Source organism: Nyctereutes procyonoides, unplaced genomic scaffold, assembly GCF_905146905.1.
Source record: "Nyctereutes procyonoides isolate TBG_1078 unplaced genomic scaffold, NYPRO_anot_genome, whole genome shotgun sequence".
NCBI lineage: Eukaryota > Metazoa > Chordata > Mammalia > Carnivora > Canidae > Nyctereutes > Nyctereutes procyonoides.
In genome coordinates this window covers 64,653,663-64,775,558 of record NW_026575146.1, presented here as the reverse complement: position 1 = coordinate 64,775,558, position 121,896 = coordinate 64,653,663, and the positions used below count along the sequence as shown (strand labels likewise).

Sequence of the window (121,896 nt, the reverse complement as noted above, 5' to 3'; positions counted from 1 at the left end):
CGGCCCGCCTTCCCTCGGCAGGAGCGGCGGCCCAGGCCGGCGGGCGGAGGCGGCGCCACCCGGGGCGCTGACGTAGAGGCCGCTCGGCGGCCGGGGGTCCCTTCGGTGGGGCCGCGGCTCCCCGCCCGCCGCCCCCGCGCGTCCATTCCCTTTTGTGTCCCGCGCGCGGCCCGGCCCCGCGCACACTCGCGCCCTGCGCCCCGGGGCCGGCGGGCGGCTCCCGGCGCGGCCCTGCTCCGCGCGCCCCGCTTTGTGTGGACGCGCCGGCCGGGTGCGCGCGGGCTGTCGTGCGCCCCCGGCCCCGTCCCGGCCCCGGCCCCGGCCCCGGCCCCGGCCCGGCCGCCGGCCCCCCGCCCGGCCCGCCCGGCCCGCCCGGCCCGCCCGGCCCGACCCGGAGCGCAGCGCGGGCCGAGGGCGGGCGGGCGGCGCGAACATGGCGACGGTGCCCGTGTACTGCGTGTGCCGGCTGCCCTACGACGTTACCCGCTTCATGATCGAGTGCGACGCCTGCAAAGACTGGTTCCACGGCAGGTGAGCGCGCGGCCCGCCGCCGGCCCCGGCCCCGCCGCCCCCTCCCGCCGCCCCCTCCCGCCGCCCCCGCCGCCCCCGCCGCCCCGGCCCCGGTGCGCGCCCGCCCGCCGCTGCCCGCCGCTGCCCGCCCCTGCCCGCCGGCCGCAGGCCCCCGCCGCCCGCCGCCCGCCGCCCGCCGCCCGCCGGCCGCGCGCCCTTTTGTGCCCGGGGCGGGGGCCGGGGCGGGGGCCGGGCGGGCGCCCCTCGCGCGGCGCACAAAGCGGGCCGGGGGCCGCGCCGGGAAGTTGGGGCGCCGCGGGCGGCGGTGACAGCGGGGCCGCGGGGAGGCCGGCTCCAGGCCCAGGCCCGGCCCGCCGCCTCCCCCGCGAAGTTGCAGGAACTTTCCCGGCGCGGGCGCGGGCCCCGGAGAGGCGCGAGCGGCGGCCCGGCCAGGGGGGCGGCCGCGGCGGGGGGGGGCGGCCCTGGGGGGGTCCGGCGCGCCCACCCTCCGCTGGACCCGGAGCCCGGGACGCGGGCCGGTGTGTGTGTGTTTGCGCGCGGGGGGGGGCGGGTTCCCCCGCACCCCACTTCCTTGGCCCGCGGGGTGGGTGACAGCACGGCTCCGTGGGGGGTGCCGGGCTGGGCCGCCCCTTCTCCTGCTCCCCCCTCTGCTGGGGGGCGCCCGGTTCGACTTGACCTGTGCTCTCGCGGGCCGTGGGGTGGGTGCCGCAGGCCGGCCTGGGCCCCTGGCTGTGACCCGGCCCCGGGCCTAGTTTTCAGAGCCAGGCTCCTTCCCACCCAGAAGTAAGTGGGGAGGAGGAAGAAGAGATGCTCACGGTGCCCAAACTGCTCCAACAGGTTCTCACGTGTTTGGGCCTGGACAGGACAGGGGCCAGGGCCGGCCAGGGGTGGCCAGGGATGGCCAGGGCACGTGCCCTCCGGGGCTGCACCAGCCGGGCTGGGGGACCAGGAGTGTGTGCTGGTGGGTGGTCCGCGAGTTCCTGGCTCTCCCGCTCCCCTGAAGGGTGGATGGGCCCGTAGCTCCGCTGGTTCCCAGGTTGGGGAGCCAGGCAGCCAGATGTGATAGGACCTGCTCTGGTTGGTCAGTACCAGGCGGTGGAGAGGGGCAGCGCAACGCCTGTGGCAGGGACCCCGGGACGAGCGGGGGGCACTGGTGTGGGCAGGGACACCTCCTGAAATCCCAGGGGGCCTCGGGGGCTGCCTTTCTGCCTGTGGATTCCCAGGGCTGCAGAGACCCCGGGCAGACGAGGTGTGGGGGGGCTGCCTCTGGACTCTCCAGGATGGTCCTGCACGCACACCCACCAGCTGGCATCCCCTCCAAGTTCATGGCGGGACCAAGGGTGAGAACTGCCACCTGATCCTTCAGGGCTACTCAATTCCGGAGATGCTGAGAAGCTGACCCTGAGTTGCTGGCCTATGGGGGCCCTCCCCCTCCTCCCCCTCCTACACCTCCTCCCCCTCCTTCTTTCCTCCCCCTCCTCCCTCTCCTCTCCTAGGGCCTACTGAGCTCCCTGGGTGCCCAGGCCCCATGGAAGGCCTGGGAAGACCTTGCGCTGTGAGGAGCTCTCTCTGCCAGGTTGGGAAGGCAGGCCAGGTCTGAACTAGACTTTGAGACTGGGGGTGAGGGGTTGGGGGGGAACCCAGCAGTGTGGGGGGGGGGCAGACCGGGCAGAGGGGCTGAGAGCTGGCGGATCTGCTGGACTGGCCAGGGTACGTTTAGCCTTATCTCCTTACTCCTCGTTTCTCAGGGGAGGGCTTTGATTTGATCCAGTGTAGGCACGGGTCAATTCATCAGCCTGGAGTCACTGCTCCCCATATGGGGTGGCCCTGGGGTCTGCGGGGCCGTGCTCCTCTTCTGCCCTGGGCACATTGTCAAGGGCCTTTCAGAAATGAGTCTTGACATAGCTTTCCCTGGGGGCTTGGGGCAGGTGCCGAGATGGGGCTCACAGGATCCAGGGGTGGGTCTGGGCACCCTCCCTCCTTGCCCCTGCACAGACTCCCGCTTCTGTGATGAGAGGGTGCCATATGCTGCTTGTGCTGCCCCAGACTCTCCAGATCCATGTCTCCCCGTCCTCTTGTTTACTTGGGGTTCCACAGCTCGCCTCATTTTATTTTATTTTTTATTTTTTTATTTATTTTTATTTTTTAGAGAGGAGAGGGTGCAGGGATACCTAAACTAAGCAGGCTCCATGGTGAGTGCGGAGCCCGACTCAGGGCTTGAACTCACGACCTGAGCCCAAATCCAGAGTTGGACGCTTTCCTGACTGAGCCATCCAGGCGCGCCTCAACTCATTTTTGAAAACTTTATTAACTTTTTATTTTTGAGAATTTTGGACTTAAAAGAGTTACCAAAGTGGTTCCGTGTCCATAGACCCGTCAACCTGCTTCCTCCGAAGGTAGTGTCATGGCAGACTGTGCAACAAGCACAGAAACTGAGGCAGAAGCATGGGGCAGGCCCCAGCGGGCTGTTAGCCAGGTTTGACTTTCCCTGACTGCTCCTCCTCTGTTCCAGGACCAAGGGTGCATTTCAGTCTCCTGAATATTTCTTTTAGAAGGAAATTTTGTATCATTCCCTGAAATAGCACATTAGTGTAACTTGCAGGAGAGGTACTGTAAAAATAAACATAACCGTTAAACGGCGGCAGGCTCCAACTTGTCCCACCTGTGATCTGTCACGTCCCTCCAGGGCACCATGTTTGGGGAAGGCTGGGAAGGGTCTCTGTGGTCACCCACACTCACAGGGGCCTAGGCTTTGCATCCCAGTGGTGCACCAGGCAGGGACGTTGTTGGGGCAGCTCGGTTCTCGCAGTGCCGCCTGTTCCCAGGGCACGTTGGCCTCTGCAGGAAGCCTGTCTGCTGGGCTGGGCTGGAAGGGAGGAGTGGGTGGCACCCCATCTCCTGGGTCCGGGGCACCCTGCAGTCTTGCCAGCCTACCCCCGCACCGCCTGCATGGCCCGCACCGTGGCCCAGGACGCTGGCCTCGACCTGGGGCAAGGAATTGTGGCCAGCTGCCTCCCGCACTGTCGTGTATGTCTGGCAGGAAGTGTGGCGCTCTGTGGGCTTGGGGACTTGCCTCCCAGGTTTGGGGCTGCGGAGCCCCCTGGGGCCTGTGTCCCCACTGCTGCTGCAGCCGTGTCCGCATCGAGGCTGCTGCAGGGAGTGACCAGCATCTTGCCTTGTCACCACCCTGGTGGGAAACAGGAATGAATGTGTTAGAGTGCCACACATCCCAAGGCTTCCCGGTCCCTGTCAGCCGTCAGTTCCAGGGGCTCTGGAGGCATCAGCAGTAAAATTGATTTTAAGGAGCTCAGAAGCCGGAGGTGTGGTGTGTGCCTTTGGGCGACAAGTTTCCTTGACGACTCTCGGTAGATGTTTTTGGGCACGTGTTGTGCGTGGGTTGAGGTGCTGGCTGCAGAGGTTCCCAGGGTCACAAGGTACATCCGTCACCTCTTGTGGGGTTTCTTCTACCCGAGACAGACTTGGATGTGAGGAGCTTGGTGCCAGCCTGGGAGAGCCCTGTGGGGCATGAAAGCCGCATCGGACCAGGGCTAGGAGCCCCATGGGGCCCCTGACCCAGGAGTGGAGGGGCGACCTGATAGGGTTCCTCTGGCCGTCGTGGAGATGTGGGGGGACACGGGTGCGCCCAGCAGCCAGGCCAGGTGAGAGGGGTGGGCAGGCCGGGTGTTATCTGCGTGCAACTCTGATTTCTGCTTGTCCATGTGTGCAGCTGGGCTCCTCCCCACGAGGGGCCCCTGCTCTGGGCTCACCATCCCAGGACTGGTGGGCTTTAGGGGTGCTTCCACGTCCTTATCCCACCCACCCATCCCTGTCGGTGCAGAGCCCTGTTGGGAGTCCTCGGCCCCCACTGGCTGGCCCTGTTCACACCGAGAAGTGAGAAACATGTGCGCTGGAGGGAAAGGGCCCACCAGGGTCAAGCTTCCACGCCGTGGCCTCCACACCAGAGGTGGCAGTCACGTCCTCGAGCTGGGGCTTCCTGGGTGTTGGGAGGCCATGCAGTCTAGGTGAGTGTGACGGGTTAGTTGGGGAGACGGTCATCTTGGGACCAGGAGTGCTCAGTGTGTGAGTCAAAGAGGCTCTGAGGAGGTGGGGGCAGTGTCCTGCCTGCATCTCGAGGGCACAGTGGAGGCCCCTTTCCTCCGTCCTTGGAGTCGGGCTCGTTGTCATCACCACGGTGTTGCTTTTATTGGAAGTAGTGGGCTGCAGGCATGTGTGATATGGCCTCCGTCCTGCAGCTTGGGTTTGTCGGGGTCGCTCAGGCTCAGGCCTGGCCTGCAGTTAGGCAAGGTCCCCTCCCCGGGCACCCTCTCCGGTGGGCCATGCCCCCCCTCCCACCTCTGTGCTCAGGGCACCTGGCCACATGGTAGGACTTTCTCCCAAGAGAATGAGGGGATTGAGGGTAAGTGTTGGCCAGGAAGTGGGATGTGCCGGGAGAACCCTGCACTGAGGTCCTGGAGGGGAAGCAGAGCCCCTGACAGGCTGCTGACTGGCCGATGTGGCTGCAGCCCTTCGGAGGGGCTCTGGCATCACGCTTAGTCCTGTTTGTCGAGGCGCACAGTGTCCTACCGGTCGGCTACCTCGTCCCCTCACCCCACAGTGAGAGTCCTCACGCCCGGCAGGCGCACGCGCCCAGCTTACGTTAGTCTGGCTTGAGGCTGAGCAAATGGTAGGTACCGACCACTGCAGCCGTGTCCGTGGTCTTCCAGACCTGCTCAGAAGGAAGCACCTTTGCGTTGGGGAGTCCCTGGGGGTGCCCCTGTGACCCCACTGTGCCCAGCGCCCTGCGCATGCCTGCTTAGGGCTATGCCTCGGGCCCTGCTCCTCCTCCTCCGACTTGGTCCTCAGCCCTGTGGCTGGGTGCTGCTGAATGAGCCCAACCTGGGGCGAGGGCCCACCACCCTGTGAGCGCTGTCTCCTGCGAGGAAACCTGGGATTGTAGCAGAGGCTGGTTTTGCCCCCACATGTGCGGCCTGTGTGCAGAAACCAAACTTTTGTCTTGGTAGCTGCTTATTTTTAATTGTGAGTGAGATGCACACGTGTTGCTGAGTGTTTGAAAGTGCGGGGTTTACTGCATCTTGTGTGCTGGGAATTTTGCACTGCTGCCTCTGGTTTCCAAACGCTTTCGTCACCCTAGAAGAAAACTGAACCCTTTAAACAGCTCCCCCATCCATGGACAGCTGTCCTTGAGTTTCCCATGACTCGGGGGATTTCGGTGTTCTGGATGTTTCCTACGAAGGGAGTCCTACCACGTGGAACCTGTGTGTGGCTCCTCCCCCCAGCATGGCTGTCAGTCCATCAGGGTGGCTCCTGTCCACGCTTCTCGGGCGTCGTGCAGTGGGCAGACCAGGGTGGTTTACCCACTCCATGGACATTGGGTCTTCCCACCAAGGCCGTTGTCAATAGAGCCGTCATGAACACTCGTGTGCAAATATTTGTTGGAAGACCTCCCTTCATTCCTTTGGGACATTGCTGTGTCCTGCGGTTATTCTGTGTTTACCTGTCGAGGCGGCCACAGCTCTCGTCCATGAGGCTGCACCATTCCGGGTTCCCACCACCCACGTGGGAGCCATTGGATTCCTCTGCATCTTTGCTGACACCTGGCATTTCCCACTTTATACATCCCAGGCCTCCAGGTGGGTATGGAGTAGACTTTCTATCATGTCGATAGACATTGTCCTCATGGCTGATGACGGTGAGCGTGGCTTCATGTGCTTGTCGTCCCTTTATTTGCCTTCTTGGGAAAAATGTCTGTTGAAATCCTTCGCCCATATTGAAATTGAGTTATTTGATTTTTTATTGTTGAATTGCTCGAGTGTTTTATATGTTCTGGGCACTTAAAAGATACACAATTTTCCCTTTCCAGGAACTGTCTTCTCATGTATGGGGCAATGTCCATAGATGCACAAAAGTTTTAAACTAGGCGATATTTTGTTTATGTTTTTCCTTCTGTTGTCTCTGCTTTTGGTGTCGTATCTAAGAATCAATGTCTAATCCAAGGTGACAGATATTTGCCCCTTTGATTTCCACTAAGAATTTTAGAATTTTAACTCTTACATTTGGTTTTTGATGTAGTTATTTTTATATGACTTGGGGTAGAGATCACCTGCATTTACTTGCAAGTGGACATCCTGTCATCCCAGGACCTGTTGTTCACAAGGCTGTTCCTTTGCTGTTGAAAGTCTTGAGAGCCTTGTTGGAAACCATTTGGCCTCGTACACGAGTCCTTGTGTCTGGGCCCCATTCCATTCACTGGTCTGGAGTAGTCACACTGCTGCTGACTGTAGCTCCAGCAGGCTTGAACAGGAGGTGTGAGACCTCCGGCTTCATTCTTTATGAATACCGCTTCAGCTGTTCGGAACTTCCAATTCCGTGGGACTTTAGGATTGACCTCTGTTTCTTCAGAAAGGGCCGATGGGATCCGACGGGGGAGCCTGTAGATGGCTCACCGTGGGGCATTCTGACCTCTTAACCGGGTTTTGTGTTCTGATCCTAGAGCTCGGGGTGTCTTTCCATTTATTCAGATTTAGGTCTTTGGTTTCCTTCACGATGTTCTCTGAATCCACCATGCCTTCATGAAGCAGACCGCCGCATGGTTTACTCCTTTGGCTGCGGTTGTAAGTGGGATCGTTTCTAGAATTTCCTTTTTGGGTCATTCATTGCTGGTAATTTTTTTTACCCCTGTTTAAAGAAACCACCTTTTAGTGATTGAATGTCCAGCACGAGGCGTGTGCATGATGCAGGGGTTCAGGCGTGTGCGGGGGTTTGTACACGTTTGGTGGCACTTGTGTCCACATGCTTGGGGGGGAGGGGTGCCCGTGTCAGCTGAGCTTTGCCTGTCACATTCTGGTGTCTTCCAGACACTTGTGTGTGGGGTGTTGGGGCACACGGGTCTCTATGTCCTTCAGCCTCCTCCCTTCCAAGGAAGCTGTGGTGTGGGGAGTCAGGCCCGCTGCTGGGTCCATGCTGCCCAATGCCTTGCTGACATTCTTGGGGTTCCCACAGTACTGGTGGGCAGACAGCAAAGGTGGGGGTGCAGCCCAGGACCCCAGAAGGCAGGCTGACCCCTGAACCTGCAGCTTGGGTCAGCTCTGCTCCCTGGGCTGAGTGGGTCATGAGGACAGAGAACCTGCCCCAGGGATGGTAGCCTGGGCTGTTGACTGAACCACGAGTTCCTGCCAGGCGGTCCAGTGTCCCCAGGAAGTTTGGCCTTGTCTCTGGCCGTGTGCATGGGGACTGGGTCCTGTTTTTTGCCTCACACAGAGATACAGGTGGCTCTGTGGGGTCTGCGGCTCGGATCCCCCTACCCGCGCGGGCTAGTGGTCCCAGGCCAGAGTGCACCTCGTCCCATGACAGAACGCACATGCTCACAGCTCCCCTTGAAGGTTGGCTGCTTTGACTGTCACTTGGCTTCCCCCGGGACACCCCGTCAGGGTAGTGTGGGTGAGCGGGAGGCCTGGGATGGTGCTTCCAGGGAATCCTTGCACATCCCTTGGAGATGCAGGGCTTTCCCAGCTGGCCCCGCTCACCATCCTCCCAGCTGGCCTGCTCTCAGCCACAGTGGGGATACAGATTTGGGGATTCGGGCCCCATCTCCCTGCCGTGTGACACTTGGCATCCTGGAAAAATCCAGAAACTGTGGCCTGACGTCGTCGTTTGCCTCCTGGGAGCACAGGGCTGGGGAGGCGCGGGGGCTTCCTGAGCGCCGCAGACCCCTGGGGATCGAGCAGGCAGGGCCGCATTGGAGCCCTCTGTTGAGTTAGCGGAAGGCCCAGGGTTGTTGCCCTGGGCATGGGGAGTCCCGAACATCTGGCACCCTGTGCTGTCCCCCAGCTGCTTTGGACTGAGGTGGTGACAGCAGGGACACCGGGTGGTGAGGGCGTTTCCTGCCACTTGTGTGCATGGAGCCCCGGGCACCCCCTGGCTGCGGTCCCTGTTCTGCAGCGCCCGGGCCACTCGGGGCCCCTGTCTGCCCTGACCCGAGAGCCACACTGGCTTGTGCTGCAGGCAGCCCTGGGTCCCTGGGGCTCAGACACCGGTGGCAATAGCCCTTGGGGTGGCTTCCCGCCTGCCACATGAGGCGGCGTCAGGTCATCCGCTGCCCGGCTCCCCTCTACCCTGGTGCTAAGATGGTGGGTGCTGGCCAGGGGCCACCCAGGACACCATGTGCGGGAGGGGGGGCGACGGTGGGGAGGCGCCCTGGGGTGTGGACCAGGGCCGTGAGTTCCCATTTTATCCCCGGCTCAGTAGGATCAGGACAGAGCCTGACGTTCCCTAGCGGAGGTTTGATTAACCAGGTTCTGTGCTGGTGCTGCAGGGGTGGGGGAACCTGGAGCATGCAGGGGGGTGGGAAGGAGGGGAGGGGGGAGGGAGAGAGGGTAGAAGGAACCTTGGTGGGGGCCAGGGGGATGGATGATGGAAGCTGGGTGGAAGGCTGACAGCCTGGCCCTGGCGGAGGGCCTGGTGAGGTCAGAGTGTACCTGCCCCTGCTCCTCCCTGCCCCTACCCTCGGCTCCATCTGCGCCCTGGAGGTGGAGCCCGAGCTGCCCCTGGGTCTGGTGGTGGGTTCACACGGTGAGGACTCTTGGGTGGTCCATGTGGACACTGTGTGTGGGGCCCTGCCTGCTGGGTGCTGCACGCTGGTGGGCAGGTCAGGCACGCGTGTTTCAGGCCGAGGCAGGGGTGAGCACCTGCGGTCAGGTGTGGGATTGGGCTCGGGGGCCCCTCACCTGGCTCCCTCCAAGGACAGTAGGTGCCCTGGGCCTGACTTCGGGCACCAGGCACCACCACCCCCGACTCCGGTCCCCAGACTGTGACATTTCTGTGGGGCCCGGAGGGCAGTGTCACCATGTCAGGCAGGGTTCACTTCGGGGGCACCTCTGGGCTGAGGTGAGGGCGGGACCAGGAGCGGGGGCTGGCTCTGCCCACCGTGTCCCCTGCTGCTCCCAGCACACATTCTCCATCCTCCCCATAGCCATGCGCTCCTCCACACTGGTCACCTGGCGCCCCATGGTCTCCCCTCAGATGTGTGTGAAGGCCTGGAGCTGGGGCCAGGCAGGGAAAGGACTCAGGAATACATGAAACTGACCCCAGATGGGACACAGGGCGGGGGGCAGCCTGCAGGCCTGGGGGCGTCCTGGGGACAGGTGGGAATCAGAGCAGCTGACGTTTCCTGGGATGAAGAACACCTGCCTCTATTCACCTAGAGATGGAGGCCGGTGGCTGGGCTGGATTTGTAAATGCAACACGAGCAGGTGGCGTTTTAAAACGGAGAGTGTGTCCTGGAAAGCTTGCTTTCTCCCAGGAACCAGCCCCGTTCCAACTTCCTGAGACCCAAACATACTCGTGTTTGCTCAGCTTGCATGCCACCCTCCGCCCCTCAGGCCACAGGAGCCTGGGCATGCTGCGGGGTCAGGACATTGGTTCTGCTGCACCACCTGGCCAGCGTCCCCTCCGTGTCCCCTGCACATTCCCTCCATGTCCCCTCTGTGTCCCCTCCGCATCCTGTCTGCCAACCTCCTGCGTGACATTCAGCTTGTGTGTCACCTTGGGCTCCCCCGGTTTCGCTCAGGGACAGTCCTGGCCTTTAGGTGACCTGCCCTCATACACCTGTGCCTGACGGGTACGTTGGTGATGGGAAGGTGCGGGTCCAAAGGCGTTGTGGGCCGTCAGAGGGGCAGTGGGTTGTGCAGGTCCCCCAACTCCCTGGGCCTTTGTGTCCTGCTCAGGTTGGTGTCCTAGGTGGCACATCCATGTGTGTCCCTCCAGGGCGGAGGGTGCGGTTATCATATCCTCGAGCAGTCGCGTCCCATGTTCTCCTGCTGTCATGTGGGTCTGCAGCGGCCACCCTGGGGCCCATGTCCCTAGGGCTCACGTCCCTGCCCCCGGGGTTTTTCATAGCGGCCATGTGCTTTCCCAGGAAGCGGAGAGAACAGACCTGAGACAGACTTGACAAGCGCCGGCTCCTGGCCCTGCGCTTCCTGCTCTGTGGCCCCCGGAGGCTCTCTCTGTGACTCTGGGCCCCCTCTGCAACCGCAGGCCCCCTCCACGGCTCCCAGAGGCCCCTTTGGAAGCAGGGTCAGGAGTCAGTGTCAGCAGCCTTCACGGGGGGAGGTCCCGAGGCCTGAGGGGCAGGGGAGGCAGCGCCAGGACCCTGCCTCCTTGCCCGTGCTTCCCTGTTGATGCTCTGGGTTCAGGGGCTTTGGGTTCGAGTCCTGTGGGCCAGAGGATCCGTCCCTGGGGACCACGTAGCACCTCCCATGTGGGTACTACTGGGTCCTGGAGGAGGTGTCTTTCTGGGACCCCCATGGCCCCTGGGCTGCCCTGTCAGCATCGTGGGCCAGAGCACCCTGGAGGGCCAGAGCACCCTGTGGGGCCTTCCGGAGCCTTCCCAGTCGCACTGCCCGCAGTGGACGTCCCTCACCAGGCATGTGCACTGCTCGTGTGCCCTGCCCGTGTGTCCTGCTGCTGTCCTGTTGTGCCGGGGTGGGTCCTTGCACCGTGGGGGCCATGCTCTGCCTGTGTCCTCACCCTCAGGACCACCCGGTGCGCAGCCAGGGTCCCGTAAGTGCAGGTGGGACACTGATGCTCAGCGTGTCCTCCCCCAAGCTCCCGGCTGCGGTGGTGCGCCACCCCCCACAGTCCTGGCCACCAGGTTTCCGTGTCTTGTCTGTGCTTTTCTCGTCATGTGGTCATGTGCAGTTAAACACGAGTGCAAAGAGTGGACCCGGTATTGCAACGGGACAGGGCCTCCAGCCATACCGTGTCTGCTCCTTCGGGTGCAGCAGCCCTGGGGGCCCAGCTGCGTGTCGCTGGGGGGCTACTCCCTGTAGGCGGCAGGCTACCCGGGGCCACCTAACGCGGCCTCCTGGGCGCTGCCAGCGGGGTCTGCGGGGACGGAGGGCTGGGCCTCCCCTCCCTTGCTTTGGAGTTCTGTTTCTGTTAATATGACCTGGACTGGTTTTGCCCCGGGCCACCAACCTGTCTGGCAGCCTGGCTGTGGGTCGGTGAGGGCTTCAGGGCTACAGGGTTGAGGTTTCTGAGCTCCTGGCAGGGGCTTCTGAGCTCCTGGCAGGGGCGTCCCTCTGCTGCTCAGGGATGGTTTCCCTGGAAACTGCTGGAGTAGACTCTCCAGAGTTGCGTCTAATTCTTAAAGGGACCGCATCCTCCACGTGGACCGCCTGTTGAAATCCGCGGGAGCAGGTCTCAGAGGCAGAGGGTTTGAACTGGGAGGTAATATGTGAAGAGCCCAGACCGGCAGGCTGGCAGGCCACGGGCTGGGGACCCGGGCTCTGGGGCCCGAGCACATCAGAGCTGGTGTGCATCCCTAACTGAACACCGAACACCTGGAGGAAGCAAGCCCACGTCCACAGGGTTGAGCATTTTCTTCTGCGGCTTGTGGACCAGCCTGTGCCCCCGACTCGTGTCCATGACCGCACGTTACTTTATGACCCAGAGGAGGACAGGTGGGGAGTAGGACGGTCCCTGTGCAGAGGCCCTGCCCCTGTGGCCTCACAGCTCACAGGGTTTGTGGAGTTGGGCTGCCTGATGGGCTTGAGGGTACCCCCCACTGGAGGGCACCTGGCCTGGTGCCCTCCTCCTCCAGACGCCCTGAGGGGCTCAGCAGACTGGCTGCTGACCAACACCTGGGGCCCAGAAGTCCTGATGCCCCCAGGAGGGGAGAGCCTGACCCACCTGGGGTACCACATGCTGGGGAGCCCGCTCCTCTGACGGTGAGGACCAGGCTGTGGTGGGATGGGCAGGACACCGAGTGCATGTGAGAGCTGTGGTTGCAGGGACTCTGCCAACTTCTTCTCCCAGATGTGGCTCTCAGCCCTCCAGAAAGGCCGTGGAAGGGACACAGGGTGCCCATGGGGCTCCCAGGGGCTGATGGAGTGCTCCCCGCCCCCATAATGACTACTGCCAAGTCCCCTGTGGTGCAGTGCCCTGCTGGGCTTGGCTCCTCCTGGCCTTCAAAAGGCCCAGGACCCCAGGCCTCCTCGCGCTGTCCAGCACAGGGCCCCGGAGGCCGGCTCGTACTTGGCCACCTCGTGGTGTGCATGGTGCTCAGGTGCCAGGCCTGTCTCTCAGGTGCTGGCCCAGGTGACCCTTCCGGATGCTGCCACAGGGGGTGTTGAGGCAGCATGGCTGCCGGGAGCCCAGGAGATGACCCAGGGCAGTGGTCCCCATGCAAAGGACATGTGGTCACTGGGAGGTGACCCAGGAGGGCATTTCCCTGAGAAGCGGCACCCAGTGCTGTCCTCTTGGCCTCACCCTGTGCCCCCTTACTTTGCTGTGGGTTTCCACCTGTGCCCTTGGAACTGGGTGGTGGTGGGCGAGGAGTGTGGCACTGGGGCGGAAGCGGTGGCAGTGACAGTAAGGGGAGTGGTGTGTCTGCTGTCAGAGTGCTGGCACCCTAGACCACCGAGGGCAGCTCCTGTCTCCTGGGCTGGTGGGGATCTACCCTCCGCACACACGGCATATCCCCTGGTTCTTCCACTGTGCTTGCTGGTTTGGTAAAGGAGAAAGGAGCCGAGTACGGAGGCTGAGTTCGGTGTTTGGGTGCCATGTGCTGGCAGGAGGGTCTGTGTGGCCCTGAGAGGACCTGGAGGGACTCTGAGCTGGGAACCCAGCACACGGGGTGGGCAGGTGTGTGGGAGGGACTGGGGTCCCAGTACGCTCTAGGAGGGATACGGCCCCACCCGTCCCCAGCTAGGACCCGCAGGCGCCCGGGATGGGGGTGGCCGAGGCCCTGTAAGTCTGCCTCCTCCTGAACCACAGCTTCTAGCAAATGTGTCTGATTTGTTGCTTAAAGTGTTCCCAGAGTTTCAGATTTTAGCGTCACTGTTCGTTTCCAGAAGTTCAGTCTTCTGCAGATTGTGTGACCATGTTTCGTGCTGTGTGAGTGCCCGTGAGCACCATCATGCTTTTGAGCTCACCCCCCGCCACCCCCCCTGAAGTCATTTGAAATTTGAAAGGACTTTCTGTTCTCAGGAGCCTCTGCTGGGACAGGACAGGGGCACTGCTTTCCCTGGTCAGCTCCCAAGTTTGGAAATTTGAGCTGGGGGCATGGGTCAGGGCGCACCTGCCTCTTGGTGTCACTTCCCCATCCCCTTAGGATGGCTGGTGGCCTCCTGCCTGCAGCCCTCCCCAGCCAGCGCCGCCCTGGCCTGGGCCTGGGTCTGGGCCTGTGCCACCACCCGGTTTCGGCGCCTGCTGGACAAGGCCTTCCGGGGGCAGAGGCTGCAGACCGTGAGGATGCTCCCCCAGGTGGCCGTCACGTCCTGTTCCTGTGGCCTTCATGGCCTGCATGTCCCAGGCAGGCTGCCGGGAGTCCGCCCCCTTTGGACATCATCATGGGGCCGAGTCTGAGCAGAGGGTCCGGGTCTGAGACTCGTGTGTGGTTCTTGGCCTGTGATGTTGCCCCCAGGGGCCGTCGGGGCACTGGGAGACCCGGGGGTCTTGGGGAGACAGAGCTTCCGGTTGCCCCAGATCCTGGGCTGCATCATCAGGGAGGGACCCCCGTGTGGCCCGGACTGGTTGGGGCAAGGATGGGGAGGGGAGCTGAGGCATGGACGTGGAGTCCCCTGGGCTGGAGGCGGCTGGGCTGGCAGTGGCGCTGGTGCTGTGCTGGTGCCCTGGGCCCCAGGACACAGACAGGCACCGCCCAGCTCCACCCACCTGCCCCCCAGGACCTGTCAGCGCTTGGCTGGCCAGCCGAGGGGAGGGACAGGTGGCCCCTAGCGGGGCTGGGCATTTCCAGCCACTGAGCACAGGGCGTTCACAGTGGACACAGTCTGTCCTGACCCCCAGCCCCCAGAATGCTGCTGTCCCTGGATTCTTCCTGCCTCCCAGCAGAGATCATGGGCTGTCACTTGGGCTTTCCCGGGCCAGCCCTCACCTGAGCTTCTGGGGACCGCACCGATGGCCAGAGCTGCACCTGCAGGGCCCAGATCCCCCATAATCCACCACCTGGTTTGGGGCATGCTGGGTGCACCCCGAGTCCCTCTCGCCTGTCCTATGTCAGACCCTGCACTTTTGTCCACCTGCCCTTACCTGCATGGCTCAAAGTTGGGGGCCCGAGCCAGGCCCACACGCAGGCCCCTCGGGAGGCCCAGGCCAGTCCCCCGGAGGCCAGCCGAGGGCGGGGAAGGCTTCCTTCTCCGCCCAGCATGAGTCACCCGAGCGACACATGGCTGGGTTCAGGGTGGGCCGGTCGGCATGCACGGGATCCCAGGATGTGGCCTGGCTGCCCACGGTCCACCTGGATACCCGCTGGCCAAGGGGACATTTCTACTGATTGGAGGGACTCCCCAGCCCTGACCCGGGGAACAGATGGGGGGTGCTTGGAGCCCCAGGGGGAGGACTCGAGATGAGCTGACCCCCGAGGTGGGAGAAGGCAGGGGTGGTCTGGGGATCAGACCAAGTGGTATGGTGGGAGGCTGAAGGCCGGGAGCCCCGGCTCACCCGTGGTGTCAGGAACCCCGGGTGGGTGGCCATGAGGTCGTGCCACTGAGCCGCGGTCAGCCTCCCGCAGGCGGTGGGTGTGGCGTGTCCTGCTCCAGAGTACCTGCCTGCGGCGGTGTCTGTGCTGATGCTGTTGCCACAGGCTTTATCGGGGTTCCCGTCGTTCGGGGTTCCTGTCGGGGCAGCACTTGTCCAGCCAGGAGCCCTCATGGCTCTCAGACACCTGTGCAGGTTTCCTGTCTGATGGAGAAAATAGACTTTATTTGTAGAGCAGTTTTGGATTCCAGGAAGACGGAGAGCACAGCGCAGAGGGTCCCCATGGACCCTGGCCTGCCCGCGACCTGTTGTGGACACCTTGCGGGGGTGCGGCTGTCCGTCCGAGCTGCCCAGCCAGGACTGATGCGCCATTGTTGGTGACTGATGCCCATGGTCGCCCTGGGGCTTCACGCGGGTGTTGTGACCCTGTGCACCTTGAAAAAGGGCAGTGATGTGACACAGAGTAGGCGCATGGCCTAGAAACCCTGTGTGTCCCACCTCTCTGTCCCTCCCTGTCCCCAGCCCCACGGGCTCCATAGTCCTTTGTCCCGGAAGGCCGTATGGCTGGGCCCATGCTGCCTTTGCAGACTGGCCACCCCCCTTGGCGAGGCGCCCCTGTGGCTTCTCACAGCTGGCGGCGCATCTCCTTCGCTGCCGAGTCACCCTCCCTGGGCTCACAGACCCCGGCTGATGTGTCCAGCACCCATGGAAGGATGTTTCCGATGTTTCTGAGTGTCAGCAATTACGAATAAAGCTGCATCAACACACAAGTGCGGGATTTTGTGTGCAGTTAAATTTTTAGCCGGTTTGGGTCAACACCTAGGGTTTGCCTGGTGATCAAATGGCAAGAGCGTGTTTAGCTTTTTTTTTTTTTTTTTTTTTTATGATTTTATTTAGTTGAGAGAGCAAGAGCAAGTGAGCATGAGTGGGGGTGGGGCAGAGGGAGAAGCAGACCCCCCCTCTTGGACCCTGGGGTCACAACCTGAGCCGAAGGCAGAGGCCTCACCAGTGGAGCCCCCCAGGCACCCCTGGCATGTTTGGTCTTGTGAGAAGCTGCCGAGCTGTCTTCCGCAGCAGGGGTGGCGACCTAAGTGCCCAGCAGCCTGCCGGGCACACCAGGTGCTGTTGGTGTCCTGGACGTCGGCCGGGCCAGCAGGCGAATAGTGGGATCCTGTTTTAATCTGCATTTCCCTGATGACGGCGACGTGGAACATCTTTTCATGCGCTTGTTTGCTGTCTGCTTGTCTCCTCCAGTGAGGTGTCTATGGATCCTTTGCCCATTTTTAAATTGAGATGTTAGTTTTCTTATTATTGTGTGTTTAAGAGTTGTATATTTTGGATACTAGTCATTTACCCAGATACATGTTTTGCCAAGATTTTCACTTAGTCTGTGGCTTATTTTTTCATTCCCCTAAAAGCGTCTTTCACAGAGCAGTTTAAAAAAATTTCAGTCAAGCTCAGGATACCAGTTTTTTTCTTTCACGGATCATGTCTTTAGTGATCATACCTCAAAAGACACCAGGACACTCAGATTTTCTCCTGTGTCTTCTAGAGATTTATCATTTTGCATTTTATATTTAGGTCTAGGATCAATTTTGAGTTGATTTTTGTAAAGCTATTAGATCTGTGTTCTCATTCTTTGTGTGTGGTATGTGTGTGCAAGTGTATGTGGATGTCCGGTTGATCCAGTATGCATATGTATATGTATATGTGTGTGTGCGTGTGTGTGTGTGCATGTGCATGCATGTGTGGGTGTCTGGATGATCCAGTGTACATGTGTAAATATGTGTGTATATGTGTGTGCATATGTGCACACATATGTGGGTGTCTGGCCCATACCACATATGCCAGCACCATCTTCCTCCATTGCATGGCCTTTGCTCCTCTGTCACAGGCAAGCTGACTGTATCTCCAGGAATCCATTTCTGGGCTCTCCGTTCTTTTCTGTGGATCTGTTTGTCTACTCTCTCCTCCAAACCCCACAGTCTTGATGACCATAGCAGTCTAGAAAGTCTTGAAATTGGGTAAGGTCAGTCCTCCGGCTTTGATTTTTTACTCTTGTGTTGTGTTGGCTGTTCTGGGTCTTTATCTCTCCATATAAACTCAGAATCAGTTTGTTGATACCCATGAAATAAGTTGATTGGAATTTTAATTGGGATCCCTTTGGATCTACAGATGAAGTTGGGAAAAGCTGATGTCTTGACAATGTTGAGTCCTCCTATCCATGAACATACAACACTGCTCTATTTATTTAGTTCCTTGATTTCTCTCATCAGAGTCTTGTAGTTTTCTTCATGTAGATCTTGCACATATTTTGTTAGGTTTATATCTAAGTATTTCATATTTTTTTTTAATTTTTATTTATTTTTGATAGTCACACACACACACAGAGAGAGAGGCAGAGACACAGGCAGAGGGAGAAGCAGGCTCCATGCACCCGGAGCCCGACGTGGGATTCGATCCCAGGTCTCCAGGATCGCGCCCTGGGCCAAAGGCAGGCGCTAAACCGCTGCGCCACCCAGGGATCCCAAGTATTTCATATTTTTAAGTGTTAATGTAAATGAATTAGAGAAGGAGACAAACCATGAGAGACTCCTGATTCTGGGAAACAAAAGGTAGTGGAAGGGGAGGTGGGGATGGGGATGGGGTAACTGGGTGACCGGCACTGAGGAGTGCACTTGATGGGATGAGCATGGGGTGTTACACTGTATGTTGGCAAATTGAATTTAAATTAAAAAAATGTTAATGTAAATGGTATATGTTTTTTAATTTCACATTCCAACGTTCATTGCTGGTGAATGAGAAAAGCAATTTACTTTTGTGTATTAACCTTGTATCCTACAAACTTGCTCTGATCACTTAAAGCTCCAGGAGCTTTTGTTGTTTGCTTGGGGTTTTCTTTTCATTCAGTTTTTTAAAGATTTTATTTATTTATTCATGAGAGACACAGAGATAGAGGCAGAGACAGAGGCAGAGGGAGAAGCAGGCTCCCTGCGGGAAGCCTGATATAGGACTCTATTGCAGGACCATGAGGTCACAACCTGAGCCAAAGGCAGATGCTCAACCGCTGAGCCACCCTGGTGTCCCAGCTTGGGATTTTCTGCATAGACACTCACGTCATCTGCAAACAAAGGCAGTTGTATTTCTTCCTTCCCAATCTGCATATCTTTTATTCCCTTTTCTTATCTTATTTCATTAGCTACGGCTCCCAGTACAGAGTTAAATAGGAGGGGTGAGAGTGGACATCCTTGTCTTGTTCCTGATTTTACTGGAAAAACATCTAGTTTCTCATTTTAAGGATGGTGTTAGCTGTAAGTTTTGTAGAGCTTTGTTCTTTGGAACAGAGGGAGGGAGTAGAGGGCGTTCCCCTCTGTTTCTAGTTTGCTGTGAATTTTTATCATGAAGGAAAGTTGGATTTTGTCAGATACTTTTTCTGCACTATGGATATGGTCATATTTTTTTTCTCTACCCTGTTTATGTGGTGGTGGATTACATTAATTGGTTTTTGAGTACTGAACCAGCCTTGCATACCTGGGATCAATCACTAGTGGTCATGGTGTATAACTTTTTTTATACACTGTTGAATTTGATTTGCTAATGTTTTGTAGAAGAGTTTTTGCTTTTTTTTTAAGTTTTTTTATTTTATTTACTCATGAGAGATACAGAGCGAGAGAGAGAGAGAGAGAGAGGCAGAAACACAGGCAGAGGGAGAAGCAGGCTCCATGCAGGAAGCCCGACTTGGGACTCTATCCCAGGTCTCCAGGATCACGCCCTGGGCTGCAGGGAGCGCTAAACCGCTGTGCCACCGGGGTGCCCTGTTTTTGATTCTATTATTTACGAGAGATGTTGGTCTGCAATATCTTATAAATACCTTCATCTGGCTTTGCATTAAGGTAATGCTGGCTTTATAGAAGGAGTTAGGAAGTATTTCCTCTACTTTTAGTTCCTGGAAGAGATTATAGAAAATTGGTATAATATCTTTCCTAAATGTTGGTAAAATTCATCATTGAACCCATTGGGCCTAGTATTTTCCATTTTGGAAAGTTGTTGATTATTGATTCAATTTCCTTTACAGATGTAGACTAATTAGATTATTTATTTCTCCTTCTGTAAGTTTTAGTAGATTGAATCCTTCCAAGGAATAGATTTTTTCTTGTAAATTATTAAATGTGTGGGCATAGGGGCACCTGGTGGCACAGTGGTTGAGTGTCTGGCTTTGGCTCAGGGCATGATCCCGGGGTCCTAGGATCGAGTCCCACATCAGGCTCCCTGCAGGGAGCCTGCTTCTCCCTCTGCCTATGTCTCTGCCTCTCTCTGTGTGTCTCTAATGACTAAATAAGTAAAATCTTTAAAAAAATAAACGTGTGGGCATAGTTGTTCATAATAATTCCTTTAGTATCCTTTCTGTGGTATCTGTAGTGATGGCCCCTCTCTCATTTCTGATATTAGTAATTTAGGTCTTCTCTCTTTTTCTCTTAACTTGGATGCAGACAGAGAATCATCTTTTGCTTTCCTTGACTTTTCTCTATTTATTTGTGGTATTTTCAATTTCATTGATTTCTGCTCTAATTTTCATTATGTGTTTTGCTTACTTTGGATTTTCTTTTCTTTTTCTAGTTTCTTCAGGTGAAAGTGCTGCTGACTGGTTTTAGATGTTCCTTTGTAACATACACATCCAATGCCATAAATCACCCTCTAACCACTGCTTTCACTGCATCCCACAAATCTTTTTTTTTTTTAAAGATTTTATTTATTTATTCATGAGAGACACACACACACAGAGAGGCAGAGACAGAGGCAGAGGGAGAAGCAGGCTCCATGCAGGGAGCCCAATGTGGGACTCAATCCGGACGCTAAACCGCTGAGCCACCCGGGCCACCCTTGATCACATTTTTTTTTTTTATAATTTTATGATAGTCACAGAGAGAGAGAGAGAGAGAGAGAGAGAGGCAGAGACACAGGCAGAGGGAGAAGCAGGCTCCATGCGCCGGGAGCCCGACGTGGTATTCGATCCCGGGTCTCCAGGATCGCGCCCTGGGCCAAAGGCAGGCGCCAAACCGCTGCGCCACCCAGGGATCCCGCATCCCACAAATCTTGAAAAGTATTTCATTTCCATTCAGTTAGAAATATTTTAAATTTTCTCCTCAAACTTTTTTTGCTTCTGTGTTATTTAAAAGTGTGTTATTTAATCTCCAGGTGTTTTAGGGTTTTCCATATATCTTTCTGATACTTATTTCTAGTGTAATTCTGTTGGGTTGTGACTATATCCTTTGTACGATTTCTTTTAAGTTTGTTAAGATGTGTTTTATGGCTCAGAATGTGATCTTTCTTGGATGAATGTTCTATGTGAGCTTGAAAGGAATGTTTATTTTGCTTTTGTTGGATGAAGTATTATATGAATATCAATTAGATCTAATTGATTGATAGTGTTGTTCAGCTACGTCCTTACTGATTTTTGTCTGCTGAACTGTTGTTGGAAAGGATGTGGAAATTGCCAGTATGGTAGTGTCGTCTGTTTCTCCTTGTAGTTCTGTTAATTGTTGCCTCATGTAGTTTGATGCTCTGTTATTAGGCGCATACACATTAAGTAAAATTAACCCCTTTATCATTATCTATTTCCCCTCTTTATCCGTTATTTTTCTTGCTCCAAAGTTTACTTAATCTGAAATTAATATGGTTACTTGATCTTCTTTTGATTAGTTATAAGCATAGTATAACTTTTTCATCCCTTTACTTTTTTCCTCAGTTAAAAATTATTTATTTATTTATTCTAAAGATTTATTTATTTATTCATGAAAGACACAGGCTGAGAGAGAGAGGCAGAGACATAGGCAGAGGGAGAAGCAGGCTCCTCGCAAGGAGTCCAATGTGGGACTTGATCCTGGATCCTGAGATCACGACCTGAGCCAAAGGCAGGTGCCTAACCACTGACCCACCCTGACATCCCTAAATTTTTAAATTTTTATTTATTTTTTAACAGACCTTTATTATAAAAAAAATGGGTTTTAGGTTCACAGCAAAATTGAGTAGAAAGAGTAGAGAATTTTTCTTCCTTTTCCCCCACGTCGTATCTTTACTTTTAGTCTATATATATATTTTTTAATTTTTTTTATTTATTTATGATAGTCACACACACAGAGAGAGAGAGAGAGAGAGAGAGAGGCAGAGACACAGGCAGAGGGAGAAGCAGGCTCCATGCACCGGGAGCCCGATGTGGGATTCGATCCTGGGTCTCCAGGATCGCGCCCTGGGCCAAAGGCAGGCGCCAAACCGCTGCGCCACCCAGGGATCCCATAGTCTATATTTTTTATGTTTAAAGCATGCTTTGGTTTATGTATATTTATATTTAAAACAGGGTTTTGCTAGACAGTGTATGGTAGAGTCTTGCTTTTTTTCTCAACCTTAGAGACTGTCTTTTAATTTGTATTATAGACTGCTGGAGTTTAAAGTGACCACTGATAATGCTGGATTATTACCTATATGTTTATTTCTGTTTTCTATTTGTTGCTCCTATTCTTTGTTTTGGTTTTTGTCTTCTGCTCTTTTTCTGCCTTCTCTGGTTTTAAATGAGCATTCTGCAGGATTTCATTTCTTCCTCTTCTTCTAGTGTATCAGTGATACTTCTTTTTTTTTTTTTTTTTTTTTTTTTTTTTTTTTTTTTTTTTTTTTTAAGATTTTTTTTATTTATTTATTCATAGAGACACAGCTAGAGAGAGAGGCAGAGACACAGGCAGAGGGAGAAGCAGGCCCCACGCAGGAAGCCCGATGTGGGACTCGATCCCGGGTCTTCAGGATCATGCCCCGGGCTGCAGGCGGCGCTAAACCGCTCCGCCACCGGGGCTGCCCAGTGATACTTCTTTTTTTAACTTTTTTAGCAGTTGCCATTACATTTGCAATATATATACTTAAGGCTAATGCAGGCCCACTTGCAAATATCCTGTTAAGGGCGGTGCAAGCTCCTCACTGCATTCCCAGATTCTTCCTCTGTCCTCATACAAGTGCTGTTTTCCTATCATTTATTTCTAAGCTATAATTCAATACATTGTTGCTAGTTTGTTTTACGCAAACTATTATCTGTTACATCAGTAAAAATAAGAAAAACAAAATATTTTATGTTTTCATCACTTAAGCCTTCTCAAACACTCTTCCTTTCTTTATGAAGATCGAAATTTGTGACCTATATTCTTTCCTTCTCTCTGAAGATATTTCTCTAACATTTCTTGCAAGGCTGGCCTGCTTGTGACAAATTCCCTCAGTTGTTTGTCTGAGAAAGTCTGTTTCTTTTTCACTTTTGAAGGATAATTTTTCAGGATACAAAATTCTAGGCTGGTATTTTTTTTTTCTTTCAACACTATCAATGTTTCATTCCACTCTTCCTGTTTGCATAGTTTCTAAGGAGAAGTTTGCTATAATTCTTACCTTTGCTTTTTCTGTAGATAAGGTATTTTCTTTGCTCTGGATTTTTGTATTTTCAAGATTTTATCTTTGTGTTTGATTTTCTGCAGTTTGAGTGTGATATGCCGAGGCATTTGTTTGGCATTTATCCTGCTCGGTGTTCTTTGAGCCTCCTGGATTTGTGTTTTAAGCCCGTCACCCAATTTTGGAAAATGCTCAGCCATTATGATTTCAGATCTGTCCTCATTTCCTCTCTCTTTCGTCTCTTCTGGCCTGGCCAGCACACATGTGTTATTCCTGTACAGTTGTCCCATAGTCTCTGCACATTCTGTTCATGTTTTTCTTCCTTTTCCCTCTTGGCTCTTCAGTTTTGGAAGTTTCTGTTGACCTATCTTCAAACTCATAGGTTTTTTTTTTTTAGAGATTTATTTACTTGAGAGAGGGAGAAAGAGCATGAGCAGGGGAAGGGGCAGAGGGAGAGAGACTCTAGCAGACTCTCTGCTGATTGTGGACCCTGGCACGGGGTTCGATCTCAGGACCCTGAGATCATGACGTGAACTGAAACCAAGAGTTGGATTCTTCACCGACTGCTTCCCAGGCGCCCCCTCAAGCTCACAGATTCTTAGGTTGGCCTTGACAGTCTAGTGATGAGCCCTTGAGGCATTTTTCTGTTGCTCTGTTTTTGATTGCTGGGATTTCCTTGTTTCATTCTTTCTGTTTACACACCCATTGCTCTCACATGCTGTCCACCTTTTCTGTTAAAGCCCTCAGCATGTTTACCCTGGTTATTTAAATATCTGATCATTCTGAGATCTCTGTGATACCTGGGTTCTTATGCTTTCTCTGCCTCATTAGACTTGTATTTTTATCTTGTATGCCTTGTAATGTTTTGTAAGTTTTTTTTGTTGCAAAAAATCACTTCAAAGACAAGAAAACTGTCCCCTTATATGCCACCACCTAGAGGCACACGTTTGCTCCCCTTCTGGGTGAGTTGGTTGCCTTTTCCTCCTATTGCAGTATAAATGTGTTCCTGTCAGTAAACATTTGGGTGCATAGTGATCCATTAGGTGGTTTCTGACCTAACAGCTCCCCTGACGTTGGATACTTTGGTTTGTGAGGGTTTTTTTTTTTTTTTTTTTTTTTGTCTCTGCTGTTCCCAGGGGGCTGTTGGGCAGCTTTTCTCGCTATAGTTCACGGACAAGGCTGCTGAGGGAGGCCCAGAGCGGCAGTGCCCAGGGCAGCCTCCTCCCCTGCCCCAGTCATCTTGATGTTTCTGAGGCCCTGGGCTGTGCCGGTGGTTCTGCAGGCTGTCCCAGTGAGGCCCCAGGCCCAGAGTCTCCGAGGACAGATATTATGGTGCTCCTTGGGCTGCCGGAAGGCAGGGTGTGTTGGCTGGGAGGAGGGCTGCCCCCAGATGTCACCACTGAGGCCCGGCCCTGGAGGGGATGCTTGAAGGCCTCTGAGACTGGTGGGATCTCAACACCCTGAGGCCAGGGAGTGGAGGGAGCCTCAGGTGGGTGAGGTGGGAATGCAGCTGCTCAGGTGATTCGCTGGGGGAGGAGGGCCAGAGGTGGCAAATTGCCAGCAGCATGGCTGTTGGGCTCCTGATGTTGGTCCATCTGTTTTTTTTTTTTTTAATAGATACCTCATAGGGTTTTTTTTAATATTTTATTTATTTATTCATGAGAGACACGGGGTGGGGGGGGTGGGGGGTGGGCAGAGACAGAAGCAGGCTCCATGCAGGGAGCCTGATGTGGGACTCGATCCTGGGTCTCCAGGATCATGCCCTGGGCTGAAGGCGGCGCTAAACTGCTGAGCCACCGGGGCTGCCCTGTCCAGGGTTTTTGAAAACAGTTCTGTTAGCTGTGACATGTGAGAATCAGGAGATTTCACCTAAAGATGTGCACTTCCAGATTGTCGTGAAACCTCAGGGGATCTGACGGTGCTCAGCGCTTATGTATGAGGTGCCAGGGGGCCTGTGCTGCCCTGGGGCTGCCACACTCTTGTCTCTGCTCCTGGCAGGGCTGAATAGGGGCTGCCCCTCGGTCCCCACGCCTGCCCACTGCCTCCCTGGGGTGCTGTGCTGTGTCCCTGCGCACATCAGGGCCTGTTTGGCGTGTCGTACTAGATGACCTCCAGTCCCTGCCTGCTGTGGGGAGGTGTGATTGGTCTCTGGGGGCCTACTTGTGGAGTGCCAGCGCTTCGGATGCCTCCCTCCTCCCTCGGGGGCCCCGGAATGGCACCAACCATGATTTGTAGAAGGTGCGACCGTGGGCCGGGTAGGCCTGGCATCCATGCTTGGCCTCAGCATCTTTATCGCACACATGAGGGGGCTGGACAGGACGGGTGTTTGCCGGGAGTCCGTTTCACCTCTGACAACGCAGGAGTGTTGACTCCTTGACCACTTAAAGCCACGCTCAGAAAGTGTGGGCTGTGCACCACGAGCAAGGATCAGCACTTGTTTGACCTGCATTCTTTACAGGTTTATTTTTTAGAGTCAGAAAAGTATTTTTTAATAGGCTGTACATATAAAAAATTCCAAAAGCTTTGCTTTAAATCAAATCAGTTTATTGTGTTTATAGTTCTTTAAAATTTTTGAAGGGGGTAATAATATGCACACATAGGAAAACATTTAACAGTCAAAATTGTGTCTCCAGTGATGATAAGTCTGACCCTCCCTGCAGACCACCAGTCCTCGAGATGGTCACTGGGGCCAGGTTTCTTTTCTTTTCTTCTTTGTAAAGATTTTACTTATTTATATATTCATGAGAGACACAGAAAGAGGCAGACACAGGCAGTGGGAGAAGCAGGCTCCCTGTGGGGAACCTGATGTGGGACTCGATCCCAGGACCCCGGGATCACACCCTGAGCCGAAGACAGAGCTCAACCTCTGAGATACTCAGGTGTCCCTGGGGCCAGGTTTCTGAGTCTTCTCAGAACATTCTGGTCACAGAGGAGCATGTTTGCGCATTTCCAACAATACCCAACAAAACATAGGTGTGCACCATATACCCTCATTGCAACTCATGCGCTTTGCTGAGTGGTGTATTCTAGAGATCACTGCATGTCAGTGGAAGATTCAGTGCATCCCAGTGATTGTCCTGAGTCAGCAAGGGTAGAATCTGCACTCCTTGGCACTAAAGGTACTTCCCTGAGCTGTCCATGGGTGGACATCTGGTTGCTGCTGCTGTTAGTGCCCAGTTCACACCTGCGCCTGTGTCCCTGGGCTGTTTTGGAGGAGGGCCACAGACAAGGGTATGAAAGCTTTCTGTGCCGGCGTGTTTCTGCTGAGGACACATGGGGATGTTTGTCCATGTGTCATGCCACCAAGCCCCCTGCAGCCCCCTGGGCCATGCAGCCGATGCACCTTCTCGCACGTGGATGGCACGTCTTTCTGCAAGTGCTGTTGCGTCTCTTTCCATGTTTAAAAGCCATGAATATTTTTCCTGTGAAGTGTCTACTCAAAGGCATGACTTAAATCACTGCTCAGGCGGTGTTTTTTCCACAGCCAAACCCCGTCTTCCTCCTGTTGAGCATACCCTTGACGTGCAGTCCACACCTGGGGTGAGGTTCACCAGAGCCACACAGGGAGCAGCCACTGGGCTGGGTACATGGTCTTTTTCACTCCTGGTGGAGGTCTTCATCGTTTGGAATTATTTGGATCTTTGCCTTCATAAGGCTGGTGGCAGGGCCCCTGGGAGGGCCATTGGGAGGTGTCCCAGTTCGCTGTGTCTCTTTGGAGTGTGAGAAGGGCCACGTTTCCCTTGGGGCCCAGAGGCAGCCCTGAGGTGACCTTGTGTGTTCTCCTCACTTCTCTGCACCACTTAGCAGAACTAAACTTGCAGGTGTGGCTTGGTGCTTTTAAATGTTTTAGGAGTAAGATTTTAAGAAAGCAGCCTTAGGAGTGTGTTGTTCCAGTTCAGTCTGTGTGAGTGACTTGGGCTCTTGGGTGACAATGACGATAGTTATGTTGGTAAAGATGGTGGTGATGGTGGTGATGATGATGTGGTGATGATGCTGATGAGGGTGGTGATGGTAATGATGTGGTGGTGATGAGGATGGTGGTGATGATGGCATCTGCTTGCCCCACCTGCCCCTCTTTCATCCTGCCAGCCTGGCTTCCCCCCTCTAAGCAGGCTCCCCGGAGGACACCCAGGGGCCCTCAGCTGGCCGGAGCCAGGTGTCCAGCCTCCCTGCAGGGTGCACAGCTCAGGAGGCCTTCTGCACGGGTTACCAGGACCTGGGAGAGATGGGAGGGGGTGAGTGAGGGAGAGGCATGAGGTAGCCGTTTGAGCCTGCCATAAAAGTAGGGCTTTGGCTTTTACAGAAGGAAACACATTCCATTCTGGGGGCTCAGGAAGCTACAGGGGAGAGAGAAGGGAGACACACATGCCATCTGGGAACTGGAGTGGGCCCTAGGGGTGGCCGTGTGTGCAGGTCTTCACTGGTGAGACTCAAACACGGGGACAATCCGCGTTTTAGTGGCTGCCTGACTTTCTGCTCAGAGAGAGGAGCAGGCAGGGGTCTGAGGTCCTGGTGGGGGGTTCGCTGTGCTCTCTTAAGTAATCGCAGGTAAGCCACCTTGCACATCAAGCCCGTGTGTGTTCCTGCTCTTTGGCTTAGAACAGGTGTGTAGGTGTGCAGTTCCAGGAGAAGAGCTCAGGACATGCGGCTGTGCCTCAGGAGATGGTGGGCCCTGCGCGGGCAGGTGTGCCCGGTCCCTGCCACTCCCCAGCCCTGACCCTTAGGACAGATCAGCCACTGCCACCAAGCTCGAGCCTGAGCCTCTAAGGGCAGGCCGTGCCCCCCTACCCCCTGCAATTGAAAGGGGTCGCTTCCTTTTTTATTTTTTTCTGAGGTTCCTCCTGGAACTTAAAAAATAAAAAAATGTCAGAACAGGATTACAGAAGTGGTTTATGTTAAATCAACACTGTCTGACGGCGGTAATAGGAAAACCGCCATGCAGTTTAACTGTTGATTTAGGGCACATGAGCAGTAAGGTGTAGGGTGTCTGGCCAGGGGAGCCTGGGACCCCAGGGAGAGGACACGGTCCCCCCACGGGGAGCTCCGACCCCTGCGACGCTACACCAGGAAGGAACTCCCATGGGACCACCTGGGAGCAGATGTGTCTGCTCGGCCCCAGCCCTTGCTGCTCCCAGGGTGGATGTGGTTCTGCCCCTGGAGCCTGCGGCTGGGAACCAGGCCTGTGACCCACACGTGCTGCCTCTGCAGGTGTCTGTGTACCCCACTCTTTGGGCCCCTGGTCCTGTCCCCTCACCCTCTTTCAGACCCCTGGTCCTGCCCCTCACCCCCTTCTGGGCCCCTGGTCCTGCCCCCCACCCTTCCCCTTCGGGTCCTTGGTCCCTGGCTAGTTTATCAGTGCTATGCCCAGTCAGCGGCCGCTCCTCAGCCTCTGGCACCCCAGCTGGTCCTACAGTCTGTGACCTTGTGTGTCTGGCTCCTGTCACAGGCCACATCCGTGTCATAGCAGGGCCAGGGCCAGCGCCCGATCCCTGTCAAGGCCGAGGACGACCCTGTGGCGTGGACGGCCCACGTCGCTTTGTCCATCTGTCCTCCATCTTTTCGTTACTGTGCCGGATGTTGCTGTGGATGCTTATATGCACGGGTTTGTCGAGGCCCTGCTCTATGGGGTGCAGGGCTCCTGGTCACAGGGTGAGTCTGTAAGTGTGTGAGGAGCCGTCAGACAATCCCGTGGAAATGGTTGGCTTTTATATTCTCACTGGCAGAGGTTTCCCACAGTGTGGCTGCACTGGCAGTTTTCCTGGAGTTTCTTTCTTGTAAAAGTCAGAGCTGCCCTAGCAGGTGTGGGGCGGCCTCTCTTGGTTTGGATGTGCGTTCCAGTGACATCACACGACTGAGAATGTTGAGCGTCTTTCATGAGCTTGTTGGCCGTTTGTAGCTCATCCTGGGAAATGTGTCTGTTCACTTCCTTGGCCCACGTCAAAGCTGAGTTGTGCATCTCACTGTCGTCGAGCTGTGAAGCTCTGTGTGCGCTCCGGACACGGGACCCTTGTCAGACACGTGATTTCAAATACTGTTTCTCGTTCTCCGTCTTGTCTTTTCATTTTCTTCCTAGTGTCCTTTAGTGCAAAAAGCTTTTACATTTCGATGATATCCAGCTTGATTTTTCTTAGTTGCTTAAGTTTCTGGTGTCCTATCTGGGAGTCTGTGACCAAAGCCAGGGGTCATGAAGTTGTACTCCTGTGTTCTCTTCTTAGCGTTTGTGGTGCCAGGCCTTATATTTAGGTTGTTAATCTGTTTTTAGTTAATTTTTATATATGGTGTGAGGTAGAGATTCAACTTCTGGTATCCAGTTGTCCTGGTGCCATGGTACCACCCCCTGAGATGGCAGGAGGGGCCCAATCCATAGCCCCAAGCTGCCCTGGTGATGTGGTAGGGGCAGCCCACCAGACCCCCTGGGACTCCCCCAGCTCTGTGCTGATGGGATGTGGTGGCCCTCGTGCAGGCAGGCCTGGGGGATGGCCCATCCCTCCATGTAGCCGGGTCTTGTGCAGCAAGGCCTTCCCTGCCTCTCCGCCCTCCCTCCTCCTCGAGCCCCCTTCTATCCCGTGGGCCACTGTCCTGGTGCAGGTACTGCGCAGCCCTCCTGAGAGATGAGCGGGAGCCGCCCTGGGTTCTGTCGGGAAGACCCCGAGCAGTTGCTGACCAACAGCAACATCTGTGCTTCCTTCATTTCAGCTGTGTGGGAGTGGAAGAGGAGGAGGCCCCAGACATCGACATATACCACTGCCCGAACTGCGAGAAAACCCACGGGAAGTCCACCTGTAAGTACTGGGCCATGCTGCTACCCCTGAGCTCCCACCGGCCCTGGCCTGGTATGCTGGGCAACATACCCGAGGTGGCTGCATCCTGGTGCCTGGGGACCACTGCCGGCCTTGCTTGCTGCCCCCATGGACTTGTCACCGTGCCCCTCCTGGTCGCTCCTGCCCAGGGGTGCAGCTGAGGCTGCTTGGCCTGTGCAGAGAGAGACTCCACCAACTTTCAGAGGCCTGGGTAGGGGCCTCAAGCACCAGCATTTGCAGGCCAGGCCCATCGGAGATGGGGACAGCCTGCCAGGGGTGTCCAGAGGCTGCTCTGCCCACTGCCTGCTGCCACACAGGGCCTGTGTTGGGGGTCTGCTGTCCCTTCTCTGGTACCACCTATTGGGAGATTCCCTTTCTCAAACTGCCAGCTGGTCCCGTGGGGCTGTGGTGCATCCTGTGAGCTCCTTGGGGACAGGCTCAGCCAATGTGGCTCCACCGGAGCTTGTGTCCCCACTAGGAGGTGAATTCTGAGGCTGAGCCATGCAGGGGGTGTGCCCTGGTCTGCAGGTACCTTGGGGACACCTGACCTAGGGACAAGACAGATGGCATGGGGGTGTTAATGTGGCCTCCGGTTTCTGGCCTGGGTTGAGGGACGTAGGTGCTCATAAAAGGTGCAGTGTGGACGGTGGCCCTGGCTGGGTGCTGATCACAGCCCTGCCATCCTGAGCCCTGGATGACTGGAGGCATGTGTGTGTGTGTGTGTGTGTGTGTGTGTGTGTGTGTGTGTAGCCACAGCTGGCTCCAGGCCACCAGGAGTCCTGTCACTCCATCCCACCTGGTGTCCACCCAAGGGCAGAGGCTGGACCCCCATAGCTCCTGTGGGGCGAGTCCTGGATCCAGCAGGGGTCAAGGGGGGTGCCAGCACCCCCATTCTGTGGGTTAAGGCAGTGTTGGGGGCTGTGCCCCAGCCACCCAGGAAGCTGGGCAAGGCGGGGGGATGTCACCTCTCCTTCTTGGCCTCCCTTTGTGCCTGGCCTGTGCGCCAGGGTCACTAGGGGACCGCAGCCTGCATTGACTCTGGCATGGGACATGGTCACACGCAATAAAGCAATGCCAGATGCACACAACCAGCAGGTTTCTAGGCTGCTAACCTCCCCTCGTACCCCCAGTAGCTGGCAGTGCTGGTGCTCAGGGTGTACCTGCTGCAATTCCCCAGACATGACTGTGCTCCCTGCCTTATAGCAGGTCCACGCAATGACTGTCACCTTGTGGGTTAGGGGCCTCCTAACAGCTCGTGAGCCCCAGGGAAAGCTCAGGGCTGGGGGGTGGGTGGGAGGCTGGGCAGGGGGCTGGGGTTGCCCGGTACAGCCCTGTGGTGAGGCCAGGGATGGAGCAGGATAGGGCTAGGAGACCCCGCCTGACCCCACAACAGAGCTGAGCGTCCTGGGGACTCTTGCATGAAGTGCAAGAGGGGAGTGTTGGAGCTCACACACGGCGTGACCTCTCCGACATCTCCACATCCTGGAAGCACCTCCCTGACCACGAGCTTGCCCATGGGGGGCCCCCTGTGCCTGCTGAGACCCTGCCCCTGTGCTCGGGGGGGGGGGGGTCCCCGCTGCCCTGTATTCCTGCTAAAACCCAAGTGCGGGTGACCCTTCCTGGATCGTATAGCCAGCCACCCCCAGGGCATGTCTGCTGGGATCCAGCAGCCCTTCCTGGCTGTGTGTGCATGAGTGTGTGTGCATGGATGTATGTGTACAAGTGCGTGCACAAGTGTGTACACGTGATTTGTGTGTGCACATGAGTGTGTGCACATGATGTGTGTACAGGTATGTGCATGCGTGTGCACACATGATGTATGTGCACGTGTGTAGATGTGTGTGCATGAACACGCGTGCACGATTGTGTGTATGCACATTTATGATCATGTGTGGGCTCACATATGTGTGCATGTGTGTGCGTGTGCTTTGTGAATCCTGTGAGCTGGGCTTCACTGCTGTGGGTGGAGGCTGCTTGCCATGTCGTGGCCGAGCTGGAGGAACTAGGACTCCCACCCATGTGCGTACGCATGACTGTCACTCCACCCTTGAACAGGTCTATGTCACTGCCTGTGACACAGTGATCTGTTGGCCGCATCTGCTCCAGTCGGATGCTCCATGGTGCGGATCCTCGCTGCCCCCATGTCCCCGGGGACCCCTGAGCCCGTGGTCTGCCCTGGTGGCCCTACGTGGGTTTGTGGGGGGCACACTGCGTCAAGGATGGGCTCACGGGTTCACCTGATTCACACAGATTTGGGGTCTGAGGGTCCCCGGGAACCTGGAAAGGAGTCCCCGCAGCTGGCTCGGAGGCAGGGGAGGGGCGGCTCAAGGGTCGATGTGGCTTCATGCTCCTGTGGTGGCAGCTGTACCCTCACGGCTCAGCCCTCCTCCCTGAGGGCACCTGTCATCCCCAGCCTTCTCCTGGACGGATGTGTCCAGGGTGCCTTATCGGGGGTGCATAGGTGGGGGGACACTCGGCCTCCTGGGCCCCAGAGGTGGGGGGAAGGAGCCCCGTGGCACCCACCCCGCCTCTGTCGCAGCTCCGTGTTTGGCTGTTGTCCCAGCCACAGGCTCCAGTGCAGTGTCCGGCATGTAGGTCTGTCCTCGTGGTGCCTGGTCCCGGGTGAGGCCCAGGATGGCCACAGCCCTGGGGGCACCTGCTTCTCAGGCACAGCTCTCAGCAGGCGTGTGGGGGTGCAGTGTTCCCACTGCCCTTTACACCCATACCCCCGGCCACCCTTCGCCTCAGTTTCCCCACATGGCTTCCTGGCCAGGGCCCTTCTGTGGGGCCTCTGCATCCTGGGGCATATGCAGGTGCTGGTGCTGGAGGACCCTGGGGACCCATGGGGGCCCCTCCACAGCAGCTCCCCCCTCACAGCTACATGAGGGTATCTGTCACCCACCGGCCTCCCCTCTCCGTGGTGTCATTCGTGGCTGCCAGCATGTTCCCCTTCCACATCCTTCTCAAATTCCCAGACGCGCTGGACCCCTTGTAAGCAAGGTCAGGCTCAGCTCCCACGGGGGCAGCAGGGAGGCCCCGCTTGCCACGGGCAGCCTGATTGCCAAGCACCATGTGGCTGGGGCATGTCCTGATGCAGCCATGGGCTCAGCAAAGGGATGGTGATGTGGACACTGGTCTCAGAATCAGGGTGCCCTGAGCCATCATTGGGGTGGTGTCCCGGGCCCTGCCTCGGCCTTGGGTGCCCTTGCTGTCACCCTCCTGGGCTCTTTGGGAAGAAGGGGTGACTCTCAGGCCACCTACGGCATTGTCGTCCCCCGTGCAGAGCTGGGCTGCTCAGTGGGCATTGAGGGGCCAGTGCAGTGCCCGGGAGGGTGGCCATTCCCACCTGTGCCCCTGGGCCCACTGGTGTTGGGCCGTGCCAAGCGTGGTGGGTGCAGGGGGCTCAGTGAACAGGAGCCTGCCGCCCAAGCAACCTTGCCTGGGGGACGGGCCATGCCTGATCAGAAGGCACCCCAAGAGCTCCTGGGGCACCCGAGGAGTAGGTGAGACCAGGACTCGTCCCTCTCTATTAAAGATATGGCACAGAGATGCCCAGTCCCTTCCTCAGGGTCGCACAGTGACAGGATGGTGAGGCAAGAAGGATCTGGGCGGCCAACTGGGCTCTCCTCAACTCCCACATGTGCCTGGTGCTCCCGGAAACCCCAGCCTGGAGTCCTCCGCCCTCACCATCTTGCCAGGTTTCCATAACATGCATGCAAACCAAGCATGGCAGAAATATCACACCATTGTTGGCGACGGTCTCGGGGCTGTGACTGTGCAGGGCACGGGGGGTGGGGGGAGGTGGCATCCCACTCCCCATGCTCGTCTCTGAAGGACAGGTGCCCAGAGGGTCCACTCGCAACCCTCGCATCCAGCTTCATCCAGCCTTTTTCAGACCCTGTCCAGCAGCCTCAGTCCCCAGGAGCTGCCCTGAGTGGGGGCAGGGGCCACAAGGAAATCACTGGCTTACAGTGCAGTGGGGGTGTGAGTGTGCTGTGTGCACTGCATGGGTATGCGTGTGTGGGGAATGTGTCTAGTAGGGGTGTGTGCACTCATTGTGTGTAAAAAGTCCAAGGTGGGGGCCCCCGTCCTGGGAGCACACACCAGGATGGGAGAGTCAATGGGAGCAGGCAGGTTGGGGGTATGTGAGGGTGGACACACTGGGGATGTGGGTGCGTATAGCTAGGGGGTGAGGAGGCCAGAAGCTGCGGTGCCCCAGCTGTGGCTGTCGGGGCAGCGAAGGTCCCTGCAGGGAGGTGACAGGCTTTGGGATATTTGAGGACAAGTCAGAGGGATGGTGCCCTGAAGGCTGGCCTTGGGGGGACTTCCAGCAGGTGCCTCTGACGCGACAGGCTTTCAGCAGACTGGGTGCCAGTGGAGAGCGTCCCGGGGCAACCCCAGGTGCTGGGTGTGGTCACTGAGCCAGAGGACTAGTAGGGGTGGGGCGGGTGAGGAGGTCACAGGGTGGAGGGAGGTGGGTGCGCCGGGCCCCAAGGACCTCGAGGGCTTTGCTCTGGGGGGCTGAGGCGTGCAGCGTTGGCAGCTCCCTGGCTGTCCTCCCAGCCCTCCCTGGCTGTCCTCCCTGAGCTGCCCCTGTCTCCCCACAGTGAAGAAGAAGCGGGCCTGGCACAAACACGGCCCAGGGCAGACACCCGATGTGAAGCCCGTGCAGAATGGCAGCCAGCTCTTCATCAAGGAGCTGCGGAGTCGGACCTTCCCCAGGTGGGCGGCAGCGGCCTTGTCCTCCCAGGGCTCGGGAGCATGGCCTTCCCTCCTTGGGCTCAGTGCAACCCCCAAAGCTCCAGGCACCCTGGCTCTCCCTTCTCAGCATTTCCAGGTACAGGTGTTGGGGACCCTCTAGGCACATCAGCCCCCCTGCCTGGTGTGGGCCTTGGAGCCGTCCTGAGGAGAGGCTGTTGTCCTCAGGTTTGTCTGGTCCCGCAACAGGGCTGGGTCCCGCCCAAGACCACCCTCCAGGCGTGGCCGATCCCAGCCCACACGGGATGGCCTTTCCTGTGTCCCCGGGCCTGGCAGGCTCTCCCTGGGTCCCCCTCTCGGGGGCCCTGTGTCCGGGGTGAGGGCAGGGGAAGCACTGCTGAAAAGCAGCACCTGCCACTGGACCTGCTCTGGGCCCTCACCCTGGCCCCTCACGCCTGGAAGACTTTGTTGGTCTGACAATGTCTTTGCTTCTCCTCGACTTTTGAAGAGTAATTCACTGGGCACAGAATGCTACGTGGGGAGTGTTTTCCTTAAACAGTTCAAATATTTCCCTCCGCTGCCTTCTTGCACGCACGATTTCTGGTGAGAAATCCAATGTGACTCTTACCCGTGATCCTCTGTGGAGAAGGTGCTTTCCTCCTCTTCTTTCTCTTCCCCCACTTTCACCGGGATGTAACTCATGCCACTCAGTTCACCCGTTTGAAGTACGATTCAGTCTCTCTAGTGTAGTCACAGATGTGTGCACCACTACCAGCTAGTTCTAGAACATTCCCGTCACCCCAAAGTTTTTATTTAATATTCTGCTGTTTGGGTGGACCATATTTTGTTTATCCATTCATCAGCTGACACATTTGGATTATTTCTGATTTTTGGCTCCTGTGACTGTTTCTGCTGGAAACATTCTTGTACAAGATTTTGTTGGACATATGTTTTTGTGTTTGTAGGAGTAGCTCTGTATTCAGTTGTCTGGGGAACTGCCAGCCTGTTTTCCAAAGTGGTCACACCATTTTCTGATCCCAGCAGCAGAGCGTGAGGGTTCCAATTTCTTATCGCCCTTCCCAGCACATCATCACCTGGCATTTTGATTCTAACCATCCTAGGTGTCAAGTATTCTCTCACTTGGGTTTGGTTGCCATTTCCTGATGATGAGTCACATTGGGCATCTTTTCATGTGCTTGGTGGTCATTCATATGTCTTCCTTGGAGAAATGTCAATTCAGGCCCTTTACCTATTTTTAATTTTTTGTGTCTTTCTATTATTGAGTCATAAGAATTTTTTCTTTATTTCGGATGCAAGTTTCTTAACAGATACATGATTTATGAATACATTCCCCCTTTTTGTAGACTTTTCACCTTCTTGCTTGTATCCGTTGAAGCACAAACATTTGTCATTTTGAGGGAGTCCAGGTTATCCATTTTTCATTTTATTTGTGCTTTTGTTGTCATAGCTGTGGGTCATTTGCCAAGTCCAAACCCAGAGTCATGAGGATTTATCCCGATGTTTTCTTTGAAGAATTTTATAGTGTTTAGGTCTTACGGTTTGGTCTTTGATACATTTTGAGTTAATTTTTTCATATAGTGTGAGGTAAGGATATAAGTTGTTTTGTTTTTGTTTTATTATTATTAATTTTTTTTTTGCATGTGGCTCTCCATTTGTCCCTGCACCATGTGTAAAAAGACAATCCTTTTTCTACTAAGTGGTCTTGGCCCTTAGCTAGAAGTGTCTGCATTTATTTCTGGACACTCTATTCTATTCTACTAATCTCTGTTTACCCTCAAGCCAGTCTCAGGCCGTCTGGATTTCTGTGCTTTGCAGTATGTTTTGAAATGACTAGTGTGAGTCTTCCAACTTTGTTTTTCTTTTTAAAGATAATTTTGGCATTGTGGTTCTGTTGCAATTGATATGAATTGTAGAATCAGCTTGTTGAGCCTACAGAGAAGTCAGCTGATACAGATTATGCTGAGTCTGTACATCAGTAGGATCAGAGTACTGCCACCTGAAAAATACTGTCTTTTGGCCCACAGCCATGGATATTTTCTCATTTATTGAGATCTTTTAAATTTCCTTCAAATATGTTTTTCAGTTTTCAGAGTATAAGTTTTGTAGTTCCTTTGTTAAATTAATTCCCAAGTAATTTATTTTTCTTGATGTCTTTTAAATGGGACTGTTTTCTTAATTTCATTTTATTGCTACTGTACTGAAATAGTTTTTTGTATATTGATCTTGTATCCTGCAACCTTGATGAGCTAGTTTATTAGTCCTAATAGCTTTTTAATAGGTTTCTTACAACTTGCTATATACAAGATCATGTCATCTGTGAATAGATCATTTTCTTTATTCTTTTCCAGTCTGTGTTACTTTTTTTTTTTCTTGCCTAATTGCTCTGGCTAGGACTTCTAGTAGAACATTGAGGAGAAGAGGCTGGGCCAGGGTGACCAGGGCCACAGTCTTCTCAGTACAGTCTCAGTTCCATGAATGTGGGCTGGGTGGAAGAGAGCACTTGTGTCTTAGCTGCCCTCACACAGCACTTAGAACCAGCAACAGACAGCTGGGGGGAGAAGGGCTGCTGTCCTTCCAGGAGGAAATCCCTCTGCCTGGAAGGTGGGAAGCGCTCCCATTCAGCATTCCTGTGTCCCTGGCTGCCACTTGACAGAGGGGAGTCTCCTCGCCAAGCCAGGGAAGTGAAGGGAGGCATGGTCACATGCCTTTCCTACCAAGTTTTCATAGATTTTCTGTACTAGATGTTTCTTCATTTGCTGTCTGCTCTTAGAACCATTTCCAGAGATTTTAAATCGTTGTTTTTCAAAATAATTTTCGCCAGTTTCCCTGGGTGGGGTTAGCAGAGCTCTTCACACCATCGTGGTAGAACAGGATCTTTCTCATCTGCCTTTGTCAGGATACCATCTTTCATGTTTTGCAGTTTGGTTATGACATGCCTAGGAACCGTGTGGGTGTTTATCCTGCTCAGTGTTGTCTGAGTTTTCTGGATCTGTGGTTTCATGTCTGTCATTATTTTTAGACAATTCTCAGCCACTATTACTTCAAACGTTTCTTCTGCTCCTCTCTCTATCTCTCTCTTTTCTTTCTGTCTTCCCATTATGCATGTTACTCTTTCTGCAGTTGTTCTCCACTGCTTGGATATTCTGTTTCTTGCCTTTTTCATTCTTTTTGCTCTTTGCATTTCAGGTTGGGCAGATTTTATTGACTTAACTTCTAGCTCACTGATTCTTTTCTTAGTCATGTCCAGTCTACTGATGAGCCCATCAAAGACATTCTTCATTTCTGCCACAGTTTTTAATTGTTTCTATCATTTACTTTTGATTTTTAGAGTGTCCACTTCTCTACTTGTATTTCCCTTCCATTCTTGCATGTTGTCCACTTTTTCCACTAACACTCCTAACATTTTATTCATAATTTAAAAAAATTTCCTATCTGATAATTCCAAATTCTTGCTATATCTGAGCTATTTTCTGATAAATTAAAAAAATATTTTTTAAATTGAAGTATAATTAACATACAGTGTATACTAGTTTCAGATGTACAAGGTAGTGATTCAGCAATTTTAAAAAATATTTTATTTATTTATTTGAGAGAGTGAATGAGCACATGAACAGGGGGAGGGGGAGGGAGGGAGGAAGAGGGAGAGAGAGAGAATCTTAAGCAGACTCTGTGCTGAGCGTGGAGCTGACATGGGGCTTGATCTCAAGACCTGAGCTGAAACCAAGAGTTGGATGCTTAATGGACTGAGCCACCCAGGTGCTCCGTACATCACTTCAGTACTCACCAGGATAAGTGTCCTCTTAATACCCATCACTTATTTCCCCCACCCCCCACCTCCCCTGTGGTGACCATCAGTGTGTTCTCTATAGTGAAGAGTCTGTTTCTTGGTTTGCCTCTCTTTTTGGTCCTCCTTATGCTCATTTATTTTGTTTCTCAAATTCCACATGAGTGAAATCCTATGGTAGTTTTCTTTCTCTGATTTATTTTGCTTAGCATAATGCTCTAGTTCCATCTATGTCATTGCAAATGGCAAGATTCATTCTTTTTTATGATTAATATTCCATTGTGTATATACCACATCTTCTATATCCATTCGTGTATGGATAGACATGTGGGCTACTTCCATCTCTTGACTATTGTAAATAATCCTGTTATAAACATAAGGGTGCATCTTTTTGTGTTGTTTTGTTTTGTTTTTAAAGATTTTTTTTTATTTATTTACCCATGAGAGACACCAAGAGAAAGGCAGAGGTACTGGCAGCGGGAGAAGTAGGCTCCCTGCGGGGAGCCCGATGCAGGACTTGATACCAGGACCCCGGCATCATGACCTGAGCCAAAGGCAGGTGCTCAACCACTGAGCCACCCAGGCTTCCTGGGGATACATCTTTTTGAATTAGTAATTTCATTGTCTTTTGGTAAATACTCAGTACTCAGTAGTGGAATTATTAGACCATACAGTATCTTTATTTATTATTTTTTGAGGAGCCTCCATACTGACTCCCACAGTGGCTGCACCAGTCTGCATTCCCAGCAACAGTGCATGAGGGCTCCCCTTTCTCCACATCCTCACCAACACCTGTTATTTCTTGCCTTTTTTGATTTTAGGCATTCTGATAGGTGTGAGGTGATTTGCTTTGTCTCCTCATACTATGGGTTTCTTGCCTTTTGATTAGCATGCCTTGTGATTTTTTTTGTTGTTGAAGGCTGGACATGATGTATTGAGTCAAATGAGCTGAGGTACTTACACATTTAGAGTGAGGGACTGGGCTGTGTCCATGGTGGCTGTAGGTGCCAGACACATCACTTCTCATAGTTTCCTTCCCTGTTTTCCTTGGGCTTCCCTAACAACTCCTTCTTAAATGGAATCTGTCTTGCAGCTCTCTCCATTATGCTCCACTGTTGTTATGCTGTTATATGGTGATCAGGGTTAGGGCAAGGGGAAGTGTTCTATAATTGAATAGTAAACCTCAGTGCTTCAGTGGGCCTGGGGCTCTGGGCTCTTACCTTTGGAAGCATTTCTTGGCCTTTGCTTTTTCTCTCCCTTCCTGAGACAGGAAGCTAGTGGGGGCTGGAGGAGGCCAGCTGCCCTTCCCCCTGTCAGATGAGGACCTGGTTAAGTGCGCTCTCCTGGAAGGTAGACTTTTGTTATGGAGGACAAACACAGGCGCTTCCCCCCAACCCTGCCTGAAGTAGGAGCAGATCTTCACCAGGAGAACCTGCAGGTAAAACCCATGACCATGTGAGTCTCCTCTGAGACTGAGCCCCCACGAGTTCTTATCCCTGCAGCTAGTTCACACTCCACCTCTGCTCCTTGTCAAAAATTACTGTTTAGACATTCCTCCCACTTACCACCTCTAGCAGCTTCTGCTTCAGGTAAGGTTGCCTCAATTAGGGTTTTCTGTATTTGCCTGTTGCCCCAGGTTTCCAGGGTGGCTGCTTGCCCTGTAACCCTAATTCTCTGTGAATCTAAGAATATCTGTTGATTTTCAGTTTGTTCAGACGTTTTCTTGCAAGGACAGGAGTGACTGTTTCCAAGCTCTTTACATGTTGGAATTGAAACCAGAAATCAGCCCCATATTACTGTAGCCCTGTCTAGTTAATTGGTTGCCTTTTTATTGTTGAGTTTTAATAGTTCTATACATGTTCTGGATACTTGTCACTTATCAGATACTTTCTCCCATTCTGTGGATTGCCTACCCACTTTCTTGATGGTATCCTTTGAAGCAAAAATGTTTATAATTTTGATGGAGTCTAATTTATTTATTTTGTTGTTGTTGCTCATGGTTTTGGCTTCTGAGAAACCATTGCCAAATCAGGATCAAGAAGATTTATGCTTGTGTTTTCTTTTGAACGTTTTATAGTTCTAGCTTTTGTATTTAGGTCTTCAGCTCATTTTGAGTTAATTTTTGCATATGATGTGAGGTAGGGATCCTGCTTCATTCTTTTGTGTTCATTCTTTTTTGTTCTCCTGTGTGTCATTCATGGAAATGGCTGTTTTTCTCCATTGAGTTATCTCGGTGCTCTTGGTACAAAGCAGTCGACCATAGATGTTTGGGTTTATTTCTGGACACTGGATTCTGCTCCACTGATCTGTATGTCTCTTCTCTCTTCTCATGCCAGCACCACACAGTCTTGATTACTGTAGCTTTGGAGTGAATTTTGAGATTGGTAAGTGTCTTCAACTTTGTTCTTCTTTTTAAAGACTGCTTAGGTCATCTGGGTGCCCTGCATTTCCATTCAGCATCCCAAGTTCAGCTTGTTAGTTTCTGCAGAGAAGTCTGCAGGTGGTGTGATAGGGACTGTGTGAAACCCATAGCACAGTTTTCCATTATGCTTTGAGTCCCGTTTCTTTCTTCTAGATTTGATTGCTGTCTTGTTGAATTATCCTTTAGTGGTTTAGGAAATACTTATAGATGTAGTCTCTGTTTTTGAAAATGTTTTCATTTTATCCTTATTCTTGAATGATTCTGATTTTTCTAAAATGGATCTAAAATTTGAGAGTAGGGCAGCCCAGGTAGCTCAGCAGCTTAGCACTGCCTTCAGCCCAGGGCGTGATCCTGGAGACCTGAGATTGAGTCCCAAGTCCGGCTCCCTGTATGGGGCCTGTTTCTCCCTCCGCCTGTGTCTCTGCCTCTCTCTCTGTGTGTGTCTCTCATGAATAAATAAATAAATAATCTTATAAATAAATAAATAAATAAATAAATAAATAAATAAATAAATAAATAAATAAAATTCGAGAGTAAAAGTTATTTTCCTTGAACTCTGAAGATGCAGTTCTATCATCCTTTGGCATCTCTGGTTGCTCGTGAGGTGTCTATTGTCAGCCTAGGGGCCGGTGTTTTGCTTGGTTGGTTTGGGTTGGTAAAAAATCTTTTTTTCTCTGAAAACTTAAGATTGTCCCCTTGTCCTTGATGTACCACAGACATGCTACACAGCTCCCAGATATGTGTTTCTTTTTATTAATTCTACTCAGGACTCAGTAAGTTCTTTAAATTTGAGAAATTATCTTATCTCAGTTCTGAAAAATGTTCTGTTTTCTTTTTAAATAAGCACTCTCCATTCTCTGTATTATTTTTCAAATTTCATCAAATTCACAATTTTTTTCAGGCAGCTACCATTAAACGCATCTGTTGAATTTAAAATTTTTTCAAACATGATGTTTTTCCCATCTAGAATTTCCACTCACGCATAGTCAAAGCTTCCCGCTCTGTTTTCCTCCCTCCCTGCCTCATCCTCCCGGGGCCTATGCCTGTCCCTGCTGCCCTCTGGGCTTGGATGGCTGCCCTGGCGCTGTCTCCTGTCATCCCCCACCCCCCAGCTCTGCTCTCTGCCTGGGCTTGTGGCCCTGTCTGCCCCTCCCAATGTCTGCCTCGATTCTGGTCCAGCTCCTGGTCCCCCTGGCATGCCACTGGGCATAAATGGCCAGGGACCTGGGCTGCCTCCAGGTCCTGTGCCTGGCTTGCCTCAGGGGTCGGTTCTCCCTGAAAGGTTTGTGTCCATCTGCCATGTCCTCAGGCCCGGCCCCAGCCCCACATGAGATGTGAGGTCTGAGCACTGGAGGGGAATCCTGTGCAGGGGAGACTGGGCAGGTGGAGGGAGGGAGAAGGGCGGAGACCTTGCTCACATGTCTGCCCCTCCCTGCCTGTCCCCATCCTGGGCCTCCTGGACCCCGATGACCCAGTCTGTGCCCCATGGCTGCCCCGGGGCGTGAGGGCACATGGCAGGAGATCGGGCCACGAGTGTCCATATCCAGGTCCATCCGGGTGCTGCGGGGCAGGAGGCCCCAGGCTGACATGACCCCCTACCTCCACTTCTCCCACAGCGCGGAAGACGTGGTGGTCCGCGTGCCGGGCAGCCAGCTCACGCTGGGCTACATGGAGGAGCATGGCTTTGCTGAGCCCATCCTCGTCCCCAAGAAAGACGGGTTGGGCCTGGCAGTCCCGGCCCCCACCTTCTACGTCAGCGATGTGGAGAACTACGTGGGTGAGTGGCCTACTCGTCATGGGCCCCAGCTGGTCCCTGTGCCCATGAGCTGGGCCTCCTTCATGCCCTTCTGGAATGAGACCCCTGTCCCACTAAATGGCCCCTTGTCAGTTACTGTGGCTGCAAAGTGGGGACTGTCTTGGGACTGGTTCATCCTGCCAGCGGTGGGGGGGTCCCTTCCTGGGGTTTGTGCTGCATCCCCTTGGCCCCTCCTGGGCCAGCCTGGTGCCCGGCCTCACTGAGTCCTCCACTTTCAGTTCATGCTGCCCTGTCCAGCATGGCATACATCCCCTGGCAGCTCCCAGCGCTGTAGGCATTGTTCCCATGTGCTTGGGCATCGTCTCTGAGGCCGTCTCCCCGGCAGGGATACCCGTAGAGCTGGGGCCCTCGCAGTGGCTGGGGCTCAGGGATGGCTGAGTGGACAATGCAGGAGGAGGGAAGACCCTGGAAAGCAGATGTCCAGGCCCCTCAAGGGAGAGGCACCGCCCAGCACCTGCAGTGACAGCTAAAGTCAGGGCATGCCCTCTGCCTTCCCTGAGCTGTCCCCACCTGGAGCCATGTCATTTTGTTCATGGCTGTGTCCCTGGGCCCGGCTCAGCCAGCTACATAGGCCGTGGCTGGCCTCATGCGTTGCCCCACGCGCTGCCCCACACGCTGCCCCTCCTGCCATGGGCACCTGCAGGAGCAGCAGCAGCTTCCCTGAGGCCCTCAGGCTGTTGCCACAAATGTCTTCCCTTCTCCTTGTTTCATTATGGACCTTGTCACACCCACATGACATGGGAAGTGGGGTCTCTGTGTCCAGTATTGGCCACAGGACCACGAGATTTCTATGGTTTTGCTGTGTCCTCACACCTGACATTTCAAGCCAATGTCTGCTTTGTACGTCATTTTGGCAGATGTGAGAAGCCAGTAGGGGCCCTAGGCCAGCTGTCCGCAGCAGGAACAGAGCTGCCTTGGTTACCGCAGGGCCCTCTCGGGGTGGCCGTGAGGGCAGCACCACTTCCCTTGCTTACTCCCCTCAGCCTCTCCCCATTGTCCAGACGGTTGGAGGATCAGGCCTATTGGGGTTTTGGGCCAACAGCAAGCCTGTGATGTCCATAAACCTGTCCCAGGGCCTGCCGTTCTGCCTGGGCCCCCGCCTGGGCCTGGATGGAGAGGCACAGCTGGCTACGCGGCCCCGGGGACTGAGACGACAGCGAGGCTGTCCCCGCTGAGCATCTTTCTGCCACTGCTAATTTTGAGTCAGACGTGATGCGCTTGCCCTTGCCCGTTCCTTGATTGCCTAGATCCTCCTGTCACCAGCGACTTGACGCTGACTTTTTCCTCGTCAGCTACAGAAAACTATTTTCCCTTTTACTTACCAGTTTTTTGGGAAAAAAGTTAGTGCCCTAGAAGTGTAGGAGTTTTTTAATTTTTTTACCTTTTGAAAGTGGAGTGTGCCCCAGGCTTGATTTGGGGCGCACCTGGACTAACTGCCCACTTGTGGTGTGTTCGTCAGAAGTCCCTGTGTGCCCGCGTCCCATGTGTCCACTCGCTGTCCGGCCCCCCTCGCCGTGACAGTCAGGGGTAGGCGGGGGTGGACGGCCCTCCTGGGTCCCCACGCGCACCCTGCCCCACTCACCACCCCCTCCCACCCGCAGGCCCAGAGCGGAGCGTGGATGTGACAGATGTGGCCAAGCAGAAAGACTGCAAAATGAAGCTGAAGGAGTTTGTGGACTACTACTACAGCACCAACCGCAAGCGGGTGCTCAACCTCACCAGCCTTGAGTTCTCTGACACGAGGTGAGCGCCGCCCATGGAGTAGCCCATGCGCACTCAGGTGGCAGGGCCGCTGCGCTTGCTTGCCCTTTCTCCTCTCGTGCATCGTGCATTGTGACAAATCCAAACAAAAGGATCTGTTTCATCGTCTGGCCAGCCCCCATCCTGCCCCCCAGCCAGAGCCGGAGGTGGCACAGATTCTTCCAGAACGCACATCCTTGCACCCACACATGGGCTTACGTGCTTCCACACGCCCCTACCACAGGCTCATGTGCCTGCACACCCACAGGCGCACTCGTAGTGTTGCACTGTGCCCTGCCCTTCCCGTTGATTCAGCCTGAGCTCCGTGTGCTGGGCCTGCTCTGCCAACTGCTGTTCTTGGCACGGAGGCCCCATGGGATGCACTGTGAATGTCTGGGGCCCACCGAGGTCCCGGCCTCTGATGTCAGAGGCTGGCCGTCCGTTGGTCCTGCCCTCCCAGGACCAGGGCTCCGTGTAGCGGGGCCGCGTCTTCCTGCTCCTTGGTTGCACTCCTGCCTCTCCGGTTGGCCTCTCGTGTACCACAAGGCCTGAGTTGTTGATGGTTTAGTTTAAGCCTGACTTCACTCTTGGATCCTGTCCACCTTGCTGACTTCTGAGAAGCCCACGAGTCAGCCAAGTAGCTCGTACAGAAGGGCGGGTAGGGCAGTGTAGTCCGGAAAGCCCAGGGAGATGTAGAACACAGCTGTGCCAGCAGCCCCGGCAGGGTATCGTAGCTGCTGTTGGTTGTGTTTGAGCTTCCTGTCGGCAAAGGCATGAAGGGAAATAGAATGGATTCCGTGGCACTAGGAGAAATGGGCGAAAGCTGCCTGCTATGCGTTGTCAAGGAGGCTGAGCTGTGACCATGGCCATGGATCACACTCGGACTGGTGCCACCGCCTGATCTGCTGGCCAGCCTGTGGTCCTCATAGGCAGCTGCGGGTGTGGAGCTGGGGTGGTTGGAGCTTTGGCTTGGGGTTCCCCTTGGGCCTCTTGGGGCCACTCCTTTGCTGGCAGAAGGTGTGTGGTTTCCACAGGCCCAGTCTAAGTACACAAGGGTCCCTCACACTTCATGCTAGGCTGTGGCCTTGGTGCTAGGGCCGCCCAGCAGCTGAGAGGGGGAGGGTGCCTCTGCAGATAGTGTGGTCTGTCCCTGTGGAGGTCAGCTGGGGTGGCAGGGGCTGGGCCCGACCCCGTAGGCCGTTGGTAGTGGTCTCAGGGCTGTGGCCTCAGGGACCCTGCAGTGACTCCTGCGTCCCCTGACCCTGGAGGCACCTGTGATGGGTAGAGAGATGGCCCTCTGTGTATTATGTGTACATATGTGGTTAACCGTGCTCTGTCCCCCACGGGGGCCTAAGTGCCTGGGGCCTTGGGCCACCGCCCCCCCCACCAGGAGCTGTAGGGAGCCGCTGGCCTTGGCGACAGGAGAACGGGCTGGCTTTGCCCCGAGGAGGAAAGAAGGGCATGTGTGGCTGTGTTGGGAAGCCTGGGTGGGTGTGCAGATGGCCGAGGGGCCCCAGGTGGCGGGCTGGGTCCCTCTCCTGTGTGGTGTGTGGTCTAGGCCACTGTGGGCACGGGTGCATGGAGGAGGGCTCTGGAAACAGAGATAGGCATCTCTGGGGTCCTGCTATGAGAGGGTCTGCCAGTGAGGTCGCTGAGGTTGGGCGGCAGGGCCTGGTGTGTGGTCCGTGTCCGTGTCGTCTTGGCGGCATGGCCTCTGATGCATTGCTGTGCGTTCTGTCCCCCCGAGCAGCGAGCATGCCAGGCCGTTGCCGGGCACTCTCACAAAGACAGCGACATTCCCCAAGAGGCCACCTTTGCATTTCTGTATCCTCCTTGGAAAGAGCGTACTGGCCTACCAGAGCCCCGCAGGGTCTGTGGAGTGATGCTAGGGGCACCGGGTGCATGCAAGGCAGGCCGCTGCCACCTGCCCCCTTGTCGGCCGGCCTGTGCTCCACGGAGCGCTGTCTCCGGCCTCCGTGGAACACAGCGCGGTTTGGTGTTGCCGCGGCCCCTTCCAACCCCACGAACCTTAGTTTGCTTATCTGTCAAGTGGGGGCAATGCTTCGTAGCCCATAGGGGAGGGACGCGTACCCCAGGGCCCGTTCCCCCCAGGGCCCTGGGGACTTGGGGGTGCTTTTGCTGCTGTGACCCTCTTCTGGTCTCCGCCCAGGATGTCCAGCTTCGTGGAGCCACCCGACATCGTCAAGAAGCTCTCATGGGTGGAGAACTGCTGGCCTGATGACGCGCTGCTGGCCAAGCCCAAGGTGACCAAGTACTGCCTCATCTGCGTGAAGGACAGCTACACCGACTTCCACATCGACTCGGGTGGTGCCTCCGCCTGGTACCACGTGCTCAAGGTGGGCACCTGCCTGCGCCAGCAAGGCCCCTGCTGTCCCCATGTGCTTGGCGGGCTGGTGCCGCCACTTGTGCAGAATGGACACTTGTCCAACCCTCAGGGGCACAGCGGGTAGGGTGCGCAGTGTCATTCTGAGGAGGCTGCCATTGGAGGCAGCCCGCTGGGTGGAGGCCAGGGCTGAGCAGTGTGCATGCCCCAGGAAGGGAGCGCTGCTTGGAGGACTTCCTAGAAGAGGGGGTGGGGGAGCATGCAGCACTGGGCCCACACAGAGCCCCAGGGGGTGGGGGGAGCCCGGACAGAGGCACATGTGAAGACAGACGAACAAGGGGATCCAAAGGCTTGGGCTCGGCCAGCGCCCCAGGTCGTGGCTCCCTTGTACCCCAGCACCCTGGGTTGTGGCTTCCCTGCCCCCAGCGCCCCAGGTCGTGGCGGGCTCTGCCAATGGCCTCTCGTTGGCAGGGGGAGAAGATCTTCTATCTCATCAAGCCGGCCTCGGCCAACATCTCCCTGTATGAGCGCTGGCAGTCGGCCGCGAACCACAGTGAGATGTTCTTTGCCGACCAGGTGGACAGGTGTTACAAGTGCACTGTCAAGCAGGGCCAGACGCTCTTCATCCCCTCAGGTGGGCGCCCTTTCCCGCGCCCTGTCTACCCTGCAGGGCTCTGGCTTCTCCCTGGGGCCTCCAGGGGGTGGGTTCCTGGCCAAGGCTCACATCTAAGGACTGTCTGGGACGTGCCCACTTCCCTGGGCTGCGGCAGCGCTGCCTTGGCCCTTCCGTCATGTGTGGAGGCCAGAGGGAGGGCACCCCAATGTGGGCGGGCCTGGGCGGGTGCCCTTGGCTCCTGGGTCTGTGTGAGGCAGGCCTGTGCTTAGCGTCCAGGCCAGCTGGGACACAGACTCTCCTCCTGGGAGGCTGGGCCTCATTGCACGGAGCGTAGGGCACGTGGGGCAGCCCGCCAGGGCAGATGGGCTGAGGCCGGGTGGTGTGAACGTGCCACGGAGGGCTCCCACATCCCCACCTCCGCAGGCTGGATTTATGCCACGCTCACGCCCGTGGATTGCCTGGCCTTCGCGGGACATTTCCTCCACAGCCTGAGCGTGGAGATGCAGATGAGGTAGGGCCGCACCTGCCTGGTTCCACCTGCCAGAGTCCCTGCTGCCAGGCCACTGCAGTGGCACCTCCCCTGAGCTCTGGGCACGCTGTTAGCCTCTTGTGCCATCCTGCCAGGGCCCCTGGGTGGCCCGGTCCCTGATAGCCCCTGTGGCCCCTGGGGGGTGTGGGGTGAGTTGAAATACTCTCCCTGGGCACTGGCCCGTGGGGACGCAGGGGAGGCCAGAGTGGCACAGCCTTGGTTTGGCCTTGTGGCTGTGATGTGGGCTCACCCTAGTGTCACCTGCTCAGAACTCATACACTGGATGGTTCTTTGCTGTGGTTTCCAGAGCATACGAAGTAGAAAGGAGGTTGAAACTGGGTAGCCTGACTCAGTTTCCCAACTTTGAAACTGCCTGCTGGTACATGGGGAAGCACCTGCTGGAGGCGTTCAGAGGTATGGTGGCATCCAGGTTGGCGTCTCTGCTGTGGCTCTGGGGGCTGGTCCCTCACGGGGCTGCTGATGGGGCTCAGCTGGAATGTCAGAGGCCAAGGGTCTGCCTGACTCTGGGCTGCAGCTGAAGGACCCTGGTGGCGTTCCTGCCACCCTGGGGAGGGCGTGTATGTTGGGGTCCCCGGGAAGGCTCGTGGGAAGGGGTGGGCTCCTTGGGTCCCTGCCCTCCACAGACATCCAGCTGCCCTCTACCCCAGGCCTTGAGGGTCCATCCTGGCTTCCCACTGCGGGCTGAAGCCCCATCATGCGGAGCCCTCTGTGCTCTGGCTCCGGTCTGAAGTGGGGAAGCGAAGGACATGGACCTTAACCTTAGCTGGCCAGAGTTCAGTGAAATTTGCCCATCTCGCCCCGAATTCAGATCCCTAAGCTTCCCCCCGGCAGAAGGGTTGCCTGTGGGAGTGGGACATGCAGAGCCTACCCTGGGGTGGCCTGATAGGGTGAGCGCTGACTGCTGGGTGCCCCCTGCCAGGGCCCAGAGTACCAGGCCGCCAGTCTCTGCCCCTGCAGTGCGCTCCCTGACCACGAGGGGGCACTCTGTCCCCAAGGGGGTCTGGGAGGCTGTACTGCCCTCCCCCCCCCCCCAGGGCGTCGCAGCTGCCACAGCTGTGCAGAGGCCATGGGAGCCCTGGCAGCACCTGGGCTCTCGCTGGAGTGGCAGGGGTGGGCAGTGCAGGGAGCTAAGCCACTTGCCAGCAGGACCTGGCGGGTGGGCGAGGGAGGGCTGGTCCTGCCCCTCCTGGGGCATCTGGGGCAGGCCCCCCGAGGTTCCATGAGGGACCGTTGGCAGTTGGGCAGGTGGCGGTGGGTGGGGGTCCCGCCGACTCCACCCTGCACCCCCCATGTGACATCGCCCACAGGAGTGGTGGGTGAGGGTGGGCAGGCACACACTCACCTGACCCGATCCCTCTATGACCCCCAGGTTCCCACAAGTCTGGGAAGCAGCTGCCCCCTCATTTAGTCCAAGGAGCTAAAATTCTCAATGGTGCTTTTAGATCATGGACGAAAAAGCAGGTAGGGAGATGTGCCAGGTGTATCCCCAAGCAGAGGGAGGGTGGCTAGTGGGGGTCCCCCAGCATGGGTCCTTCCTTGGGTGGGAGCTAGCCTGCGGAGCCCACCTGTAGTGGGGAGTGCCAGAGGTGGCGCGGAGGGCACCCCAGGGCAGGAGATGGCAGGGGCCTCAGCCTCGCTGGCCAGCAAGGCACTGGCTCCAAAGTGGGCTTCACTCTGAGGTGGACCTTCCTTCCACAGTGTCCCCCGTCATGCCCCCTGTTGTGGCGTGGTGTCCTACCCCCAGGGTACCCACAACAGTATGCCCAGTGCCCCCCAGGCCCCGGGGACAATGCCCCTTCCCTCGCATCCCCCCTAGCAGCACTGCCCTGTCCCCCCTGCCCCTGCCCCCAGCACACTGTCTGGTGACCTCCCATATTTCTGTCCTAGAGCCACATCTCTGGCCTCTGGGCCTAGAACCGTATCTGGTGTCCCTCCCTGTCACCTCAGCCATGTAGTGGCCTTGTGCCCAGGAAGAGGGGATGGCTCATATAATGCCCAGCTGCTGGTGGCCTTGGGCAGCTTGCCCTCTCTGGGACGTGTTACTCCCCCCTGGGGAGGGGTCATGGCAGAGCCTTGTGGGCTGACGTCTGGCTGGAGTGGGCTGACTCGTTCAGGACCCCATGTAGCCGGTACCCCTAGGCCTGTGTGGGCGGCAGTGGGTCCTGGGTTGGTAGGCAGGGGACTACTGGGAGGGACCATGTGGGTGAGTCAAGGTCCGGGAGGCTGAGCCTGCTTCAGCCCCTATGGGTGGGCAGGGATGGGGCGGCATGGCCAGTGCAGGTGGACGTCAGCACCTAGACTGGGCGGCTGACCCCTGGCCCGCGTCTGCTGCCCTCCAGGCTTTGGCGGAGCATGAGGACGAGCTCCCAGAGCACTTCAAACCTTCCCAGCTCATCAAAGACCTCGCCAAAGAGATCCGGCTCAGCGAGGTAGGGCCTGACCCCGGGGGCCGCCAACCCTGTACAGCAGCCCCGCTGCCCACCTGCCAGGGACCACCATGTCTGAGACAGCTGCCACCCCGGCCCTCCAGGGCAGGGCTGCTGCACGGTGGGGACTCCCAGGCACTGTGGCTGCCCATGGCCTCCTGGCCCCAGCCCAGGGACAGCAAGGTGGGTCTCCTCTGCAGCTCCCCAAGTAGGTGGGGAGGGATCCAGAGGGAGGGCCATGCCAGCTGCTGGAGACCCTGGGCTGTCCCAGCCTCTGTGCTGCAGGGTGGGATGGCAGTCCCCACCAAGGATGTAGAGGGGTCAGGTGGCTGATGGGCAGACGATGGCACAGATGTGTTGTATTGATGAATATGTCACATAGTGGTGTAGGCAGGTGTGAGCATGTCGCACGGATGCTGTAGGAGAGATGTCAGCCTGCCCTGTGCGTGGTGTAGAGAGATGCTCCTTCCTCCTGGAGTGTCTCCCAGAGCCCGAGCATAGACCCTCCTGACCGGGGCGGCTGGCCACATCTCCTCCTCCTCTCCCTAGAATGCCTCCAAGGCCGCCCGACCTGAAGTGACCCCAGCTGTCCCCACGGATGAGGTCTGCTTTGGGGACCGGGAGAAAGAGGAGCCCCCATCCCCCATTGAGGCCAGTCCTCCTCGATCCTTCCTGGAGAAAGTGTCCAAAAAAAAGATTCCCAAAACCGTGAAGATGCCCAAGCCGTCCAAAGTTCCCAAGCCCCCCAAACCCCCCAAACCCCCGAAGTCCCCCAAACCGCTGAAGCTCAAGGATGGAGGCAAGAAAAAAGGGAAGAAGTGCAGGGGGGCGGCCTCACCCACCATCCCCAACCTGGACCTGCTGGAGGCACACACCAAGGAGGCACTGACCAAAATTGAGCCTCCGAAGAAAGGCAAGGTGGGTAGTCTCACCCCGTCTGTGGTTGGAGGGCTGCAGACCCCTCAGGAGCTAGGGCTGCTGTGTCCCTGAGATAGAGGATCAGGGTTGGTGGCTGTGTCCTGGTGAGCATGGCGGTGAGGAGAGACCTCCCAGTAAAGGCAGTGGTGTCTGCTAGGACGGGAGTACCACACAGGGTCACCTGGGGGAACGAGCTGGCTGAGTTTCCTCTGGGGCCCAGGTATCAGCTGGGTTCTGAAGGTGGGCCAGGCACCCAGTGGAGACCAGCAGGGAGGCAGAAGGGGGACTGGTGATGGGAGTGGTTACTGGAGGGGCCTGAGCCCCTACAGGCAGTGAGAAAGGCAGGCCTGGCCCCAAGGACCTAGCAGTGTGACCAGAGGTGTGGGCCTTAGGTGTGGGCTTCAGGGACCAGGAGCCCAAGACCAAGCGCCATTGAGGGATTTCCTGCTAATGGGAGGCTGTTACCCACTTCTCGCTGGGGCTGGGGGTGGGGTCAGTGACCACCAGCATCACAGGGCTGCAGTGGGGCACATTGGTTCTCCCTTCATCAAGGCAAAGAGGGTGGATGAATGAATAGATGAACAGATGGATCGATGGGTGGGTGGCAGGAAGAGGGGAGAGAAAGAGGAAGCAGGGAGGGTGCATGAATAGGTGGATGGATGGGCAGGTGGATGGTTGGATAGAAGGGATGAGTGAGTGGGTGGGATGGATGAGTGGGTGGGTGGATGGGAGGTAGATGGGTGGGTAGGTGAGTGAATGGAATGGTGGATAGCTGGATGGATGGATGGGTAGTGGATGGATGGGTGAATGGGATGATGGATGGTAGGTGGATGGGTAGATGGAATGATAGGTAGATGAGATGCATGGATGGATGGGATGGTGGATGAATGGGATGGATGTCTGTATGGGTGGATGAGTGATGGACAGATGGTGGATGGATAGGTGGGATGGATGGTGGGTGAGCAGATGGGGTGGATGGGCCATTGCATGTGAGCCAGTAGGAGGCAGGGGCCCTATGCTGTGTGGCTGTCACTTTGCTGGGTAGCCTCGGGGTTCCTAGACATCCTCCCATGTCCACTGCTGGATCATGACTCCTGTGTCCTAGGCCACAAAGAGCGTCCTGAGCGTGCCCAACAAGGAGGCGATCAGCTCACAGAATGATGTGGAGAGGCTAGAAATCCGAGAGCAAACTAAAAGCAAGTCAGAAGCCAAATGGAAGTACAAGGTGAGGTGTGTGTGTGCACGTGTGTGTGCACCTGCCTGGGGTGGAGGCATCTTCCACAAGATGCAGGTTTGTGAACACCTGTCCCCCGGGGGCAGTGCCAAGCCGGCCTATGGAGGCAAGGGTTGTGAGTGTGGCCTCCGTGGGGCTGCCTTCCACGGCGGGGGCACCTCCTGGCCTGGGGAACCGAGTGCATCACTCTACAAGCTGACAGCTGGCCCTGCTTCGAGCACATGCGACCCGGGGCGGGACCGGGTCCTTTAGGCCCCGAGTGACAGAGAGCAGGGGTTCCTGGGCAACGAGTCGGAGGGAGAGCTAGCTGGGGGCTCAAGGACCGTCTTGGGCTTCCTTTTCAGAACAGCAAACCTGATTCCCTGCTGAAGATGGAGGAGGAGCAGAAGCTGGAGAAGTGTCCTCTGTCGGCGAACAGGGACCCCAAGTTCTCATTTTCCTTCAACAGGAGGCTGCTGGGGTAGGTGCACACTCACACACATGTGCCCTGTCCACGGGCTCACACGTGCCATACGTGCTCACACGTGCTCACGTCACACACCCCCGTTACACACACACATGCTCCATCACAAGTGCTCACACAAATCATACATGCTCATATCACATACCCCATTACACACTTAAACACACTCATGCCCCGTCACACATGTTCACACGCTCACACGTGCTCACATCACACACCCCATTATATACACACTTACACACAAATGTCCCATCACACGTGCTCACACACATCATACGTGCTCACACGTGCTCACACCACATACCCCCATTATACACACACATGCTCTATTACATGTGCTCACACACATCATATGTGCTCACATCACACACCCCCGTTACACACATGCTCACGCACATGCGCCCCGTCCATGGGCTCACAAACGTCATAACGTGCTCACATGTGCACACACCCCCATCACACATGCTCATGCACATGCGCCTCCTCCTGTAGGCTCCCCAGCCGAGGCCCCCCCCCCCAGCCGAGTGAGCAGACCCCATCCCTGCCTCCCAGGCCGTAGCCCTGGTGGGTGGAGAGGGGGCAGCTGGCAGAGGAGCAGAGCATGACTTGGTTGCTGTCCTGGGCTGGTGCAGAGGGGGTAGGGTGGGTCAGGGTCCTGGCCTCAGGGCACAAAGACTGGTGGGGAGGGGCCAGCGTGAACCTCATATTATCAAATGTGCCTAAAATTATGGCTGAGATGAGGGCTATGGAAGAATGATTTGGGGCCCGAGAAATCAGGAGGGCCTCCTGGAGGAGGTGGCACTGAGCTGAGGTGGAGGCCCTAGCCTGAGAGGGTGTGTGTGTGTGAATGGGTACATCCATGTTCTAGACCATGAATGGGCGCATCTGCTGAGCAGCTTGGCCAGCCAGCCACCCCTCACCCGCCGAGAAGCCCCACCTGCTGTGGTCTGTCTGAAGTCAGGGTGGGTGCCCCTCGGTGGGGGAGCAGGGTGGCTGGGGCCAGTGTCCTGCCCTGGCCTTCAAGGCCCTCGCTGCAGGTGGTGGGGAGACAGGGCCACTCAGGGCCTGGCGGGGTGGGCCGGGGGCCTTGGTCACGGAGGAGGCAGCAGCGGTGCGCACGTGAGCCATGTCACCCCATGTGTGCCCCATGTGTAGCAGGGCTGCCTGGCGCTCGGAGCCACCCTGCTGGGAGCTGACGCGGGCCTGCCCTGCCCACTGTCCCCGATGTTCCCACTGCCCCCACTGTCCCCACTGCTGGGCACGCCCAGAGCCCTCCTTGCCCTGAGGGAAGGCCCAGCTGAAGGACGGTCTTTAGAATATTGTCTGAATTTATGCTCCCGAGAGCTGTGCAGGGGATGCAGGACATTGGCATGAGCCAGGCTGGTGCAGGACTCTGGGGGCTTGGGGAGCACATTATCGAGGCCTAGCAGGGGCCGTGGGGATGCTGACACTGCTCGTGCTGCCTCAGCCCCAAGGCCCTGAAGCCGCAGCCCAGCCCGGGCGTGTTTGGGGCCATGCAGAGCTTCAAGGAGGACAAGCCGCAGCCCGTGCGGGACGAGTACGAGTACGTGTCGGACGACGGGGAGCTCAAGATTGACGAGTTTCCCATCCGGAGGAAGAGGACAGCCCCCAAGAGAGACTTGTCTTGTGAGTGAGGGCGTGAGGGTGGGGAGTGGGCCGTCCTCTGTGGCCTCTGCCAGACGCCCGTCTGCTGTGTTTCAGTCTTACTGGATGGGAAGGAGCCACTGCCCGTGCCCGTCATGAAGCCAAAGCTGGAGTCCGCACTCTACAAGGTGAGGCCGAGCCGTGTGTCCATGCCCGCCTTGGGCTGGTCTGCGCATGCGGGACCCTGCTGATGGCCTGGTGTGGGAGCTGCAAAAGGGTTGTCCTCTTCTGCCTCTCCTCGGGGGTTTTCGTGGGGAGGGTGGCCAGGGTTCAGGCTGTGGCCCTGTGGAGGAGGGCTGAAAGCAGGGGTCTGTGGGTCTCTGCGGGTGGCTGCCCCGCCATGACCATGACAGATGGTGCCAGGCCCAGCAGCTCCCAGGAGGCCAGGTCCCTGCAGAGCCACCTGCCAGGGACTGTGGGTCTGAGCTTCCACTTCTTCCCTGCCCAGCCCCCCAGCTCCTTGTATCTCTGGTCAGGATTGGGGTTCATGTGGGAGGCCCTGTGAACCGGGTCCTCTGGGGAAACAGGGCATGAGGACAGCCCCATCCCACGGGCAGGCCTGCAGTCCCAGTGGAAAGCTCCGGCAACCTCCTGTACGGTGTGTCTGGCCAGCTGGCCCTGCGGTGCCCATTACAAGGGCTGGCTCTTTAAAAACTTGGAGAAACATCTTTCCGTGCAGGGGGAAATAGCAGGTCCCCTAAAGCCTCTGACCTGTGGCCCTGTCCCCACAATAGAGCGACGACTCCTCTGATGAGGGCTCACTGCACATTGACACGGACACCAAGCCTGCCCGCAACGCCAAAGTGAAGAAGGAGGGTGCAGGCTCGGCGGCAGGCATCCTGGACCTCCTGCAGGCCAGCGAGGAGGTGGGAGCCCTTGAGTACAACCCCAACAGGTAGGTCCGGGGTGCCTGCAGAGAGGCCGTGGGGAGCGGGTACCCCTGGGGAGGAGCCCAGGCCACGCCAACGTGGGGCCATTTGTGCCCTCACCGCAGAGGCAGGGCAGCCAGAGCAGGACCCGTGCCCCACAGAGGGGCTGCCTAGTGGCCAGAGAGGTGAGTAGGGGGCCGCACCCCACCCACCACAGTCCTGGACACCCAGCTCCAGCCATGACGTCTGGCTGGCTCCATCTGGACGCTACCCAGATGCTCTGAAGGTCATGTAGGAAATTTTCCGTGGCGCAAACCCAGCCTCCTGGTCAAGGGCATGTGGTATCTTTGGGCCCTGGGGCTGCAGAGACCTCACCCCGCAGGGATGGAGACCATGGCCTCAGAGCTTGGGGATGGAAGAGCTGTGGCCCGAGGAGGGTTCCCAGGGCCACACCCCGTGGGGCACGGGGGCCACACCAGACTGTCCTGAAGCCCCGTGTGCACCCCAACATGCCTTCATGTGGCTGCGGCCGTGAAGGCCCCAGGGTGGCCTGGCCTCTGATGGGAGATGAACCAGCTAACCCCTCCAGGCTTCGTTGGATGAAGGGCCCGGGCTCATTTTTCTGGACATGGTCCCAGTTGAATTCTCTCTCCATCTGCTTAAACTGGGTTAATAAGCGTTGTGTTCATTTTTTCCCCACATGGGATTTCCACAAGTAGCACAGACAGCTTACCCGCCGTGGGCTCCCTGCCGCCTTGGGGGACCAGAGCCCCACCTGCCTGTTGATGGACCCGGGTGTGGGGTCCCAGGGGTCTGCATGTGCTGGGCACCGATGTCCAGGCAGGGAGACCTGCCGGGGAAGGGCAGCCTGTGCAGCCTGCACGGGGCTCCCCTACATCTGCCTCTGAGGTGAGGCCATGTTTCCAGAACCCAGGTCCCAGGGCCGCGTGAACCCGCAGGGAGGCTGCTCCCGGCGGGTGTAGACACCCAAAGCCAAGGAGGTGGAGTCGAATGGCTGAGTCTCCATTCAGGACTCTGGAACTCCATGTTCCCTTCAGATGGCCAGAGGCCTGCATCTCCTACCCTCCAGGAGGGACTTCTGTAGAGGTGCCCCAAGGGCCCCTCACCCACAGATGCCCTGTGGCCTCTGCCGTGGTGGGATGGGGCCTGAGGCCCCTTTGCTGGGACAAGCCTGACTGTGACCCTGGTTCACTGAGGGCAGGGCGCTGCTGCTGGTGCTGGCCCCTGGGGGCACCATTACACTGGGAACCTCAGTTGCCCCCTGAAGGTCAAGATGCTGGAGAGCAGGGTCTCTGCATGGGGGACACGGGGACCCGGGCCCGGGAGGAGGGCCGCCCGTGTGCAATGCCACGCTCACTACCTGCAGACACATGTGCCCTCACACCACCCGCACGTGCACATGCGTGCCTGCCAGGCCCACCCCCTCTCCCCGCTGCAGGCGGTTCCTCTCCCCAATCTCCCGATTGGAGAGCAGGTCAGTTTTTGATGGTCCATTTGCTCTGTTTTAAGTTTTCGCTGCTGGGAAAAAAAAGCTGAAAAAAATGGAGGGAAATATGTTAATTTGCTGTGGATGGTTGGCAGTGCGCACCACAGGGGAAGGGGAATGCTGGAATGATAATTGGAGGATTAAGAGATTATTTTCCATGTGAGCTAGGTAGACTGTGCTCCTTGATTCACTGGCCCTGTGTGGACAGACATGTGGCCCCTGCTGCCTGCGGCCCTGGGCTCTCAGGCCTGCCCCTTGGAGCAACCAAACTGGGCAGGGACCCCATGGTGGTGGGGGGATCCTGTGCAGTGTGTGCCCTGGCCCCAGCCCTCCCCGCTCTGGCTGAGGGGCCGTGTGGACACCCCAGAGCCTGGAGTCATGGGGGGTGGGGAGCCCACTGCTGTTCCCCTGTGGGCAGAGGTCTGTCCTGTTCAGAGACCCCCAGTGACCATGCTGCACAGCCCCCTTGTGCTCCAGGACAGATCCTCGCAGTGGGGCTGGGGAGGCTGCATCCGTGGCAGGGAGTTCCCGCCTCTGTGGGGGGTGGGGGTTGCTGCCTGGACTGGACCTTTTCATTGTTTTGGCCTTGGGTCTGCAGTCCGGCCCCAGCAGAAACCAGAGCGCTGTGGTCCTGTGTCAGGGCGGGAGCTGGGGTGGTGCCCGGGCCTGGAGCCAGCAGTGACCAGCAGGACGGTTCTGTCCACGCTGGCCTCCCTGGGCCCTGCGTGCTCCCTGGGGGCCAGCTCCACCCCCAACCTCCAGCCTGAGGCCTGGGAAGCTCTCATTTCCACGTGGGGACTCATGGTCCCTTTTCAGGTTAAGGGTTCTACTACATGTGCTCCAAAACACTTTGGGGGGAGGGGAGGGGGGAAGGGTGTAGGGGAGGGCGTGAGAGCCACTGATGCAGGATTTTGCTGAACCTCTGACAGGGCTTGCTTGGACTGACACTTTGGCTGCTGCTTTGGGGTTGCAGGACCCCTCAGTGAGCCCTGCCCCTGAGGCACCTGGGCAGGCAGGAGGGGGCCTGGACTTCCGATATCAGGAGAGGACCCTGCTCCCTGGGTTTTCTGGTCTGTGAAGAGAGGAGGGCTGTGGGGCCCCAGCAGCCAGGCACGGGGTGGGAGCCTGTGCCTGGCTGCTGGGGCCCAGGGGCTGGAGGGAGGGTCAGTTCAGTAGGACCCTGCAGCCCAGGGTGGGCTGTCCTGCCCCCCATGACAGGGTCCACAGGGATGAGGAGGATGAAGCTTCTGGAGGAGCCCAGACCTGTGCTTTGTGAGCTCTCCCCATCCAGCCATGTCCAGGACCCTGGTGATGCAGGGAGAGGCCCTGTGCCCCCCCAGAGCCCAGCAGAAAGCATAGTGCCAGGCATAGCCTCACAGGGTGTCTCAGGAGCCAGAGCAGGTCCTGGAGGGAGGGGAGCTGGAGCTTTAGGGACTGCGGGTGCAGGGTCAGGGCAGTGGGAGGCAGCCTTGGGAAAGCACAGCACCCATGGGGGTGGCTGAGGACCTGGGGCTGAGCTGACATGTGGCCATCGGGTAGAGAACAAGATGGAAGGGGCAGCTGCGATCAGACGCATGGGCACTCCCTGTCTGCCCCTCCCTGTGTCCCTGCTCCATGCCTTCTCTGTCCCTGCAGGGTGTGAGGGCAGACACCTGGCTGTTCCTTTTTTTTTTTTTTTTTTAAAGATTTTATTTATTTATACCTGAGAGACCCAGAGAAAGGCAGACACAGGCAGAGGGAGAAGCAGGCTCCCTGTGGGGAGCCCGCTGTGGGACTCGATCCTGGGTCTCCAGGATCACATCCTGGGCTGAAGGCAGACACTCAACTGCTGAGCCACCCAGGCACCCTGAGGGCCCCTCTCCTAAGCAGGAGTCATGAGCAACCACTGTGTTCCAGCCCGTGTGTCCTCGCCGCTGAGTGGGAGGGAGCAGGGGCGGTGGGCGCTGGGCACTGAGCTGAGTGCCTGTCTCTCTGTGCCCCCAGCCAGCCCCCGGCCTCCCCCAGCACACAGGAAGCCATTCAGGGAATGCTGTCCATGGCCAACCTGCAGGCCTCTGACTCCTGCCTGCAGACCACATGGGGTGCTGGCCAGGCCAAGGGCAGCTCACTGGCAGCCCACGGGGCCCGGAAGAACGGGGGTGGCAGCAAGAGCGCGGGCAAAAGGCTGCTGAAGAGGGCGGCCAAGAGCAGCATGGACCTGGACGACTATGAGGAGGAGCAGGACCACCTGGACGCCTGCTTCAAGGACTCGGATTATGGTGAGCCTCAGGGGCGGGCGGGGCCTGTCTGCGGTGCTGGCCATGTGGGGCCGGGCCTCCTCCAGGACACGGGAGGCAGCCTTCGGAAGGTGTCCCCAGGGAAGGGGCACCACTATCGCCACCCAGGAGGAATGCCCCTGGCCCCACCCCAGAGCCCCCGTGCATGTGCACCATGTGTGGTACATGCTGTCCTCATGGGCTCTCCAGGGCGTGTGCCCACAGCCCCGAGCCTGTGCTGGGCTCACCCCCCACCTCTCCCGGCTGCTCCCATCCCAGTCGCCTGGTGGCCTCCACCTATCACCTCTGTGGATGCTGCGCTGTGGACGCAGGTGCGGGGGCTTTGTGAGGCCAGTTGTGGGGTGTCCCAGGCACGGACCTAGGAGGCGGCGTCCTGGGTGGAGGGCAGATGCCCTGCCTTGGCCTAGCCACCCCGCGGCCATATGCTTGCACACTGCTTGAGACCCCATCCACTTGGTCGGTCTCGGTGTGGATAATGACACTGAGGCCCAGAGCGGCCACCTCGGAGGTGGGCAGAGTGGGGGGGGGCCCAGGGCTGACCCCTCACCACTGACCACAGCCTTTCAGACCCTGCCCTTGGGGCTCCTGGCAGTTTGGTGGGGGCTGCTGCCGGTCTTGGGGAGGGTCTCAGGAACGAGGACCTGCCTGCACACCATGGCCTGCCCCCAGGGGTGGTTAGGGCCCAGGGGTGCTGGCTCTGGTGGTGCAGGGGCTGCCTTGGAGCTCACGCTTCTGCCCCCAGAAGAGCCCTCTCCGAGTGGAGGCTGGCCCTGGACCTTCTGCTGGACTCCCAGGGTCCTGGCTGGGAGTTGGCTGGGGTTGCCACTGGGGGGGGGTGGCTGGGGCCGGTAGGGGGCTAGCTGGGTGGGTAGCTGGGGACCCACCCCAGTCTGATAGACTGTTGGCAGTGAGCTCCCTTGGGGGGCAGGGCAGGCCCTGGAGGTGGCAAGACACCCCTGTAGTGGGGGCACCTGGGGTCACCAGGGCTATCAGGTGGGGCTTGCTTCCCGGGGACCCGCTGGGTGGGCTCCAGGGATGCTGGGTGTTTCCCTCTCTGCAGCCACAGAGCAGGGGACCTGCTAGGAGGCCCTGTGGCCAGGCCCGATGGTTTGGGGGCTGCCTATGCCGTGCATGGGCAGCCGTTCTGGGGGGGGACAGCAGCTCACCAGACCTGCCCACAGAAGCTTTGTCCCCCGCGGCATCACTGGCTCAGGTCCTCCCCCCACCCCGTAGTTTATCCCTCTCTGGAGTCGGATGAGGACAGTCCTGTCTTCAAGTCCCGGTCCAAGAGGAGGAAAGGCTCTGACGACGCTCCCTACAGCCCCACAGGTAGTGTGTGGAACTGGGCGCCCCCTGCGCATCCCTCTGGCTTCAAGGCTGTGGCTGGGGGTGCGGGTGGGGGCCTGCGGGGGCCTCAGTGGGGCTGCACTCCTCCTGTGAGTGGGCTAGGCGGGTGGGGGTCCCCATGGGGTCTGAGAGAGCAGCCCTGGGAAGGCCACGAGTGCACCTGGCGGGGTCATGGCAGCCATGGGGGTGGGGGGCTTGTCACCATCTGCATGACCCCACCTGCTTGCTCCTGTCTTGCTGGCATGGGCCCTTCACATCGGGGCTCACGTTGTGATCTTGGACAGATGGGGGCCGGGTCATGGGGCCCGGGAGGGCATGCAGGTGATGGGGGGGACACCGCTCGAGCAGGTGTCCTTCTCTCCCACAGCAAGGGTTGGGCCATCGGTGCCAAGGCAGGACAGGCCTGTGCGCGAGGGCACCAGGGTGGCCTCCATCGAGACTGGGCTGGCAGCTGCTGCAGCCAAGCTGTCCCAGCAGGTGAGGAGGGAGCCTGCCTCTGCTTCCAGGGGGGGCCAGGGGCTGTCACGGGCTTGGGGTCACTGGAGCAGTGCTGACCCCTGGGGGGGTGTTGGGGAGGCAGGAACTGGCCACTCAGGGTTGGGTAATGGGGGGTGATGGGGCAGGGGACTCACCCCCTCGCTCAGGAGGCCTGAGGGGCCACTCAGCGTCTGAGGCCGCCCATGTGCTGTGTCCAAAGGAGGAGCAGAAGAGCAGGAAGAAAAAGAACACCAAGAGGAAGCTGGCTCCCAACACGCCCTCCCCCTCCGCCTCCACCACGTCTGCCAGCACCACGTCTGCCAGCACCACGTCTGCCTCCACCACCTCGGCTTCCACCACCTCGGCCTCCACCACCTCGGCCTCCACCACCTCGGCCTCCACCACCCCGGCCTCCACCACCCCGGCCTCCACCAGCACAGCCAGTAGCCAGGCCTCCCAGGAGGGCAGCTCACCTGAGCCCCCACCTGAGGCACACAGCAGCAGCCTGGCGGACCACGAATACACGGCGGCCGGAGCCTTTGCAGGGGTGCAGGCTGGCCGAGCCTCCCAGCCCATGGCCCCCGGGGTCTTCCTCACACAGAGGCGGCCCTCCACATCATCCCCCAACAACACCGCTGCCAAAGGTACCATGCCTGCATCCCCCAGGCGGCCCGTGGCTATACCGTGGGGACGGCAGGTTCCTTGTGCAGCTTGGCCATGTGTCCACAGCCACCCCTCGGCCCTTTGGACATGAAGCTGTGGTCACACGTGGGTCGGGCGGGTCTGGTGGCCTGGGCTTCAGGGCCTGGCCAGGAGGAGGTGTGGTCAGTGCCAGGCTGAAGGCTCCTGGGAGGGCCCGAGGGGATCCGTTGGGGGCAGGACTGCTGCGAGGTCCTTGGTCCCCACCGTCCCCTGAGCCCCACCTGCCTCCACCTTGTGCCTCACCCCTGTAGCAGTGCTCCCCACCCTTGTCACTGTGCCCCAAGGGTGGGACCCTGGCCTCCCCTGGTCTCTGCTCACCTGGCACATTTCCGTCTCCTCTGCCTGCAGGAAAACGTACAAAGAAGGGCATGGCCACCGCCAAGCAGAGGCTTGGGAAAATTTTGAAAATTCATCGGAATGGAAAACTGCTCCTTTAAAGTTTGGAAAGCCAGGATCCTTCTGCTCCGCTCAGGACCCCCGGAGCCCCGCTAGGACATCAGCCCCCAGGAGGGCGGCCGCGCTGCCTCACCCTGGGGAGGGCCTGGCCCTCCCGGCCACCACTCCCCCCATATGAGCATCTGTTGCTTCAGCCGGCAGAGTGTACCGACGCGGACGGACGTCCTTTCTCAAGTTGCTTAGAGTGACCAGTTCCCGAAACTCGGCCCTGCCTGTTTGAGGACCATTCCAGTTCCAGGAGAGCCTCTGGGCCCCCCTGAGTGTGGGTGTGATCACAGGGCTTCTGCAGCTCTGTTGGGAACATGAGTCCTTCGAGGAAGGAGGAGTGAGCCAGTGCTCACCAGGCCCAGAGTCCGAGCTGGCCACAGGCCGGTAGGCTCCAGAGGCTTAAAAAAGGAAAGAACACTAGAGAGGAGGAGGAGAGAGTGGGGTCTTCTGTGCCCCCTTGCTCTTCCTGAGTGATTCTCAGACAGTCCAGAGAGTGTGCGGCCCGGCCGGGAGAGGGGCCTCTGTGCTCCTGGCTGGTGGGTGGCGGGCCGGATGGTGGGTGTCGTGCCCTGAACGGCTGGGGCCTTTCTTGGGACACCGGAGCCGTGAGCAGGGTCAGTGTGTTGGTGGGGGGGGGCTCCGTCACGGGGTTCCCCCCTCCCCCCCAGGCAGGGTCGGGCCCAGCTGTGATGTGGGGCCTGGGGGCCTGGGCCAAGCGGTGTGGGGGGGGCCCGTGCTGCCCCCCCGGCTACACTCCTAGAAGCACTTCTCAGCCGAGGCACCCCGCCTGGCGGGGCGGATGGTGGCGGGCAGCCCGAGGACGCGGGGCCTGGCACATCTGTCTTGTCACCTGTGTGTTTGGTGTCGAGTCCCCAGGTGGACCCCGGACTGAACGTCTGCCCGTCGACATGGAGGGGGCTGGAGTTGTTTCTCAGGCAATCCTGTATTTTAATTTTAGATGTATCTCCTGAAGCATATTTTTCATAGAATGTAGCGTGTAAATAGCTTTTTAAATAACTTCTTTTTTATAAGAGTAAAAGTATCTTTAGGAATTTCTTTCTAGAGAGTCCGTCATTAACATTTATACGAGTTTTTTGCCGAGTATGACGAACACTTGGGTTTGCCTTCCTTCTTTCTGTTTATTGTTCCTGTTGGTGTTACTTTTTTGTTTTAGGAACTAAGGTATTGCCTGAAAAACAAGTGGTGTCTGCGGAGCTTTCTCTGTGTGTTTGCAGCAGCAAACCGCGCCCCAGACCCGTTCCACGCGGCGGGCGAGGGGTCTCTGACTCGGACACCAGCTCTTTCTTTCCGTCTCGTTGGCGAAGGGGGTGGGGATGCAGTTATTTTACTTAGCACCTTGTGAAGTGTTTCTGTGTTTTGTGATGCTGTAATTTATTAATGTTTGTAGCTTTTTATATTTGTACATTTCTTATGAGCTTTGTTTATACGCCTGTCCCGGGCGCTGTGTCCGTGAGGCCAGCCCCGAGGCTGGCGGACGAGCTCGCAGGGCGCCCACGGCGCCCACCGTGCCGTCCCGGCGTCTGTGAGGCTCCTTTCCCGTCCTCGTTGAACATTTATATAATCTAACCCGGCCATCAAGCTATTCTCTCTCTCTCTCTTTTATTTTTTAAAGTTTATTATTATTATTTGGCAACATGTACATTTCTAACAAAGTTTACCGTGGCTATTAAAGTGTTTTATTTCCCAATTCATATTACTCTTGTATCGAGTCCATGAGGTCTAAGGCAGCTTAGATCAAAGTTTTAAAAGAGTAAAAATATTTCAGGTTTTGTACAGAACCATGTCTGTGTTGTTCTGCTCACTCGCCAGCGTCTGCTCCCGTGGTGGGGGTGGTGGGAGGGGGCACCGAAGGCTGGGCCCACGTGCTGCCCTGCACCCCAGAGCCGCCGTGCCCCACGCCGCCTGCAGGAATGGCCCGAAGAGCCCGTGGGGGCCAGCAGCCTGTGGGACCCCGGCTCAGTGACTGCGGCCCCGGGCAGCCTCGGGAGCCTCCAGAAGCACCTGCTGCCCACGGTGCGTACCTAGCGGAGGCCGGTGAGTGCAGGCCAGGCACCCAGAGATGCTCCGTGGCTGTGCAGGATCTGTCTACGCCCCTGCAGTTGGGACGTGGGGCCGGAGAGGACGGAGGGTTCGGGCAGCCGGGAGGGACCCTCTGGGCATCCCTGCTGCCAGCCGGGCCTATCATACTGAGGCTGGTCCACGGGGGCCAGTGGGCTTGGTCTGGGCATGGGGCTCCAGCTAGCAGAGCTGCCTGTCCATGCACCAAGCCTCCAGACACAGGCCGCCCCGCTGAGAGCGTCTGTGGGTGGGCAGTGTATTCAGACGGTGTGTGGGTGGCAGTTCATCATGTGCCATTTGTGACAAAGCACAGCAAGGTCCCTCCATCCTGCTGGGCAGCCAGCGTGGCCGTCTGTGCCCCACGCGGCTGAGCGCCTCCAGGACCTCCCTGAGCTCAGGGAGGGTTGGGGTGCTGCCCCCCAGTGGTGCCCTGTGTCTACATGGGGCGGCCCCTCTGTTGTGCATCTCAGGCATTGCTGCCCTTGGAGGTGGCACCGTCCCAGAGCCCCCAACAGCCCACGTCCCCCCGACTGGGCACTCTCCCTGCTTGCCGCTGTCTTATCCCTGCCCAGCTCCAGACAGATTCTGCTCCATGGCTCCGGGGGGGGGGGGGGGGCGGTGACCACGCTGTCACCTCACAGCCATCAGGTGCCCTGTTCTGCAGGCCCCTCTCTGGATGCCCACCAAACCCAGACTGGCCTGCCCTGAGCCCGCACCCTGGAGGCTGGGCCGTCTGGGTGCTCCTGGTGCCCCCGCCTTCATGTGGCTGTCGGGACTGGACCTTCAGAGCTTGTCTGGGGGTTGGGGGCTGAGGCCAGGGCTGGGGAAGAGGTTCCCAGAGGCTACCCAGCATCCCCTGAGCCCTAGGCCCCGACGCAGCATCCCTGGGCCATGCCCTGTGCCCCCACGGGGCCCCGCAGCCTGTGCGAGGTGTCTCAACAGGGTCCCTGGCTGGGCGTGTCTGAGCTGTGGCCCTGGGTGCACCCTGCAGGGCTGGAAGGGCCAGGTGCTGCGGATCTTCTTGGGTCTCCCCCTCCCGGCAGGGCAGGCTGTGTGGTCCATTCATATCCAGGTCCCAGCTCCAGGTCACCACGCTTCCTTCCCACCGCCTCCACTGCCGGCCTCTGGACTTCCAGACGCCCCCGCGGGCACGAGCCCCGCAAGCATGAGCTCCAGGCCCAAGGCCCCTGCCCCCGTGCCAGGCTCCCACAGCAGGTACAGCAGGTGCAGGTCAGCTGCTGAGGCTGACCGCCTCCAGGTGGGGAGGCCCAGCACCCACTCCCAGGCTCCTGACCCCAGGCCCTAGCTCCCCACCTCCCCGCATCCTGTGGACCTGCAGAGCCCGAGGAGGGTGGCCCTAGGGGTGGCTGGAGCCATCGTCACCACCACAGGGCCCACGCCGCGCTCCAGCCCGGCCTTTCCAAGTCCAGCGGGATTCCATGGTCACCCACAGCTGCTACGTGCCGGGCCAGGCGGTGCTCAGAACCTTCTGGAGCCATCATCCAGCCCACTTCCCCAAAGAGGTCGCGGAGCTCAGGAGAGACCACTGCCCGGCCTGGAGGAGGACAACGCCTGGCCAGCCCCTGCCGCGCACACCCAGGTAAGGGGGCTTCCCACGGGGAGACCGGAACGTCTTTAGCAACGTGAGCAAAGGCCCCGAGGCAGGTGGCGTCCCTCCAGGGCTCCCGTACCCCCTGGGGCTCACCTCCCCCGGGAGCCCCTCGCTGCACCCCCTCCCTGGGAGCCTCCACCCCGCCCTGTGCCCAGCACTGTGGGCCCCTGGGCCCCCTCCAGGCTGGGGACCAGCAGGCAAGGGTCCCACTGGGCGCCTTGGGGAAATGCCAAGAGTGACCACCAGGGGGCAGGGCAGGGCCGGGAACCAACCGTGGAGGCATCGGAGCGGGAGCCAGTGGTGTGGGGGCAGTGGAGGTGGGGGTGTGGCGCCGGGGCTCAACTCTGGAAGGAGCGAGTGATGACCCCGCCGATCGTCCTGACCTTGGTGAGCGCCTGGGGGGGGGGGGGTCTGTTCCTACACCAGCCACGTCCTGGCAGCTTCATGCTCTCCACTGTCCTCGAAGGTCCTAGGACTGTCTGTATCTTAACTGGGGAGAAACTGAGGCATGCAGCCTCACAGCTGGTGGAGCTGGGGTTCAAGTGCAGGTAGGACAGTTCTTGGTCCCCAGGAGACAAGAGCAGATGGAAGGGGGCTGCCGTGCAAAGGCCCTGAGGTGGGGATGGCTGGAGCAGGGGGCTGAATTCCAGGCAGCAGGGCCAGGTCACACTGTGGCACCGGGAGCTGTGTGAAGGGCGCAGGTGCCGTCCCCTCACCTGGTTTTGCCGCACCGCCCCCCCCCCATGAGGGTCTCTAGCTCTGCAGGCTACACAGAGACCTGCCCTCCACCCAGCCCTGCCCACCCCACCTCTGCACAGCCGAGCAAGAGGCTCTCTTTGCAGAGAGGGACACTGAGGCAGATCGTTTGGGGGGCTCTCTGCCCTCTTTGGGTAGAGAAGACGGACTGTCGAGGGGGCTCCCCATCCAGGGTTTTAGAAAGGCTGCTACCTGCTGGTTCCCAGTCCTGGAAAGCAAGTCCCCTGCACAGTAATTCCCATGGTTGCAGTGGCACAACGTTCTGTCAAACACTAGGTGGCCAGTGTGACTGCATTTCCAGAGTGCCTACTATGTGCAAGGCCGAGTGCTCGAGCTTTCCTGCGGCTGATCCCTTACCGCTGCGCCTCCGCCTCGGCCTGTGCGGGAGGGGCGGCTTGGGCCCTGGGCTGGAGGCCTCTTGGAGGAGACAGCCTTTGAGCAGAGAGCCTGATGTAAGTGTTGGGGTTGCTAAAAGGCCTGTGCAAAGGCCCTGGGGCAGGAGTGAGCTTCCCGAGGAATAGTGAGGCACAGGGTGGGTGGAGAGCTCAGCAGGGCCAGGGTTCTAGCAAGGTCGTGTCCCCTCCCGGCCCTACAAGTCAGGAGGGGTGGGCACCCCTTGCTTGGCCGCCTGGTGGTGGGACCTCAGGAAGGCCTCCACCCCCTCTTTCACCCAGGGGCCGCCGGCTGTGTGATCTCCAGCAGTCACTTCCTGTCTCTGGGCCTCTTGTTCTGTCTGCTGACCGTGAGTGGAGGGACAGAGGAGAGGCGCCAGCTGGGATGTGTGGGAGTGTGTCCCCCTGGCCCACCCGCTGTCCCCTTGGCCACGCCCGCAGGGGGGTCGGGTCACCGCAGGAGGCGGCTGAGGGGCCTGGGCCCCCTGGGAGCATTTTGCAGTCTCCTCCCTCCTGGAGAGCATGGGCGCGGGGTGCCTCCCCGCCTGTGGACAGGGGGCCTGGGCGGGGCAGCGGCTGTCGGGCAGCCTGACAGATGACCTCCCTCCTCAGCCGCCACCCGCCTTTCCCAGGCTGAGTCCCGACGGCCGCCTCATCCAAACATCCCCGGGGATGCCACCTCGGCAGAAAAATGACGCTGTTCCATTAACATCTGACACGGATTTGCAGGCCCCAAACAGACGAGCATGCATGTAAACAGCCGGCCTGGCTGGGCCCCCGCCCGGCCCGCTCACGGCGGGATCCTCATAATTGATTGTCCACCCGCTGGCCCCCAGCCTCCCCCCAGCTCCAGCCAGTGTTATTTCAAGATCGCAATCCCCCCCCCCCCCCCCCGCAAACCGCATTTCCCAAACAGCGGATGTGCCTGCTTGGAGGAAAGAGGGGAAGGAGGCTCCTGGTTCTGTGGGTCTCAACTTCCTCCCTGTGGAATGGACCCTCCTCCAGGGTGTCCCATGGCCACATCCACACAGCTGCTAGAGCCTCTGCTCCTCTGCCCTTTGGGTCCTAGGGAGGCTTCTCACCTGTCCTCCTGCACCCCTGCACTGGGTAGGCTCAGATCAGAGCACCTGCTGGCTCCCTGAGCCCTCCCTGGGACCCCCACACACACTCCTGGGCCCCCCCCCAGCATCCCCGGGACCGCCTGCCCCTGGGATCCCCCACCAGCTCCCCTCAGCACCTCGGGCCCCCTACACTGGCCCTGCCCTGTCATTTCCCTCTTCTAGATCCCCACATTTAGCCTCGTTCACCGTGTCCTCTGGTGGGCTGTCCAGCTCTCTCACCCTCTGTGGCTCCCTGCTAACTGCCTCCATCCTCTCAGGGCGTTGGTCCCAGCCCATGTCCCTCAGAAGACAGTCCCCAGCCTCACCCTTTGCTGGGTGCTGGGGCTCAGGGCAGGCAGTTTGGGAGAGCCATGTGGGCTGAGAGACCAGGGACCTGGGGGGAGGCGGAGATAGGAAGGGGGGAGGTTGCAAGAAAGGGGGGAGGTTGTGAGGAAGGGGGCTCCAGGCCAAGGAGCTTGTGGTGTGGGGGGCGGGGCAGGGGTGTGCAGGCAGACAGGGGCGGGAGTGGAGGGGGCTGTGGAGCCCTGCCCTGCAGGGTGGATTAAGACAGAGATGGGGGGGGCCCTTCTGGGGCCGGGGTTATCGCTGCTTCCTCCTGTGAGGCCTAGGTGATTCATGGCTGGAGGGCTGGAGGGGGCAGGCTGTCAGGGAGAGATGCCAGCCACTCCTGTAAAGGGTTGGGCTGGCTTGTCCTGGTGGCCCAGGGGCCCTGGATGGAAAAGCACAAGGTCCCAGGCCCTACCCTTTGTCCCTGTGCCCATTCCAGACTAGTGCTCTCAGTTCTTTGCACTGCTGGGGAGCTCATGCCCTCCTGGATGCTTGGCTCCCACCCCAAACCCAGCTGGTCTCAAAGAGCAGGAACCTGTTTTCCTCGGTAGCTCTGAGGGCCCTGAGCTCTAGGGCTTAGGACATGGGCCTGGCCCAAGAGAAGTGAGCAAGTACCTCTGTTCCCCTTCGCTGTCCCCCTGCAGACCAGTATGTGATGGAGAAATGACACAAGTGACTCAGTGACCTATCTAAATCATGGCACAGGCTACTGGGAGGCAGATCATGCCTCACTGGAAAGTCTTGTGGGATTCCAGTCAATGGGGCCATTGCATTTGAGCAGGGGCAGATGTCTGTGTTGGAAGGTGTTTCTGGAAGCAGAAATGGGGAACAGGCAGTCAGGGCCGAGAGGAGGCAGAGGTACCTGGATGAAGGTAGGTGGCCATATGGCCTGAGCTGGGGACAAAGTTATGTTTATCAGGAGACTATGGTGGATTAGAAGGCCACATGGCTCATCCAGGAAGCTTTCAGAAATGGCTTGCTAAAATAAATGGAAACAACTGAGAAATAGACCTCCCACCCCCAGACCAGAGCCATCCAGTGGAATTATTTGCAAAGATAGAAATGTTGGTATAATTCACGTGAGCATTTGAAATGTGGCTAGTGTGACTAACTTCTGAATTCTTTTTTTTTTTATTAAGATTTATGTATTTGAAGGAGGGAAGGGGCAGAGGGCGAGAATCTCAAGTGGGATCCCTGCTAAGCACGGAGCCTGATGTGGGACTCCATCCCACAACACCGAGATCATGACCTGAGCCAAAATCACTAGTTGGACACTTAATTGACTGAGCCACCCAGGTGCCCCAAGTTTGAAATTCTTAACTTTACTTCTTCTGACTGCTTTAAGCTTCAACTTAAATATTCATATGAAAAAAAGCAATGAAGTAGAAAGTAGAAAATAATAGAGAACATTAATTAAACCAGCAATTGGGTCTTTGAAAATATCAATAACATTAATAAATCTCCAGCTAGACAGACCAAGAAAAAACATGGAGAAGATACCAACTCCTAAGATCACGAATGGAAAAGTGGTCATTACTACAGACCCTATAGACATTAAAGAATAAAAGATTATTATGATCAACTTTATAAAATAAGTTCTATAGATAACAAATTTCTTGAAGGATACAAAACACCAGAGCTGCAAGAGATAGGGTATCTGATTAGCCCCCTGAGTCTTAAAACAATCTGAATTCATAATTAAAAAGCCTTTCCCCACAAAAAAAATCCCAGGCCCCAGTGACTTTATTGGTGAATTCTAGAGACATTTTATAAAGATTTATAAACTCTTTCAAAAAATACAGGATGAGGCAACACTTCTTATCTCATTTTATGTGGCTAGCATTACCCTTAGGTCAAAACTACAGACATCACAAAGAAATTGCAAAGAAAATTATAAATTCTATACCTTTTATGAATATAAACATGAGATTCTCCATAAAGTATCAGCAATCAAATTGAACACCAATAAAAATAAATTTATTATTAAAATAAATAAATAAATAAAGTATTAATAAATTAAAAAAATAAAGTATCAACAATCAAATCCAGCAACATGTATAAAAAAAGTTGTGTTTAAGTGAGGTTTATCTCAGGAAGGTAAAGTTGACTTAGCATTCTCAAATCAATCAATGTAATTCACTATATTAAAAGAATAAAAAAGAAAACTATATGCTATATGATCATTTCAGTAGACTAAAAGAAAAAGAAAAAAAACCAACCCCCTTGATAAAATTGAGTACCCATTGAGGACAAAAAATTTTCAGGAAACTGGAAATAGAAGGTAATGTCTTCAGTGGATGTCCTGGTAAAGGACATATATTTTGGGGAGAACACAGGGTATTCCCCCCAAAACAGAATGGAATATTCTTATCACTTCCATTCAGGAGTGTACTAAGCCAGTATGATAAGGTGAGAGAGAGGAATAAAAGGCCTGCAGAGTAAAGAACATTAACAGGTCATGTACATAATAATCCCTCAGGAATCTACAGAAGAGCTACTGGAACTGATTTGAGTGAAGACCCAGAGCATAAATCAGTTTTATGTGTAATGACCAACGAACGAGAGAAAGAGGAAAAAGTGATGAGTGGACAGATTGACAAATGTCACAAGATACAAGATCAATATTTATTTATTTTTAAAGATTTTATTTATTCATGAGAGACACACAGAGAGAGGCAGAGACACAGGCAGAGGGAGAAGCAGGCTCCCTGCAGAAAGCCCGATGTGGGACTCGACCCCAGGACCCCAGATCACACCCTGAGCCAAAGGCAGACACTCAACCACTGAGCCATCCAGGCATCCCACAAAATCAGTATTTAGAAATCAACTGTATTTTCTATGTGCTAGCAATTAACTACCAGAGAGTGAAATTATACAGCAGTACGTAAAAACACAAAATACTTGGGAATATTGAACAAGAATATTTGCAAGACCTATATGCTGAAAACTACAGAAACTGCTGAGAGAAGTAAAAAACTTGAATGAACAAACAAAATTAGACTTAACACTGGTTGATTTCAAAATTTCACATAAAGTTATTAAGACTTATTTTTAAGCTAAGTAAACAAAACAATATAGCCAATATACAAAAATGGAACTGGATGGAGTGTCTAGAAGTGAATCCACATGTATGTGGCCAACTGGTTTTCCACAAAGTTACCATGGCAATTCAACATAGAAGGGAGAGTCTTTTCAAGAAATGTTACTGGAAAACTAGATGTCTGAACCCTGGTCCTTATTTCACTCATACACAAAAATTAAGGCCAAAAAGGACAGAGACTTAACTTCAAAGCTAAAACTACACATCTTCTAGAAGAAAGAGTAGGAGAAGATCTTCACATATTTGTGTGCGCAAAGAGTTTTTAGATGGGATGCAAAAGGAACAAAACATAATAGTAAAAACTGACAAGTTGAACATCATCACAATAAAAATATTTTGCTACATGTGAGTTTCTGATAAAACGAGACAAACATAAACATAACCACAAACATAAACCACACAAAAGACATAAACCACACGAAAGACATAAACCTGCAGATTCAAGAGACTGAGCAAATGCCAGGCAAGATAAACTCAAAGAAATGCACACCCACACTGATTGGTAGAGTGGATAAAAACTGTTCCAGTTACCAGCTGACATCCTGGAACTAAGCTTGTGAAAAGTAAGGATAAAGAAAAGGTCTTTTTCAGAAGTCAGAGAAAAATGGTGTGTTGCTTGAAGAGTCGCATCACCTCCGGTGACAGCAGAGCCCCCGACTGGCACTGCTGAGCTCAGGAGGAGGCAGCAGGATTTTCAAGAGCTGGAAAAAAGGACTGTCCACCTCATGTCCTAGTCTCAGTGCAACTTTCCTTCAGGGAAAGAAAGGCTCTCTCTCCAAGGGCTGGAGACTGAGCTGGTTTCTTGTTGGAGCACCTGCAGGACACTCTCCGATAGAAGGAGGCCGGAACAGGTCAAAATAGAAGTAAACAAGAAGTAATCACTTCACCTCAAGGGTTTCATTCATCATGCGCCCTTGGATGTGGTGCTCCGTGCACCGAGAGGAAATAATTAGGAAAATTGCATTTTAAGATTTGGGAGAGCAGAGGGAATCTGAATGGAAAAAAGGTTTCTGCACATCACTCAAACTGGTGAAATACCTCCACCAGGAGGCTGTGATGACTCATGTCAGTATGTGGTAGAACCCAGAGCAACCATTAACAAAGCTACACAGACTCAAAATTACCATAAAACATCACAACGGAGCCCTCAAAAATGTTCAAGTAACCCACAGAAAGGCAAGGAGAAAAAAAAATCAGAGGAACAGACACCAAAGGGACAAATGGAAAATAATCATATAATGGCAAACGTAAGCCCTAATACAGCAATAATTACTTTATGTAAAAATGATCTCAATATGTCAATTTAAAAACACAGATTGGCAGAATGGATAAAAACTCTTCCAGTTACCGGCTGTCATTCAGAAACTCACTTTAAACGTGATGACACAGATAGGTTGAAAAGTGAAAGGATGGGAAAAGATACATGCATTCCAAGCATTAATTCACAAAAAAGATAACTACCTACCTTAATGCCACAAAAAGTAAGATGCAGAGCAGAAAAAATGACGAGGGAAAAAGAGAGGCATTACGTAATGATAAAGGCACAATGAGCCAAGGAGACACAGCAATCCTAAATGTTTATGCACTAAACAACACATCTGCCAAGTACATGGAGCGAAACCCTGAAGAGGTGAAGGAGAAACGGGCAAAGCCAGTTATCACTGGGATGCCGACTCCTCACTCTCAGCCAGAGAAGATACAGCGCTGTCATCCCATACCATTATGGAATACACATCCTTTTCACATGGCCGTGGGCATTTACCAACACAGACCATGACGCTAACCTCAATACTTCTGAAAGAATGGAAATCCCATACAGCGTGTCCTCTGGCCATAATTGATTCACCTTCGAAATCAATAAGGTGAAAACAAAAGGAATCTGTCCAAACACTCGGGAAGTAATCAACATGTTTCTATGTGATTACGTGACAAAAAGGAAGTTGCAAAGAAATTACAAAAATGAGTAGAACTAGGTGAAAAACAAAAACGTGGCATGCCAAAATTTGTAGGATGCAGTGAAGGCCATGCAGACAGGGAAATGCTTATGGTAGGAATGAGAAAATTCCTGGGAGGTCATCTACATTTGAACCTCCAGAGATGAGAAAAAGAAGAGCTAAATCTATACAAGGCAATCTGGAGAAAGGAAATCATGATAAGAGTAGGAATCGAGGAGATGGTAAAGAGGAAAAGAAATCGGAAAATTAATGAAAAAAAAATCCTTAAAGTTGATCTTCTAGCAAGACTGGCTAAGCCACAGAGAGGAGACCCAAATCTCCAACAGAAGAACGAACCAGGGCATCACTGGAGTGCCTGCCAGCATTGAAACCTAACAGGGAAATACCATACGAAACTTATGATCATGAATTTGACAACTTAGAAGAAGTGGACGAATTCCTCCAACATCACAAATGACCGAAGTCCAACCAAGATGAATGAAACAAGCTGACTAGTCCTATAGCCACTGAGTAAATTGAATGGGTAATTAAAAAGCTCCTGAAAAAGAAATCTCGAGGGCAAAATGATTTCCCTAGAACATTCTAGCCAACATTTTTTTTTAAAGATTTTATTTATTTATTCATGAGAGAGAGAGAGAGAGAGGCAGAGACACAGGCAGAAGGAGAAGCAGGCTCACTTCAGGGAACCCAACATGGGGCTTGATCCCAGCACTCCAGGATCATGCCCTGGGACAAGGGCAGGCGCCAAACCACTGAGCGTCCCATTCTAGCCAACACTTAAAGAAAAATTAGCACCATTTGTGTACAATCTCCTTCAGACAAGAGGAAGGAACACTTCCCAGTACGTTTCACAAGGCCAAGAGCTCCCTGGCACAAAAACAGAAAGTGTACCAGAAGACAACTAAAAACTAATATCTCTCATGATTTTAGAAGCAAAACCTTCCACAAAATGTGGCTGAGTCAAATCCATCACTGTGAAGCATTCCTGGATTATTCCAGGGATGCATGGCTGGTTCAGGATTTTAAAATCAGTCGATACAATCCACATCAACTGGTTAAAGAAGAAAAACCATATGATGATATCAATTCAGGCAAGAAAAACATTTGGCAACATTTAACACACATTCATGATTTAAAAAAAATAAAACACCTCAGCAAACTAGGAACAGAGCGGGGATCTCCCTCAACTGGCTCTACAACCAGAGTGAAAGAAATTAAACTGTACCTATTTGCAGATGACATGATTGTCTACACAGAAAATCGAAAGGAGTCAACAAACAGCAAACAAGCCCTTTGAAGTAATATGTGAGTTCAGCAAGGTCAGAGGATAAAGGATAAGAATGGCAAAAGTCAATTGTATGTCTTTAGAGTAATGAGGACATTTGGAAATTGATATTAAAAACACAGTACTGTTTATACTCACTCTAAAGAGAATAAAAAACTTCGGTGTGAGTGTGATGAATGCGCACAGGATCTGAAATGCTGACAATTATAAAATGTGGATGAGAGAAACCAAAGACGACCTCCATGAGTGGAGAGGGCCACACCATGCTCAGGAACCTGACCCCAGCGCCCTACAGAACTCAGCCCTTCCAGACCTGTCTGTAGATTTGGTGCAATTCCTACTGGAGCCTCGAGATACCTCCTGGGAGACACAGACAGGCCCATTGCAAAATTCATGTTGAAAGTCACACACCTGAAAGAAGTGCAAGGGGCCAGATGGCGCACCCGCAGACCCGTGTTGACACCCTCACCCCTGTACCTCAGAATGATACCTTATTCAGAGATAAGGTCTTTATAGAGGAGGCTGAGTTAAATGGAGGAGATTAGGGTGGCCCTAATCCTATACAGCTGGCATATCAGAAAACGTGGAGTCACAGACACGGGACGAGGATGCCACGCACAAGCCAAGGAGAGAGCAGAGCCTCCCCCTCAGCTGCAGAAGGAACTACCCCTGTGACACCCTGATCTGGGGCTTCTAGCCTCCAGAACTAGGGCAGAACGAACTCGTGTTGAAGCCTCCAGTCTGTGGCCCTGTGACAGCTGCCCCTGCTAACAAATGAAGGCCCCTGGGCAGCCGTGACCCTCTCCCGACAGTAAGGCTCCCTCTGTCCCCACAGCAAAGGGGACGGGGTGGTGCCAGGGGACAGACACAGGGCACAGGGATCTACAGGACACACAGGGTGACCCCACAGGAGCCTTCCCTCGAACGCCGCTGGAGTGACAGGACGTCCTCGATAAACCAGGAGCCCCGACCCCAACTGCACATGTGCTATGACCACCAGCTCGAGATGGATCATAGATCTAAACATAAAATGGAAACTACAAAACTTCAAGAAGAAAACCCAGGGGAAAATCTTTAGCACCTAGACCAGAGCATTCTTAGGCTTCATATCAAGAGAATGATCCATAAAAGGAGAATTGATCAAGAATAGAACCTTTATGGGATCCCTGGGTGGCTCGGGGGTTTGGCGCCTGCCTTTGGCCCAGGGCGCGATCCTGGAGTCCTGGGATCGAGTCCCACGTCGGGCTCCTGGCATGGAGCCTGCTTCTCCCTCTGCCGGTGTCTCTGCCTCTCTCTCTCTCTCTCTTTCTGTGTCTATCATAAATAAATAAATAAATCTTTAAAAAAATAGAAGCTTTTTTGTTCCTTCGTGAAAGATGCTCTACCACCAGGGCGAACAGGTGTCTCCAGACCGGGAGAAACTGCTTGCAAGCTGCAGGTGTGACAAAAGGCCAGTCTTCACGACACATAAAGACATCTTGGCACCACACGTAAACACGAGCCTTCCCATTAGGATGGGCACATGCCTGAGCAGAAATCCAGAAGAGATGATACACGGATGAGCCCTGTGAGCAGAGGCTCGACGGCAGGAGCCACTGGGGAGCATGATCATCATCTCTTTTTCCTTCTTCTTCCTTCTTTCTCCTCCTCCTCCTTCTTCTATTTTTTAAAAAAGATTTTATTTATTCGTGAGAGACACATAGAGAGAGTCAGAGACACAGGCAGAGGGAGAAGCAGGCTCCATGCAGGGAGCCCAAGGTGGGACCTGATCCCAGGTCTCCAGGATCAGGCCCTGGGCTGAAGGTGGCGCTAAACCACTGAGCTACCTGGGCTGCCCTTCTATTTTTTAAAATTTAAATTCAATTTGCCCAATTTGGTTATATAGTATAACCCCCAGTGCTCATCCCATCTAGTGCCCTCCTCCGTGCCTGTCACCCAGTTATCCCATCTCCCCGCCCACCTCCCCTTCCGCAACCCTTTGTTTCCCAGAGTCAAGAGTCTCTGATGGTTTGTCTCCCTCTCTAATTTTTCCCACTCAGTTCCCCTCCTTTTCCTTATAATCCCTTTCACTATTTCTTATATTCACTCCATGTATGAGGCCATATGATGATTGTCCTTCTCTGATTGACTTAATTCACTCAGCATAATACCCTCCAGTTCCATCCATGTCAGTGTAAATGGTAGGTATTCATCCTTTCTGCTGGCTGAGTAATATTCCATTGTGTATATAGACCACATCTCCTTTATCCATTCATCTGTCAAAGGACACCGAGGCTCCTTCCACAGTTTGGCTATTGTGGACATTGCTGCTGTGAACACTGGGGTGCAGGTGTCTCGCTTTTTCACTGTGTCTGTATCTTTGGGGTAAATCTCCAGCAGTGCAATTGCTGGGTCGTAGGGTAGCTCTATTTTTAACTCTTTGAGGAACCTCCACACAGTTTTCCAGAGTGGCTGCACAGTTCACTTTACCACCAACAGTGTAAGAGGGTTCCCTCTTTTCCACATCCTCTCCAACATTTGTTATTTCCTCTCATTATTTTTTGCCATTCTCACTAGTGTGAGGTGAGATCTCATTGTGGTTTTGATTTGTATTTCCCTGATGCTGAGTGATGTGGAGCATTTTCTCCTGTGCCTGTTGGCCATGTGGAGGTCTTCTTTGGAGAAATATCTGTTCATGTCTCCTGCCCATTTCATGACTGGATTGTTTCTTGGATGTGGAGCTTGATAAATTCTTTACGGATCTTGGATACCAAGCCCTTTATCTGATGTGTCATGTGCAAATATCTTCTTTGGTCCTGTAGGTTTTCTTTTAGTTTTGTTGACTGTTCCCTTTGTTGTGCAGAAGCTCTTTATCCTAATGAAGTCCCAATAGTTCATTTTTGCTTCTATTTCCCTTGCCTTCATAGGTGTCTCTTGCAAGAAGCTGCTGTGGCCGAGGTCAAGAACACGATCTTCTTACCCACCCACCGGGACTGCTGAGGCCATGGCTGGAGGAGGCCCGGACAGGGGCTCGCTCCCACAGTCGGCGGGACTGCAGAATGCTTGGGCAGTTCCCGTTAAACCTATTAGTGGAATTACTAGAAGACCTGGCAATTATACTTCCAGGCATTTATCCCAGAAAATGGAAATTTATTTTCACACAGAAATTTGGACAGGAATGTTCACATCAACTTTATTTGTAATAGCCAAGATCTTGAAACAGCCCAGTGACCTTCCACACGCATGTAGAGACCCTGGAAAGCTGACACACACGGGGATGCAGGAGGACCCCTTGGAGCAATGTGAGGGGAAAAGCCTATTTCAAAACAGACACACGCTGCAGGAGCCCTTGCATAGCGCATTTATGGAGCAACGTGAGTTTGGAGTTGGAGCCAAGATTAGTGGTCAGGGGAGAGGCAGCTGTAAAAGGGCCTCACACAGAGTCCTTTGGGGATGACCCGGCGGAGTGTCTGCAGCCACGGTGGTGGCAAGAAAAGGGCATAGTGTGGGGTGCGCTCGCCTGCCTGCTGGAACGGCCGCGGGGGGCTGACAGGCTCCATGGGTCGCCCCCTCCCCACCTCAGGAAGGTGCTGGGGGAAGCTGCGTGGAGGGTATAGAGCTGCTCCTCATACTTTTTTTTTTTTTGCAACCTGCTTTGAATCTTCAATTATTTCAAAGTAAAATATTAAAAAGGAAAGGCAAGCCAAAGTTCAGACAGAAAAAATCTAAGTAGGACTTCTTTACCCGAAAACATAGAAAATCGTCTCAAACCCAGTCAGACACAGCCTAGGGGCAAAGGGTCTGGAAAGCCTCCCTCAGGAGAAGGTACTCGGGTAGCCAGGGAGCAGGTGGACGGGCACACGCAGCCGAGAGTGCGAGTGACAAGTGTAACAAGACCCTTGCAACTGGGATCACATGTGGGCAGTGCCCTGGGTGGAAGGGACGGGCAGCGGCTGGGACTCACGCCCACAGGTGCTGTGTGGTGAGCCCCACAGGGGGCACGCTCTGGAAGCTTCTGTGAGGGCGAACACATAGTGACCATGGGACCCACAGGGCCTCCTCATCCTCAGACACCCACCAGGAGGAATGGCCGCAGCAGGTGTGGGTATGGCTCGCGGGAACAGCACAGATAACTAGCAACAGGGGAGTGGATGTGTAAATGCTGCCAGACCATGGGGCCCTCCTGGGGGCCAACCCCAGCGCTCGGGGAGGTGTGGCCACCTCTGCATTTGGGTCTCCTGCAGGCGCCTGGAGCCAGGCTGGGGCACCGTTTGGGATGGCGGGTGGCCTGTATCCTCACTGGGGTAGGCACGTGGGCTAGCCTGCCCCGCTAAGGCCCGCCACCCGCCTGGCTCTCCAGAATGAAAACCTCCACACCAAGCACTTTCCCTCTGGTCTCCTGTGGGCGCTTGCTCCTCACCTTGGGGCCCTCCCCACCAAGGCCTTCCTTCTAAGCTGTGGCTCTGGCGCTTCCTCCTGCAGGAAGCTCTCCCTGATGGCTCAGGACAAGGGGGCCCCCAGCCAGGTTTCCTTGCCCCCCCCCCCCAGCCAGTGCAGTATCTGTGGCTGCCAGGCCCAGGGATGTCCTGGAGGGCCCCGGGGACTTGCGCTCCCCACACGGTTGGAAACCTGCATCCAATCTCCCGGGCAGCCATACCTATGTTTGGAAACGCAAGCCTGACAGGTGGGGTGGGCCTGGCGTGCGGGTTCAGGGCTGATTCGTTAAAAGGTTTTATGAAAGCATGCTAAATAGACCGTGCAATTGCAAGAGTGAGTCCTTTTCTGGTGGAAATTACTCAGCCATTTGGTTTTTATTTTTGCAAACATGGTTCGGCCCTTTTGAACACTCACTTGATACGCCTTTGCTGCCAAAGCAACAGGAAGATATGCTTTGAGTTCTCTGTAAAACCCCCGTGTAAACACCAGGCTTACGGGTAATTGCAGCACTGCGCCAGTTCCAGGGGCCTTCCCATGGCCTTCCCTCCGACGACAGCCCTGGCTGCCCCGCAGCACCCACACCAAAGCACGAGGGGTCAGCGTGCCAGTCAGGCCCTCACCCAAGGGGAGAGGTGAGGCTTCTGGAAGGGGAAGGGGAGCATGCAGCTTCCGTGGGCCTCTGGCCTTTGAACACCCCATCCCTCCCATTCTGGGTCCTTGGGCTGCTGGGGAAGGCATCCCGTCGGGGTTTGTCTGGGCAGCTCCTGTCCACCTGCAGGCCCCCCAGTTGGGCCTACTCCACCTGCCTCCTGCTGGCCCTGCGCTCTGTACCTGGGACTCGCCATCTGCATTCCCACCTCAGGCTAAGCAGCCTTTCAAGAGCTCCCAGGGGGACAGCTTCCTCTCACTTCACAACCTTCGGGAGTGTTCTGAGGCTGGTGCTGATGTGTGTGCCTTTGCTCTCACCAGATGAGGGGAGCCTTGGCCTGGGCATAGGGCATTTTAACCAAGCCCCAGACATTGCAGATAGGCTGTTTCCAAAGGCAGGATTGGAATTCACACAACCTGACCCAGCAAGGACCCGGGGAAGGGGGGGGAGGGTCGGGGCTCTGGTGGGACAGGAGGGGCTAACCTCTGCCCCTGGAAGCCCCCAGCATGCAGGAACAGAGAGGGTCACCAGGGACTACAAATGGAGCCTCCTTGCCTGGCCAGGAATGGCAACTGGCATGGGGACCCCACTTGGCTTCCCAGGGCCCATGCCCTGCTCTGGGGACTCTGGGGGCCGCCCACTGACACAGTGTCGGGTTCCCAAGTAGAAATGAGAGGGAATGCAGGATGGCTTGCCCCCTTGGGGGCCTGGGGAAGCGTGAACTGGCTGGTGTCCATCCTCTGAGCACATGAAACCAGACAGAGGGGGTCATGTGCTGTGTGAGGTGGCCTCCCAGCTCTCAAGGAGAGAGTCAGCCACATTGTGCACTCCTGCACTGCACCCCTCTCTTGCTCCCTCACCCCTCCCTCACTGGTTTCCCCCTCCCTGCAGCTGCTGGCTCCCCACCTCCCTGGGGACCACCATGCCAGCATTGCCTCAACCCAGCCAGGCTGCTGAGCACCCCCCACCAGAAATGCACATGACCGCAGGGGCTGCTGTGAGCGGAGCCCCCACCCCAGCCTGGGGAAGGGGCCAGTCAGCTGTGGGGGGTATGGCTGTGATGGTGGGCCTCTGAGCTGTCCTGTCTCCAGGGGTCAGAGAGCTTGAAGGTCCCCGGGTCCAGCCTCCGCCTAGGGCCAGGGCCTTCTGTCTTGCTCAGGCACTGCCTCTCCTGCTTGCTGTAGTGAGAGTTAAGGAGAATGATGTCTGGCACCCTCTTAGTAAAGTTTGCTGTCCTGCCTCTCTGCCTCCCTTGAAAAGCCACAGGCATGGCTGGCCAAGCATCGTCCTGGGTGGCACCCACTCTGGATGCAGACTTGACCTGTGGGTGGCCCTGGGCCCTGGCCCACGATCCCTGGGATCTCTGTAGCCTGGTGGATGGGGCCCTGGGGGAAAGCCTTGCCCCTCCATGGGAGCCCCAGTCCCCAGTGCTTGCCAATGCTGCCAGGAGACACACACACAAACTTGCCGGATGCTAGGCTGCGCATGGTGGCCGATCTCCAGCTACCTGGAAGAGATGTGGCCATGCCAGTCCCTGCCCCCCCCCCCCCCCCCGACTTTGGCTGACAAAGGTCCCATTATCTGTCACTTGGGTGTCCTGAGGGCCCTAGAGGCAGCAGGACTGTGGTATTTGTCCCTTGATCCAAGGACACTCCATCCTGGAATGTTCCACCTGCCCGGCAGAGGTAGGGGTTCTGCAAAGGGGCGGGGGGGGGGGGCAGTGGCCTCTCAGTGGGGTGAGACATGTGGCTGGGCAGTGGTGTCTGTCCTGGGACACAGGGTGAGCCCACCCCTCCCGAGTACAGAGCATGGTTCCCCATCATGGCTCCACGTGCAGCACTTGGCCCAGAGAGAGTGTCTGAGTGGAGTCTGACTTCTAGAACCATGTGGAAGCTTCTTTGTCACAGACCTACCACATCCAAGGGGAGACCCTGCTTTTTGAGGGAACATCAGAGGACTGGCAGCCACGTTGAGAATCACCATCTGCTGAGCTTTGCCTGCCCCTGCCCACTGGCCAGCGAGGAGAGCAGACCCGGGTTTTCCTCCGTGGCCCCAGGGCTCCCGCCCTTCTGTAACCGCTGGACCCCACTGTTGCATGAAAACCTTCCTCCTGCCGGCAGATGTTTGCGGAAGGCTGCCCGAGGCCCCTGGAGCTTGTGGACTGGTCTCTAGAGGCAAGAACCCAGCCAGCATTACCTGTGTGGCTGGGGAGCATCCCGTGCTGGGGGAGTCCAGGAGGGCCACCCCGAGAGGGGCATGGACAGCAGGTGGGCAGCAAGCACAGACCTGGGCCAGGAGCTACCAGCCTTCTGTGGGGAGCAGCGCTGTGGTGTCTGTGCAGGGAGTGTGTGAGGCCAAGGAGGGACCACAGGACAGGTCATCCGGACTTGACCTGGCCGTCTGTCGTAGGGAAGAATAAACGGGTGTTCCACAGGCCACTTCCAGCACAGCTGTTCCCCTCCCCCCACCCCCAGGCCCCATGTGAGGTCTCTGGGGACCTGGGCGCCCGTGCCCAGGCGCTCCCACCCTCTGCTCCCAAGCCCCACAGGAGGGAGCCGGGGCGGGCCAATTGGATCAAAAGGCCCCAGCCTGGCCTTGCCCATCAGGGAAACATCACGCTGCTCTGGAATGAGGTGGTTTCGAGCAGCCAATGCGAGGAAATGGGTATTTATGTAACGGTGGGCATGGTTTTTATTTTCCCTAATTTTCAGATTACTTTCGATTAGGCGTCTTCGGAGTAGAAAAGGCTCGCGGTGAAATAGATCCTGCCTAAATCATTACTGCCCCCGCCCCGGGCTGCCTCTGCAGACAATTACCCCGACCCAGGGGTTAGGGGCAGACTCCAGGCCGGGCCCTTCCTCAGCGCACACAGGGCTCAGGCCGCACCCGCCTTTGTGCTCCTGTGGACACACAGTGGCCATTGATTCTGAAGCCCCTGTGGCCAGAGGGGCTGGGGGAGGGGGCGGAGGGAGACATTCCCACCAACATCTGGACTCTATCTCTTCTCCCCGCCCCCAGCTCGGGACAAGGCGGGGGAGGGGGAGACGGGGGGGGGGGGAGAAAGAAATGCCCAGGCCAAATTCAAATGCTTTCATAAATTTTGCACCAGAAATGTTTTGACGTGAATATTTTTGTCAGTCTCCAACGTGTGCCAAAAGAAACTCAACTCCACACGACAGCTCGAATATATTCTCTAGATGACTCTGGAGTGGCTGGGCCCCAGCACCTGCACACCGGGGCCTGGGGCCGGGCTCCGGCGAGCAGAGGGGAGGCGCCGGGGATCGGGGCGCTCCCTGTCTGGCCAAGGCCTGGCACGAGGCCGGGGTGCTCTCCCCACACCCACCGTCAGGGCAGGGCCACATCGCATCTGCCAAGCCGGGGCAGCAGCCGCCACGCATGGAGAGGGCAGACTCAAGGGGAGCAGTCGCGTGGGGTGGAGGTGTGTTCACACCTCCAGAGGGGACCCCACATACGGGGATATAGCAATTTTCTTCTGCAAAGCTGAAAAAACAGTCATTTTTTTTTCTTGACTATGTTTTTCCCACTTTCCTGTAATCAATATAAATTAGTAAAAATGTCATGTAAGAACATGTCTCTCTTCCTAAAAAAAAGTTGAGAATGGGATTGTCGTCTGATGCACCAACCACATGCCTGGGCGTAGTCCGAGAGAACGAGGGCAGGGGTCAGCCCACACTTGCCCCTGGTGCCTACTGACCGCCGCCCAAGCCTGTGCCCACGTCACAGTATATGTCACTCGGCCTTAGGGAGGTCCTTTCGCCCGCTGCAGCATGGGTGGACCCTGAGGACGCGGCGGTCGTGAAGGGAGCCAGTCACAGAAGCACCAATACTGTAGGACCACCTCAAGTATTCAGATAATGGAGCTAGGAGGTGTGTGGCGCCCTGGGGTGAGTGCTGGAGGGGTGCGCAGGATGAAACGTCCTGGAGGCGAATGTGCTGATGGCTGCACAAATGGTTAAAATGGTACATTTGTGCTCTGTGTACTTTACCCCACAGGATCCAACGGGGAGGTGTCCCCCTCAATCAGCTACTCTTGGGTGCAGCTCCCCGACCGCGTCCCTAGGGCCGTGGGCTGGCTAGAGTATGGGGCCCCTGTCTGGGCAGCCTGTGGCCTTGATCACTGGTCTGTGTGGTAGGTGCCACCTCTCCTGGGCCGGAGGCTTGGAGGATGGTGAGGGCAGCAGCAAGCCGTGTGTCTGGGTGGGCCAGGTGGGAGGCACGGTCCCCAGGGGCTGTGCATGGTGGGTATAGCCGGAGGCAGCCGCACCCCCTCCTTCCAGGGACAGCAGTGACCATGGGGGGGATGGTGGAAGTGGTGGCTGAGGTTAAGCACCTCAGTCTTCCATGACTTGGTTTCCCCATCCGTAGACTGGGGTGGTGATGGGGATCCCATGCATTCATACATTGTTTCTTTCAAAATTCTCTACGGAGCCCCCGCCTGTGGATGGAAGGAATGGGGCAGGAGGCCAAGTGAGGCGTCCCACAGGAGGTGTGGAGCCCATGGCCTGGGGGCTTCGGGAAAGGCCCAGCTCTGGGAGGGCACAGGAGGGCGTGGGTGGGCGCGGGTGGGCGCGGGTGGGCATGGGTGGGCGTGGATGGCCGCAGCTTGGCCCTGTGGGTGCAGATGTGGACAAGGCTTTGCATCTGGTTGGCTGTCAGAGCTGTGGCTGCGAGCACCTCCCACTGGCGGCTTGCAGCCCGGGGACACAGCCCACCTGCAGGCTGTGTGGCCTGCGCACTGAGCAAAACACTTTAACATCGGGAGGTAGGGTGGCTAGCCGTGCGCTTGGCGGGGACTTCCTCCCTCTGAGCACCATGGTTAGCTTTACTGCTGGCCAGAGGTGAGCAGAGGCGACCGTCCCTCCACGACTTGGCCTGTTGCTGTGGGGTCGGGGCGGGGAGGTGGCCGTCGGTCCTTGGTGTGGACATGGCTGGGCCGGGGAGGCTCCTCTGGCGGCGTCCACCCCTCCAGCCCCACTATGTCTCCCTGTGAATCACATGGGACATGAGTCACAGTAACAGTGCCAGTGACCTGGGCTGACTCTGCAGCACAGTCCCTTTGTTTCAGCTGTGTGGGCCGCCGGTTACTGCAGCAGGGCCAAGATGGTCTTGACTGTTACACACGCTTCACTGAACTATCTGGATCTCTGGAGCTTCTAGGAAAAACCAGGAGGTCTGTCCATGCGAGTCCAGGCTCCCACATGGCAACCGTGGGTGGACGGAGGGGCAGTTCCATCTGCAGACAAGGTTGCACCACTTTGCCTCAGTGTCCCCCGGTGCGTTCTCTCTGGAGACTGCTCTGCCTTGGTGTTTGCTTCCCCACAGGGCCTCCCGGGGCGCCCATCCTCACCGGGAGCCCTCCCCTGGAGGAGTCATGGGCAGGTGGGAAGCCCCGCCCCCCATGGGGATGTCTGACCACACCCCCCACATCCTCCCTGTCCGTTGGAAGATTCTGTTCCAAGAGCTCACAAGGAGGTGGTGGGCCCCTGGGGCAAGAGGCCCAAGGGGGAGGTGCCCAGGTCAAAAGCACCCAGCCAGTGAAGCCGAAGCCAGCGCTCACCTGTATTTGTGGTGTTTCCCTCTGTGCAGTGCCCTAGGGGGACCCCGTGCTCTCCTGCTTCTCCCCCTGCTTTCCTCAAGGCTCATCCTAAGATACTTGAAGAATACTTAGTCTTACTCCTTTACAGAAGAGAAATCACCCCTGTGTGCTGCCACCAAGCAGTTGTTGGTCCAGCTACGAGTCCTTCACCTTCCCACCTGGGTGTTCACTATCGTGGGGGCCCAATGTCATTACACTTACATCTTCACATCTTTGGGACAAAAATGTATCAGGCCAAGAGAATGAGACTCTCCCAGTATGGTTGCCTCAGGCACATGGAAGTAACCAGGCCGGGCCCCAGAATGTCCCCTGCATGAGCATTATGGTCACAGTGACTCAAGTGCAAAGCCCCATACGGGGGATGTTTGGGTCCTCCTTTACTGATGAAGGAAACAAGACTGGACTGAAGACGTACAGTGAGCCAGAGCCAAAACCTCGAGCCGAACTTTCCGCTTCCAAATCCAGCACTTCTTTGCCTCTTGCCTGATGAGGCCTCCCTTCTGTCACTAGAAATTGAGAGAAAGGATTCGGGTAGATGTGGGGCATAGACCCTGACTGCTTGTGTGTGTCCACCTGTGGGACCTGGGCTGGTCCCCATGCCTCATGGCGCTGGGGGTCTCTGTCTGCAGTGCAGTCTGCGGGAGATGTGTCACTGTGGTGTAAGCCTTAGGCTCGGTTAGTTGTAGCTGCTGGCTCACCTCCTGGATTCTTCTAGAGCTAGAAGAGTTGGCCCCTCCCACGGAAAAGCTAGGATTCCCACATGGGGACAGAACGAGAGAGTGTCTCCCCTTCCGCTGGAGAACTCAGGCTGAGAGAGGGGAACATCTTTCTCTGCGGACGACAGCACCCTTCTGCTGACCATTCTCGTGGGGCGTGGGCTGCATGGGGAGGAGGGGTCCGGTGGGGAGCAGCCGGGCTGGCCTGTGTGCTGAGCCTCCTTTTCTTTCTTTCTCAGAATCTTTATCGTGGCCAAATATATATAATATAAAATTTACCATTTTAAACACTTTTAAGTGACGTCTCAGTGAGGGCATCAAGTACTCTCACTGTTGTATATCCACGGCCACCACACACCCCCAGTACCTGCTCATTGTCCCAAACACACTGTGAGCATAACGCAGCACCTTGCCGACCCCTCTGCCAGCACTTGCGGACCACGTTCCACTCTCTGCCTCAACTTCCCCATTGTAGGAGCTTCATTCAGAAGTAGAATGGGAAGGTGTGTCCCTCTGTGGCTAGTTTCTGCCCCTTGGTGTAACATCACTGAGGCTCATGCAGGCTGCAGCATGGGTAGGAGCACCACTGCCTGTCATTCCCCATGGCTCTCCCCTCATCCGCACGCGTCACGTTTGTCTCCCCTGTTTGTGTGCAGGCGGCCACCTGGCGTGTTGTGCCTCCCGGCTGTCATGAGAACAGCTGACCAGCACCTGTTTGATGTGGCTATCTGGCACCTCTTTGAGTCCTCAAGTTCTTCTGAGTCTGCTTACACGTGGGATGGTGGGGCCCTATGGTAAGTGTGTGTTTCTCTGTCTGCAGGACCGCCACTCCACTTCCCATCCCAGCCAGGGCATTTGACATTCTAGGCAGGACTGGGGTGGGGGGGGTGTTCCAATTTCTCCACACTCTCACCATACTTGTTATGTTTCTTTGATTTTTTACAATAGCTGTCCTGGGAGCTACAAGGTGGTATCTAATTGTGGTTTTCACTGGCCTTTAGCTAATGACTAATGAGGTTGAGTATTTGTGCATGTGTTTGTTGGCCCATGTCTTTGAGAAATATACCTTTCCGACCCTTTGCCTGTTTTTGAAGTGGATTGTTTGATTTTTGTTGTTGAGTGGTTGGAGTTCTTTATATATTTTTGAGATGAGGTCCTGATCACAGATGTGACTTGCAAATATCTTCTCCCATTCTGTGGGTTGTTTTTTCACTCTCTGGATTTTGTCTTTGGATGCACAAACATTTTAAATTTTGCCAGATCCAACTTATTTTTTCGTGTTGCCTCTGCTTTTGGTGACATACCTAAGGTCATGAAGATTCCCCTTTATGATTCCTATTAAGACTCATAGTTTTCATCTCTTATGTTTATGTCTTGATCTGTTTTGAGTTAATATTTGAATAGGGGATGGGGAAAGGGTCCAGCTTTATTCTTTTGTATGTGGATATGCAGTTTTTCCAGCACTTTTTGTTGAAAAAAAATCTGTGTTTTCTGCATTGAATGGTCTCGGCTCCCTTTTTGGAAATCATTTGAACCCCCTTCACTTTGTGACCCTCCATTCTATCCCAATGCTCTGTAAGTCCATCCTTACGCCAGATCACACTGTTTTGATTCCTTTAGTTTTCCAGTAAGACTTGAAATAAGGAACCGTAAGTCCTCCAAATTTGTTCTTCTATTTCAAGATTCTTTGGCGAATTGGGCTTCCTTGAGACTCCATTTTAGGGTGTGTTTTTCTATTTCTAAAAAAAAAAAGTGCTGTAAAGATTTTGATGGAGATTGCATTGAATCTATAGATCCTTTGGGTAGTGTTGTTACCTTGACGGTATTAAGTTTTCTGATCCATGAACATAGGATGTCATAACATTGATGTCTGCTTTAATTTCATTCAGCCATGTTTTGTAGTTCTCTGTGTATAGGCTTTGTATATTTTGTTAAATTTATTCCTAAGTATTTCATTCATTTTGATGCTATTGTAAATAGAATTATTTTTATAATTTCCTTCTTATTGTTAGTGTATAGAAATGCAACTCATTTTAGCCTGTTGGTTTGGTATTCTGCAACTTTGCTGGACTCACTTATTAGCTCTGAGAGCTTTGTTGTGTATCGATTCATTATTGTTTGTACATAGAACATCATGTTATGTTAGAACAGAAATGATTTCACTTCTTCCTTTCCAATTTGGATAACTTGTATTTATTTCTTTTTCTTGTTTTTTAAATGTTGAACAAAGTGGTGACAGTGGGTAACTTTGTCTTATTCCTAATCTTTGAGGAAATACTTTTAGTTTTTTACCATTGAGTATTATGTAAGTTGTGGGTTTTTCATATATGATATTTCATGTTGAGGAACTTCCTCTTACTCCTCCTAATTTATCGAGTGTTTTTTTTTTTATCACAAAGGAGTATCGGATTTTTCTGCATTGATTGAGATGATTGGGTGTTTTCCCCATACATTCTATTAAGATGGCATATTGCATTGATTGGTTTTCATATGTTGAACTTCCCTTGCCTTCCTGGGATAAATCCCACTTGGTCATAGTAATAATTATTTTCATATGCTGCTTAATTTGGTATGCTAGTATTTTGTAGAAGATTTTTGCATCTATATTCATAGGGGATATTGGTCTGAGCTTTTCTTTTTCTTTTTTCTTTCTTTTTTTTTTTTTGTAGTGTATTTGTCTATGGCAATCAGGGTCATGCTGGCCTCATCAAATAAGTTAGGAAGTATTTCCTCCTCTTAAATTTTTGAAAGAGTTTGAAGAAGATTGGCATAATTTCCCTTTAAATGTTTGTTAGTATTCACCAGGGAAGCCATTTGGCGCTGGATATTTCTTTTTTGGGAAATTTTAAATTACTGATTCAATCTCTTTACTGGTTATAGTCCTATTCAAACTTTCTGTTTCTTCATGAGTCAGTTTTGGTACATTGTGTGTTTCTAGGAATTTGTCCATTCTTCTAGATTTCCTCCAATGTATTGTTCACAATATTCTTTTGAATCCTAATTCTTATAATCCTTTTTATTTCTGTAAAATCAGTAGTATCTTCACTTTCAATTCTGAATTTGAAAGTTGCATCTTCATTCTTTGTCAGTTTAGCTAAAAGTATGTCAATTTTGTTGATTTTTTTTCAGAGAACCAACTTTTGGTTTCATTGATTTTTTTCCCCCTCTGTTGTGTTTCTATCCTATAGTTTATCTCTCCCTTAATCTTTCTTTTTTAAAGATTTTATTTATTTATTCATGGAGACACACAGAAAGAGAGAGGGACTGTGGCAGAGACACAGGCAAAGGGAGAAGAAGGCCCCATGCAGGGAGCCCCATGTGGGACTCGATCCCGGGACTCCAGGATCACACCCTGGGCTGAAGGCAGGTGCTAAACCACTGAGCCACCCAGGGATCCCTCTCTCCCTTAATCCTTATTATTTCCTTCCTTCTTCTCCCTTTGGGCTTAACTTGTGTTTCTTTTTCTAGGTTTTTAAAGAGTACAGTTGAATTATTGATTTGACATCCTTTAAAAATGTATGTATTTGGGGTACCTGGGTGGCTCAGTGGTTGAGCATCTGCCTTGGCTCAGGGTGTGATCCCAGGTCCTGGGATCAAGTCCTACATTGGGCTCCCTACAGAGAACCCGCTTCTCCCTCTGCCTATGTCTCTGCCTCTCTCTCTCTGTCTCTCATGAATAAATAAAATCTTTTTAAAAAATATATGTATTTGCTGCTATAAATTTTCCTCTTAGTCCTGCTTTCTCTGTGACTCATAAATTTTGGTATGCTGTGTTTTTTGTTTTATTCATTTCAAGACATTTTCCCATTTTCCTTTTCTTTTGATCATTGGTTATTTAGGAGTATATTAATTTTCACATATTTGTGAAATATGTTTTTGTATTTCAAATTTTTCCTTTTGTTATTGATTCCTAGTTTCATTCTTTGTGATCATTGAAGATACTTGGTATGATTTCAATTTTTTAAAATGTATTGAGATTTATTTTGTGGCCTAACATGTGTTATATCATGGAAAATGTTCCATGTTTACTTGAGAAGGACTGCATTCTGCTGTTGTTGGGTGGAGTGTTCTGTACGGGTCTTTTACAGCTAATTGGTTTATGGTTGTTCAAATTCTGTATTTCCTATTGATCTTCTGTCTGGTTGTTCTGTCTGCTGTTGAAAGTTGGTTATTAAAGTCTCCAACTGTACTGTTGAGTTATCTTTTTCCCCTTTTAATTCTGTCACTGTTTGCTTCATATATTTGGAGGCTCTGTTATTTGGTGCATATATATTTATAATTATTTTACATTCCTGACTCTTCCATCAATATATAAAGTAATTCACTTGTCTCTTGTAACAGTATTTAACCTAAAATCTATTTGTGATATTAGTATAGCTATCCCAGCTTTCTTTTGTTTAACATTCGCATGGAAAATCTCTTCATTCTATGGCTTTTGATCTATTTATATCTTTAGATCTAAAGTGAGTTTCTTATAGGCAATATATAGTTAGATCACTTTTGTGTATTTGTTCTATTAATTTTCCCTTTGACTGAAAATTTTAATCCATTTACATTTAAAATAATAGCTGATAAGGAAGGAATTACTTTTGTCATTTTGATGTTTGTTTTCTATGTGTCATATAGCTCTTTCTGTCTCATACCCTCATTTCTGGCTTCTTTGGATTTATTTTTTTTTGAAGTGAAACATTTTTATTCTTTTCTCATTGCCCTTCACGCATATTTTCTATACATATTATTTTTTGTGGTTATCATGGGGCTTACATTTAACATTCCCAAGTAACAACAATATAATTCAAATTGATACAAACTTAACAAACTTAATTTCCATTGTATACAAATCCATGCTCCTGTACAGTTTTGTTCCCCTTGATATCACAAATTACATCTTTAACACTGTGCCATTATCCAATGGCATAGATTCATAATTTTATGCATTTGTCTTTTAAATCCTTTGGAAAATAAACAGTGGAGTTGCCAACTAAAATTGAAATAATACTGGCATTTTTATATTTTCATGTATTTTCCTTTATCAGAAATCTGCATTTCTTTGTATAGCTTCAAGTTAATGTTTTTTTTTTTTTCAACCTGAAGAACTCCCTTTAGCACTTCTTGCAGGGTGGGTCTAGTGGAGGCAAATTCCCTTAGTTTTTGTTTCCTAGGAATGTCTTAATTTCTTGCTCATTTGGAAAGACAGTTTTGCTGAACATAAAAATCCTGTTTGATAATTTTTTCATTCAGCACTTTGAATATATCATCCCACTTTCTTCTGGCCTCTAAGATTTCTGGTGAGAAATCAATTGGATAATTTTATTGTGTACCCCTTATATGTGACAAGTTGCTCCTCTTTTGATGCTTTCAGTATTTTCTTTTGGTCTTTAGCTTTTGACTATTTAATTATAATGTGTCTGCATATGATTGTATTTAAGTTTAGCTATGAAACACTGAAATTCAGACAACACATATGATGATCTATTTGATGGTGTCCCACAGGTTCTCTGGGCTCTGTTCATTTTTTGCCATTGATTTTTTTTATTGTCATTGATTTTTCTTTCTATTTTTCAGTCACAATAATTTCAACTCTCCTATCTTTGAATCCATTTATTCTTTCTTCTGCTTTCTCAAATCCACTGTTGAATCCCTCCAGTAAATGTTTTAAATTTCAGTTATTGTATGCACCAGCCTAGGATTCTCTCAAACTATCTATCAATTGATGAGAGAGAGATTTGGTATGAGGAATTGGCTCATGTGATTATGGGGGCTGAGAAGTCCCATGATCTGTTGTCTGGAGATCAACAAGGACAGCAGGAGGTGTAATTCATCCCACATCTGAAGGCCTGAGAACCATGGGAGCCAGTAGTGTAATCCCAGTCTGGGGACTGCATACAATGAGATGAGATGTCCCAGCTCTACAGTGAGACAGAAAGGGGCTGTCTGAGCAGCACCCTCTCCAGGCTCAGGCACTGTAGTCAGTGCACTTGGTCATCATGGACACTCTAGGGGTAGGTGTCATGATGCCACTGACAGTGAGTCCACATCAGGAGGGCTACTTGAGGAGACTGCGGGTAAGTGTGGGAGCTGTGCTGTGCTCGGTAACAATGTCTGCCCTTAAAGGAGATGGGGGAGGTGTGCAAGGTCTTATGTTTGTCATAATGTTCTATGACCAACTTAGATCCTTTTGCATCTGGAGAAATGGAACTCAGATTTCCACATCTGGCCCATGGCAGATTAGGGCTTTGGACGCAGAACCCAGTGCTCTGTGATCCTATATTCTAATGACCTCTTGCTACATAGCAAACCAGCCCAAACTTTGGGGTTTAAAACAATAATTTTATTGTGCCCAGAGATTCTGTGGGTCAGAAATTCAATCAGGACACAGTGGAGACAGCTTGTCTCTGTGATACAGTGTCTGGTGCTTCAGCCAGAAAGATTCAAAGGGCTTTACAGAGGCTGGGATAGTGGGGGTGAGAGGTCCACTTGGCGACAGCATGCTGGTGCCAACAGTGCCAGGGTGGCTGGGGTACAGGCTCCATGGGTACTGTCAACTGCACTGGTTCTCTGGCCTCAGGGTGATGAGACTCTTTCCACAGCAGGCTAGGGCTCCAAGGTGGGAGTTCCAGCAAGGAAGGGGGATGTTGCATGGCTTCTTGTGACTCAGCCTCCAAAGCTATCACATCACTTCCCCTTTTTCCTTGTTCAAAGCAGCTACAGCCCACCTGGTTCCAAGGAGGGGACATAGACTGCCACTCCATGCAGGAGTGTCAGAAGGTTTGCAGCCAGATTTTAGAATGGAAATTGCATTCTCTGAACTGGTACAGCTTCCAGATGGGGCTATCCAGCAGCCAAAGAGGAGAACATGCTTCAGGCACACCTGGAGGCAGGGTAATGATAGGCACTGTTCTGCTCTGTGCTGGCAACACCATCCTAAGAGACAGTCACAGAAGTAATGACCCTGAGCTAGGGCTGTGAAGTTCTGAGAAACTGTCAAGGGAAGAAGGAGATGGAATCTTGGTTATCAAGCACCTACTATGTGTCAAAAACCTTACCAACAATGCTGTAGGATATCAGAGGACAGTGTAATGGGGGCAGGATAGTGTTTGGGATACATGAGTGCTCGTTACCAGTGGTGTTATCATTATTGCTTCACGTTTCCTAGGAAGGGCTTTATGGATCACTGTCCCTCTACATGTGGTCTGAGGACAGAACACAAAGTGTGTGGTCCATGAACTTCAGGGAACTACACATGCCTCACACCCCACTGCATGTGACCACGTTAAGACCACTGCACCACATCTAAGGGCTAGTTGCTGTGATGACTAGTTCTGGTTTTCTCATCTCTCTGGGCCTCAGTTTCCCTGGCTGCTAGCCCTCAGGTGGCCCTGTAAGCTCTGACTGCCTATGACCCAGCTGCTCCAGAGCTCTTAACAGTCTGTAAAGAGCAAACAATTTTAATTTGATAGGGTCCAATTTATAAATTTGGTAGCGTCCAGACAAAGGACACTGGTCCTAGATCCTAAGACTTTCCCCTGAGTTTTTTTCTTGAAATTTCATAGTTTCCATTTTACCTTTAATCTACGATCCATCTTGAGCTTCTGTTCATATTAGGTATGTGGTTTAGATTGGGGCTTCTGGTTTGCCTGTGGATGTCCTATCACTCCAATGGCATTTGTGGAAAGGCTGTTTGTCCTTCCTTTGTGCATTTGGCAATCACCCCTGACCTTGGTGGGGCTCCTGCCAGGTCCCTGTTGTGTCCTGTGGATCCCTGTGTCCTGTGTCTCTCTCCCCGACACCATCCCATCCTCTTTGCTGTGATGACAGAGGGAGCCTTACCGTCAGGAAAGGGGCTTCTCCTGCGTGGTCCCTCGTCATGGCTGCCTAGATTCCCTCGGCCTGTGCTGTCCACATACATTCTGGAATGAGCTTGTTTGCATGGATCAAAAACCCATTTGGGTTTCTGATGGGAATTGCATCAATAGTATAGGTCAGTTGAGACTGACTTCTTCACCATGCTGAGTCTTCCAATCCATGAGCATGGTATGGCTCTACATTTTATTTAGATCTTGTTTGTTTGTTTGTTTTTTAAACCAGTATTTTTAAATTGTCAGATTCTGTACATATTTGTTATACTTTATACCTTTGGAGGCATGTAAATGATGTATTTTTATTTCTATGTTTACATATTTATTGTTAGTATATAGCAACACAGTTGATTTTTGTGTGTTGCTCTTGTGTCCTCTTGGCCTGCTGAGCTCAGTTAGTTGTAGGGAATTTTTTTCTGTAGATTCTTTTGGGCTTTCCACATAGACAGTCATGTCATCTGTGAATAGGGATGGTTTAAATTCATCCTTTCCAATCTGTGTGCCCTTTCCCCTTGCCTTCATGCAGTGACTGGAACCTCCAGGATTATGTGAAATGACAGTGATGACTGACCCCAAATTTAGAGGGAAAGGACCCAGTCCTTTGCCATACCATTAAGTATGATGTTAGCTGTAGGGTTTTTGTAGTAGGCCTTCTTAGGCAAGCTGAGTGGTTCCCCCTTTATTCCTAGTTCCTTAAGTTTTTATCATGAGTGGGTCTTGGATTGTATCAAGTGGTTTTCTGCATTGATTGCTGTGATCATTTGACTTTTCTCCCTAATCTTTGGATGAGGTTTATTATTCTGATTGTAGAATATTGAACCAGCTTTGCATTCTTGGAATAAGTCTCACTTGGTCATGGCGTATAATGCCTTGTTACACTGCTGGGTTCATTGGCCTCATTTGTGGAGAATCTTTGCATCTGAGTTTGGTAGAGAAATTGGGCTATCATTTCCCTTCTCTCCTTTCTCAAACAGTCCTTATCTGGGTTGGGTGTCAGGCAGTGACAGGACTCCTAACAGAAGTTGCGAGGTACTCCAGCCTCTGTTTTTGGAGCATCCCTGCATAGAAATGGTTTCCATTCTTCTTTAAGTGTTCGTTAGAATTCTCTAGCAAAACATCTGGGCCTGGTAACTTTTTTCTCGGAAGCTTACAAATTCCCAACTCAATTTACTAAAGGTTATAGGATTATATAGTTTGTCTCACTTGTCTCAGTGAGTTTTCATAGTTTGTGGTGTTTGAGAAATTACTCTCTTGTTCTTTCTCTCCGTTTTTTCTCAGTTGTTGAATTTATGAGGCTAGAATTGTTTGTAGAATCCCCATCATCAAGTACATGGTTTCAGTATATGGAGTGGTAGTGCCTTTTCCATTCCTGATGTGGGTTATTTGTGTCTACTCTCTGGGTATTTTTAGTATTGTCAGAGGATGATCTCTTTTATTGGTTTACTCAAAGAGACAGCTTTTTTCCCCATTAAATTTCTATACTGTTTTCCTGTTTCAATTTCATCCATTTCTACTCGTTATTTTAAAATTAAAACCACTTTAAATTCAAGTATAGCTGAGGTATGATATTAAATTAGTTTCAAGTATACAATGTAGTGATCAACAATTATGTACATTATGAAATGTTCTCCATGATAAGTGCATTACAGTATTATTGGCTGTTTTCTCTATGCCACACTTTTCATCTCATGACTTATTTTTTTTTTATAAGGGGACACCTATACATCCTAGTCCCCTTCACCTATTTCACTGACCTCCCTTGGGCAATTGCCAGTTTGTTCTCTATGAGTCTATTTCTTTCTCTCTTTTTAGTTGTTGTTATTTATTTGCTCGTTCATTTGTTTTATTTTTTAGATTCCACATACAAATGAAATCATATCTATTTGTCTCTCTGTCTGGCTTATTTCAATTAGTGTAATTTCTTCTAGGTCCATCCATGTTGTCACAAATAGCAACATTCTATCTGATAAGGGGTTAATATCCAAAATATGTTAAGAACTCCTATGACTCAACACCAAAGCACCCAGGTAATCCTATTAAAAATGGGCTGAAGTCATGAACATTTTGTTTGTTTGTTTTGTTTTGTTTTTATAAATTTATTTTTTATTGGTGTTCAGTTTGCCAACATATAGAATAACACCCAGTGCTCATCCCGTCAAGTGCCCCCCTAGTGCCTGTCACCCAGTCACCCCCACCTCCCGCCCACCTCCCCTTCCACCACCCCTAGTTCGTTTCTCAGAGTTAGGAGTCTTTCATATGAACAGACATTTATCCAAAGAAGACATATAGATGGCCAACAGACATGTGAAAAGATGCTCCACATCACTTGGCATCAGGGAAATACAAATACAGGTTTTGATGTGGCATCAAAACCACAATGAGATACTACCTGACACCAGTCAGAATGGCTAAAATCAAGAACACAAGAAAAACAGGTGTGGGTGAGGGTGTGGAGAAGGAGGAACGCTCTTACACTGTGGGTGGGATGCAAACTGGTACAGCCAGTCTGGAGAACAGTGAGGAGGTTCCTCAAGAAGTTAAAAATAGAAACACCATATGATCTCTTAATATCTCTCTGTAGATTATTTCAACATCTTTTAGTATGCTCTTTTGATTTATGTACAATGTTTTTGAACAAACTATAAAGTGTAGAAAACCTAATTCCCTGTAGGTTCATTACCTTTCCCATTTAAAGAACAGATCTCAAGTATTTCTTCTTCATACACTGAGCACCACATCAGATTACAATTTTTGCTTCAATCGTCAAATATGACCTAAAAACTAATGAGAAGTAGTTTATTACATTTGCTTCTATTTTTAGCCACATCAATGTTGTTCTTTCCTTTTGACATTCTGAACTTCTGTTGTTCTCAACTGCTTAGTGTGAGATCCTTTGTTTCTCAGTGATAGCGAACTAGTACAGATGAGCAGGAGGACTGCTCTGGGCAAGGGAAAGAGCCTAAGCTAGGGCCTTGTGATGGGATCAGGCCCGAGATGCCCATGGGGATGTGTCAAGAGATGAGGCCAGGGGAGCTGGTGTGGCCTCCTGACCAGGCTGGCCCTCTGAGGCTCTCCATAGACAGAGCTGTTGGGGAGGACGTTTCTTGGAGGAAGTGCAGATGGTGCATCCCCCCGGCTTCCTGCACGTGATGGGAAGTGTCTGCCCTGAGCACAGAACGGGGGCGTCCAGCTGGCCCTCCCCAAGCTGCTTCTTGTTTATGTTGTGTTTTGTTTTTTCTGGGTTCCTCATTTACAGTCACCAGATGTTGGCTGCTTTCAGACACGCTGGCTGGCGCTCCTGGGGTTCTGCAGAAGAGACGCTGCCCAGCGATGCAGAGAGTTATAAATGAGTCCATTAAGGGAGGTGGATTTGCTAAAAGGTTGTCTTCATTCCACCTGGTCTGAAGCAGCCTTCACGTGATGGATGGTTTCAGAGCCTCCGACACATCTTAAACCTCGGTGCAGTATTAATGCCTCAAAAGTTTCCAATTAAAGTCAAATGGCTCTTGGCAAAGTCCAAGGCATTTTCACTAACTAAAATAAATACCTGGGCAAGCTCCACGGTTTATGCCTTCTTCACGCGGTTGAGGATAAACAGCTAGGAGGCCGGGGTTAGAGGCATGTCAGGGGCTGGAGGCCCAGCCAGTCCGTGGAAGTCACCGAGAGCTCCACGTGCCTGTGGGCCGGGAAGGGAGTCGTCTCTCCACAGGCTCTGGGCTCAGGGGTCCTATCACCCCGTCCCTGTGAGACAACCAAGGTCAGAGGCAGGCACGAGGGTCAGGGCCAGCGGAGCAAGGCGGGGGCCCCGAGGAGGGCGCCCATAGTCAGCCCTCGCTCCGTTCCCTCCTGCCGCCCCACGAGCCCCCAGGACCAGCGGATAAGGAGGTGTGTGCAGCCACTGGAAGGTGTGCACGGGGAACCTGTGGGTGTGTCAGAGCGTATCACCCCCCTTTGCTGCCTCCTGGTGTGGGTAGGACCTCCATGTGCGGGGGGGGGGGGCCTGGCCGCTAGGACCCCTCCTCCCCTCTGCCTCCTTCTCGTCCCTCTCTCTGGGGCCTCCCAGCCACCCTACTGCCCCTGGGCACATGCAGGGTCACTTCCACAGCAGCTGGACTCCTGGTGTTGCTGTGAGACTGGGTGAAATGCAGGCTTTCTGCTCAAGAAGCCACTCGGGAGAGCCAGCGTCTGTTCTGGGGACAGCAGTGACCCTGCCGTGGGGGGTTGATAGGAACACCTAGGAGGGCTGGCGTGGACACCTCCACCAGGAGGGCTGCCCCCCTGCCCTCTCTCCTGGCCCCAGGGGTTTCCCTCTTCTTCCTCCAGGAGGCTTTACATGTCCACTGACTGGAAGAAGGCTATCCCTCAAGGGACTATGCCCAACCCAAGCAGCGTCAGCCTCTGGTGCAAGAAGGGTTAACACAGTCCCAGGTGCATCCAGAAGGGTCCCACCAGGGGGCTGGCCGGGGAGAAGAGGGGCACTCAGGCCTGGAAGACCCACACAGCATTGCAGGCTGGGGCTCAGGCAACCACGCATCTGTGGTCCTGACAACATGCAGGTCTATGTCATGGGAGCTCACAGGTGGTGCCAGGAGCCCGTGGAGGGGTGTGGGCAGCTGCCTGCCTCCCGCTGGGTGTCCCCATGTCCTTCCTGGTCTCTCCCTGCCCAGGGTGCCCCAAGCATTGGGTGACACCTTGCCAGGTCGGCAGGGTGCTCTGAGGGCCCCTCTGCTCCTTCCCTCTTTCCTTCCACAGGTGCAGTCCCAACATGGGCCCATTGCCCCTGCTGACCCCCAGAGGGCCCAGCAGATGCCCCCTGATGGCCCTGTTCTCCCTCTCAAGCCTCCAGATCCCATTCTGGCCCCAGCCACACATCTGCAGTGGACTTCCCTCTGTGTCCTCTGTGGGGGCCTCTCCATTGGCTCCGCATAGACGAGATTTCTTGTTTTAGGGCTGTTTATAGAACAGGCACTGTGTGCCCAGGAGGGGCCTAGGTCCCACTGAGGTCTGAGCCCTTCCTAGTGGATGTGGAAGCTGAGACCAGCCAGATAACCAGGTCCAGCTGAGTTGGGGGGTCAAGCCCCACCCTGGGTATCTTCGTCCTTGCTGACCTGAGCCCTACACCTGCCCACATCCCTCCAGCCCCACACGAAGCCTCTGGACTTGCTGCCACTTCCAGCCCTGTCCCCAGGATCTTAGCCTGCACATCACAGCCAGGGCTCCAGAGCACAGCCTCCCAGGGCCGGCAGTGGTGGGGGGGGGGGGGACACGACCCTGGGGAGCCTCCCAGAGAAAGGCTGTGGCCTTGGGGTTTAAGAAAGAGCAAATATGGAAAATACGGTCTTGTCTCTTACCCTGGAGCCCAAGACTGGAGCAGCCAACAAGCCATTCCTGCTGCTTTCCTGGTCATTTTGTGACATTTGTGAGCAGTATTGTGATCATCTTGAAAAGTATGGGACGTAGAGGCGAGAGTGGGGGGGGGGTCGCTGGGGGAGGGGCTTGGTGGCAGAGGGCTGGGGGGAGGGCTGCGGGGAGGGCTGGAGCCAAGCAGATCCCTCCCCTCGCCGCAGCGGTGAACCTGCCCGCGGGGCCCCATGGCCGGTCTGGGGTCAGGCGACACAGCTGACACCTGCCCACCGCCCCGCGCAGCCCCGCTCCCAGGCGGGTGACCACTCTCGGGCACCAGGGTCCGCGCACGAGCATCCCCAGGACCTTTCTCATGGCGGCGACCGTGTGGGGCAGCCACGTGTCCCCAGCCGGAGCGGGGACAAATCGCGCAAACTCCCCCAGTGAAAAGCGCACGGCGCTGCGGGGCGGCCTGGGCCACCCAAGAGGCCGTGGGATGTCCACCCGCGGAGTCTGCGTGGTGCGAGTCCCGCGGCCTGCGCGGTGGCGCTCGGTGGTTAGGGGCGCGCACACGAGGGTCCGGGGCGCGTCTGCAGGAAGCGAGGACGGTGACCCTGCGCCCTGGCAGCGGCCGTCCAGGTGGGACCGGGAAGCCCAGGGGGACAGGCAGGCCTGCTCCTGGGTGTTGTCTACACCACAAGCATGTCGTAAGGGATCACTGCTGTGAAGTAGTGATCTGAAGTAGTTTCTGAAGGTGTGTCTGCGCAGTCACGGTCCCCGCTCCGCCTGAGACGCCGGCCCCGCACGGTCTGTCAGCTGTCTGTCCTCTGTCCGCACACCCACTAGGCTGGCTCTGCGCCCTCCACTGCCCAGGGGTTCCTGCCCCAGCCCTGGTCACCGGGCTCTGTCCCCCCGTCCTCCTCAGAGTCAGCGAGGGGTCATAATAAGCTATTCTGCTTCAGCTTCAGTGTTCCTCCGTCTTGTGGCGGTCAGCTGTCCCCGAGCCTCCCACCTCCCTCCCCCCTTCACGGGAGCTTGCCCAGCACCCCAGCTGCCAGGGCGCAGAAGTCCTGGTGGCTCACGGGGACCAGTGTGGACACGCGGCAGTAGCTGTCAGGTCCCCACCTGGCGCCCTCGCCCTTCTTGCCAGGCATGTGGCCTCCACCTGGTAGGGCCAGCTTCTCCCCCTGCACCCAGGCCCCTTCTTCCCTGCAAAGCGGCTCTGCAGTTGGGACACTGCCTGGGGGCACCCCACAGCACAGGGCACAGCTGTGACTCCAGGAACAGAGGATCGTCCTCAGTTCCATCTCCCTATTCCCGACCTGCTCGCAGTCTACAGCTGGCCGATTGCTCACCAGGGCATCCCCACACTGAAGGTTGTGTAGAAGTCCTGACCCCAGGGCCTCAGGAGGTACCCTTGCTGAGAGATGAGGTGTTTAAAGATGCCAACTAGTTAAGACAAGGTCACACAGGTGGGGGGGGGACACCTAACCCAACATGACTGCTGTCCATCTAAGAAGAGGATACATGAACTCAGGGCCACAGACACAGAGGAAAAAAGGCCGTGTGATGAAGAAGGCAGAGATCAGTGAGGCGTCAGTGGCAAGCAGGAGGGGCCCAAGCCTACAGAGCCGAGGGAATAAACACCTGTCCCAGAAGCCACCTGTCTGCTCACAGCAGCCATAGGAGACCCACACACCTGGGGGCACATCTCAGAGTGCAGGTAAAGGCACCTGCAGCCCCCCTACCCCCACAGAGGAAAGGCGGCTATGCTTCTGACCACCACGGCCCTCACAGTTCCTGTGTACAGAGTCCAGTGGCTCAGGGACCAGCTTGCCACCTGAGGATGGGGTGTGGACCCACCCAGGATCTGCAGCACTGCCTCAGATGGCCACGGCATCCCGGGCGTGCACAGAGCATCTTTCCACAAAGTCCCGGCGGTGGGTACTAAGATTGCCTTCTCCTCCCTCCTCCCTCCCTCCCTCCCTCCCTCCCTCTCAAATCTCCCTGACACTGTAAGGAAATGAGAAAACACAGACCTTTCTGATCACAAATGTTTTAAAATGCCTGCGTATTAATGACTGTGAGTATGTGTGTTGGCGAGTAGAGGGCAATCTTTCTTGTCTTAAATGAGAAAAAGTCATAGGAAAAATGGGCTTTGTGTTGTCAAACATTAGCCTGAGCAGACACTCTCTGAGAGCCGGACCCCGAGGCCTTCCTGAGACCAACTGCATTTTTCCTGAAGGAGTGTGTTTAACGTCAGCACCCTGAGGAGCTTGGCCGAGAAGAGTCCTGAAGGCCAAATATTTACACAGCCAACCCCAAAGCCCATGGATATGACCTCATGGACATTGTTTTTAATTCGCAGGACGTGGTGATAAACGGGATGCCCACTGTGTCTGACACTCACTGCTGGACAGTGGAAGTGGGGGACTGGGCTCCTGGGGGCAGCAGCACTGGGCTGGGGAGAGGCCCAAGCAGGTGGATACGTGTCAGGGCCAGCTGCAGCTTCCCCGCAAGCGTGGCCTCGTATAGGCGAGGGCAGCTCTCAGTCCCTTCTGTGGAATGTGGTCTGCCAGTGGGCATCAGGGCTGGGTGGGAGCCTCACAAAGCCGGGTTCCCTTGTCTGCATCTGGAGTCTCTGTGAAGAGCTGCCATGCCCTGACCAGGAGTAAATGAGGTGATGGGAGCACCCAGGCCAACGGCCGAGCCAATGGGAGGTATCAAGGGTGGGAACTTTCACTCCTAAATTTGGGAGCCCCTGGTTCATGCAGGGCTAACCGAGGACTGTCCTTGCTCCACCACCCAGCCCCTCCCCTACCCCTTTGGACCTCAACAGCCCACATCCAGCTGCCAGCACCCACGTCTCCAACCAAGGTCATTTGCCCCCAGAGCCTTGCTCTGCCTGGGTGAAGCAGGCCAGCAGTGTCTGAGTGTCAGTGCCTAGGACCAGCCCTCATGCCCTGGATGGCTCCCTCTCCCTGTCCCCTGCATTGGCCACCTCTGAGGAGTGTGTTCCACAGGGGTTTCTGGAATTCTCGGGTGGGAGGAGGCACCCACTGCCTGCAGTGCTGACTTGGACAATACACCTGCATCCACCTGCCTTCCTCCTCTGCCCATGTCCCTTTCCTATCTGGTACTGCCTAGGATCTTCTCTCAAGCTACTTGCCCTGTAATTTCTGTCCAAGGCCCTGCTTTCTGAGGCAGCCTGAGGAACATGCCACCTTCTTCTCTGAATCGACCAAGCTGTGATTTCTCACAGCCCGTACCAGCTGCATTCTCGGCAAACTGCACTCCATCTTCCCAGCTGTTCAAGCTCAGACTTTTGGCAGCATCTTTGATGCTTTTACTTCTTGACTCCTCCATCTGATCCATCATCAGTAATCTGCTGGCTCTGACTTCAAAACATGTCCAGAGGCTTTATATATCATAATCCTATTTCTTAAAAATGATTATAAAGGAAAAAAGAGAAAAGTAACATCATACAAGAAAAGAGAGGACTTCTTGTCAGAACCTGTGCAAACCAAAAGATAATGGAGACAAATCTTAGAGCACTGAGAGGAAAACATTGTCAACCTAGATTTCTACACCCAGCAAAACTATATTTGAAAATGAAGGCAAAGACAACACCAAATTCTGGAAAGGATGTGGAGCAACAAGAATTCTCATTCACTGCTGGTAGGAACACAAAATGGTGAAGCCCCTTGGGAAGAGTTTGGTGGTTTCTCACAAATTGAGTGTACTCTTACTATACTGTCCAGCAATCACTCCCCTAGCTGCTTAATGAGTTGAATACTTATATTCACACCAAATCCTGCACATCAGCATTTATGCCAGCTTTATTTATAACTGCCCCAAACTGGAAACAATCAACATATTCTCCAATAGGTGAATCGATAGACAAACTGTGGTGCATCCAGGCAAGGGAATATGACCCATCACAAAAAAGAAATGGGTCACCAAGCCATGAAAAGACACGGAGGAAACTTGAGTGCATATTTCTTGGTAAAAAAAGCCTATCTGAAATGGTAGTGTCCTACATGACTCCAACTATATGACATTCTAGTAAAGGCAAAACCATGGAGGCAGTAATCAGAGGTCATAGGGCAAATGGCCACCTGGAGCCTGGAGCATTGGGTAGACACACAGCATCGCAGCTTCTGCTGAGCTGAAGCCACTGCCAGAGTCAGCAACTGGGGAAGCATCAGGGCCAAGTGACAAACTTCCAGGGACTGAGCGTGGGCTAGCTTGAGACATGAAACCTTCACTTTCATGAGTTCCACCTCCTGGAGCAGCACGGGATCCTCAGGACGAAGATCAGAGAAGAAAGCTCGCATGCTTCCAGCAGGGAAGGGCAACCCAGAGCATTCTGTCTTCCCTGACCATGAAAAAACTATTAAACTTCTAGAAGATGACATAAGGGAAAATCTAGATGACTTGAGTTTGATGAATAGTCTTTAGATAAAATGCCCCAGTGCATGGTCCATGAAAGGAAAACTTAATAAGTTGGATTTCATTGAAGTTAAAAACTTCTGATCAACAGAAGACACTATTCAGCTAATGAAAAGAGAAGCCTCAGACTCAGAGAAAACATTTTATTAAAAAAAAGTACAATCCCTATTTCTAAAATACACAAAGGGCTCTTAAAACTCAACAATAAGGGTAGCCCCAGTGGCTCAGCAGTTTAGTGCCACCTTCAGCCCGGGATGTGATCCTGGAGACCCGGGATCCAGTCCCACATCAGGCTTCCTGCAAGGAGCCTGCTTCTCCCTCAGCCTGTGTCTCTGCCTCTCTCTCTCTCTCTGTGTCTGTCATGAATAAGTAAATTAAATCTTAAAAAAAACCCTCAACAATAAGAAAACAACCTAATTAAGAAAAAGGAGCAAAGTATCTGAATAGACTACTCACAAAAGAAGATATGCAAATGGCAAATAAACATAAGAGAAGATGCTCACTAACATATATAATTCAGAGGTGCTAATTTAAACAAGGAGCCTCTACTGCAGAGCTACTGGAATGGCCAAAATCCAGAGCATGACAGCACCACGTGCTGGGGGGGATGTGGAGCACCAGAAGTGCCCAGTTGTCAGTGGTAATGCAGAATGGCACAGCCACTTTGGAAGATAGCTTTGGTGGTATTTTAGAGTCCCAGACATTTTCTTATTTTACAATCCAGCCCCTTTGCTCCTTGATATTTTCCCCCAGCTCTATGGTGATATCACTGACATGCAACATATGTAAGTTTAAAATGTGTAGTGGTATTTTATTACATGGATAAACTGCAAAATGACTACCCTTCCATAGTTGCCTTTATTTACTTATTTTTTAATGGTGGTGATAACATTTAAGATCTACTCTTTTAATTTCCTCATTTGTTCTTTCATTTGACAAATGTTTGTTGAGGGCTTACTAAGTGCCAGTCAAGGTTCTAGACACCTGGGATCCTGCAACTATCAGAGCTGTCTTGGTACCTTCTCTCTTGGAGCTTATATTCTAATGGGGATAGACAACTATTAAATAAGTGAATAAGATAACTTTCAAATCATCCTGAAAACCTACGAATTCGAGCTGAGATTTAAAGAGAGAACAGCTGGAACGCTACAGAGAGAAGGGTTTTTGCTTCTAACAAGAATCATCTAGGGTGAAATTTACTTAGGTCGTGGTTGATATTCTTGATGCAGCCTGTTCATACAGCCACTCTGCACTGAGCAAAGGGACTAGAAAGAGGAACTCACCACAAAAGAAAGAACCAGAAACAGTACTCTCTGCCACAGAGTTACAGAATTTGGATTACAATTTGTTGTCAGAAAGCCAATTCAGAAGCACAATTATAAAGCTACTGGTGGCTCTGGAAAAAAAGCATAAAGGAATCAAGAGACTTCATGAATGCAGAATTTAGATCTAATCAGGCAGAAATTAAAAATCAATTAAATGAGATGCAATCCAAACTGGAGGTCCTAACGACGAGGGTTAATGAGGTAGAAGAAAGAGTGAGTGACATAGAAGACAAGTTGATGGCAAGGAAGGAAGCTGAGGAAAAAAGAGAAAAACAAAAGACCATGAGGAAAGGTTAAGGGAAATAAATGACAGCCTCAAAAGGAAAAATCTATGTATAATTGGGGTTCCAGAGGTCACCGAGAGGGCCAGAGAGCCAGAAAGCATATTTGAACAAATCATAGCTGAGAACTTCCCTAATTTGGGGAGAGAGACAGGCATTCAGATCCAGGAGATAGAGAGGTGCCCCCCTAAAATCAATAAAAACCATTCAACACCTTGACATTTAATAGTGAAACTTGCAAATTCCAAAGATAAAGAGAAAATCCTTAAAGCAGCAAGAGACAAGAGATCCCTAATTTATATGGGGAGAGATATTAGATTAACAGCAGACCTCTTCACAGAGACCTGGCAGGCCAGAAAGGGCTGGCAGGATATATTCAGGGTCCTAAATGAGAAGAACATGCAGCCAAGAATACTTTATCCAGCAAGGCCCTCATTCAGAATAGAAGGAGAGATAAAGAGCTTCCAAGATAGGCAGAAACTGAAAGAATATGTGACCACCAAACCAGCTCTGCAATAAATATTAAGGGGTACCCTGTAAAAGAAAGAGGAAGCCCAAAGAAATAATCCACAAAAATAAGGATTTAATAGGTATTATGTGACACTGAATTAATATCTTTCAATAGTAACTCTGAATGTGAATGGACTAAATGATCCCATTAAAAGATGCAGGGTTTCAGACTGGACCCATCTATTTGCTGTCTACAAGAGACTCATTTTAGACCTAAGGACACCTCCAGCCTGAAAATGAAACGTTGGAGAACCATTTACCATTCAAATGGTCCTCAAAAGAAATCTGGGGTAGCAGTCTTCATATCAGATAAAGTTTTTTTTTTCAGATAAATTAAAGTTTGTCCCAAAGACTGTAGTAAGAGATGAAGAGGGACGCTATATCATACTTAAAGGATCTATCCAACAAGAGGACCTAACAATCATAAATATTTATGCCCCTAATGTGGGAGCTGCCAAGTATACAATCAATTAATAACCAAAGTAAAGACATACTTAGGTAATAATACACTAATCCTGGGAGACTTCAAAACGGCACTTTCTGCAAATGACAGATCTTCTAAGCACAACATCTCCAAAGAAACAAGAGCTTTAAATGATACACTGGACCAGATGGATTTCACAGATATTTACAGAACTTTACATCCGAACGCAACTAAATACATATTCTTCTCAAGTGCACATGGAAATTTCTCCAGAATAGACCACATACTGGGTCAAAAATCAGGTCTCAACTGATACCAAAAGATTGGGATATTTTCAGACCATAATGCTTTGAAACTTGAACTCAATCACAAGAAGAAATTTGGAAGAAACTCAAACACGTGGAGGATAAGGACCATCCTCTAAAAGATGAAAGGGTCAACCAGGAAATTAGAGAAGAATTAAAAAACATTCATGGAAACTAATGAGAATGAAGATACAACCATTCAAAGTCTTTGGGATACAGCAAAAGCAGTCCTGAGAGGGAAATACATCACAATACAAGCATCCCTCAAACAATTGGAAAAAATTCAAATACACAAACTAACCTTGCACCTAAAGGAACTGGAGAAAGAACAGCAAATAAAACCTACACCCAGCAGAAGAAGAGAGTTAATAAAGATTTGAGCAGAACTCAATGAAATAGAGACCAGAAGAACTGTGGAACAGATCAACAAAACCAGGAGTTGGTTCTTTGAAAGGATTAATAAGATATATAAACCATTAGCCAGTCTTATTAAAAAGAAGAGAGAAAAGACTCAAATTAATAAAATCATGAATGAGGGGATCCCTGGGTGGCGCAGCGGTTTGGCACCTGCCTTTGGCCCAGGGCGCAATCCTGGAGACCCGGGATCGAATCCCACATCGGGCTCCTGGTGCATGGAGCCAGCTTCTCCCTCTGCCTGTGTCTCTGCCTCTCTCTCTCTCTATGTGACTATCATAAATAAATAAAAAATAAAATAAAATCATGAATGAAAAATGAGAGATCACAAGCAATGTCAAGGAAATACAAACAATTTTAAAAACATATTATGAGCAGCTATACGCCAATAAATTAGGCAATCTAGAAGAAATGGATGCATTTCTGGAAAACCACAAACTACCAAAACTGGAACAGGAAGAAAAAGAAAACCTGAACAGGCCAATAACTAGGGAGGAAATTGAAGCAGTCATCAAAAACCTCCCAAGACACAAAAGTCCAGGGCCAGATGGCTTCCCAGGGGAATTCTATCAAACTTTTAAAAAAGAAACAATGGCCACAGTAAACTTCTTGCAAGATACATCCATGAAGAAAAGAGAAACAAAAGCAAAAATGAACTATTGGGACTTAATCAAGATAAAAAGCTTCTGCACAGCAAAAGAAACAGTCAACAAAACTAAAAGACAACCTACAGGATGGGAGAAGATATTTGCAAATGACATATCAGATAAAGGGCTAGTATCCAAGATCTATAAAGAACTTATTAAACTCAACAGCAAAGAAACAAACAATCCAATCATTAAATGGGCAAAAGACATGAACAGAAATCTCACAGAGGAAGACCTACACATGGCCAACAAGCACATGAGAAAATGCTCCGCATCACTTGCCGTCAGGGAAATACAAATCAAAACCACAGCGAGATACCACCTCACACCAGTGAGAATGGGGAAAATTAACAAGGCAGGAAACAACAAATGTTGGAGAGGATGTGGAGAAAGGGGAACCCTCTTGCACTGTTGGTGGGAATGTGAACTGGCACAGCCACTCGGAAAACTGTGTGGAGGGTCCTCAAAGAGTTAAAAATAGAGCAGTAATTGCACTGCTGGGGATTTACCCCAAAGATACAGATGCAGTGAAACGCCGGGACACCTGCTCCCCAATGTTTATAGCAGCAATGTCCACAATAGCCAAACTGTGGAAGGAGCCTCGGTGCCCATCAACAGATGAATGGATAAAGAAGATGTGTTCTATGTATACAGTGGAATATTACTCAGCCATTAGAAATGACAAATACCCACCATTTGCTTTGACATGGATGGAACTGGAGGGTATTATGCTGAGTGAAGTAAGTCAGTTGGAGAAGGACAAACATTATATGGTCTCATTCATTTGGGGAATATAAAAAATAGTGAAAGGGAATAAAGGGGAAAGGAGAAAAAATGAGTGGGAAAAATCAGAAAGGGAGACAGAATATGAGAGACTCCTAACTCTGGAAAACGAACAAGGGGTAATGGAAAGGGAGGTGGGTGGGGGGTTGGGGTGACTGGATGACAGGCACTGAGGGTGGCACTTGATGGGATGAGCACTGGGTATTATACTATATGTTGGCAACTCTAATAAAAAATACAAAAAAAGGATCTACTCTTTTAACAACTTTGAAGACTGTAATACAGTGTTGTTAATCATAGTCAGCATGCTGTACATTAGATCCCCAAACTCACTCATCTTATAACTGAAAGTTTGTACCCTTTGAGTTACACCTCCTTCATCCTCCAGCCTCTGGCAACCAGCATTGTGACTTATTTCACTTAGTATACATCCATCCATGTTATTGCAAATGGCAAGATTTCCTTCATTTTTATGGCTGGATAATATTCCATTGAATATATATACACCACATCTTCTTTATCCATTCATCTGTGAATGGACATATAGGTGTTTCCCTATTGTGGGTATTGTGAGTAACGCTGCACTAAACATGGGGGTGCAGATATCTCTCCAAGGTGATGATTTTACTTCCTCTGGATATATACCCAGAAGTGGAATTGCTGGTATTTCTATTTCTATTTCTATTTCTATTATTTCTAACTTTTTGAGGGCCCTCCACACAGTTCTCCAGAGTGGCTGCATCAGTTTGCATTACCAGCAGCAGTGCAAGAGGGTTCCTCCATCTCCACATCCTCACCAACCCCTCTTGTTTCTTGTCTTTTTGATACTTAGCCATTCTGACAGGTGCAAGGTGTTATCTCATTGTGGTTTTGATTTGTATTTCCCTGGTGATGAATGATGCTGAGCATCTTTTCATGTGTTTGTTGATCATCTGGATGTCTTTGTTGGAAGAATGTCTCAAGTCCTTTGCCTGTTTTTTAATTTGATTTTTTTATTTTTGGTATTGAGTTGGAGTTCCTTATATAGTCTACATATTAATTTCTAATCAGATAGGGGGTTTGCAAATATTTTCTCCCATTCTGTAGGTTGCCTTTCATTTTGCTGATTGTTTTCTGGAGTGCAGAAGTTCTTCAGCTTGATGTAGTACCACTTGTTTATTCTTGCTTTCATTGCTTCTGATTTGGTGCCATATCCAAAAATTTTAGGCATAGATTAATGTCAATGAGCTTTCCCTCCATATTTTCTTCTAGTTGTTTTATAATTTTGGGTCTTTCATTTAAGTCTTTAAAACATTTCAAGTTAATTTTTGTGAGTGGTCTGAGATGGGATTCTAACTGCATTCTGCATGTGCTGGTCAATTTTCCCCATCATCATTCTCTGAAAAGACTATTATGCACCCCATCGAATCTTCTTGGCTCCCTTGTCAAATATTTGTTGGCTGAATATGCATGGGGTTGGGGCCCTCAAGTCTTTTCCATTGGTCTATGCATCCATTTTTATGCCAGTGCCACCCTGTTTTGATTACTATAGTTTTGTAATAAAGTTTAAAATCAGGAATTATAGCTCTGGGAAAAAAACTAGGGGTGGTGGAAGGGGAGGAGGGCGGGGGGTGGGGGTGAATGGGTGACGGGCACTGAAGGGGGCACTTGACGGATGAGTACTGGGTGTTATTCTGTATGTTGGTAAATTGAACACCAATAAAAAATAAATTTATTAAAAAAATAAAATAAAATCAGGAATTATGATTCCTGAACTTTGTTCTTTCTCTGGATTGCCTTGGCTACTCTGTGTCTTTTGTTATTTTATATGAATTAGGATTTTTAAAAATTTCTGTGGAAAATATTGGTATTTTGATAAGGATTGCATTGAATCTATAGATGGCTTTGTGCAATATGGACATCTTAACAATGTTAGTTTTTCTGATCCACGAATATGGACTATCTTTCCCTTTATTTGTGTCTCTTAAAATTTCTTTCATCTGTATCTTATAATTTTAGTGTGCAAATCATTCACCTCCTTCGTTAAATTTTTTTCTAATTATTTTTATTTTTTGACCCTATTGTAAATGAGATTGATTGATTGATTTAAGATTTATTTATTTATTCATGAGAGACACAGACTGAGAGAGAGAGGCAGAAACACAGGCAGAGGGAGAAGCAAGCTCCTCGCAGGTAGCCCAATGTGGGACTCAATCCCGGATCCCGGGATCATGACCTGAGCCGAAGGCAGGCGCCCAACTGCTGAGCCACCCAAGCATCCCTCCTTTATTTCTTTTTCAGGTAGTTCATGGTTATGTGTAGAAATGCAATTGGTTTTTATGTATTGATTTTGTATCCTACAACTTAACTGAATTTATTGATTAGTAGTAATAGTTTTTGGTAGCATCTTTAGAGTTTTCCACATGTAAAATCATAACGTCTGCAGGCAGAGACATTTTTACTTCTTGCCTTCCAATTTGGATGTCTTTTATTTCTTTTTCTTATTTAATTCCTCTGGCAAAGACTTTCAATACTATGTTGAACAGGAGTGATAAAAGTGGGAATTTTTGTCTTATTCCTAATCTTGCCAGGAAAACTTTAAATCTTTCACCTTTGAGTATGACATTTTCTGTGTTTGTTATATATAACCTTTATTATGTTAGGGAAATTCATACTATACCCAATTAGTTAAAGGTTTTTTGGTCATGTTCAATTTTTTCAAATGCATTTTCTGCATCTATTGAGATAATCATATGACTTTTATCTTTCATGATATTATTGTGGTATATCACATTTATTGATTTGCATATGTTGAAACATCCTTGCACCTCGGGATAAATCCCATTTGATCAAGGTGTATGATCCTTCTATTGTATTGTTGAATTAGGGTTGCTAGTATTTTACTGAGTTCTCTTGCATCTGTGTTAGTCAGGGATATTGGCCTATAGTCTTCTTTTCTTGTAGCATCCTTATTTGACTTTGGCATCAGAGTGATTCTGGCCTCATAAAATGAGTTTGGGAGTGTTATTTCCTTTTCAGTTTTTTTTGGAAGAGTTTGAGAAGAATTGGTATTAATTCTTCAAATATTTGGTAGAATTCACTAGTGAAACCATCTAATCCAGGACTATTCTGTGTTGGGAGGTTTTTGATAACTGTTTCAATGTCTTCACTCATTATTGGTCATTTCAGATTATCTATTTCTTCATGATTCAGCGTTGCTCTCATATCTCAACAAAGCTGATTTTAGACGCCATATCCCGAATCCATCCCTTACTGCCATCTCCTGATGACCCTGGGCTCTTGCAAGGCAATTGCATTTGCCTCCACACCGGAGACCCCTCCTGTCCGTTCTCCATACACAGCCATAGGGTTGTTGGACACTGTAGAGTGCTGGAATGGATCTTTACAAACATACATCAAAATCTCATAATCTCTTTGTTTACATCCCAGAGTAGTGTCTTGTTAACTTTGGAGGAAATCCACACTCCTCTGTGGCCTCTAGGTCTCTGCTGACCTCTGACTCCTGACCACCCCTCCGTGGTCTCCCACTTGTTCATTGCCCTCCAGCCACACTAGGCTGAGCTTTGCAGAGGCTTCAGGGCATTGTGATGTGCCACCTTCCTGCCACCATTTTGGCCCTGACCTCTGCCCCTCACCTCAGAATTCAGCCCAACTAGCGCTACTTCCAAAAGTCTTCAGCTGGTGTTTCCCACATTTTACCCATTTGTGAAATTCCCCCCGATTTTTGCTGTACCAGCATAATATCTATACTGTCATTTTGAAATATTTTATTTAAACCTATCTTATTTTTATTTAAACAAGTTTACTTCACAGAGGAAACTAGGGTGTTGGGGGAGGAGGGAATTGGATGTGGCTCTGAAAGGGCCATGTAAGGGGTCCTTATGGTGGAAATATTCTGCACCTTGACTGCACCTGGTTGTTATCAGTGGGAGAAACTGGGTGGAGTATACCCTGGATCTTTGGTATTTCATACAACTGATTGTGAATCTACCATCATCTCAAAATACAAAGTTTACATGAAAATATGTAGAATGGCGGGGGGCGGGGGGGATCCCTGGGTGGCTCAGTGGTTTAGCGCCTGCCTTTGGCCCAGGGCGTGATCCTGGAGTCCCGGGATTGAGTCCCGCATCAGGCTCCCTGAATGGAGCCTGCTTCTCTCTCTGCCTGTGTTTCTGCATCTCTCTGTCTGTGTCTCTCATGAATAAATAAATAAAATATTTTTTTTAAAAAAGAAAATATGTAGAATGGGGACGCCTGGGTGGCTCAGCGGTTGAGTGTCTGCCTTCGGCTCAGGTCATGACCCCGTGGTCCTAGGATAGAGTCCTGCATTGGGCTCCCTGCATAGAGCCTGCTTCTCCCTCTTCTTGTGTCTCTGCCTCCCTCTGTGTGTCTCTCATGAATAAATAAATAAATAATCTTAAAAAAATGTAGAATGAATGTGCACTACAACAATGATACAAGAGGCAGAAGGCGGTGAATGGAGTTTGTGTCATAAGATCCTTGCACTGCCTAGCAATTGGTAAAAATACCAATTTAAATTAGATTTTAATAAAATAGGGTTGCATATTGTAATCTCTATCATTACTATGAAAAGAGCAGTAAACAAATATATTGTATTACTAAGAAGCTAAAAGAATGGAGAGGGGAAGATAAAATCCAGAATAAAGCAGGAAAGCAGAGAAAAAAAGAACACAGAACAGGTGAGACAAATAATAGTAAACGTATATTTAGATGCAAATATATCAGTAATTACATCAAATGGTGTCAAATATAAGTCGGCTGAGTATCCTACGTAAAATATAAAGATACAGGACTGAATTTTTAAAAAATCAGCAATACGGGGCAGCCCTAGTGGCCCAGGGGTTTAGCGCCGCCTTCAGCCTGGGGTGTGATCCTGGAGACTCGGGATTGAGTCCCACATCAGGCTCCCTGCATGGAGCCTGTTTCTCCCTCTGCCTGTGTCTCTGCCTCTCTGTGTGTGTGTCTCTCATGAATAAATAAATAAAATCTTTAAAAGAAAATCAGCAATACGTTTCTTACAAGAAATATGCTTTGGTTATAAGGTTAAAAAGTGAAAGGACATAAAAAGTATTATCTTTCAAGCTATCAAAAAATGAGCCAATACCAGTCAAGAGATACATTTAGTAATAAATATAATTTAAAAAGAAGGGCAACACACATCATTCAATTTTATTGTTTTAAGTGTCCGTACACCTTAGTAATAGAGCCTCCAGATATCGAATGCCCACCATGGACGAAACTGAAGGGAAGCCGGGCCCAGAATTGGGTGGAAGACTTTCACGCATATCTCTCTCTCTCTCTCTCTCTCTCTCTCTCTCTCTCTCCTGGTGGCTGATGGAGCGAGCGGAAATGCATCTGCGAGTGCGGAAAAGAGGTGCCTGGGAGTAAAACAGTGCAGCAGGCGAGGAGGATAAGCTACGAGAAGGAAGCGACTGCGGGTAGAGCAGGAACGGTGGGTGCCGAGAATCACGGGAGGTTTCGGCCCTTGTTGGATTCCAGTTGTGTGTGTAACTCATGCCAGTGGTGATGGAATCGGATTCGCAGCTCCTCTGATGGTTTGAAATGGAGTCGGAACCTTAACTGTAAAGAAGCAAAGTCTTGCATGTTGTGCTGTTAGTGTGAAAATCATTTTGTATTTTAAACTCGAGAAATAGCACCTTCCGTAAACATCAAAGGGCCCCCCTGGGTTCCTGACACGATCGCTCGCATAACCAGGACACAGAGTTTCCAGCACCCTGGACAGGTCCCCCACATCTCTTGGAGCCGCCCTGCCCCCAGAGGTGAGCTGCCCCCCCTCGCCCCCCTCTGCTTTCCGTTGCCAGCACCTGGTGCCTGTTCCGGGACCACTCTGCCATCTACCCGCCTCACTATCTTGCTGGCTGGCTGGCTTTCTGTCCGAGGGAAACTGAGTCATGCTCATAAAGCAACAACCAGCATCGCTTTCCAGGAACTGAAGTCACCTGTCACAATGAGCCAACGGAAGCTTAGTGTGGGTGTTGACCTGGGGCAACCTGTCACTGAGGTGGCTGAGTGAACCGAGGTGATGCTCTTTTCACTCCAAATGCCTAGAAAGGCGTTCAGGGGATGTGATCATGAACGGAGACTTCCTCCCTGGTAACATCAGAGTCAGGATAACAGACCTGCAGATGCTCTCGCTGGGTGATGCTGAGTCATTCAACTCTGCCTCCGGGACACTCCGGAGCCCCCGGGCTGTCCCCGAGGGACACGTCCCATCGTGCATTTCTCAGAGCGTTCTGAGGAGGGTCTTGTGGCTGAGACCTCCAAGCAGGTGCCTCTGCCTCCGGGGTTGGCCTCGGTCCACACCAGGCCCTCGTGCTTCGGTCTGCCCTACCTAACACACAGCTGAGATCCCAGCTCTGAACCCTGGGGCTGTGGGAAAGAGCTGCAGGGTCTCCCCTGGCCTGGCCAGTGCTCTCCAGCATGGCAGGCATGAGAATCACTGCCCCCTGCACAAAGCACAGCTGTGACTGTCACCTGTCCCAGCCCCACTCCCTGGTTCAGGTGTACCTTGCAAAGGTTCCACTTCTAAGAGGTCCATGCCGTCCCACCTGAGCTTCCTGAGGCCCAGGGTGGCCTTGCTCCCCAGTGTCCCTGAGCCCAGGGCAGCGATGTCCCAGAGCTGGTGCTAATGAAGGCTGTAGGATCGAGGGGCTGGCCCCCTGATCCGTGGACTGGACTTCCTGTGTAGAAACTGAGGAAGGTGACCTCAGCCCTGCCAGTAAGGTCCCACCCTGAGTTTGGCACCATGTCTAAGGTTAATGATAACCCAGGGCCTGAGGCCTGAGCATACCTGGTTGCAGGCCTGTAGGTGTATGTGAGCCAGAAGCCCAGGGTCCTGGGGTGCAGCCTGGCCTCACTGGGTGGACACATATGCTGCCCCCCCACCCCTGGACTGCCGTCAGCTCCAGGCCAAGGCCAGCACCCCCACCCCAGACCTCAGCAGCCTCTGAAAGTCATCAGTCAACTGTGGGCGTGGGACCCACCAACTGCTGAGCACCCAGCTCCCTGCTGCTCTGGAAGAAAACCGGTGTGCCGCCTGAGGTCCTTGCTTCACCCCGAGGAGGAAAGGGGAGAAGGCCTTTGTTTCCTGGGGTTAGCAGGGGGCTCGGAGAAGGAGGCTATGGCCTCCCAGACTGCTCTGGGTGTTGTGGGTCACCAGCCGGACCCTGGTCCTGGTGTGTGACCCCAGGTAGCAATGCCCCCACTCTGACCTCAGTCCCCCCACCAGCAAAATGGGATCGTGATGGTGTGAGCTCATGCAGTGAGAGTGGAGTGCATGCAGCTCTCATTGTAGCTGTGATCACCCCCCACAGGGACCAAGGTGACCCAGAGCCCAGCACAGGTACAGGAGTACACAAGGTATACAAGGCGCCAGGCCTCTCCCGCTGGCCCTTTGGGGGCCTTGCCAGGATGCAGGCCCGCCAGCTTGCAGTTAATTACGGGCTGGCAGCTGGTGTCTCTGGCCATCCTTGGCCAGTGGCGTGTGGCCGTGTGCTCAGAGCGAGTCCCCCACAGACCTCACCTTGTCAAGTGTGGGTGGTCCAGCCTTCTTCCAGGAAGGAAGACATGGGCAGCCTGCTGGGAGAAGTGCAGGGAGCGGGATTCCTTCCAGGGCAGGCCCAGGGACAGCCCCATGCTTCTTGGGACAGGCCTCGTGGTGTGGAGCAGGCCCTAGCTTCGCTGTGGGTTCTGCCCTCCGCTATGTGGCTCCTCTGTGCCTCACCGGGCTTGGCTGCTCTGTGTGCACGTCACAGGCCTCACGGGGTCCATTGGAGGGATAGGCCTGACAGGGAGCAGACAGGAGCTGCCCACCTTCCCTCCATGCTGCACACAGCAGTGGTCAGCCAGCCGGGCTCACAAGGTGCACCCCGCCTCCAGGCCTCCCTGGAAGCCCCGTAGCACATATGGCACACACCCTGTGCAGCTGGAGCAGGTGTTAGCACTTTCAAATGCGGCTGTGGCCTTGAGGACATGCAGGACCTCATGTGCCATCCCGTAGTGAGGCTTGTGAACCCCTAGGGCTGGCAGGGCACTGTTCCCACCTCGGGCACCCAGCTGGGGACAGATATGAAGATGCAGACAACGCAACAAGGCTTGGGAAGGTCAGCAGGCCTCCTACAAAGGGAAGGGGTGCAGATAGCAGGTGGCGGTGGCCCCTGGACGGAAGGCAGAGCCAGTTCTGCAGGCTGCGGGGAAGAGTGGTCTCCTCGGCCCCGGGTTGGGTGGGGGTGTAGGGTGGGGGAGGATCTGGAGCAGCCAGCTCCACGGCAGCAGTGGTGGCTGATGGTGACAGCGAGTGCTGACCGCATGCCATCCTGAAGCCTCTCTTGGAGTTCATGTGGCTTTCAGGATGGCGACCTCAGGCCCGGGCTCCTCAAACCCTGCAGGGCGTCCACTCTGGGTCTCTGAGGTGGGCCGCTAGCCAGGGAAGTCTGTGACCTGGGCCCCTTGTGATGGCTTCCCTGGGCCTGGAGGCACACATCCTGGGGAAGCAGGGATGGGTTTGGTGCTGCCTTCCCAGGCCATCGCCCAGGGGACAGTGAGTTCCAGGCCCAAGCTCATGCCAGATCTTGGCCACCATGGCCTCAGCCACCTGTTTCACATATATGCATCTAGGTACACCTGCCGTCATGCCACGCCAGGAGCAGCGCTGCTGTGAGGACCTGTCAGCTCTCCTGGGACTGATATCAGAGACAATGTGTCCACGGTCACACAGCAGGCAGGTGGTGACCAGGAATGACGTCCAGCTCTGTGACCCAAGGACTCCCTTTGACCCAAGCAGGGTTCACCATGTTCAGTCTTGTATGCAGATTGTATTATTTAATCCTTGCAATGGACCGATTGCTGTGTCCTCAAAAACCCACACACTGCAGCCCCGCCCCCCAGGGGGATGGTGTCTGGAGGGGACTTTGCAGAGTGACTAGGGTAAGATGGGGTCAAGAGGCTGCGGCCATGATGGGATTGGTGCCCTGGGGAGAAGAGACACCAGAGCTTGCCCCCCCACCACATGAGGACATGGCAAGGGGTCATGTCTGCAAGTGGGGTCCCCCACCCCAAGGTGGCCTCCACAGCCCTGAGAGTCAAATGCAAGCATCTGTGCTGTCTCATTCTTGCACATGTGCTGAGACATTCTGAGGTGGTCATCGTGCCATATTATGGATGAAAGAGCTGACAGCAGGGGCTCAGCCACTGGCCCTGGGCGCCCGGCCTGTAGGTGTGGAGCTGGGGATGTCCCCGGAGCTGTCCCTCCCACACTGGTGTCAAGGACGCCCACACGCGGAGGACAGTGCTGCTGACCTAGGTTGGCAATGGGATTAGTGGTGCCTGATTGTGCCCACGGGGCACACGAGTGATAAAGAGGCTTTAATGTTTGTTCAATGGATGCTGAACATTAAAATGTAATAGTGTCAGTCATGCCTGTTGATCCGGAGATGTGACATGAGTGTTTGGGGTGAGGGCTCCAGCGGAGGTGGGGGCACGGCGCACAGCTGGCTCACAGCACCCCGGCTCAGGACGGGCATCACGGTCCTGGTCCCCTGCCCCCTGGCTGCACGCCCAGACCCTGCGTGTACTCGGCAGTGCCCCCTCCCACCCACCTGTACACTGCAGGTGTTGGTGGAGTTGCTTCTCCCACAGGTCCAGGTGAGCTCATGCTGTGTGACCCCTAGCTGGTCAGCCCCTCAGTGCCTTACTCCCTGCTCTGGAAGGTTGGGCAGCAGGAAATGCCCACCCAACACGACTGTCCTGAGGATCACTGATGCTACCTGTAAACCAGGTCCGACCCGCACACAGCAGGCACTGCATAAGTGCTCACTTCTACCTGGGGCTGTGGCCCATTAGCCCTAGGAAGGGGGAAGGTCTAGGGCCCCTGTACCACAGCCACCTTGGGGAGCCCCACTGGCCACCCGCCCGGGAGCTGGTGCCAGGCTCTGTGTGCCAGCAGGAGGGGCTCCCGGGCCTGTCTGGCCCAGGGACCGAGTCCTGGCCTTGGGCTGCTGGCCCCAGGTGTGGGTGTGCAGTCCCCTGAGACCAGAGGTGCCCTCATGTTCCCCCACCCAGGTCTGGGCCTCACCTACCCTGGCATTTGGAGGAGGACACCCTAGGTACTTTGGGCTCAAACAGACCTGCCCCCCCAGGCTTGCAGTGACCACTTGTATCTCCTGCCCGTGGCGCTGCCCGTCCCCTGGCCCATGACCTTCTGGTTCACACAGGGGGCAAGCACTCACACTGGACAATTGCAGCAGGTGGGCACTTCCCACCCCTCCCAGTCGGCCCCCATCCCTCCCCCCACCCAGTGGGTCCCCTCTCCCTCCCCATGTCCATTCCCTCCCCCTCCCCGTCCCCCATGTCCACTGCCTCCCCTCCCCTCCCCCCACCTTGTCCTCCCTCCTCTGGGTCCCCTCAGCCTTGGGGAGTGGCTGCGGGCCGTGTCTGAGTAATTGGGGCCCCTGTTTAAGGAGAGGAAGCAATAATAGTGACTATAATTGTCCAAATTACTGCTGCCCCTTCAAGCTTGACATCTGCCTGATGGTGGCGGATGGAAACCTGACCTGGGCCCAGCCCCGGGAGTGGAGCGGCTCCAGTGCTGGAGCCCTTGTCCGTGCAGAGGGGACAGCCCACCTCTTGGGGGCAGGCGGCCTGTGCATCCTGGGCCTGCTCTGTGCCAGGTGGGCGGGCAGCCCTGGTGCCTCGGGCCTCTGAGCGCAGGCAAGGGCAGGGGGGCAGGGGGGCAGTGGGGAGCCTAAGGAGGCCTACTCTGTGCTTCCTGCAGCCCGGTTTCCTTGCCTTTGGAGGTTCCTGTTTGAGAATGAGGGTGGGTGGGAGGTGGGCCTGGTGGAGGGCGCTGGAGGATCTGCAGGGGGGCCAGGGTGGAGGGGGAGGGTGCTGGAGGACCTGCGGGGGTGTTGGCTGGGAAGAGGTCAGCTGGGAGGATGCCCCTGCTGTTCTCAGAGAAGCCAGGCCTTGTTCTGGGGTTTGACTCCAGGGATGGGACAGGGAGGGGCAGCAGGCAGGGTGCGGTGTGGCCAAGAAGCACTCTGGGCACCCTCTTGCCCTGCCCCATGGACAACTGCGCACCCAGTGCCCCCAAGGGAGGACTGTGTCAGGGACGGGGAGGGGGTCTGTCACTGGCTATTCCTTGGATTTTGAATCAGGTTTTCTGTTACCCATTAAAATTTTTGAATAACCAGCACAGCCTGTCTTCCCTTGGTGGTTGGATCCCTCCCCAGGGTCAGAGACACCTGCTGACCTGGCCTGCCGGTAGCCAGTACGCATGCCTGTGTCACCAAGGCCAGAAGGCTCTGAGGGTCAGGGAGGACCTGTCGGAGCCGCAGAGTCGTCAAGCAAGGACCTGCTGCTACCTGTTGTCCCCAGGAGCGTCGGGGCAGGCCTGGTGGGGTGGAGAGCCAGCAGAGGGGACGGCTTCTGGGGAGGGTCACCACCCACTTCCCCGTGCCCCACCATCTGTTGTCCCCACACTCGTCAGGACCCCTTCTCCCCACCAGCCCCTTCGGTGTTTGGGGAAACCCAGACCCACTAAAGAGATGGAGCTGGGTGTCTTGGGGCCCCTGGGGAAGGGACCAACAGTGACTCTGGGGTGAGGAGAGAATGAAAGGAGCCCAGGAGAGGGGCCCTGAGGCCCGCCCAGCCCTGGGGCTCTGGACAGCCAGGCTGTTGAGTGGAAACTGTGGCTTTCCAGGACTCGGAGGGCTTGGCATCCCGCCAATGCCCAGCTGGGGACCAGGGGGCTGGGGCACCCTTGCTGCGGAGATCCCGACACTGAGGTGGGCCCTGGGGTGGGACACAGGGTCTGCCCAGGTGACCTGAAACATCTAGGAACCTGCTGTGTCTTCCTCCCGAGTGGCCCCTAAACAGCTCCATCCACTTTTCGGGAACACTCAGCACTCCCGTGGGGCGGGGCTGCCAGCTGTGGTCGGCACCCCCCACTGCAGCCTGTTGCCTGTTACCTGCCTCCGGTGTTTGGGCCTGGACCCCTTTATAGGGAGTCCCTGTCCTGGACACTTGAGTGTCCGGGCCCCCTTGGGGGGGGTCTCTGTCCTGGACCCTCGGGTGTCTGGGCCCCTGGATGCAGCCCCAGGCTCTGCTCCATCTCGTGTGCTTGGACGTGGTGCGGCCACCCTTAGCCTGGGGATCTCCCAGGTCAGGTGGACCCTCCTTTCCTGAGCTCTGAGACTTAGGGAGGGGCCCAGGAAGAACCCCAGTGAACATGTGTGAGGTGCTGGCCCTGGTGAGAGGTTTCCCAACCCCACTCCTGCTGACCCTCCAACTTCAAGGAGACACTGGAGTCATAGGCCCTGAGCCTCTGTATTGGGGATGGTGATGCCACCAGGCCAGGTGCCTGGGGACAGCCAGGCTTTGACAAACCGGGACTCTGCCCACACCCTGTTGGGGGCTCCTGGGACCAGGTGCCCCCAGTGTGCAGCTGTCAGGCTGCCAGTCCTCCCAGATTCCTCCCTGGAGGGGCCCTGAGCCGTGCCCACGTCCCGACCCCAGGCTCCCTCTCAGGCCTGGAACCTGCTAAAAGCAGCCGCTTCCTCAGGCCATAGTTAAAAGCCCCGGGTCCTTCCGGCCGCGCGGCAGCTGAGGTCTCGGGAGGAGCATAAAAATGTCTGGATGACACTCTTTCACCTTTATTATATACAGAGGCCCCTCATCTCCTGCCTTTCAAGAGGGCCTCTCCGCTGGCTGTTGCGGGGGCGGCCGCTCGGCCGAGGGAGGCCGTCTTCGGGAATGGAGCCTCCCTCGCCCATCCATCACCGCCTGCCCCTCGCTGAGCCGGGCCGGGGGCGCCTGGGGGGTGGAGGCCTGACACAGGGGCTCCCGCCCAGTTGGGCCCGAAGGCACGGCCATTCAAAAGGAGTGGGCCAGGCTTTGCTGCTGGGTCCAGAGGGACAGGGGCAGGGAGGTCAGGGTGCGGGTTGGGGCAGCCTATAGGCCCTCAAGGGGATGCCCGGGGTGTTGCCACACCTGTGCAAGGTCCAGCCCAGGCCTCTTGCTGGGGTGTGTACTCGTGGTGAGGGTCCCTCAGGGTCCCAGCTGGACCCTCAGCAATTTGTCCCGTGGAAACCTAGAGGACCTTTCTCCAGTCCTGAGATTTCCACGGACGACGGCACTGAGTTCTGCGATGCCTCCCAAGGCAATTCTCAGCTCTGTGGGACCCCGTGCCCCGTGTGCTGGGCCGCGTAATGCAGGGTTGTGGGAATGGAGCCCCAGTCCCCTGGCCTCCTGCGGTAACAACGGGGTCAGCAGTGCCCGGCCGAGTGCCTGGCTCAGGTCTGTACTGGCTATAGCCGGGCCCATAGGGTCCTGTGGCTGTGTCCCTCGGTGGCTCCCCTAGAGGGTGGCCGTGGTGGTACCTGGGCTCGGCCCCATGGGTGGGTTTGTGGTGGGGACAGGCCAGCAGGCGAGCTTCTGTGTTGCATAAAGGAGGCTCACACTGCTGAAGCCCTGGGAGCTCCATTGGGGCAGACCAAGTGGGGATGGCCCTGGGGCACAAGGCTGAGCACTTGTTTGTGTCCTAGATGTTTCAGGGCACCCATTCTGTTCCAGGCCCTGCTCCGGGGACAGACACACACGGGACCCTGGGTGTGCAAGAGCCCAGCCCTGCGCTGTCAAGGAGGCCGATGGGGGAGAGACAACGACTGTGGGGAGAAGTCACACAGGGCATGGCTAGGGTGAGGACTGGGGGCGCAGCTGTTCTCCCCGTCTGGCGCCGGGCGAGGGCTCTGCAGTGCCTCATGGCCACGAGGTGGCTGCCAGCACTACCGACAGCACGCACGCACACAGGACCACAGCCGGAGGACAGGCATGGAGCACCTGGGTCGGGACATCTCCTTGAGGAGGATGGACGTCTCAGACTCCCCACCCTCAGGGACTCTTC

The 121,896-nt window shown here is 53.7% G+C and overlaps 1 protein-coding gene across 2 annotated transcripts; it reads left to right on the top strand.

Moving 5' to 3' along the window:
• The first annotated feature begins 369 nt into the window (after window positions 1-369).
• On the top strand, window positions 370-63,385 carry PHF2 (PHD finger protein 2). Of its 2 annotated transcripts, none has more exons than XM_055309607.1 (22): window positions 370-531; window positions 29,164-29,249; window positions 33,875-33,989; window positions 41,809-41,969; window positions 43,610-43,751; window positions 45,919-46,105; window positions 46,564-46,726; window positions 47,132-47,219; window positions 47,545-47,651; window positions 48,628-48,719; window positions 49,598-49,687; window positions 50,234-50,602; window positions 51,708-51,827; window positions 52,181-52,296; window positions 53,768-53,946; window positions 54,022-54,092; window positions 54,699-54,859; window positions 58,324-58,598; window positions 59,850-59,945; window positions 60,331-60,440; window positions 60,661-61,084; window positions 61,491-63,385. In XM_055309607.1, the coding sequence occupies exons 1-22, from the start codon at window positions 434-436 to the stop codon at window positions 61,577-61,579; spliced, it is 3,339 nt and encodes a 1,112-aa protein (XP_055165582.1). In that variant the 5' UTR covers window positions 370-433; the 3' UTR covers window positions 61,580-63,385. The 2 variants fall into 2 exon arrangements, with proteins under 2 accessions (XP_055165582.1, XP_055165583.1); XM_055309608.1 differs by lacking the exon at window positions 370-531 and adding an exon at window positions 1,742-1,871.
• Window positions 63,386-121,896: the final 58,511 nt, after the last annotated feature.

What these genes read in the sequence shown, in the direction of transcription:
- PHF2 (XM_055309607.1), top strand. Translation starts at nt 434, where the DNA reads ATGGCGACGGTGCCCGTGTACTGCGTGTGCCGGCTGCCCTACGACGTT. An exon ending in AGCGTGGAGATGCAGATGAG is followed by an intron (nt 47,220 to 47,544) that starts GTAGGGCCGCAC and finishes TGTGGTTTCCAG; the next exon opens with AGCATACGAAGTAGAAAGGA. An exon ending in CAGCCAAGCTGTCCCAGCAG is followed by an intron (nt 60,441 to 60,660) that starts GTGAGGAGGGAG and finishes CTGTGTCCAAAG; the next exon opens with GAGGAGCAGAAGAGCAGGAA.